This window comes from Diospyros lotus, chromosome 2 (genome assembly GCF_014633365.1).
Source record: "Diospyros lotus cultivar Yz01 chromosome 2, ASM1463336v1, whole genome shotgun sequence".
Taxonomy (NCBI): Eukaryota; Viridiplantae; Streptophyta; class Magnoliopsida; order Ericales; family Ebenaceae; genus Diospyros; species Diospyros lotus.
The window spans coordinates 12,829,931-12,960,019 of record NC_068339.1 but is presented as its reverse complement, the minus strand read 5'-3'; the positions used below and the strand labels follow the sequence as shown (position 1 = coordinate 12,960,019).

Below are 130,089 nucleotides of genomic sequence, written 5' to 3'. Positions count from 1 at the left end.
GAAAAAACTATTTACCGGCCAGTAATAATAGATTTTTCCGGCGATTTTTAAAAACCGTCCGCAAAGGTTTTACTTTTACTGGTGGTTTATAAACCGCCGGGAAAAGTATTTGCTGGCGGTTAAAAAACCGCAGACAAAAGTCCAAACTTTGCAGGGCGGTTTTGAAAACCGCCGGCAAATTAATAAATCTCTCTATTGTGCCCATATACATGCCTTCGAGCATCATCTTTAGAAGGGCACAAAATAAACACTTGAGCTCTGTCATGCACCTACATATTATAAATACTCCACATCAAGTCAACAACACACTTCAATTATTGTGCAAAACTTCTAGTTGTTGAATGAATTAGGATTAAAAGTTAATATACTGAGTAGCTTCCTTTCAAGATGCAAAATGAAGGCAACACAATAGGATATGGGATAAAAATTTGTAGTCAAGAAAAACAACAAATATACTTGTAAAATAATGCAGCCCTAAGACACATGAACCATATTTCAAACAACCCTCTCTGGTTTTGCAAATAGCAAAACTGACATGATGAAGAGCTCTGTATCACATTTCCTTGTCCAAAACTAGTAGAAGGTTTAAATTCAAACATATAATTAAGCTTGATGTAGCCAACTTAACAACGCTTTTTCAACGAACCATTCCTTTCACTGTGTTAGCAATAGTCCATATAAGTTCATAGTAACATTACTGTTTTTTTTACTTAGTATAGTAATATTAATCTTACTAGTAATTGATTGAACTTGATAGGAATCACTTCTAAGTCAAATACATGAGTTCTACTATGAGATAGGAACAAATTCAACTTCTACAGTTGTGTAGCATGCATAGTCATCATAGACTGTAGCAAGTTAGTTATTGATGGGGTATTAGACTCGAATGTAGAAAATCCACTAGGTTCAGTAAATGAACATGGATGATGCCTTCAATTATTCTATCAAATCAATTATCCTATCATCTGAGGTTATAATATGTCACAGCTACACCCCTTGCCATTAGTTTCATCCTCTTTTTGATGTTAGGTGACTAGGTTGGCAATGAAAAGACAATAATGCCAACAATTATTCTATCAAATCAGAAGTGTGAATAATGGGTAGCACTTTCAAATTTGGGCCATAAAAAAAATTGAAAATTTTCCCATATCTGAAAACCAAACCAACATGACTAAGTTTTGAGTACAGATAGGGCAAAGAGAGGCTGGGTTATTAGTATAGCTCTTCTTCTACCCTCCGGCAACTAAATTCACTGTGAAGGAAATTCAAGCAAGTGCATGAGATGCCCTTCCACCTATCTTTCGCCTTCTTTGAACCATTTAAGTAGGTTTTATTATTTGGCAGGTTCAATGATGCAAGACAACAATGAAGAATTGCATTAGATGGGGAAGAAAGAGAAGAGATTAAGAAGAGAAGAAGAAAGAAGGAACAGCCAGGAAAGGAAATCAATATTAATGTATTCAATAATCAAAGCTGAATAAAAAGTTGCATCGAGAGCCTTATTTATAGGCCAAAAGTAAACCTAACTATAGTTTGATTAGGAATCTAAATCCTAACATAATTCCAATCCAAATCCTATAATATCTATAATCATCTAACAAAAATGAAAACAAACCAAACTAACAAGGTAACAAATAAACCTTAATCTAAATCTAATTTCTAAATCCAAAATAAAATCAAAATAGGAAACATATCCCTATCGTAATCTAAATCTAAATCTATTTTTGTGTTACCATTGCCAATACGTGCAGTAGATTGAGGCCTTCAGTAAGCATTCACCTGCCAAAGTACCTGCTTCACACAATCAAACGAGTGGTTTTTAGCTTTATCACCCGGGCTATTTTTCAGATCAGAATTCGGATGCTACACAATTTTAAAAACAAGATAAATTCATCAATAGTAGATTAGTGACATGATTGCTACAAAGATACAATATTTTTGCCGTGAGCTACCTAATTGTGTTGTCTCTTCGATCAATGCCATCATTTGATTTGTCAAATTTCACCACAGAATTAGGTGGAAATGCAGGAAAGATAAATTAAACTAGAAGTCTAGAAATTATCTAGGCATAAAGTACAGCAAGATTTGTATTGAAACTCACCCAATAAACAATCAACAGAGATATCAAAGAGGAATTCTGGTTCAGATGTATATTAACAACTGCAATGAAGATGTCGCCAGAAATTTCTCATGCATCCAGGAAAAGAAAATATCACACAAGAAGGCAAATAGATAAGGACGAACCTTGATTGGTTCAGCAGGGATTCTTGACGGTCATCTTGCCGCCGAGAGGCGACGCCAGCAAGATCGGCCTCGAGAACAGCATGACATCGACGCGCGAAGCCAGATGGTGAGGATGACCAGCGATCTTATCCTTGGCGCTGAAATGTTCGGCGATGTCCTCACCAAGGTCAGAATCTTCCTCCCTGATCTTCAGTACCTAGCTGTGAACGGACGCAAGCTTCTTTACCGTCCATCGCCCAACCTTCGCCACCGACCTCGGCGACTCCATCTCCTCCGACAACGCAGCACTCTCTTGATTCACCTCCATCTCCGTCGCACACACATTCCCTTCCGAAAGATTTATTTCGGCAATGCTCTCTTTCACCAACAAGAATCCCTTGGATTCCCGAATTCCAGATCCAGAATTTCATTTGGCTGGGGCGTGACTCAGCAGCGAGAGCAAGGAACAAAGACACAGCGAGGCGCGAGTGAGGGACAAAGACACGGCGAGGCATGAACGAGAGAGGGTTAGGGTTTGCGCGCAAGGGGGGATTTTGGAAAAGAATGAGGTGAGGGGAAGATTTAGGCGGGGGCGGAAAGGAATTTTGGGTGTTTTATATATATCATATCCCCGGCGGTTTTAAAACCGCCAAGGATAGGTCAACATAACCGGCGGTTTTAAAATCGTCGGGGATAGGTCAACATAACCGGCGGATTTTGAAAATCGTCGGGCATGGATTAACATAATCGACGATTTTGAAAAACCACCGGATATGTATATGCTATAGCCGACGGTTTACAAAACCGCCGGGAATTATAGTGTTTTCTCGACGGTTCTTTAAACCGCCGGAAAAATTTCGCCAGCAATACCCATTTTTCTTGTAGTGACGCTTAATCCAAGAGTTCTTTATCCACATTTAACCCAAAAGATACCCAACTGGTGTTATTTCCTTCCTTACTATATCCTCGATATATATACTGGATTCTCTAGAGTCCATTTCTTGGACCTAATCTTAGGCTCTTGGGGTATTACATATATATTCTTCAAAACAAGATTAAGTGCATGGACAATACAAGGAGTCTAATAAATATGTGGAAATATACCTTCAATGATTTCTCCAGCTCTCTTGCAATTAGCAACATTATCAGTAATGATCTGTACAACTTTTTGGTCACCAACTTCATTTATTACCTCTTTCATCAAATTAGTAATCAATTGTTTATCCTTTACTTCACTAGAATAATTCACAAATTTGATAAACATTTGGACCATTTTTAGAAAGGATCAAAAAATTAATCAAGAGTTTTCTTTATGGGTCACTCCAACCATCAATAATAATGCTAACACATTTTCCCAACCAAGTGTTTTTAATAGGTTCCAACAATTTTTCAACACTTGTCTTTTTTTACCGAAGTAATATGGTTCTCAACTTATTATAACCCGAAGGCATATAACCACCCAATGGATGATTAGCAGCAAATGAATAAGAACTCCAATAATATGGGTTTCTAGCAAGATTAAAAGACAAACCCCTAGTATAGAATATTTTAGCAATCTCAACATCTAATTGTGTTCTAGTTTGCATGTCAAAAGCTCTAGCAATAGGTGAATTCATGGATTTTCTTTTCTTTAAATGTTCTAAAACTCTTGATTTATGTAAAGACAAAAAATGTTCGAAAAAAAACACTATTAGTCGCTAATGGCACTTGCTTATGTTGTAAAATTGAGAATTTTTTTGCAGCTTCTCTTTCAACTTTTTTCATCTCAACTATAATTTCAGGACTTACCTTTTTACAACAAGCAATTTCTTTTCCACTAATACTTGATAGATGAGCCCTAACTCTTGTGTATGTCCCAAATTTATGCAAACCACAAACATTGCAAGTCCATATTTCTACCATTTTCTCCATTCTAGTCACATATTTCCATAACTACTATTTTTCTCATCCTTATTTTTTGATGAAATACTACTACTAAATTCTGAACTTGAAGTTGAATGAGCCATATGACCCATAAGTTAAATTAATAAATCAATAGATGATCAAATATAGGGTTCATAATATAAGATCAAATTCCACCAAATTTATAATCCATGTAATAAGCAAACTTTGATATAATAAATCATATTATACATAGAAAAATAGAGAATTAGAGATAGAAAATACCAACATATTTTTCAAAGCATGGAATTATAGTATAATGCATTAGCAATAAAAAAAAAAGGTCATATTGAGTCAAACCACAATGGACCAACACCAGAACCCATACAAATTGTTGGCTAGGAAAGAACATTTAAATTTGAAACCTTTAATCCTCATTCAAGCCTCTCACTGAGCTATTGCTGATAGTTTTACATCTATGAGTAAAATTGAAAGTGGTCTACCCTTTGTATTATCACTCAACAAAACATCTTGGGTGTTTATGATTTCTCAAACGTAATCATTTTGAGTTCAAAACCTATACTTCAGCATCAACACCTTGTATCTAATACAACTGAATTAATCGATTATGTGACATAATCCAAACCTGATTTTAGTCTCAACTCCCAAGTAAATTTCAAAATCAAAAGGTATTTTCTACTTTCAATGTAGACAACCTCACTTGTCTCTAATGGGGTAAAAGCACCATAATAATGAATGGGTGTGCTTATGGTCAAAATTTGTTGGAAGATCAACAAATAGCTATCAATATCTTTTAATTATCAAAGAAGTTCCACAACTACATGGGCTCAAGAAGGTGAAGGCCAACTCTAACCTTGCCAATAACCATAAAAAACACATACAAAATTCTACAAATGAAGTTAGGAGGGGGAGGAGGTCACTTACAAAAGAAAAGGGACAACCGGTGGCCAGGGAACACCGGAGCAGAAGGCAGCGAGGGCGACAAAGTAAACGACGACGAGGACGACGAAGCGAGAGGCTCTGGAAGTAGATGGTGAGGGCGACCAGAATCAAGGGAACACCAAAGCGAGAGGCTCTAGAAACAGATAATGACGAGGACGACAAAGCAATCTAATTGGAAGCAAATGGCAGTGATAGTATGTAACGACCCGAATTTGGGCTTAAGTTGCTCAGGTGATATTATCATGGAGATAGAATATTTCTTTGATTAGGGTAATGATCTTGAGGAATGATATATGATGTCATAGGTGATGTGGCAAAAGAGGCAAAAATGAAAGAAGTCAAAGGTTTGACTTTAGAGGAAGTAGGACCCACAACTATACGCAAGGTATGGGTGTGGCTATTATTTGAAGAGTTTGTGGTATTTAATTCAAGCCAAGCTACTATTTGCATATAAGCATTTTCCATTTAAGTTATTATGCATTAAGGGCATATTGGTAATTAGGGATATGTTATATATATATATATATATATGCACATGTGTGAGTTGGGTTATGCATATAAGTGGAAAAGAAAGGAAAAAAGAGAAGAAAAGAAGAGAAGGTGATCGAGAGTGAGAGCAAATGAGGGCTAGGGCTTGGTTCTCAATTCCTCTTCTTCTTCTTCTTTTGATTTTTAGTGTTCCAAGAGAGATTGTGCAAGTTGGAGATAGTTTCTTCTATTCTCTTGCTTGGTTTCCCTATTTTGGAGGTGTAGAGTGAAGTAATACGTTTGGGGGTGGTTGTTCTTCAAGTGGAGTCATGAAAGAGAAGCTTCTAAAGGCAAGTTCTACTCTCCTCCTACTCTTCTACATTCTTGGTTCTTATTTTTGTAAATGATAGAGCCAAAAATCTCCATGTATTGCAAAGACTTGGTATTTGGAAGTCTCATGTAGAAATGTTTGTAAATCTCTCACATCCTTGGTTTGATCTTGCTAGTCACATTTGCACTTTGAAATAGGGCTTGTTCTACCCTATAACCCCTTGGGAATGATGTGTTTATCATTAGGATGTAGTGGGTGCAAGTGTTTGTGCATAAATTGCATGTTTTGAGGGTCCTTGGGGTGGTTCTCGGCTTCGACCGATTGACCGTTTTTGTCAGGCAGTCGACCATTTTTGCCATGTGACAATCTGCGTATGCTCCACTATTTCAAGCATAACTTTTTGTAGAAATATAGAATTTGTGAACCATTTGAAATTTTATAAACTAGACTCGATAGGCTTTGTTTTGATATAGGATTTGGGTTATTTGGAGAATTATGGGACCTGTGAATACCACCTTGAAATCTGAAATTTCTATTTCAATCCGATAACACTCCAGTTTTTGGGGCATAATTTCTTGTGGTATTATCCAAATTCGAAACCACTTTTTGTCTAATGAATTAGACTCCTTAATCATTTTTTTGGTATATATATTGGATAATTTGATTATGTTTCGAAGTCAGCAACCCTGCCAATCTTGGCCTAGAATATGGAGTTCTTCCATTTTAAGCGATCTGCCTTGATTTGATTTTTGGGAGATAAATAACTTACCTTAGTGTATGATTGGAGCATGATTAGAGGTATTTATAGAATAAATGGTGATGTTTCTAGATATAGTTCCTTGAGAGGTTAGAAGAGTTTTCTTGAGCAGTATTAAAGAGTTTTCTTGAGCATTGTTGTATTCACTGGCCAAGTAGGGCTTGTCCTCCCTACATTTATTTGTGGAATGATGTTGCACCCCTGGGTTAGGTTTCAGATGGTTGGTTGTGTAATTCTACTTATTGTTTTATTGTATTACATTATGTTGCTACATTGCTTTGCATGATGATGTTGGGTCATGGGGTGCATTCATTGGGGGTCATGCTTTGTATGTGTTGGGCGTATGATCATTGGCATGACATAGTTGGCCTGTTGAGTAATGACTTGTGTATGATAGACAAGCATATACATTTATAGCATTCGCTTGTGTGTGAATTCTTACGTGGGCGTAGCATGACCTAATGCTTGGCTTATGGGGGCCTTGCCATCACGTTAATGCTATAAGAACTATTGCATTATTTATGTGTAGCATTGCATGGAGAGGTTGTGGGAAATGATGGAAAGGAAGCGTGGCTTCCATTATTATGTGATATGAGATCTTGATATATGAGCCGGGGGCTCGACATGATGTGATGTGATTGTGAGTGCTTTAGCACGTGGTGACGATGATGATTGATATGTTATTTGTGGATGTGGTATGGGAGCCATGGGCTCATGATATTGATTTGGTAGCCTATCCTTGGCTACTAGCAGGTTTGTATATAGAATCTTGGGTGCCAGTGTATGCATCTTATGTGGGCCCCAATGACCTTATGTGTGCATCTGTGCATTTATGTTATAGCTGGGGATCGTGATATGTAACGCATGGCATGGATTATGTATCGTTAATGTATACGAGGTTGGCATGTGTTTCAATATACTGTATAATGTTCTAGGGAAGTCCAGCCGTAACCATTTCCTATTCTTTCTATATACTTGTTGAGTCTTATGCCTCACCCTTGCTTTCCATCATTCCAGATAAAAACCAAGATAAGGCTAAGGGCAAGTCTAACAAGGGGTGATCTTTTGTTGGTAGATGTGTACAGAGCTCACCAAAGGAAAAGGTCTTGGGGACTTTTGCGATGAAATGCCAGAGCTAGTTAGACCCTTGTTTCTTGAAGGGACATATATGTTTTGTGGCTATGACTTGATGTATAATATTCAGAGGATGTATCTTTTACTCTGATGGGATGTATATGCTTAATTGTTATGTTATGATGTTTTCATATGAGAGATATATAGTATATTAATGAGGGTTTGATTTGAGTTGCTTTAATATCATTCCATTAATGACCCTTTTATTGATCTTCTATGCTAGCGGGGGCTCCAAGAGGCGGGTCGTTACACAGTAAGGGCGATCGAAATGGAAGAAGAAGGAAGGAGGTAGATCAATTTTTTAGGGCTTCATGTAATCGTGCGTCGGGAACACGTTTCCAGCCAAGTTTTCAAAATTTTGAAACGGCCCAAAAAAAATTTAAAATTACACAAATAACCTGAAAAATATTTTAAATCATTTTTCTCATTTTCAAAATAAAAAACAATTTAAAAATACCTAAATCATGTCTCCGAACCATTTTCGTGGTTCACAATGGTAATCCACCAAGCCTGTATTCCATCATTCATGGGGCAAAATTAAGGCCATTGGGCAACTCTGTAGTGCACCTATCTAAAGGTGTATTTCAAGAGACAACCACCTTATTAATTGTATAATTATTGTGTCACTCAGCTTCTAATCTCACAATTAATTTAATCATTGAAGGGCATATCAAAAACTGAGCTTCACCCTTTTATTAAGTTTAAGTAAATCTAAACCATTAGAAACACTTTAGGGTTGAAAAATAATAATCACAAATACAAAGACGTCATGAAGATTATTAGTAGGTGAGTTGGGTGGCCACCCAAATCAATCATGTAGGGGCGAGCCTCCTGCAAAATGATTGCATATCATCCACATATGCAGAATGAATAGATAAGATAACAAAAAAAAATTAAAAAATCGGAAGACCATACAATCCATAATAGTGTGTGAGAATAATATATGTATGTATAAATTGAAGCATTATATTGGAAGCTGAAGAAAAGTGTGTTTTGGAGACATATATTGATGGCTTTGATTTGATCCGAATATGGGAAATTGCTGAGGAGTCCACCCTTTCATTTTCCTGCAGTCTTGGTGGTTGCGTACTCGTCTCTCTCACATTCTTATTTTTGACTAAATCCGTGTGGCTATTAAAATAGATTTCAGGCAGGTTGTTTGGGACTTAACTTTGCTTAATTAATTTGGATTGGGCCAAAGCTTTCTGGAAATTTTGCTTAGTTTTGTTTGATGATTGTTAACATTATTATTAACATGGAAGAAAGCTCTTACTAGAACTGTTGGAGGGATATGGCTTCCATTTTCATGATCGATCTTCCCAAGGATAAGGATTCCAAATCCAAACTGTTGCCTTATAGCCTTAGGCTCCAGATTGATTGATTAATGTTAAGCTTAATAAATATTATTAATATATTAATGTTAAAGAATAAAGAACATTTTAGATTGTATGTGTATTCTATGATTTTAATAATATAAAATAAAATTAATTGACAGGTCAATTTTTAATTTTAAAAAGTCAAATAACTGATGATAGCCGGTAGAAATGACAAATCTTTAATAATATAATATAATATTTTGATGATAAATTATTTATGTGACTCAAAGCAATAAGATTAAATTATTAATTAAATACATTCAAAACATTGATTAAAATTTATGCATTTCATCTTATCATTTTGTTCTGATGATATTCAGAGTCCAATCAAAAGTTAAAAAGATTTAGGTAAAGTAATATTCAACTTTTGGATCCATTTGATTTCTATTCAAATAATAATAATAATGAATAAAATTCGTGCGGAACCTGCAAAACAATTTCATATTTCTTCGAAGCAGTGCTTGCCAAATAAGCGACGGGCGACGGCCGACGGACTCTCTCTCTCTCTCTCTCTCTCTCTCTCCATGGCGGAATTAGCTGACGGAGAAGAGAACCGGCAAGTTCTCAGAGTTCTGGAAGCTCTGAAGCAAGCCTCGCACGAATTGCAGTCGAACCCGGCCCCCAACTCGCCGGACTCCAACGCGTCCGCCATTAAAGCCCTCCTGGAGCTGGAGACCGGGGCCGACTCCATCCTCTCGGCCGACCCCTACCTCTCCGCCCTCTCCCACCACCTCGCCTCCCTCAAATCCATCGTCGACTCGCTCGAGAAGTCCCGATCCCGACACGGCATCCGATCCTTCCTGACACAGCGAGTCTCCACCCACGAGCTCTCCCGAGTCGCCGGGTCCATCGAGTCCGAGATCCAGGCCTGGATCGACCGCGAGAGCATCGAGACCCTCGCCCGGGCCCTGGCCCGCTCCCCTCCAGATCAGGCGGCCCTGACCCGGCTGCTGGACCAGTTCGTGGCCCGCCTCGCCGACGGGTTCAACCACGAGCTGCAGGACCTGGTCCTCAAATCTAGGGTTTTCCAGGAGCTCGAATCGGTGCTGTGCAACTCGGACTACTCGACAGAGCTTCGCGAGCAGGTGGCCTTCGCCATTGCCGAGCTGATCAAGTTCAATAAGGACGTGTTCGTCGGGCAAGTCCTGATGAGCCAGACGATCCGAGCCCTAATATCGATCGCCTCGCCGTCCTCCCTCAAGGTCCTCTGCTCGATCATAAAAGCGATCAAGAGTCCGCTGGTCGACGAAATCGAGTCCAACGGAGAAATCCCGAAGATAATCAACTTCCTGAAATCCGAGGACGCGTCGATTCGAGTAATGGCGATGAACTGCGTTCTGGAAATCGGCTACTTCGGGAGGAAAGAGGCGATCGACTCGATGTTGAGGGAGGACTTGGTGAAGAAGCTGGTGGAGTTGCAGAGGTCGGAGATGGGCGGAGACTTGATCGAGATAGGGAAGAGCGGGAGCGAGCGGAAGAAGTTTCTGGAGAGCCGGCCGTTCGCGAGCTGCGTGGCGAGGTTTGCGGTGCAGCTGGAGATAGGAGAGGGGCTGAGGCAGAGAGAGAAGAGGGCTTTCAAGCAGGAGATTCTCAAGAGGGTTAGAGAGGCAGAGGCTTCACTTTCGGACGCCGTCTCCGCCAACATTGTTGCAGAGGTTTTGTGGGGTTCTTTTCTCTGATATCTTCGGCTTCCCCAAATCAGTTTATAGAAATTTATTATTTAGATTGTGATTTTCCTATTTAATTCTGGGCTGGTGTAAAGTATTATTGTATTACGTGCCTCTGTGTGTGTTTTGATGATGAATTGTCATGAATGATGGATGGGTTGATCATGGATCATTGACGTTGTACATGGTTGCTTGGTTCGTTGGTTCACCTTGTTGAATCGGAATTAAAAACCAGATTCATTCATTTGGATTGTGATTTGGGGATTACTTACAATTGACTATATTAAAATTAACAATTATAATAATTAACTTGTTCATATAATATCTTTCCCAGCAAATTCAATGGATGCCATGCATGCATGGTCCTAAAATTTTCTTATACCCTTATTTAAAAATTGTATCAGCTTTGATAGTCATTTTAACCAAAAAGATTATGCCCTCAGTTTTAAGTCAAAAAATACACTTTATTATATGCCAACCATTTCTTACTCTAAATTTTACCAATTCTCTCTCTCTCTCTCTCTCTTCCACCAGAGGGCATACATAGATTGGAATTTTGAAATGGTTGCGTTGCGACCTCGAGGCTTGTAGCTGCAAACAGAGAGCATGGGGATCCAAATTCCAAGATATTGTAAATGTCACAATAAAATATCTTTTACAGAGTCGAAAGCCAATAGTAAAAGCAACACTTCTTAAAACATACATGGAAGTTGGCCATCTATCTATGATCTATCTATCTAGCTACCCAATAAGCACTACTTCTTAGGACTCTCTAGCTATTTTGGTTTATTGTATCCTCTACTTCTAATTAGTACCAATAAAAAATACTAGAGAGATGTCTCTTCCCAACTTAATTTACAGTGTTGTCTCTGTAGTTGTGAAACAATGTATATACAGCAACACTTGCTCATTCATGATCTATTACTCCATTATAAAGTTGGTTCTCTGGGGCAGCTGGCATAATTCGGACAACATGAAGGGCGTATACACATATATGCCTGCTATGAATCGCGGTAAATTGGTTGAGGTGACCACTTGAGATGCAAGTTCAGCCTTCCTGATTTTGCTCCATCTAGATCGAAGCTGTCCTTGAATTCCCCTTCCAGCATGACCCTTGTTAGTGTCATGATGCATCGCCCCATATAGTCCTGCCGTTTCGGAAATTAAAAGCAAAATAGAGTTAAACAAAAAGACAGCCAGCCATACAACAACATGCTTTGTCAGCTTGTGGACACAAATATATAGTCCAAGCTACCATTGACACACAAGGTAGAAGCAGTACCCAATTCTCTAATCAGTAGGTGTAGGATTTTTTACGGAAGATCTTCGCTGAATTAGTTTACCCCGGAGAGCATACGTAGCATAGTTTTGAGGGCAACCAAAAATCTTACTCAAATAATTCCAGCACCAGTAATCTAGAAAGCAGAGAACCCCCAAAGTAACCCTCCCCCGACACCAATAGTTTGTGTGGGCAGATTGCTTCAAACAGAAAAGGCAGAAAGACCTGTGTCTAGTGAGGGCATACAGTATACTACTTCATGCCAAAACTCTTTTACTGGGAACTATAAAATGCTACCACACTACAGACCCTCAGCTTGACACTGTGCAGGGCATATATGTTTTTCTAAAAATGACCCCCTTGTGATAAAAATTACACTGCTTATGCATTCCAAGATAGCCACTATTTCAAACAAATATTACATTAACGTGAAAAACCTACCCCCCCCCCCCCCCCCCCCCCCAATTTGGTGACTAGTGAGTTGTCAAAAAGAGTCAAAATCTTTTCTTTTTTTTTTCCCCTACCAAAAAGTCCTTCACCATCCTCTCCAATAACAATCACTATCCCCACCTCTCCTGTAAATAGAAGTCCCACTGCCATCACCCACAGCATGGAATTGCTGGAGATGGTAAAAGTTAAGGCAAACAATAGAGAAATGCAACTTGTTGAAGAAAATAATGATGTAAGGTTTGTTATCCATGGAGTTGAACAAGGAGTTATAACGGTGAAATTAGGATTGTTATTTCTTCTTTTTTTTATATTTTCTATTTTTAAGATAATAAATTTATTGGTTATTATAATTACTGACAGAACTATAATTATGAATATCTAAAATCTATACAAAAAAATGTCTTTATAGCATTACTATAATAGAATTACAAACAATATCAGGGTAGTTGGATACATTATGCTTTTGAATAGCATTACCGTACTAGACCTTCCACATAGATGGTGTACAGAGATCTACTTTTCCCCATAAAATTTGTTTTAGTTTCAAGCAGATATCTAAGTAACAATAATATATTATTAGCATATTAAAGAAATCAATATACAAACAATAAAAATGATTGGCCAGCTAAAATATTCGTAGCTAGCCTCACTTAGTGGGATTAAGTCCTGATATGTTGGTGTTGTTGTATGGTACATAATTTGTTTTCTTTGTTTTTTTGCAAGGATTTGGTACATATTTTGTTACGTAAGCAACAGGTAACGAAGCATGGTTGCAGGCATTTTAGAGGGTTTTAAAAGTAGCGCATGCATTTTTTTCCATGTAAATCTTCAATAATGAAAGACACTACATGCAGTGACTTCAAACCAGATATGCTCCCCATAATTTACCTGATCTAAGAGGCTCCAAAACCATTATTTTCAATTCATTACACTTGCAATTGAAAAATGTCAATGCATAAGAGTGACTTCATATCAATCTTGTTAACCAAGAAACAAAGAAAACTAGATGTGGCAAATTTTTACCTTCCCAAAGGTGTCATGGTCCCAGACTTCCAGAATTAGCATATCATGCAACCCGTCCTCCACAACAAAGTCAAAAGTTTGATTCCATTCTGGATTCAGACTTTCATTCACTACCTACAAACAGAAAACAACTTTAGAACTAGAGGAAATCATTCGTGAAATATCACTCTGTAATTGAAAAAATAAAGTAAGATATCAAGACTAAGAGCCTGGTCACTGGAGATTCCTTAGTAGGCTCCCATTACACAGAGAGGGAAAGAGAGAGGGAGATCTAGCTGGATGGTACCCTGGTTTTGTTTTTCGTTCCTGCTTTTTTCAAAGTGAGCACAACGTAGGGGTCAGCCTTCCCCATTATGTCTGCTGGTGGCAAGTCTTCAGCTGATATCACAGTTACAGACAGTACTCCCCTCACAATTACCTCCCTTCTTTTCTGGTTTCCATTTTCATCGGCTCCATTCCCTTCCATGCCACCTTTAAGAACCCTTTCCAATGAGGTCATTGAAACATTGGAGGTGAAAGGGTTAGTAAACCCATTTTGCATGCCATATGGACAGTACAATAGCTCCAAGTGGACCTAAATGCAAAAAGTGTAAAACCTCAAAACAAATGAAAACAGTATAGGTTATACAGAATGAATATATTGTTTAAACTTCAAATAAATGCAGCATACCATTCAAACTTCAAATTTAAATTGAAATTATACAACAAAATTACCAAAAGGAGCAGTTTGTCCCCTAATGGGTAAGTTAATAAAGAAGTTACCAGGATGTCAGGACAATTAATGAGACAAACTGGATTTTTAAAGACAAAAGTTTCTGTAAAATGGAAATTAAAACTGATACAAATCTCTCAGACAAGCTAAGATTACAAGTCAAAGCCATCAATGTGATCTCACAACTAGTCTTGGAGCATCTGACTAATAAAAGAAATTACATGAAAGGCAGTATGATTCAGCCATGGTAGCTCATTTGTTCAAAGACGGTAATGATGGGGGTCAAAATAGCAGTGACATGAGGTGGGTTGTGAGTAGGGCCTTGGAGGGGGGTGATATGGCTTTGGGTAGGGGCAATTTGGTTGCCAGTGTTCCAGCGTTCAGAGGTGCATTAAGAATGACAGTTAAAGTATCAGGGTAGTATTACTGTTCTGTGAGTGCCAATGGCTGTTTGAGGGAGAACAAATTGATGAAGACAGTGAAATTTAGTTTGGTTTGGTCAAGCACCCATTATCTTGGAGGGAGGGTGATGATAAAATACAATGTGGGTCAATTAGTGGTTAATTGTTCAAGATTTTGATAGTTACTGCTCCTGTATCAAAAAAATTGATTTCACATCAACATAACCTGATAGGGCAAAAAATGTAATATTATAACAAGATATTCTAATATGTAGATCAGCATAATTTTCAGAAGTGAAGCATACTGTAACTTCTCAGTAAATCTCAAGGGAGATCAGTGCAATTTACTAAATTACAAAGATGCTAGACTGCAATTTTATTTTAAGGTTTAAAAGGGTGTTCGGAAATAGCCTGCAAATCATGAAACCATGACATGGTGTAATTCTGCCACGAACTTAAAATCTCAGAGGAGGAATACTTGCATGATGAGCGTGGATGCAACTTTAGAAGAATCTTAAAATGGTGATGGGAAGACCTGCATGACTTTGGGATAATTTGTCCTCTTAATAAGTCCAGAACTAATACATTAAAGTTTTAAGTTGTCATTTATGAAAGTGTCTCCACATTTTCACATTAATCTGTTATTATAATGCAAAAATGCACAAACTGTTTAAAGGCAAGTGTAAAAAGGGAAGTGGTACACTGTCAAAAGACAAGACTCCATAATGAGTAATGGGCTCAGTAATGCACCAGGAAATGGAACCAATGCCATCAGCTCGTGTGTGCATTCTACTCAAGGCAACAAAGAGGCTTTCTCTACTGAAGTGTCACCAAGATGTAGTAATTTACGATGTCCAAGGTCAATGGTTGAACTAAACCCTAAAACTACCAAGATAAGGAAAAGGCAACCTAAGGTTTATTTAAGAAAGGTGATGTGGGAAAAAGATTAAAGAAGACTGCAAGCTTTTCAACTGTAGTAGGTATTCTCTTTTTATGTGAAAACAAATGTTGGCACTTTTGGTAGCTGTAGATGAGGATTTTAAGCTGCATGAAAGTTCTAGCCAATCAAATAATCAATATGTTTGATTCACCATATCCTTTCCCTTTCTCCTTAGAAGAAAGTTAATTCAAAGCCATTACACAATGACAGCACAGCATAAGCATCCAAATCAAGAGGGGAACAAAGTTCTAACCTGGCCTCGGTTTTTATTATCTTGTTGGAGCTCCAAATCTTTCACCAACTTCAACCACACGTCCTTTACTTTAACAGGCTCAAGTTCATTCAGCCGTATTTGAGCACACCCAATGAGTTCTGATGCCTGGATCCCTTCATCATCATATACTTTTACCACCAAGTGTTGTGTGGTTGCATCTTCAACTATAAATTCAAAGTGTTCATTCCACACTGGATTCAACTGATTATTCTGGAGGGAAACAACAGGGAAGCTCCATTAAGTTGATTAAAATAATGTAAGAAACCATGCAAATGAAAATAAAAACTTACAATTGTTTTGCTTGTTTTCATTCTATCAGCTAGAGGCCGTACATATAACACAGCAAAAGGATCAGATTTCCCAATAATGTCCTTATTCGTCAACTCCTTTGCTTGTATAAGTTTCACTTCTAAAACTCCAACAGGCTTAAGCTCTAGGTCGCTGAAAAAGCCAAGAATGACGAAGTTAACTCAAAACATGGACTTCTTCCCTTAGGCATAAGGTAATCCTACTGTTCAGCATGGTTAAGATATTTTTCTTTAGTTAAGAAGTAAATTTTCATCTAACTGGAACTCAAACAGAAAAATAGTCCTCTGAATGCTCAAAAGATGCCATAAGCATCATTGAGCCAATAAATCTTCAGAGTGCTGTGGCATAAATTCAAACAGATCAAATACTCTTCTGCTTCACTCTTCTACCCTTATATTCACCCTCTCACTCTTTCTATTATTGGTGTAGGCATATATGGCTTCTATCTAGAGATCTACATACTTTACAGGATCATAGTTCCTCACTTATGACATAAAGGAAGTTCTCATCGGTGCTTTACATATAAATGAGTTGTAAAGCACCAGTTGAACAACCCAAGTGCCAGTTGAACAAGGCCATTTATATGTATGCATTTATATGACTAAATTGCTTCCCTACTAATTTAACCATATGCAACCATTCCTACAATCTCCAGGAAAAAATGGAACAATTTTCCATGTTAGTTCTCAGCTGCTTCCTTGAAATATCTACATTCTTCATAGCGTCATAGTTCATTTTAAATATATGGAAAGTTTTCATTCAGTGAGCAAGAGAGTCTGCCTGCATTCATAATTCCCCCCCATGAATGTAAATTCATATAATATTGTATCGTTTATCAAAAGTATAAGATTGTTGGCTATACATTCTCCTTCCCTAAAAAGGCTTAAGTCATCACTGGCACAATCCACATGACATGAGACTTTCTCAACAGGCTGTTAATTAGCTAGCAATTGTTCATTAGATCTACAGTGTAAACTAATCAATGCAAACTTTACCTGTAATCTCCAGGTATAATTGGTACAATTTTCCGAGCTGGCCATAGAATAGAATCTTCAATAGCATCATGTATTGTCCCCTGCACAAATGAAATGCCACTTTATGAAAGAAACAACAGCATACACATACTTATTATGCCACGCTTAGCTGTAAATCATATATAGACTATGACAAAAAAAAAGAAAGAAAATTCAACAGTAAAAGTTTGTCAAACCTCAATAGCATCAGAAAGGCCAGGTACTGCTTTAATATCACCACCAATAACTTTAAGTTTGAAATCCATCTTTTTCTGCAAAACAAAAAAAATGCATATATCATATACGTCCAGATGTCAATATACACATATTTTCAGGAACATGAACACCACATGGAGAGAAATGGGGAAGGCAGGCAAGGGTTTGCTGTAAGGTATTGCATTTAGATTGGTTACCATTTTCCAGTATCTCCAGCTCCAAACCTTATGGACCAAAGAATGACAGGAACCATGTAACATGTAATATCAAACAAATTTAAGGAATCTGTATTTGTGAATCCCAACTCCCAATGTTGACAGAATCAAATCCAGACTACATTCAAAAGTCTAATGCTTTCTATACAAATATTGGTTCCCCATAAACGAGTACCCCCCCCAACCCCACCCCCAAAAAGGAGAACTGCCAACCAAAACAAAAGAACGCCCAGTAAGAGGCAAGAGATACATGTGTGTTTGTGAAACAACAGAAAGCACGGTGCTGTCTCTAAAACAGTAGAGTACACATGAAAATGACTCCATTAAAAAGGATTTGATCAATCCATAGATTGCCAAAAAAAACACACACACACACAAAAAGAATGATTCCATTAGAAAGGGCTGCATTAGTCAATCCCAAGGTAAGAGGCAAAAGGCGCCCTTAAGGCACTGTGAACGTTCCATCACCTAAGGTGCTCGGAGCCAAAAAAGGGCTCACCTAACTGAAGCGAGGAGCTAAATTAACAAAAATAATAATAATATATATCTAATAGGAAAAAAAAATCAGATAATGCATACAATAATAAAACATCTAAAATATTGTCAGATACAACAGCGGCAAATACAGTGAGTATGAACTTTGAACTTTGAATCTGAAAAGTAATTTTTGAAAAATAAAACAGAATTGTAAAACTTTAACCCCAATATATTATACACGATCTCAAACATCAAAACATAAGTTTTATAAGGAAAATGTTATTTGTACTCCTTAGGCTATACCTTGGGCTACACAATGCAGATAAAATGACAAAAATACCCCTCACCCGAGGCGGTGAGGCCGCGTGAGGCGGTGAGGTGCAAGGGGTATTTTAATCATTTGCGCATGTGTGTGTGTAGCCCAAGGTGTAGCCCTTGATGTACAAGTAGCATGACTCGTTTTATAATTACGCCTATTATATAAAAATAAGCAATTTTAAATACGTATAGTTAAGAGCAAAACTAACTATGATAATTATAACTCAAAATCCTTGTTTATCTGTGATTGGATTTCTTAATTTAATCATGACTATAATTTCGAATTTGACTGTGATTATGATGTTGTCAAATTCAATTTTATGTGAGATTTATCTTATCTGGAGGAATATCCTCATGAATCATCTTCTGATCAGGATATAATTTCATGTGTTTATCCATAGATGATTTTAGATCTAAAATAGGTGCCTAGGTTAGTGTTATTAAAGATGCGCCTAGCCTCAAGGTGCACTTTGGGCGCCTGAAAGCATTCTAGACGGCGCAGACCTACAAGGCACGCCTAAGGAGCACCTCAACCCAAGGTGCCTTAGGCTAAGGCACACCTTGGGCTTTTTAACTATTTTTTCATGGTTTTTATTTGACTGTTTGTTACTTTATTTAATTTTTTACTGTTTAGGGTTTAAATTTATTGTTTCAACTACAAATTTGTCAATAAGGATGCGTTTGATTGCAAACATCGAATTTGCATAGAAAGAAAATATTTTCTAGACAATTCAATTGCCTATAATTAAATTCCAGGGAAAATGTCAATTAAAGGTGTTTGATTAGCTTAATTTTCTACCTAGAAATTATTATACTTTTCAATTTTTGTTGTTTGATTACCATTATTTTTCATAGAAATAGTCATTTTTATATATTACATATTATTTTTTATCTCCACGCTTGCCCAGCCATCGCTCAATTCTCTTCGCTCCAAAACCCCACCATTTTCATGACCCTCCGATTCCATGCTACTGCAGCCTCCGCCATTGATGGATTCTCTAAAACCCACTTCAGCTCCAACCAAGAACAAGCTTTCCAAGACCTTTCATAAAGTCATCCACTACAAAATCGCCACCCAAACCCTCTCCAACTCTGGCTTCTGCCTTTTCATTCCTCAGGAACACAAGCCAGCAAGGAACAAGGCAGGTGCCCTAGAAGCATTCGTGGCCAAGCTCTTCACCATCGTCTCCGCCGCCAAAGCGGCCTACGCCGAGCTGCACACAGCCCAATTCCCCTACAACGCCGACGCCATTCAAGAGGCCGACATGGCCGTCGTGCGCGAGCTGAAGCTGCTGTCAGAGTTGAAGCACAGCTTTTTAAAGAAAAAGATCGATTCTTCGCCGCCCCACGTGACCATCTTACTCTCTGAGATTCATGAGTAGCGGTCTTTGATGAAGATGGAAACAAACAAGGGGAAGATTCGACGCTGATTTTAGGAGACAATCGAGGTTAAAGGAGCGTTGGGAGTGATGAGGGAGTCAGTAAATTGCCTAGAAAATGAATTCTCTGCCCTCCCCTGAGAATTGATTTTCCAACAAAAGTGAGAAAAACCCATCACGTGATCAAAAGTTGGAACTTGTATTCCCTGGAAAATATTGTTAATCAAACACCTCAAAAACTAGAACTTAGATAGAAAATGGCCATTTTCCATATAAAATATGGCCAATCAAACAGGCCCTAAGTAAAAAAGCTACTACTTCAAATGCACCAATTGAATTTGAACTAGATGAAGATGGACAAGGAGAATTGAACAAATTCAAAGTATGCAATAACAAAATGTAACATTAAGTCACCAAAACAACACCCCCATACTTGCAACCATCTTTCTTAGGCTTCTATATATCATCTACGATCTCCAGACGCAAGAAATGGACAAAAAGGGAAAAAGAAAATTTATTTTCATAGGCCCAAGTTAAATAGTGGCTTTTCCTTAGTTTCTATCTTCTTTGATTATGTTTCATTTCCTTCAACAATATTTTCTTAAAGTTGTTCAAGTCTCCATTTTTTTTAAGATTATATTATTCCAGTAATAAAAAGTCAAACTACACTCAATATCCAATAATCAACATTCTATTGGCGTGATCAATATTTATAGACACCACAGAGGCTGAGTTTTCATTATACAAAGAAAGATGCAAATTCAAGTTTAGTATATTACCTACCAAAAAATGTATGAAACTATCATCACACTTATAAACCATAGAAATCATCCAACAAGAGGAGTAAATGATGTGGAAGAAGATATTAGAGATGATGCTTTTAATGATGAAAATATAGAAACGTTTGATCTTGATGATGAGGATGATTTTTAAATTATTTAAAATGCATAATTAGTTAATCTTGATTAAGATTTAAGACCTATAATTTTTTTAAGATTTAATTTAAGTTGACTTAAAGACTTTTAGATTACATCTTTTGGCATTTTTTATTGTTCTTTTCATTAGTATATGTTGAATTTTTTAATTTCCTTGATAACGTACTTGTAAATATGTTATTATGAGTTAAGACTTATTTTATACCTTATTTTTCAACTAGGATATATATTCTTCTTTTTTTTAAAGTAAGCATGCGCCTACTTCCATCAGGCGCTGGCCTCACCTTGCACCTTGCGCCTCAGGCTCTAACACCCGTTTGCGCCTTAGTGCGCCTTGAGCCTTTAATAACACTGGCCCAGGTCATATGAAATAAAACACAAAGTGTGTGTGCAAATATGACTTTTGTATTACTAATATTTGGTTAGTGATATTTTGTTCTATCTGCCCGTGGTTTTACTCGATTTGTGTTTTCCACGTTAAATTTTGTGTTCGTGTGTGATTGATCGGTTTGATTGTGGTTTGTTGTCGATCTAATTTCGTAACAAACTGGTATCAAAGCCATTGAATCAAACCATCAACATCTGGAAAATCTCAGCCGTTGATCTGCATCATCATCATCATCATCCTCTTCTTCTTCCTTCAGCAAGGGTTTTAGAGCAGCTGCCACAGCCGTTCAGCAGTTGTTGCAATCGTCCATCGCACTCACCGCCTTGGACCCCTAAAGCCTTCGTCGCCATTCAAATCTTCCTATCGCAGCTGCTTTTGCATTTTTTCTCTTTGTTTGGTCGTCTATCCATCATCGTTGATTGTGCGGCCTGCTTGGTTTCATCCCACCGACGATGACCGTCAACCTCCCTTTACCAGCCACTACCTTCGACCGTCGCCAATCTCCCTCGCCTCGTCAGCCGCCTGTCCCTTGTCACCGTCAGTCATTAGCTTTCCTGCTACCTTCATCCACAGTTGTTTCTGCCATTGAAGGAGCCCCAAGGTTCAAGACCCAGATCCTTGCCAAATTTAGTTGACCCACCAGGATCCACGACCCACTTCAGATCTACCATCCAGTTCCAAAACTAATTTTTAACCAAATTTGGTATTTTGGTACGTTTTTCAGTTAGGTCTATTATTTAAATTATCTGATATTATTTGGGAATATTTAATAGCTTCGTTGAAGTACAATATTCCTCTATTAGACCGGCCGGAATATCAGATTTTTGCTATGGCAGGTTAAGATGCGTGCAATTTTGGCACAGATAGATTTAGACGATGCACTTTTGGGCTTCAAAAAAATGCCACATTCATGGAGCATTGAAGAAAAACAGTGTAAGGATCATAAGGCCTTGTCTCAGATACATCTACATTTTTCGAATCAAATTTTGCAGGATGTTTTGAAAGAAAAAATCGTTATCACTTTATGGTTGAAACTGAAACAGTTATATATGACGAAGAGCTTAATCAGTAAGTAAGTTGCATCTGAAGCAAAGATTATATTCTCGTCGAATGGCTGAAGATACGTCTATTGAGAGTCATTTAACAGTTTTTAAAGAAATTGTTTTTGATTTGGAATCCATGGAGGTTAAGTATGATGATGAGAATTTGGCTCTAATTTTGTTATATTCTCTACCGACCTCGTATTCAACTTTTAGAAATATTGTACTCTATAGTTGGGATACTCTCACCCTAAATGAAGTTTATGATGCTTTATTCTCGAAAGAAAAAATTGATAAGCAATTATTGGGGACTTCTGAGAATCAAGAGAAGGGTCTATTGATTAAAGGGAGAACACATGATAGAAATTCTAATGATAGAGGGAAAAGTAGATCTAAGCCCAGAAACAAAGAAAAAGTTTGTAATTACTGTAAGAAGATGACACATAAAGAAGAAGTGTTATAAGCTGCAGAACAAACTTAAGAGACAAGAACCTGATCAGAAAGGAAAACAACCAGAAACTTCAGGAGAAACCAATGTTGTTGAAAATAACAGTACTGATGGGGAACTTATGGTGGTTACTAATAAAGTTACTAAACCTAGTGAAGATTGGATCCTCGACACAGCATGCACGTTTCATGTCTCTTAATAGGGATTGGTTTTTGACATATAAAACTCTGAATTATGGTGATATGTTGATGGACAATAATTCTTATTGTAAAATTGTTGGCATTGGAACTGTTAAAATTAAGATGTTCGATGGTATTATTCAAACTTTAACTGATGTCAGACATGTTCCCGATCTTAAAAGAAATCTTATTTCATTGAGTACTTTTGATTCGAATGGGTACAAGTTCATTGGTGAATGTGGAGTTATTAGGGTCAATAGAAGTGCTCTTGTTGTGATGAAAGGTACGAAACAATATAGTCAATTATATGTTCTACAGGGTTCAACCGTTACAAGTGATGCTTCTGTTTCTACTTCTTCTTTATCTGATACCGATCTCACTCAGTTACAGCATATGCATCTTGGACATATAAGTGAAATAGGTATGGTTGAATTGAGCAAAAGATGACTTCTTAAATGACAAAGTACTGAAAAATTGGAGTTTTGTGAGCACTACGTCTTTGGTAAGCAAAAACGGGTCAAATTTACTAAAGGCATTCACAATACAAAAAGTATACTGGACTATGTCCATTCTGATCTCTGGGGTCTAGCCAGAATACCCTCTGCAGGTGGTGTTAGATATATGTTGACTTTCATCGATGATTTTTCTAGAAAAGTCTGGATATTCTTCTTGAAGCAGAAAACTGAAGTTCTTACTACTTTCAAGCAATAGAAGACTATGATTGAGAAACAAACCGACATACATATCAAGCGACTCCGCATATATAATGGTTTAGAATTTTGTTCATGTGAATTTAATGATTTCTGCAGGAAAGAAGAAATTCTAAAGTATTTAACAATTCCAGGTACGCCACAGCAAAATGGTGTAATTGAGCGAATGAACAGAATCTTGATGGAAAAGGTATTGTGTATGCTATCTAATTCCGATTTATCTAAGTCTTTTGGGCCAACGCTGCTTATATGGCATGTTTTCTGATTAATCGGTCTCCGTCGTTTGCTATTGACAAGAAAACTCCAAAAGAGTTATGATCAGGTACTCCTGCAAATTATACTAAAATTAAATTAAAACAAACCAGGCACAACCTTAGCACGCCTAAGCCTAAGGCTGCGCCTGAGGGCCTGGGTGTGCCCAGGCGCGCCTAGGCAGATCTCGCCCGCCTGGTTCGGTTCTAGGCACTAGGCTTGAGCCTGGTATCAAGGCGCGCCTTTAATAACGCTAATTATGATGTTGTCAAATTCGATTTTATGTGAAATTTATCTCATCTGGAGGAATATCCTCATGCATCATCTTCTAATTAGGATATAATTTCCTGTGTACATCCATAGATGATTTTAGATCTATAAATAAGTGCCCAGGTCATATGAAATAAAACATAGAGTGTGTGTGTCAATATCAATTTTGTATTACCAATATTTGGTTAGTGATATTTTGTTCTTCTTGCCCGTGGTTTTTCCCGATTTGGATTTTCCACGTTAAATTATGTGTTCATGTGTGGTTGATTGGTTTGATTGCAGTTTGTTGTCAATCCAATTTCGTAACACTAATAAAAACAAAAGATATAGTTATTAAATCACAAAATATAAATTATATAATATTAATTAGCAAATATATATTTAAATTATATAATAATTAATATAAAAATTCTAGCAAACAACAGCTTTAAGTATAATGAGTTTGAACTTTGAATCTGAAAAGTAATTTTTGAAAATAAAATAGAACCGTAAAACCCCAACCCCAATACATTATACACCATCTCAAAGACTCAAAACAATAGTGTAAAATATAATAGTAAGTTAGTAACAATAAAAATAATAACCAAACAAAAGATTCAAAAAAAGAAAGCTGCAGAAGAACACCACTGAAGGAAGGATCAAACCACAAAGGCACAAAAAATAAAAAGCTGTGGAAGAATGAAGAAACCAATCTGAAATTAGTTTTCAGAGGGATGGCCACCCAGCCAGTGCTGAGCAGTTGCCGAAAGGATGGGCAAAGTGCTGTCACACACCAAGGGTTCCTGGCACGTGATAGTTTGGTCAGGCCTTCGGCAACTGCTGCTGAAGTTGCCTCCCTGAAATCTATGGAATTATTACCCTATAATCCTATTACATGGAGAAAGCTTTCACATGCCTTCAGCCTTTTGCAGGCAATTCTTCAGTTTCCTTCATTTTTCTTTCAGATTTGATTCTTTAGCGCCTAGGCAAGTGCTTGTGGCACTCAAAGCCTCAGCAGAGGCTCTCACCTAGGTGGCGTCTACGTGGAGAAGCCTTGCCTAGAAGTAGGGTGAGGCGCTTCCCCAGCGCCTAGGCAAGCCAGGCGCTCACCTTTGATTACACTGGTCAATCCATAGATTGCAAGAAGGATTTGATCGTCAAGTGACCATAAATTTATGTGTGAATTTCAACATAAATATGCAATTCCCTTGTCCCTTCCAGTGCAAGTATTCATTGAAGTACAACCAGCCCAAAATCTTAAGAGGAAGGATTCAAGATCGTTTTAAAAAATGCACCTTTTCTTTTAAAGAATAACATACAGCACCAAAGCAAGGCAACTGGTCAACAAGTGGCTTAAAGATCAATCTGAAAACGCCAGTGAATCCAATATCCTTCACCTAAAACAATAAGAATAAAAAATGTTAGAATCACAGAACAGTCAGAGCTCTATCTTAATATAGTGCCATCTCGCACATTATTACCTGTACAGGACTCTTCTCTGCTAAGCAAACAAAACTATTACATGACCAGTAAACTCTAATTAAGTATCAATGCACTTACAAAGACATGCAGACAGTCAAATGCAGCGCTCTCATAGACAGGGATTGGACACAGAAAGACTGGCAACAAAAATGAAGCCCTTTGTAAATTCAAGTGCTTAAGCAAACATGAAAGAGCATTCGTTATCTCATTTGTAAAACATAGATCTGTTCCCCGAACTGTTCATGTCCAAAGAATATATTAAGTGATGTGCAAAGTTGCAAGTTTAGTTGTTGCACACTTTAGTCCAATCATTAAACCATATTGTCACCATAAAATTGTTTTCTTTACATTTATAGGTAAGAAACAATTGCATTAAGGACTTGGTGTAACCAGAAAAAAACTATACATCTATAGCAATGAACAAATCCCCATAAACATCACCTAATGAGGGGGGAAGAATTTTTGTCCAAATCCATATCAAACAAAAGGAGTCCTCACCAACATCTCCAAATTATGAACACTGGAGTGATGTCACATCAAGATGCACAAGATCCCAAACAGAATACCGAACAAACCACCAGACTCCCTAGCAGAAAGAATCAGGCTCCAAAGTTCAGAAACCATAGATAGTGGAGTAAAAGATGGACCACACACTAATGTATTGCATGCAGTACTGCTTCAAGACAAAAAGGTACCTGTTGAAACTTTTTATTCCAATATCAAAGCTTGGTGATTGAAATAAATAACCCTGACATTAGTGTACTGATAGGACACTTACACAATTGATTGAATTTTAGCTCTAGTAGGAACTCCTCAATTATAGTAGCTTACAGCAATGGATATTAGCAAATGCAAGGAAAGAAAACAGGCCTATTCGAGAGGGCCTCACTCTCCAACAATTTCTTCAACAATTTTCCGATCCCTTCTCTCTCCTCCTCCCTCCTTTTTTATACCTATCTCTCATTCTGTTTCAGCCACATGAATGAATATTCCCCTCTAACCAACTTCTGACTCTTTTGCCCCTGACTCAATTCCCTTGGTTGCCCCTATTGTTCCTCTCCTTTTACACCTTTGATAGGTGAGACTAATGGGAGTCCTAACATGTACAATTCTTAGATAAAAATGATTTAGTACAGATGAAGCCAGTTGAAGCTTTTTATTCCAATATCACACCCCCTCAGCTATTGATTTTGTACTTATTGAAAAACTGTTAATTTGTTAACAAAATAACTTGATTAGCAGTTGAGTTCAATTTAATTTCCGTCTACAACAACATATCACGCCTTAATCTAAAGATGACAATCTGGGCTGGGCTGAGCCATTTGAAGAAATGTGTCGTGCCGTGCCACTTCCCAGGGCTGGCCCTGCACAGCCCATGGAATGGCCCTAAGCGGCCTGTACTGGGCCGGCCTGCAAGTCAGTTTTTTCTTCAATAAATTGTAAAAAAAAAAAAGGAAAAGAAAAGCAGTGCTAAAAATATTAAGAAAAAATTCAGAAGTCTACGATATATTTGTATTTTAAAGGATTTATATGTATATATGACTCCAATTACATAATGCTTTTACAATATATATCTATTTCTTGAACTAATAAAATTTGTGTAACTAATGGTTAAAATTGAGACCTCTAAATCCTTGTTAAGATTTATATAATTATTTTTATTTAATACTTAACATTTACAATAATTGCATATTGCATAATTAAAATTTATGTAATTATATTTTAATTATATGTAAATAAAGTTACATGCTGTCTTGCTGCAGCAATTAGGGGGGATGGGGGAAGCAAGCTGCCACAGGCCCATGCGCTAGGCCTGGCCCAATTGACATCTCAACGAAAATCCCACTATGTGAGGTAAGCTACGTGAATTTTAGCTCGGTAATCATTTCTATCTATGGCCTTATCTTTTGAAAAACCCATATAACTTGTATCATACCTAAGAGTCAATATATAACAATATATATTTTACAAACTTGAATAGATAAAAGATTTATAAGATGTATACCTATGATATTGTAGTGTCAGGTAACAAACTCTTCCACATCATTAAGATTTGATCAAGATCCTAATTAAAATAATCACAGTAACAAATCCACTTTTGACAGAGCATTTTCAAAGTTACTCTTAGATGAGTTTCTAGGAAACAGCTCATTCAACACTATAGTTCTACAAGTTTTCAAGAATTCAGTTCCATCAGGAAACAAATGAAACAACTCGCTTTAAAATCGCATTCGTTTTAATTTAAAGATTAGTGAAGATTAAGAATAGATTTCACAAACAACTAGACAAACAAGAACAGCAACAAGGTTGTTGACTGACAAGCATTGAGAGAGAGAGAGAGGGGGGAACAATTCAGATATTTGAAAATACATTCCCACAGTTATCAAATAATACTATCCTCGCAATTAAATTTCAATCTTCCCTACTTGATTGACTAGTAAATATAGCAAGAGTAGATACCACTGACAAAAGCTCCTCACTTATATGTTCTCAAGAGAATGGTTTGACTCAGTTTCACATCTCCCAAAGTTCATCATGTTGTAATTTAACAAGTTTGTGGGCTTAGGATCACTTTCTTGCCCAATCACCTGCTAGCTTGGAAGTTGGATAAGAAATTAATCACCAAGTGATAGCCAGATGCGCATGTACGCACGCACAGGTGGAGACAAAGGAGATTATTGGTATTTTGAAATTCACGGTGCTGGCTTTTGTGGACTTGATTAGAAGTTTGAAGCATCTTCTCTAGCATTAGGAAGCACATAGCAATCTGAACAGCTGTTTGCTAGAGTCAAGATGCTCCATTTCTATTTTTTCCACCATCACCTCCAACTAAAATAGTAGATCGGAAATTCCAGGTTGCATGGTGGTCTATGGGCATTAGCATTTGACAGAGAACTCTAATGGAATTGCAAGAGAGGAAAAGGAATAACCCATTGGCTACAGTTGTACATCCCTCGCATTGGTAAGTACTAGTACAAAGGATGGCCACCATTTTCAAACACAAATGCTTTTCTTTTGGCATATGCATACATCCATAGAATGTTCTGTGTATTGCATGTCGAAATTAGTACGAAATGTAAATGAGAAAAACACATGGAGAATGTGAGATTTCAGTCTGACAAAATACATAATAAAAATGTTACAACAAATGGAAGTGACCACTTAGCTACTAAGAGCATAAGCAAATGAGCATAAAGTTTTATGTTACCTGCACTGGTAGTGCCACACCCAGTCTAGTCTTGATATCAAGTATTATACTAGGATTCCCATCCCAATTCATCTCTAACTCCATTGTGATACCACCACCACCATCATCTTCAATAATGGAAACCCCTGCAGACAATATCAGGGCTTCAAGCATATAAATATATAGACGTGTATATGGAGAGGACTTGTCATTCTTAGTAGGCGCAAAAAGTGGTTAAATACGATTAGAATCAATGTCGTGCACGTCTATGAGCTACTGAACACACAGCCGCGGGGGGAAGAGCTAACCTGTGAATTGTGGGGCGACAGTGCCGAGAGTGAATTTGGAAAATTTCAAAGAAGACAATATAATTGGCCTGTACTGTTCAAGAATCGGCTCAACACTACGTTTGATTAGTTCGGACGCCGCCTGCAACATCAAATTATTATCAACAGAAAGCGTAAATGACATCTGTATCACAATCAGAAGGAAATTGGGACGGAAATCGTATCAGAGCAGTCAAAATCAGTCACCTCGTTGACATAGGGCCAGATCTTTGTGAGCTGAAGGTTTAGCCATGTCAACTGCAAATTACACACAATTAAACACAGAACAGAGTAGTAAAACCGACCAAAGAGACGACGAGTAAAGAAGAAGACGAAGTGTTAGTACCTTCTGGCGCTGAGAAAATACGACCCAGGATGGGTAGTACTCTGGCGCCAGAATCTTTCTGGAATCTTCCACCGTCATTCTCGCAAACGCCGCGATCGTCGTCGCCTTCAAGCACCAAAATCAAAAATCAAAATCAAAACAAAAAACCTCGCAACACTCGTCTATGTACATCAACCAGTTCGATCAGCGGATTACGAGTTCAGAGCGGCGCCTAGATCGGGAATTCTCGGAGCGGACGAAGACGACGATGAGACCGATGCCTACCGCGAGTCCGATCACCAGCCCGACCACGAACGACATCTTCGCTTCGTTCCTGAAGCTTCGATTGGAAGTTTCAGTGCTGGTGATCTCTCTGCCTGCTTGATTTGATTTGATTTGATTGGAACTTAATTGGAACTTACAGCTTCCACAGGGAGAGAGACAGACGGACAGAGAGAGAGAGAGAGAGAGAGCTTAAATGGCAATTGATATTTGAAATTGCCGGCGAAATAAGAGAGAGAGATTTGGTGGGATGAGAGAGAGAGAGAGAGATGTAGGGCCGGTGAAAGGGAGCTTCCTACTATTAATTGTCGGAAGCTATTTTGTGTTTGCCGACACTTCGGACAGATGGCTCCGCCTTGTTGGGCCTTTTGACCGGTTATCCTCTCTGCCCCGCGTCGCCGGCGCGTTGACTACGTGTCCGACGGCGGCAGCCGTACAAGGCTCCTTTTCTCTATCGTTGTTGGATAACATTTTCGGTTGATGGTGGATAATCAAAAAATTAAAAAAAATTGAGGTGTGCCATATATTTTTTGGTTTATAATAAATAATTATAAATATCTTTATTTTTATTTTCCAAAAATTTAAGTACTTAATTTTGTGTTGATTATAATTTGACGTGTCAAATTTTAATAGATTTAAACAATAATTTTTTATTTATAATCTAATATAATTTAAAAATAATATTATTTTTTGTCCACCAATAGCTTAAGCATGGAATATCGAATTTTATCACTTTTACATTTTTTAATTCTAAAAGCAAGTAAAATGATGAAACTAAAAGGGTGATCATGGCATGCTTTATAAAGTCAAAATGTATTTTAATAAGGAATAGATTAATGACTTTGTAGGTTAAAGAAAGTACATATATTCACTATGATTTGGTATTATTACTTACCTACCATCCTAACAATGTGAAAAATAAATATTTTATTTTTGTGAGTGATTAAAAATAATAACAAATAATGTGATTTTTAAAAAAATATGAAAATAAGTATTTTATGCATAATGTGTCTCAAAATCAATTTCATGAAATCCAAAGATTTAATCTCCCACATTAATTTAAAAAAGAAATGAAATTCGATAATTTTAATTTTAAAAAGATTCTATATGTTGAGGTTCAAAATAAATTCATTTAAGTGGTATTGAAATAAATTAAAATGTTTCAAATATAAAATCAAGCATTATTTATAGGCGGTTGACAAAGTATTCAAATTTTAATTTGTATTTGTTGACTAAGTATAGTCATATGTCGACTAATATAATATTAATTTTTAATTCTGTCGACAAAAGGTATAGCTTTGTCGATAAACAAATTATATGTCTTATGCTCTACCAACTATTCTTTTAAATATGTCAACACAAAAGTGAATTTTGTTGACTAATTCTTAAATTGTTATATGAATCTGTCTATTAACTTTTTTATTCTATTAACTAACTCTCAACACATAAAATTATAATGGAGAGTTTTTAGCGCATTAAATGCTCAGTCAACCATTCAAACGGTTTTTTTTAAAAAAAATTCAATATTAACTATAAATAGATGATTGAAAAAACATTGAAGAACCTTTAGATAATTCATTGCCCAACTACCGAGCATTCAAGTCGTCATCACGTTTTAAATTTTTATTATTTATTTTATTTTCTTATTGAGACTTTGTAGTTAAGTATTGCTATTCATTGCAAGCCTCTTATTTTTTGTAGAAATAACTTGTAACTAAGAATTTTTACTCTTAGACTCTTTTATCTCTTTGTATTGTATTTTACCTAACCTGAGGTAGAGGCCTACGTGTGTAGAATGTTTGTAATTTTTCTTAATCTTTGACTAGTTGACCCATTTAATTAAATAGAGGGATTTAATATAATTATTTGCAAAATTCTTAACGAGGAACTAAGAAAATGCACTAGGTTTGAAAAGTCGAACCACTAAAAATTATTCTACCACTATAGTTTTTAATTTTTACTTCATTTAGCATTACATATTGATATTCATTTTCAGTTTATCAAATATCGTTCTAAATCAAGAATTTTTCAAACTCAAGTTAAATTTTTAAATAATTCAATTCACCCCTATCTGGTTTTGATGTCATTGCTATGCGTATATATCCAAAAAAATATTTAAAAAATTATTTGTTATTTTTTTTAATTTATAAATTGCGACATAATTTAAAATAGTCCAATCATTGTGACTTTCACTCAAATTTCAATAATTTTAATTATCATATAGAACAATATATTATTATTAAAAAAGGCATTAAGGGGGGTCAAAGATGCATCACATGATATTTTATAAATTATTTTTAACAAGAAAGATAGCCTTTAACCAATTTGTTAAACATTGCCTCATAGTGATGGTTAAACTTTGATAAATATATTTTTATTTTTAGATAAAGTATATTATTTTTATTTTCAAAATAATTTTATCAATTGATGATAAATATATCAATTTTGTAACATTTTATTAGTAAAAATGTTATTTGGATATTAAGTTGGGCAAATTCATTGACATTATGCATTGATATTTTGTATATTTTTGTTGATTTGACGGATAATACAAGCCATCAAAGAAGAATGTTATGACAAATGTCAAATTTGAATGTCTAAACAGTATTTATGTTCTATTATTTTAAATTAAAAAATACACCTTATCTAAAAATAAAATATATTTATTAAAACCTAATTATTTTCCTAAAAATAATAATTAATGTTACCCTAAAAATAAATAAAAAAATTAATTATAAACAATCCCCTCAATCTCACGAGGTCCGATTATAATTACTGAGACCAATATTATTGGTGGGGTAAAGCGTGGGATCACAAATAATTTAGTGACACATATAGTTATTTACTTTATATCTGAAAATAGAAAAAAGTAAAAAAAAATCACACATTTTCTTCCTCAATACTTTCCTTTTTTAATCATTCTGACTTGACGAGGCCACGACAACCTCTTCCTAGAGATGGCAAATGGGCCGAGCCGGGCCAACCCGGCCCGCCACCAAGTAGCCTGCAAGCCAAGCCGGCCGGGCCAAATCGGCCCGCTTAAAAACGGGCCAGCAGATTGCTGGCCCTAGCTCGGCCCTACACGGGCTCGCCCAAATTTTTTTTTTTATACCATTTTTGGCCCAGAGACAGGCGGCGTGAGCGAGAGAGGGCGAGGGGCGAGACTGAGAGCGAGGGGCGCGGGCGACTGAGGGGCGAGAGCGAGGGGCGCCGGCGACAGAAAGGACGAGGGCGAGAGCGAGGGCAAAGAGCGAGGTCAATGGCGAGAGCGAGACGAGGGCGACGGCGAGCGAAGGCGAGAGTGAGAGGCGCAGGCGAGGGCAAAGGACAAGGGGCGAGGGCGAGCGAGGGCGAGAGGCGAGAGGCGAGGCTGAGGGGGGGTTTGTGGCCGATTAGCGGGCCGGGGCCTTAAATGGGCCAGCAAAATGCTGGCCCTAGCCCGATATCGGGCCGAGCCCATTTTGCCATCTCTACCTCTTTCTCTTTCTGTTGATACATTGAATGCCAATGACAATCTCAGATACTTCATAAAATATTTAAAAAACAAAATAACCTTAGCCATATCAACCCTCAAATCCCACAAAATACATGTGCATTATTTAAAAATTATAAAATGAATTAAATTTAAAAAATAATATCATCTACCACTTCGTTATAACACAAATATTTTTTATTTTTTATTTGTAGTTTTAATATTTGAGCTTAATTTGTTTAATTTTCTAATTGCAAGGCAATATAACTTAATACATTTTTAAATTTATTAACTATTATTTGACTTAATTTTATAGAATTTTTATATAATAACTTTAATTAATATATATTTTTTATTTTTTATAAATACATCACAGTAAAACCCTAATTCAACTACGGTTTGACCTTTAAACCATTCATATTTTTTTTCTTTTTAATTTATGGTATGAATTTCTTACTTGCTTCTGTTACTCGAAGTTCATGGAAAAATTAAAGTATTTGATTGTAAAATTATAAACAAATTTTCAAATAAAAATAAGCTTTTAACTTCCCAAGGAGCCAAAAACTCATTAATAAGTAGTTTTTTCATACTTGTGTATCAAACATTCTATAAACTTTTTATAAATTTACATTTAAAAAATATTTATAAATTCAAACTTAAACTTTATGTTAAACCACCCAGTAACCTTCGTTAGGATGGTCAATGTTGGTGCTTGACCTAGTTTTCCCACGGATGATGGGTACAAGGATTAATTAATAAAATAAGTAATTTAATTGCCAAGATTAATGTGTTTCTTTGTGATATTTGTTGCCATCTTTACTAAAAAATTTAAAAAATATAAAAATAATGAATATTACATGAATTACAACTCTGTTGATTTTTTTTTATAGTAATGAAAGTTTAGAAAATATATAAAAATAATGAATATTTCATGAACCCAGTGGGTTCTATCTCAATGTCGACAATGAACCCAGTGAAATTTATGTCCACGTTAGTGATGAACCCAAGTTCATCATTGACATGCAACAGTGGAGCCCATATTTGAGATCATCACTATTGGATTCAAGAAGAAAGAGAGAGATAAATGAAAACAAAAAAAAAAGAAACCAGCAATGGATATGGGTTTAAGATGAGACAAAGAAAGAGAAAAGATGAATAAAAAAAGGGGGGGGGGGGGGGGGGCATAGATATAGGTTTATTGTCATTGAGTTCAAGAAGAAAAATATAAAATGAAGAGAAAAATAAAAAGAAGAATAAACTGACAATAGATCTAGGTTCAATAAGAGAAAGAGAGAAAATGAATATGAGAAGAATAAAAAAAAGGAAGGAAAAAAAGAAACCAACGATAGGTCTAGGTTCATCGCCACTAAATTTGAGAAGAAATAGAGAATATGAAGAAAAAATTGATAGTGGATTTGGGTTCAAGAAGAGAGAGATGAACATAGTAAGAAGATAAACAAAATAAGGAAAATAATAAGAGGAAAAATAAACCAATGATAACCTAGATATGGGTTATCATTGAAATCCATGTTTGGGTTTGAAAAGAAAGTGAGAGATTGACCAAAAAAAAGAAAGAAAAGAAAGAGATGATGATGAATAAAAGAATAAGAAGTCGACAATAAACCTGGGTGTAGGCTTTTTCAACCCAAATATAGGTGTGTGCGAGAGAGAAATAAGATAAATAATAACAAATGAATAATATGAAAATGAAGAATATGATTAACAAGAAAAAGAGAAGGAAAAAAATAATAGAAAGTTGCTTCTAGGGCACAGATCAAGTGGTCGGACCATGATAAATTGAAATTTGCACCAGTAGATCTTGAGTTTGATTCCTTGTCCTATATAGTGAGACAAAGTTTTCACCTGCGATTTATCTCATTTATCGAAATTGATGGACAAACGACAAGAGACCACGTAAAAGCGATAATTTAAAAAATAATAAAGAGTTTATTGTTGGTGTCACTGGCTATTTGAAGAAATATAAATAAATGACGTGAAAAAAAAAAAGTGTTTCAATATAAGAATAGAGGAAGATCACAACTTGACATTAAACCTCAATGGTATTTTTTGTATTTTCTCAAACGTCATAAGTATTTTTTGTAATAATTCTATAACTCAAGATATTAGAGTTTTCTCAATAAAAAATTATGTAAAAAATTTATCCATATATCAAGAAAATGATAAATAATATCTAAATAGTCAACATCAATTTATTCCAAATATATTTTTAGCAAAAAAAAATTCATTTAATTTTTTTAAATTATTATTATATTTTCCTAACATCTAATAGTAAATAAAAAGAGAAAAATAAATAAAACATCTACTTCACCTTTGTATATGCGCATAGAGCACATATATACACATATATAGTTTCAATTTAGATTCTCAATCTCATGTGTCCCAATATTTAATTTCAATTCGAAGAGTAAATTAAAATCAACTGTTTTAAGATTTACTAAAATTATAAGGGTAATTCTATTTGCAGCAACTTGTTTTCCTTTCTATAACAATTTTATACACTTGCTTTATGTAGCAACATTCAATTATTCTATGTAGCTATTATTTTCCCAAAATACCCTCTTAACGTATTATCATCGCACTCAGCTATCCTACATAGGGTTGGCAATGGTTTGGTTTGGTTTCGATTTTTGTCAAAACCATAACCAAACCAAACTTAAATTATTAAAACCAAAACCAAATCATTACCTATTTGGTTTTAAAAATTTAAAACCATAACCAAACCATTCGGTTTCGGTTTAACCATGATTTTTTTAGTTTAATCCATATCAACAAACAAAGACAAATAACATTCATAAATTTTTTTGATAATTTCACAACAAACAAAGATAAATTCTAATAAAGTTACCTTATTCTTGCATAAAGTTACAAAACTTATTGGATATAAAATCACATTTCCAAACCTACAATTGTTAAGATCAATAAATTAATATGTGAATAATTAAATTGTAATTTAAGCTAAAAAAAATTAGCTACGAAAGTTAATACCTTCATCAACAACATTAATATATTATTCGTAAATTGATGCATATACATCTGAAATGAATGAGCCAACTCTATTTAACAAAATTATAAATATAAAAAATAAATTAATATGAAGAGAGATGAGGCAGAGAGCGAGAGGCAGCGAAGGTGAGAGAGATCGAGGGCGAGCAAGAGCAAGAGGGGCCGAGCCCTAGCGAGAGCAAGAGAGATCTAGCGAGGGCGAGTGAGAGTAAGAGAGATGCAGAGAGCGAGGGCGATTGGCAAGCTCGCGCGGAGGAGTAAGAGAAATGAGGCAGAAAGGGTGAGAGAGATTGAGGGCAAGCGAGAGCAAGGGCCGAGCCCTAGCGAGAGCAAGAGAGATCCAGGGAGGGCGAGCGAGAGCAAGAGACATGCAGAGAGCAAGGGCGAGGGCGGGCGGACGAGCGAGAGGCAGCGAGGTTGAAAGAGAAAGGAGAAAATAAGGGGAGAAGGGTTTGCAAGCAAGGCAATTGGGTTAGGGTGGGCTAGCCTCAGGTTGGCGGGGTTGTATATAATATATATTTTATATACATATTATATTATATATATAATATATTATATATATTGGGTTCGGTTCGGTTACCCACCATTAGGTTCGATTTCGGTTCGGGTTTTGGTTTGGTTTTAGTGAAAACCATAACCAAACCATACCCATTGAAACAGTGTTCGGTTTTTCCCCGAACTAAATCATTACTCAGTCAAACGGTTTTTAACCGCGTTGACCGGTTCGGTTTCGATTCGGTTCCCCACGATTTCGGTTGCAATTGCCATCCTTAATCCTACAACCACTTTTTCCCTTAAACCCTAACAACCCAATCGAATTGCCTGCATGTCTCCTATGTCTTATCCTTATCGTGGGACTCACCAGTCACCTTTCTCGCCGAAGTCGTAATTGCAATTCTTTTATTCCGTTTCGCCACTCGAATTGTTGGTGACTACTGCTGGGCTACTTTTATTGCTCATCTGTCAATGCTTTGCGAGGACAACAAAGACATGCTTCAAAGCTACGGACGAAGACACGAGCTCAAAGCTACACTGCTTCAGATAGGTACGCATTCATCCTTTTTTATTACTTATAGGACACTCGAACCCTCGGATTCAGGTTTTTCATAGCAACTAAATCCTAAGATTCGTAGGCGTTGAACGCGTCCGAACCTTGGGATTCATATGTGTTCAAAGCATCCGAATCTTTTGGATGTACTCGTTGCTTATGTTTCCTATATCAACTCTTGTTTCTCTTGGTATATGTGGCTTTTCCTTGCTTTTCTCACATGCCCCATTGATTATTTTAGCTTTAAACATGAGACTTGATGTTCGTTATGGAAGTTGAAAAATTGTAAGAGCTTGAAGGTGTAAAATAATTAGGATGGTCATTGTAGGCATTCTCGATTTTGCTTCTATGCCCTCACTGCTTTGTTAGGCATATGATCAGTTGCCTTTGATGTATTCATCTTCTTTTTGGGCATGTTTTATTATATTAGTATATGTTTCTTACGTTCTTGCCTTTGTTTGAACATCTTTCCTCACGGATCTTTTTGGTTAATCAATTAGTTTTTGCTCTTGTTCTCTATTGTCATCTTACTTTTGGTTATATATAACTGTTGTTTTGTTTGTGCTTTAGGAGCTTTTCATTTATAATTTTTATTTTTGGATTTTTTGTTCTTTAATGTGTTTATGTGATACCTTTGCTTCTTTATAGTAGTACTGGTGATCTTGGTGCCCTACAGCAACTCTTAGTTGATCAACCTAACATTCCCAAAGAGAAATGTATGGAGGCTATTTGACGATAGTAGCAATTATGTAAAAATCTAAACTCAATTTAAGTGTTGTTGTTTTATTGGTACTCAAAGATTAAGTAATCTTGTCTGCACAAATAGAGAAAATATAAGATTTTTCCCTTTTATTCATGAGCCATTAAGGACATATATCATGGTGCAGAGACAAGGGTCAAAACATGTGGAGGGGATACTGAACCGTTTAAAATTACAATAGGATTGCATCAAGGTTCTGCACTAAGTCCATACTTATTTGCTTTAGTAATGGATGAACTCACTAAAGATATTAAGACAGAGGTGCCATGGTGTATGCTATTTGCATACGACATAGTGTTGGTGGATGAAACAAAAGAAGGAGTGAACACTTAGTTTGAGTTATGGAGAAACAATTTAGAATCTAAGGGATTTAAATTAAGTAGAAAGAAAACAGAATATATGGAATGTAAATTTAGTAAGAATGCAAGAGTGGAGGATGTTATAATAAAATTGGAAGACCAAATTTTACAAAGAAAAGACCATTTTCGATATTTGGGATCAGTAATTCAAAAAGATGGAGAAATTCACGAGGATGTCACACATAGAATTAAGGTAGGTTGGCTAAAATGGAGAAATGCATCGGGGGTGTTATGTGATGATAAAATCCCATTAAAATTGAAAAGAAAATTCTATAGGACAGCTATAAGATCAGTTTTGTTATACGGCTCAGAATTTTGGGCAGTCAAATACCAACATGAGCAAAAGACAAGTGTAACGGAGATGAGGATGTTAAGATGGATGTGTGGCCATGCAAGAAAAGATAAAATTAGAAATGAAGTTATTCGTAATAAGATAAGAGTAGTGCCAATAAAGGAAATATGAGAGAAACTAGACTAAGATAGTTTGGTCATGTGAGAAGGAGACCAAGAGACGCTCCTGTGAGGAGAGTTGATGAAATGGAACAATTAATCAAAAAAATAGGTAGAGGCAGACCTAAGAAGACATTGAGGGAGACATTAAAGTTTGATATGAAGTGTATGGATTTAAATGAAGATATGACAAAAAATAGAAATACATGGAAGTCTAGAATTCATATAGCCGACCCCACATAGTGGGATAAAAGCTGGATATGTTGTTGTTGTTATTCATGAGCCATTATGACATAAAATTCATTGAGAAATGCAAGTAAAAGCCTATGCAAAATAAGATAATCAGAAGAACCATTCTTAGGAACTGTAAGGCTCAATGAAGTAGTATGACTTTTTTGCTGTATACTATGGTCTCTAGGCTTTATATTGAGATCCTTGGGATTGTACCAATAAGGTTCAAGTATTTGTTTTTTTTCCTTTTTAATTTATATTAAGTTAAGATCTTAAGCAAAAGTTCATATGGCTTGGTAAAAGTAAACAATATAGTGAAAGGTTTTGTTTCAATTGAATAACATTTAACTATTTCTAAAATTTACTTTGAATGACACAATCTATAACAATCTAGCCAACCACCTTCAAAAGGTTGTTGTCTAGCCCATATACGAAAGCCCAAGACCCTCTATAGCACACGCCAACGTGCCAAGTCGCCCGATCCACTACATCAACGCCCCCAGAGGTTGTTCTGATGCCATACTGTCGTAGCCTAGGTAGCAACCTTTTGAAGGTGGTTTTCTAGGCTGTGAAAGTATGGTATTAGAGCAACCTCTTAGGGTGCTACTATAGCGGGGCCACCAAAAAGTTGTTGCCTAGCCTGGGACAATATGGTATTAGAGCAACCTCTAGGGGCACTGCTGCAGTGGGGTTACTGCACTTCCAAGCGATGGTGTGTGGTACTATAGGTGTGTGTTAAAGGGGATCAATGGGCATAAGGTCTTGTCTAGGCAATAATCTTTTGAATGTGGTTGCCTAGGCTATGACACAATCGCTTAAAAAACTTGATGTATACGTAGTTACCAATTCCTATGTAGTGTTTACTCGATAACCAACAAATTTATTTTAAATGACACAATCATATTAGTTATTAATTGTATATGCTCATTTATTTATTTGTGTAGGTATAATGCGTACTCGATGAGGTGGAGTACAAGAAGATGGCTCATATTCATCTCGCCAGCATTCGACAAGTTCTATACGGAGGAGAAGGGTCAAGGCTCACGGTGGTTAGCCCTCGACCGATGCATCCATTCTAGAGCCGGTGACACATGTAATACCCAAGAAATTCTAAAGAACTCAAGGATAAAATATCTTAGGAGCAAAAATAGAATTTAAGGATAAATGAATGATATAATGGTAATTTATTACCGTATAGATGACCGAATCAACTTTCGGGAGTGCCCTAGAGCCAAGATGCCAAAGAAAAATGACATGGCATTAACAAGCACCCCGAGATAGGATTTATGGTGCCGAAAGAAATCGAATCGAGAATAGTTTTTGGTACAACTAAAATACAGCAGCTAATTAGGCTGCAATACCGAATTGTTATAGACGACTTTTGAGAAGTCAATGGAAACTTGAGGGGGCTTCGGTTTTTCATGAGAAACAACCCTTCAGAGGTTTCAGGAAGAAACGAGAGGGTTTAAGGCCAAAACAAAGATTCGGGCCTAAGTGTAATTTTTTGAAATTGCCAAAAGGAGGCCGAAACAACGTATTCTTGAAATCTTCGGGGGTCAAATGAATGTTTCAGGACTTTAGGGTCTTAATGGCAATTATGAAAAGTTGAGGGGCTTTGTAAAATGGGCCAAACGAAGAAAGTCAAAATTTTAGGGTCAATGTGTAATTTCAAGAAAAAGCTCCAAAGCATCTATGGCCGACCAATCTTCCAATCACCAAAATCAGCCATGGGAGACCCAAGGCAGTGGCTAGGGGGCCTCTAGGCAAGGCCAAGACAAGCTTCTTGGCCAACAAATGGCCAAAATGGCGTCAAAATCGGGCCAACTTTCGGCCGAAAGTTTGGCCACTGGAATGGAAAGATTGGAGCTCTTTCGGTGGATTTTGGACTTGTTAAGGGCAAGAGGGAACATTAGAGGTCTTGAATGAAGCAAGATTCGTCGTTTAGGGGCCCAAAATCGCCTATAAATAGAGGTATTTAGAGATGCCGAAATATAAAAAAAAATTAAACTCTCAGATTCGAGAGTTTGTAAATAAATTGGGAGAATTGGATAAGGGGCTTTTTTTGCCCATATCCTAAGCTTCATTTCTGTGCAATTTGAGCCATTTTGGTTGAGAGATGAGTGAGATCCGAAGCCTCGTCGGAAAAATAAGCTTGCCAAAAAATAGCTCGGAGCAGTCTAAAAATGGCTCTGTTTGTGGGATTTTTTGGTATCATCTTGTAGAGGGTGAAAAGACGAAGCCACATGTTCAAACAGGGGGTCAATCGGAGGTCGGATGAAGGAGATATGGCCATTAAACTAGAATGTATCGGAGCTGGTCGAAATCTGGAGGTTGAAGACGACCGGTGTGTGCAGCACACTCTCCAACTGGCCCCGCGAGTGGGCGCACGCGAGATAACTTGTTTAGGCGAGTGAGGGTGCGTCCGAACTCCAAAAATTCTGAAAAAAATTGCTAAATTCCTATGAAATCGAGATCTAGGTCCTGTAAAAAAGGATTTGGATTTGGAGTTCTCGGTGTCTCGATTCTAGCACCAAAGAGCCTCGTTTTGCATGAAAATGCACCATCTAGATAAGTCCAGTATTTTTCCTTTGAAATTCATAGTATATTATGAATTTTTGTGGAGTTGGATTTGAGAAAATAGTTTTGATGGTATTTATTGGGATTTTTAGAAAGAAAAATAGAAGAAAATGAAGGAAAAATGAAATAAATAGAGTTTTGAGATAGTTAGTGATAAAATATCATTTTTATGATTGAGGTAATCGAGATGATATGATTGGTGCAACTTTTGAGAGTGGGCACGAGAATAGAGGTTCGGTACTCATATCGAGGCGATGCATCTTTTCGAGGAAATGCAAGTTTATCTCAAAAATGTGAGTTGTCCTATCCCATATGGTATGATTGTTTATTATGCATGATATTTATGAAAGATATGATTGTTTATTATGCACGATATTTATGAAAGATATGATTCATTTTGTCATATTGCATGGAAAGTCGTAATAATTACATGACACGATATTATTGCCATGCTAATATTTATGCATAGGAATGGAATGTCGCCCCAGAGTGTAGTCGTAATTCCCCTAAGGCAATGATGGAATAACGTTAAGCTTATCCTGCAGAGGTTCAGGATTTGCCTAAGATTCTGTGCCAGGCTGGTGGGCTTGGGTAGTTACATTAAGGGCAAATGTGGTTCATGTTATTGCATCATGCATCCATATATATGTTTTGGACCCTCACTAGAAGTTTCAACTTCTAATGGGTTATGCTCCTGGAACATTCAACGTTCCAATTTAGACTTGCAGCTTAAGCAAGGAGCAGGTTGAGATATGACGCCACGTCATGGCGTGGCCGATGGATTCAGGGAGCTGACTCATATATGTTTTAGCTGATACTTTATTGATGATTAGCCTTGTTAGAACATTATGGAATCTCCATGTATTTCAATATTGATGATATGATGTTAACTATGGTACGAATTATTATGTTATAAATAAAGTGAATTGATTATGTACCATATCAGATTTCGATTTTAAGCTTCCGCAAATATGATGTTTACCTGTCTTAGCTTATTGATTCTTATTTAGAGTGTTGAGAATGTAAAACGGGATTGTCGGGAAATGGTTTATATATAAAAAAAAAAAAAAAAAAAAATTATTTCCAGAATTCCTAAGTTATTTAATGCTCGAGGGCGTTACAACACACGTTCCTGGACAACCATCTGTACCTACTTCTAGCTCACAATCAACACAAGCAAGTGAGGAGTCCTCTACTAGTGCTCCTAAGTATTCATTGGAAGACAATTTTTCTGGACCATTTCTTGAAGGCCCTAAAGATCCATCCATGTTTAAGAGCTTTAAAAACCACGTTGCTATTGGGATATGCATTGGAGAGGTAAGTTTCATTAAGAAATTGATTATGAATTTTTTTTTTGCTCGAGACTAACATCTTTCATTTACCGTTTGGTGAGATGACGATAACGTTGGATCATGTTGATACTACACTTGAGATATCAGTAACTAGAACTCCTATATATGTCCCCTATTTGACATCTAATTAAGCACATGACCTTGTTGTGTTGTTCACTTGAAGTGTTAGTAGTTGTGGTTGTCAGATAGATGGAGGAGACACAGAGACCATATGTAAAGTTGATTGATTTAAGAAAATGTTCATGAATGTACCAATTTTAGCTTATAACGAATAGATCAACCATGCTAGTATGGCATATTTGTTATATTTATTATGTTGTACATTATTCATTGACAATAGTGGTAAATTGATTTCAGTAGGCTATATAACATTGTTGGACGACTTGAATGTGATCGGTACATATGTATGAGGAGCTATTTGCCTGGCATATCTTTATATACACTTAGTTTTGCCAAACATAAGAGAGGTAAAAAGGATCAACAAATATCTAATATTACTTGACGTAATTATTTAAAATTGATATTCCTATACATATATTTAACATATTTAAACATGTGTTAACAATTTTTCACATCTAATATACACAGGCATAGATATATGAGTATTTTCTATTTAATAACTACGATAAAGAGTCATCTTTATTGCATCATCATATGTGATCTTACCATTGTTGATAAATAAAAACCACTATTATTGAAATCAGGAAAAAGATTCCTAGCTATCGTAAAGTTTCACAAAGAATAAGACATTCCAAATTATAACCAACAATGCTATGCAACAATTACGATAGAAGGTCCCCCTTATTGCATCCTTATGTGTGATCTCCATTGTTGATTGTTAGTCTCTTAAGGTATGGCCACTCAAGAAATGAGTGAATTGAGTGATTAAATTTGTTTTCCCTTTTAATTAATATTAATAATTAATAATTAATACAAGCCACAAAATATAATAAGAATAAATAATATGAAACACAACACAATTTATAGTGGTTCAGTGTTTTCACACACATCTAATCCACTCTCCCAATGTCTAACCACCATTGAGGTTCTACTAAATCAAAATTACAAAGATTTTCACACTAACTCACCTTAGAAACTATATACATATCTAGATTACAATGGGTTCTAGGCAACCACTACACCAATGTTTTCTTCCTAACTTACATTGAAAATTAGATTTACCTAAATTTTAATGGTTCTAAGAAACATATACAATTCACAATAGTAATTTAAATGTTACAAATAATTTGTTAACACTTGAACACAAATAAGCAATTACAAATAAATTATACAAAGTAATAATATTTAAATAAATAAATAAATTTGTAATCTCAAATGGAGAAGTTCGGATTTGTCCTAGAAGACTTGAAGAACTTTTATTCTCTTGCCTTGTGACTTTTCGGTGGATGTGCAATAATGCTTCGAGAGCCTCAAATTGCTTGAATGTTTTGCTTGAGAGCATTTGAGAGCTTTTGGGTGCTTTGAATATCCAATTGAAGCACTTGGATACTGACAAAATAAGTTTGAGGGGTATTTATAGTCATTTTGTGCACTTTTTCAATGATCGAAAATCTGACCGTTATAGCAAAAAAACTTAGTATAACTTAAAATTAATATGTGCACTTAAATATCAAAAAAAACTTGTAGATCAGCTGGTAAGGGAAAGTTTTGGTTAGTTTGAGGTTGTGGGATCAAACTATGGAAGTTCACATAGTTGTTAAAATTATTTTTTAGTTACATATCTACAAAAATATTATATAAATTAATCTAAAATAATATTTTTGATAATACAAACAAAAATATTTAATAAATTAATCTTAAAAATATATTTAAAAAATAGTTTTAATAATGCATATGCTATGAAAATATTTTATAAATTAATTTAAAAAATATTTAAAATATTTGTAACAGAAAATAATATTTTTGGTAACACGTATGCTATGAAAAAAATATTTTATAAATTAATAAAAAATAATTAAGAACTATAATTAATATATTTAAAAAAATACTCTTTTTGTTAATCACCAAAAATACTATAATTTGTATATTAAAAATTCTCTTTTTATTAATTATCAAAACTTAATTAATATGAGCAAGTTGGCTCAATATTGATAAATAAAAACCACTGTTATTGAAATCAGAAAAGAGATTCCTTGCTACTATAAAGTTTCACAAAGAATAAAACATTCCAAATTATAACCAATAATGGTATACAACAATTACGACAGAGGGTCCCCCTTATTGCATCCTTATGTGTGATCTCACCATTGTTGATAAATAAAAACAATTATTACTTAGAAAAGAGATCCTTGCTACTGCAAAGTTTCACAAAGAATAAGATATCATGAGAAAATTAAGCGAACAATAAAGAGATTCTCATTTTCTATCACCGAATTGGTATAACCAATAAGATCTCTTTATCCACCACTAGTGTAGACTTTAAGACTAGCTTTTGCAAAACCACCGAAATTGAAGAACCAACACTTGTGTTACTTTATCTAGTTCAGCCATGGTTCATACGATAAGATTTCTTTTATTTATTCATCATCAATAAAAATAATAGGTGGGGAATTTTTTCTCCTAGTGATGTAATAATGGTCAATGATTTATTTTTGCGATGATGCAAATGGTTAATAATTCTTCTTGCAATTGTGGACGACGTATGTATCTTAATTCTTAAAAAGCCACAACCAAACCTCAATCACTCGAGACAATAAGAGAGAATGATTGAGGAAGATAAATGTTGGTCCCTTAGGGTATGGTCACTGAAGATGCGGTGAATTGAGTGATTATTTTTTTTTTAATTTTAATAAATATTATTGATTAATTATTTTATTAAAAATTATATATTTGATAAATATAATAAATTATATTTGAGATTAATAATAAATGTAAGTCACAAGATATAACAAAAATAAATACAATGGGGCACAATACAATTTATAGTGATTTAGTGTCTTCACACACACTTAATCCACTATTTCAAGGTCTAATCACCATTAGGGTTCCACTAAAATAATTTTACCAAGATTTTCACATTAACTCACATTGTAAACTAGATACACATCTAAATTACAACGGGTTTTAGGTAACCACTACACCAAGATTTTCTTCCTAACTTACCTTGAAAACTAAATTCACTTAGATTTTAATGGTTATAGGAAACCTATACAATTCACAATAGTAATTTAAATGTTACACATAATTTGTCCACACTTTGACATAAATAAGCAATTAAAAACAAATTATACAAGGCAATAATATTTAAATAAATAAATAAATTTATAAACTCAAATTGAAAAGTTCAGATTTGTCGTAAAAGATTTAAAAAACTTTTCTCCTCTTGCCTTGTGGCTCTTCGGTGAATGTGCAATAATATTTCGAGAGTCTTGGATTGCTTAGATGCTTTACTTGAGAACGTTTGAGAGCTTTTAGGTGCTTTGGATATGCAATGGAAGTATTTGGATACTAAAAAAATGAGTTTGGGGGGTATTTATAAGCATTTTAGCCACTAAAGAAATTGTTAATATGAAGTTTAAAATTCAAAAAATATTTAGATTTTCTCAAACAATAAGAAAATATGTCTTACATTTAATTCAAAATAAATTTACTTTTTGTATGAAAAAACAAGATTTAAAAATTCAAATATAAACTTTTGAGACATAAATGATTAAAACAAGAAAACATGTTTAAAAATAATCTCTTTTAATTCAAAATTCACCTATATTTTAATGGTTATAGGAAACCTATACAATCTACAATAGTAATTTAAATATTACAAATAATTTGTCCACACTATGACACAAATAAGCAATTAAGAATAAATTATACAAAGTAATAATATTTAAATAAATAAATAAATTTATAAACTCAAATGGAGAAGTTCAGATTTGTCGTATAAGATTTGAAATTTTTTTCTCCTATTGTCTTGTGGCTCTTCGGTGAATGTGCAATAATATTTTGAGAACCTTTGATTGTTTGGATGCTTTACTTGAGAGCGTTTGAGAGCTTTTTGGTACTTTAGATATACAATGGAAGTACTTGGATACTCAAAAAATAAGTTTGGGGGTATTTATAAGCATTTTAGTGATTAAAGAAATGGTTAATATGAAGTTTACAATTCAAAAAATGTTTAAGTTTTCTCAAACAATAAGAAAATATGTCTCACATTTAATTTAAAATAAATTTATTTTTTACATGAGAAATTAAGATTTAAAAATTCAAATATAAATTTTTGAGATATAAATTATTAAAACAAAAAAATATATTTAAAAATAATCTTCTTTAATTCAAAATAAATTTACTTTTTGTATGAGCAATAGAAAACATGTTTAAAAATAATTATCCTTTAATTTAAAATTTAAAAATTTAAATATAAACTTTTGAGACATAAATGATTAAAACAAAAAAATATGTATAAAAATAAATCTCTTTTAATTCAAAATAAATTTATTTTTTACAGAAAATATTTATATCATAACAATATTTTTGTTAATTATCAAAACCTAATTAATATGAATAAGTTGGCTAAAAAAAAAAAAAAGATGAGCGAGATACAATCTACGAGAGAAAAGGAGAAAAAGGTAATAAAGAAATAACTTTGTCTTTGCCATTAGAGCGTGTGGTCGAGGGAGAGAATAAAAGAAAAAGTTGAGAGGAATGGCATTTTAGGAATTTTAAAAAGTTTTAACTCTTGTTATGTAATTGTAGGGACAAAGTACTAAAAGTTTTAATTGTTAAAGCGAGGATCATATAGATTTCAAATATACAATTTATATTTTCACTAAATTTGAAGCACGCGAACTATATTTTCCTCTTTTAAAAAGTAATTCAATGTATTTGCATTTAAATGTTTCTCTGATCTCAATAAATCTAACATTGAATACTCAAAATTAATTTTCTTAGCTCTCTTACATTCCAAAAAAATAAATACTTTCACATTTTCATATCGACTAGTAGTGTCAAGAAAAAGAGAATTGTTAGAGGAATGACTTCACGAGCAGGGACGTTGAAGTTTGACAACTCAATTTATGGTAGAAAAGAGAAATGAAATAAAAAATAAAATAAAATAAAACAAGTCAAAATTATTTACATTAAACACGTTGAGTTAAGTCTTTAAATTAGTAAATTAATAAAAATTAACCCCAAAAGAGTACAGAGTAAGAGCATTGGATTTAAGTATCGTGTTTTATATAAAATTTGAACAATTAACTATTGTATTAAAATAAGAGTTATAAATAATATCTTTATAGATAATTATTGAGATTATTTATTAATGACCTAATCTATACTTACATTTAGAGCAAGTGATGTAATTTAATCTCATAAAATGAGTAAAAGTTAAATTACAAGCTCTTAATCATGGTCAACATTTGTTTGCCTTTTCCTCTAAAAAAAAATATATTCAATGTATCATTAAAATATCATTCATAGTCATTAAAGCATACCCCCAATTATGTTTTTTAATTGGAGATTAATCGTTTAATAGGAAATTAGAATTTTAATTTTATCAAATGTTCTCGAATTTACAGAAATTGAAGTTAAAAAATTAAAAAGTATTTTCTACAACTAAAGAGACCTTCAATTTTTATATAAATTATAGAAGAACAATGTCATTATTTGAAAGAGATGAAATTAAAAATTATCATATTATTCTAATGAAATAGATATGACTTGAAAGGCTTTCAGAAGGATCTTATTTTGTTTTGTCCTTTTAGTTTTAATTTTACTGTTCTTTTCAAGTTTCAAATAAAAAGTAATATTTTATTTGATAAATTTAATTTACTTTTGATTTTTGTAAATAAATTGCCAAAAAACACCTATAATGTTTAAAAAATTTGCAAGAATCACTCTTAATGTTAGAAAAATAGCAATAACATCTCATGCTATTAAACAAAATACAAAAAACTATTTTATTTTTTATTCTTTCTCCCCTCCCTCTCAAATTTTTTAAAGAAAAACAGTGATTATTGTGAGTAACGACCATTGTTATAAGAAAGGAAGGGGATAAACTCTTATTTGGAATTTATTACTACAATTAACTTTTAAATTTATGATAGCGTGGAACATAAATTTGTGATAAACTGTTATAGCAAATCAACATTTGTGATTCATTACAAATTTGTTAGTGAATCACAAAATTATGTTTCATGATAGAGTTTATTACAAGTCTACTAATAAGAGAAGGAAAAATAAAGAGATTTTAATTGGGTTTGAACCTAGATATAATAAGAGTTTCAGTTCAAACTATTTGAAAATTCTCGTCGGACTCTTAAAGTATGAATCTTAATAGGTTTGGACGACATTGATAAATGATTTGTGAATAAAAAGAAAAAGACCAAGACCAATACCAAAATAAAGCAAAGACAATTGATCCATGACTACAATAGTTGTATTGATATGATTTAAATAAAAATAATAATAAAAACAAAAAATACTAATGTCAAAATAAAGCGAAAATGGTTGGTCATGATAACAAATTATTTGCGAGATAATAGGTTTCGAGAGAGGAGAGATAAGTGAAAGAAAAAAATAAAGATAGAAGGAAACCTTTTAAATATATGAGATTTTTGGTTATTCATGATTATTTAGTTGGAGTTAACTAATAGTAAGCGAAAAAATTACAACATGATACTAAAGTTCAAGATTAATCATTATATTTCCTTAAACATTGGTAATAATTTTTATAATTATCTCAAATCTCAAAAATATCAAATAAAATTTACTCATTCTTGTTATTAAATGTTCCCCTGATAATGTGATAAATTCTCTTGATCTTTCTAAACTCGAATATAAACTGTAAACGATTTTTTGTTATCATGGAAACCCCCGGACCCGACCCGGCCGGTCTTGGTCTCCACCAAACCCGAAATCATCAAACCCTCGTTAGACCCTTGTTCGTCTCGGAAATTCGGAATTCTCTCCGCGACAGTGTAGTCAAAAGAGAAAGCTTTCTGCAGAATCGGCTGAACGGCCAATAAGAATCGAATCAAACTGTATAGCGAGCGAAGGAGAAGAGGGATAGAGAGAGAGAGAGAGAGAGAGAGAGAGAGAGAGAGCCTGAAGGCTTAGAAAGTTTGAAGAAATGGCAGAGAATGTTGAAGGGTCGATAAATCCATCACCTATTCCGTCCGGGAGCCAGACCATCTGGGCCGACGCTTCGCCTCTCCTTGAAGCCGCCTGCGAAGGTATCTTCTCTCTCTCTCTCTCTCTCTCCCTCCTGATATCACACAAGCGCTGTTTGTTTCCCGAGAAAACGGAGGAAAATAGAACAGAGCACATGTGGAATCCCTCTGAATCAAAGTTTATTTTGGACTGCCCTTGCATAACTAACTTTATGTCAATCTATATAACAAGATAGACTTCAACTGAACCAACCGTTAGTGAAAGGTGCAGTGACGTGAAGCGTGTGTCTCTCTCTCTCTTCCCCTATATATATGCGTATTAAATAATCGGAAGGTCCTTGTATTCAACTATACTTCATGCCAACTACCTGGAGTAATGGACTGGAGCTGTTCGTGCTTTGGGAAAGCACAAGCGGAAGCATAGAATTAAAGTTTCCGTTTTTATTCTTTTGTTTATGCTTTTTTATTTTTTTGGTAACCAAACACAGTGTTAGTGTAGGGTCTAGTCAAGATGGACTGATAGTTGACGTTTATTGTAAAGCGTTTCCCTAGAAGTCTGTTCTAATTTTGGCTCTGCTTATTTATGGATGACTGGTTTGATTAGAGGAACCCATTACTAACTTACATCAGGTGAACTTGTCGGTTGTTGCTGACATGGTTACTTATCCTGTAACTTTCTGTTCTATTTGTTTGTGACAGATCTTCGAGATGGAGAACTTATACATGGAGAGAATTTTAATCTTTTTGCTGCCATGTCTGCCTTGGAGGTAATGGTTTACCTGGTTGGACTTGGTATTTACAGTAGATATTTATTTATGGTGTACGAGGAGGAATTTGACAAATCAACATCAAATGTCAGTAAATCACATTTATGTTGATGCTGAACTGTAGAAAAGAAATTAAAAGTTTCTAACTGCTTGCAGATTGAAAATTTAGCCAAAATGGAAGCAGTGGATATTGTTTTTGAGTGAGCTAATAGGGTTGTGGCTAGAAAAAGAGAAAAAGGAAATAACCTATAAAAAGAAAGAACTTTTGCTGGAAAGCAGAACTAATCTGAACAAGTTCATTGAGTGTGCTTGACGCATTGTAGGGATCCAGGCTGGTTAACCATAAAAGTTAACAAGATCTAAAGTGACGAGGAGATTTCTGACACTGTTCTCATTACTGCAAATTTTTTTAGTTTTTGTTTTCAGTCATGGATTCCCTTAATTAGAGATAAGATGACACTATATTGTGCTACTTGTGTATTCTTCATTATATGTATCATTTCTTGTCTCTGTTGATTGTTCTTAATCATGTTTTACTCTTTTGATTGAACATTAATTTTAATGTTAACTGTATGGAACATATGGACTTCTAAAAGAAAAATTATATGGAACTAGAAGTTCCTCTCCGATCTGGTCTAATTCTTAGTTTGCTTATGTTATTTGCTTGTATTCCCTCATGCTTCCTTTTCTCTACTAACATATAATTTGCTAGGTATCTTCTCCATATTTACTCGATACTGGAACTTGATGATCAGGTGGTGTATTCTTAGTTTTTCTGTTTCAATGTGCCATGTTATTGCTGATGCTTCTAAGTACCAAAGTGGTATTTTTTGAATTGAAATGGGTAATTTGAGGAGGATTGCCTTTTGCTCCTTTTTTTTTTTTTTTTTTGATTTATAGACTTATTATTTTTTGTACTTTTCTGTTTTCTCTTTGAGAGGTGGCTCTGGCCATATGATGTATCCACATTATCAAGATTTGCATATTTTTACTCTGTTATTGGTATATAATACATTATTAATTCTCAGCTCAGACTGTTATATAATTTTTCATAATGAAATGTGATAATATTTTGCATCTTAAATTAGTTATGATCCATCTCATACTAATATTTTATTTTTTATTTTTTGGGTTGCATGTGTGGGCGTATGCTGTCATTAGATTATGGATCCAAAGATGGATTCAGGTATTGTTTGTAGATATTATTCTGTTGATGAAGCTATTGAGCATGGTGCTGCCCCAATTCCTTTAAGCTCGGATAGAACTGTAGATATCCAATGTACTATTGACATCATGGACCATCTTCTAGCATGTGAGGTACAGTTTATATTTCATAGAATGAGTGTTGTTACCTCCACCAGTGGTTCTGATTATTTACTTTCTTTTATGGCAGGCAACATGGCACAAGGGTTATTCGTTAGCACAAACTATTTTTTCTTGTATCTATCTTTTGAGGCCTGATAGAACAGCATCGCATGCATTGTTGCATTCTTATTGCCGAGTTATTCGTGCAACCTGCAATGCAGTTATTTCAGTTGTCTCTGATGCGCGTACACATGAAGTAAAGTATTCAGCACTACTCTTGCCCTTTGTTCATTCTTTGTTAGCATTTTTTTTGTAACTTCACTTTTAGGATTCTTTCACATTTGTCCTTGTATTTGTATAATCTTTTTCCTTGGCCAAAAGTACTAACATGCATATACCCTTGGCCTGGCAGGTATCTCTAGCTAATGTTTACCTCTAGAGGTGGAGGCATAGAAATCTAAGTCAGGACCTTTTGTCTGTGCTATCTATTGAATTGATTGATATTATTATTATTATAAAATTGAAACAAGAAATTGTATTATTATTGCTTTCTTTTCAGAGTGTCAGGAACCTTGTTAAGCTGGATGTTGTGGATATACTGCAGGATCTCCATAGATCAGGTGAATTGTAAAAGAGGCTTAATAAATTATTATGGAGTTAATTCCTGGGAAGGGAGTTGCAGAAGGCACTAGGGATGTTAGACCTGGTAGTCTTTTGTCTGTGATGCCTAAATCGATAGACTAGATTTTTGCTATTTAATTAAAAGAGGTGCTAGGTTGTTAGTTTCCAAATCCCAAAATCTTTTGGGGCAGGGAGCCAAATTTTGTTGCAATATAGGTTGCAAGACTGCAGACTTGAGATTAATGGGTGGAATATAAAGAGTTATCTGTAAATTAGACATCAAGAAGGTGTATGACTAGTAGTTAGCATTTTATCCTATATTTATCTGGAGGGGTGGGTCCTCCTAAAGAAATGGAGGAAGTGGATTCTTTACATTGTGAAATTTTGAGTTTGGTCTGCATTCCAGAAGGATTTTGTAGTATATTAGAGGTTTGGGACAAGAAAATGCATCCTCCTTTTCTTTTATCTTGGTTATGGAGGCATTTAGCAGGGTGATTTATGGAGCAGCAACTGGCCACACATACTACCTTTCTGGAAGGCTGATGACGTGTATGGGCATGGTCTTGATTTTTGGTGGTTTATTTTTACTCTATGCATACGATGCAACCACTTTCTTTGGAGCCAAATCATTTGGATTATCTCTAACTTTTGTTGTTCTTTTTGAAGTTGTAATGGGGATATGAGATTGAAGATTTTTTTTTTCTTTTATTTTTGGGATAAGCAATTTTTCTGGTGATAGAGGGATTGAATTTTCAAACTACAGTTTCTGCCTTGGATGTGGACTGGGGTCTTTTCTTATTTTGATTATTGGTAGGTTCTTCTTTTAAAGTTAAGATAGTATGGGAAGAGACAAATTTAAGGGAGCAAGTCTGCCCCCCCCCAAAAAAAGAAAGTCATTATAAGCAATTTGTTGAGGATGTTTATGCATTTGATATTGGGTTTTTTTTAATTAGGGTGTTAGCCACTAAGAAGTTGGAGAAGATGCAAAAATCTGGGAGTTTTTGGTAGGAATTCATGTATCATTTGGTGGATTAAGACATGGTGTGCTCTCCTTTTGGAGACATGTGGTGTAGTATAGGAGGTTGAATGTATTTTAATCAAATGTTGATGGGTTAGTGGGATTGGAGATTTTCTTGTGAAATAGTAAACTATTTAGGGATGGTAAAGGGGAGGCCCCTCTACCCATCCTTGTACCTACATCTCTATTCTTGCCCTCGTACTTGTACCTTTAGGGTATTTTGTTTAACCCCCATCTCCATACTTGTAGGGTAATGGTTATTTGATGGATGCCCATATACCCAATATATATTATTCTAACAAATTCGTATTCATAGTTTAAATAACTTTCACAACAATTTGATAACAAAGGAATTTGACATTAGTGCAAGCAAAAAGCTAAAAAGTAATATCTGCAAAATTTTAAATTGTTCCAATACATCAATAAAAAAATACCACCTTAGTTTGTTAATGGCAATGGTGAGAGGCAAGAGAGATCATAACTAGGTTAAGGTTTCAAGTTTGTGAGAATATTTCTGATTTGGGTATTTTTGAATATATGAATTGTAATATATAATTAAATAAAATAATATATGATATTATATCAAGATAGGGTATAGGTAGGGGACCCTATCCTTGCCACTCTATCAATACCCGATGGTATTTTAAATATCTTACCCATGGGTATTTTTTGATACCCAAACCCTCCCCATCGTGGTAGGGTTTTGGTGGGAACCCACAGGGTAGGGCACCCATTACCATCCTTGAAAATATTTGAGGAATGCTTTTGTGGTCAAAATCAAATATGGTTCTTCATGTGGCAGTTGGACTATTTAAGTTGTTTCTCTGGTTTGAATGTGGTTTTTGGGAAGGCTTCTTAAGTGTTTGCAAAGCTTTGTGGATAATTTTGGCTTGAAGATGAGTAATGGAGTAAGGTTGTGGTACGGGGAATAGGATTAGGGGATATCTATCTTCCTTTCAAAACATCTGCATTGCTGGTTAATAAGGAGGCCAAAATGCAGATTAGCGAGGGTGGTATATTCATCTAAGGAGGATTTTGAAGGTTTGGTAAGTTGAATTAGAAACTTCTTTAGCTTGCCTAGAATGTTAAGAGTGGCAAAGTTTGGCGATTTACTTGGCCTCCAAATACTGCATGTTTGAGGTCAAACCTTTTTATTTGGCTGTATCAAAGAAATGTTGATGGACTTTGTCATGTGGCCTAAGGTTAGTTTCTTCTGGCACATTATTCATGGGAAAATTCTATATGTGGACAACTTGATTATGAGTTGTCAAATATTGGTTATGCTGTTGCCTTCAAAAAGAGATGGCAAGTGTATTTGATGTCTTCTTAATTTTGTAATGTGGCAAGACTATTTTAATTGCTCCTCATTCTTTTGCATTTTTGGATATGTTGGGTCTTAGCAATGAAGTATTTCTCATGCATTATTATATGGTTGGTGGTAAGGTCGAATAGTGAAGGAGTGTTAATGTTTTGGCTTTGTTTTATTGGATGAGGTGTATTAAGGTGAATGAAATAGGGGAAACTTTTGTAGTCCCGTGGAGACCTTTTCGGGCTGAAGTCCTATTTTCTATCAATTTTTATAGTTGGTTTCTTGGTAGGGTGAGTCTTAACTCCTTTTTTTGCACTTTGTTGATGATATACAACCTGAAAAGTCTTTACTTCATCTACTAGCTTTGTTTTGTTTCTTCTTGTACTTGGGTGGCCTACCCTTGATGCTTTTTAAGTGGACATACCTCTTACTTCTCAAGAAAAGTAGGATCATTTGTGTGATTCTGATGCCTCAATTAGAGTACGAACCTGGAAAAGTATAGGTTACTTAGAGAAGTAGTGGGCTACCCTGTCACTTGAATTAACATTTCTCTTACACTTTAAAACTCTAAATGTCTGATATTTTCTTAAGGAAAATATGAAGAAAATATGTGTAGTATTAGTGCTGAAAAGAGCCAATAAACTGAAGCCCAAGAAATTATACTAGTTAAAAGGGTTGGAAGAGGTGGCTACACTAAGAGGAGGGGGCAGAGAGTGTGATGCATGTGTAGTAGAAGAAGAAGACAAGACTTCTTTACTCAGTGATCTGAATTGCCTTTAGGGTGAGATCACCAGATACATACTGCACAAAAGTTAAGATCCTTAGCCTCTGATATCAACAGATTTGTACTGCTCAGAAATTAAGGTCCTTAGCCTTTGAAGCGGTGAGGGAGGGAGGGAACTGGTTTCAAAAACGGGAAATTGGTCTAAAAACACCCCAATTTAATTAATAACAAAGAGATGTTTTCAGAAGGTTCAAACTTATTATACATAAATGAAAACTAAATAAAAACAAGGGTATCTTTAGGCTTTCTATAATTTTTAGTTTTGAAAACACTGAAAACAAAAAAAATAGAAATACATAGCCCATAACTAAACAGGGTCTATGAAAAATAAAAGGAATGATGGAAGTTAATGAAAAGAATGTACTTCTATGCTTTCATTGATCTGAGAGATACACTATATATACACACAATCCCCTGAAAAATCTCCTAAAATACATGAATAGATTACAACAACATATTCCAGATTTGAATTTATTTGAACTAGGACTTCCTTATTTGGTTTTGGAATAGCTTCATCCTTCCTTTCCTTTATCTTCTTGGTTTGAACTCTTCTAATCTTTTCCCATCTTAATTTCATCTTCTTATCTCCGTATTTACTCGTTTACAACTTGAAATTATTTCTCCTTTTTCCTTTATCTTCTCCAACACTCTCCCTCAAGTTGGTGAATAGATATCCATCATTCCCAGCTTGCTTTGAATGGATTCAAAACCTTGCTTCTACATTGCCTTTGTAAGAATATTTGTCTCTTGAAACTTAGTAGGAATATAAGTAAGACTTATATCTCCTTTATCAATCTCTTGCTTGACAAAATGTCGGTTAATTCTTATGTGTTTTATCCGGTCATGTTGTACCAGATTATTCACAATACTTATTGTTGACTTACTGTCACCATAGAGCCTTTTTGAAGAGGATACATGTATGTTTAGGTCCTCCATCAATTTTTCCACCCAAATCACCTCACATATGCCTTGAGCTATAGCTCTATATTATGTTTTTGCATTGCTACGAGCCATTACTGGTTGCTTCTTGCTTCTTCATGTAACCAAATTGCCCCATAGTTTAGTGCAATATCCAAATGTAGATTTGCTATCCTCAATGAAACCAACCCAATCTACATCTACATATCCACTAATTCTCCTGTCTGGGCTCTTCTTAAATAAAAGTCCTTTCCTAGGTGTTCCTTTGAGATACCTAAGGATGTGATGTGATGTGCTACCTTAAGATGTATTCTTGTAGGTGAATGCATGAATTGACTAACTATGCTTACAGCATATGCAATGCCAAGATGTGTGAATGATAAATAGATTAACTTATTTACTAAGCGCTGATATCTTCCCTTATCCACTTGGTATTCTCCTCTGTTGTCTTCTTTATTTTTCCAATTGGGTTCTAGTGGAGTACTAGTAGGTTTACACTTGAGTTTGCTGGTTTCCTTCAACAAATCTATCGTGTACTTCTTTTGGGATATGAAAATTCCTTCTTTGCTTCTAGCCACTTCCATTCCAAGGAAATATCTCAATTCTCCTAAGTCTTTTATTTCAAATGCAGTCCTCAGTTGCTCCTTGAGATTTTCAATTTCTAGGATGTTATCCTTTGTGATGATAATGTCATCTACATATACTATGAGGATTGTTCTCCTCCCATTTGCTTCAAGTTTTATGAATAGGGTATAGTTTTCCTGCCTTTGTTTGTATCTCAGCTTGGTTAGAGTGTCACTAAACCATCTGAACCACGCCCTAGGGGTCTGGTTAAGACCGTATAGTGACTTCTTCAATTTGCATACCTTCCCCTTTGTGTTCTCTATCTCAAAACTCGAGGGTATTCTTATATATATCTCTTCTTCTAGTTCCCCATTCAAGAAAGCATTCTTGATATCTAGTTGGTGCAATTTTCAATCCAGATTGACAGCTAATGAGAGCAACACTCGGATAGAATTAAGCTTAGTTACTGGAGCAAAAGTTTCCTCATAATCAAGTCCTTGGGTTTGTGTAAACCCTTGGGCTACTAGTCTAGCCTTGTACTTGTCCATGCTTCCATTTGACTTGTACTTCACTGTAAAAACCCATTTGTTGTCAACAATTTTCTTTCCATCAGGTAGCCTCACAATATCCCTAGTTCCATTAGCTTCTAAAGCCTGCATCTCATCCATAACTGTTGTCTTCCATTTCTCATCCTGTAATGCATGATATATATCTCTAGGGATCACAATATCATCAATGCTAACAGTAAAAGCCTTGAACTGAGGAGATAGATTTGAATACCCCAAATAATTTGAAATAGGGTGTTTGGTACATGATCTCACTCATTTCCTTAGTGCTATTGGGATATCTAGGTTATCAAATTTGTTAGATGTCATCCTTTCCACATCACCATCATCTTCCATAGTACCAATATTTGGACGTATCTCTAGATTAGACAATAAGTTTGGCTGAGGGTTACGAGGCCTTCTAAAATACACCAAGGATGGTTTGTCAAAAGTTGGATCATCTTGGATCTGGTTTTCCTGATTTCCCCCTAGATTAGACACTAACGTTTGGGTAGGAGAAACTGGTTCAGTAGTAAGAGGTGGTTCATGATTAGACATCATAGAAGGTAGGGAAGTAGGAGGAGAGATAGGAGGTGAACTCATAGGTAGAGATATGATGGAGTCCTAATATTCCTTTGCACTTGGTGTGCCCTTTTGCAGAGGAATAGGGGAGAAAAATGGTTGATGCTCAAGGAAGGATGCATTACAAGACACAATAAAGTATCGTGTAGAAGGACTGTAGCATTTATAGTTTTATACCCTTGTTGAGTAGGAGAATAACCAACAAATATGCATTTGAGAGCTTTAGGTTTAAGTTTGGATTGAGAAGGTTGGTACTTGTGTACAAAAATAGTACACCCAAAAACTTTCGGAGAAAGAGAATTTAGGACTCGAGTATGACGAGGATAGAAGTCAAGAAAGACACTTAGGGGAGTTCTAAATGCAAGGACCTTGGAGGGAAGTCAACTAATAAGATATGAGGCTGTATGAATTGCTTCTCCCCTATAAGCATTAGGCATTGAATTAGCGAACATGATAGTCCTTGTACTCTTAGGAAGATGGCGATTTTTTCTTTCTGTCACCCCATTTTGTTGAGGGTTGTAAGGGTATGAATTTTGTGAATAATGCCACGCTTAGTTAGATAATGATTGAAGTCATTGGAAAAATATTCCTGGCCATTATTTGAACGTAAAACATGGATGGAGGATTGGAAGACATTTTTTATCATTTGATGAAACCTTACAACACAGGCTTCAGATTTGTCTTTCATTAAAAACACCTAGCTAACTCTTGTATGGTCATCTATAAATGTGATGAAGTAACGAGTATTAGTTAAATTAGGAGTCATTGCTGGCCCCCACATATCACTATGAACCAAATAAAATGGCTTTGAAGGCTTATATATATGAGTTGGATGTGAACTTTTGGTTTGTTTAGCAAGGATACACTATTCACAATGAAAATAATGGCTCCTTTTATTAATGAAAAGAGAAGGATATAGAACTTTGAGATAGTTGGAACTAGGATGCCCTAAACGTTGGTACCATAACATAATATTAGAATATGAAATAATAGACATGGAGGATCGAATATGTGACCTAGATCCAAGAGAATGACCAAGCCTTGAGATATAATAGAGACCTCTTTTCTCCTTAGCATTGCCAATCATTTTCCCCAAAGATAGGTCCTGAAATTCATAATAAGGGAAAAATGTCACCAAACAACTCTTGTCTTTAGTTAGTTTGCTCACTAATAGTAAGTTACATTTCAAATAAGGTACATATAAAACTGATTCCAGAATTAAGCCTACCACATTAGCTATCCCTTTCTCTCGAGCCATAGATGTAGTACCATCGGTCATTGAGATAGTTATGCCATGATCACAAGGTTCGTAGGCTGACAACACCTTGAGTGAATCGGTCATGTGATTTGAAGCACTTGTGTCTATTATCCAACAGTCTATAGGGAATTTAAATAAAATTAGGGAGTGTTTAGATATACCTTGTTTAGCCAGTGACACTACCGGACTAGGATTTTCTGTGGTCTTAGGTTTGATTACCTTAGTTTGACTCAACAATTGTTGTAAAACCTCCAATTGATTTGCCAATAAAGTCAGGTTAGTTGATTTTCCAGTCTCAACTTCTACCCCATAGGCTGCTTGATTTGCCTCCCTCTAGTTCTAGGCATCCAATTTGTTGGTTTTCTATAGATTTTCCAACAAGTTTCCTTCGTGTGATATGGCTTATTGCAGTGGTCACACCATTGTTTATCTTTCTGGGACTCTTCTCTAGATGTGTTAGGTGTTTTCATCCTTGAAGAGACCAGGGTTGATGTTTTTGTGTATACATCAGAATTGGAAGTTCCTGATGAAATTAGCATTACTTTCTTCCTGCTTTCTTCTCACTTGACTTCTGCAAAAACTTCCCTTATTGATGGAAAATGTTTGGTTCCAAGTAATCGGTCTCTAACTTTATCAAGATCAGAGTTAAGGCTGTGTAGGAAATCACACACACTCTCCTTTTCTATCATCTTGTCATACTTTTTTCCATCTTCTTAACACTCCCATGTGATTTTATAAAATAGGTCCATTTCTTGTCACAATTCTGTTAGTGTTGTAATATTCAGTAACAGAACTAGTACCTTGTCTTGTTATTTGAATGGTAGATCGAATCTAAAAACATTGGGTAGTGTTTTCCTTGTCTGAATATATTTCTTGCATAGCTTTCCAAATCTCCTAGGCTGTCTCGTAGAACAGGTAAGTTCTTCCAATCTTTGGCTCCATGGAATTAATCAACTAGGCCATGACAATAGAGTTTTCTGCCTCCCAAACACCATAGGTTGCTGAGTCTGCGTTAGGCTTAGGAATTGCACTTATCAAATAACTAGCCTTCCCTTTTCCCCGAACTACCAGCAAAATTAATTGGGATTATTCTCTAAAATTGGTTCCATTCAGTTTATGCTGAGCCATTGGTGTTAACTTAGGAGCACTTAGAGATGGATTTCTTGGACGGAATTCTCAACCTCACCCTTGCGCACACACTCGGATTTCAATGATAACAGAAAACAAATGAATGAGAATGAAAACAGAATGTATATGACAGAAAATTAAACCAAACCACAAGAAGAACATAGCAGATTATCTTGGTTCGGATTGCCCTTAGGACAACCCTACATCAAGCCTCTTAAAGCCTCCTGATAGCAGCCTCTTTAATTCAGAATGATAGCAGTACAACACTCGCCTCACGATTACAAGTCACTCCAAGATTACAAAGTCTATTTCTTGAACACAAAGCCTTTACTCTTGAACTTACTCGTGAGAAAATGAGCAACCTTACAAAAGCCTAGACCCCTGCCCTATTTATAGAATAATAGGTGATAATATCTAAGGCTTATAAATAGGATTAGACATTTCCGATTTTACCCTCAAACTTAAAACTAATTACAAGCTGAGAAACCGCCTGACTAAACCCATAAAAACCGACTCATTTGACTGCTTTAAAATCTGGATCTACTTGAGACAACATTCTAACAAATTGGAGTAGCTGGAACTTGTGCATTCCTCATTGGAGGAGGTATGATGGTAGATGCTTCACTAGCTAATTGGGTTTCAGCCATGAAGTGTGCTTAAAGGAGTCTACAGGTCGTAGGGAAGAAAGGAACGTCTGCCACAAGAAAGTGGCTTTGATACCATGAAAAATAAAAGGAATGTTGGAAGTTAATGAAAAGAATGTACTTCCATGCTTTCATTGATCCAAGAGATACGTTATATATACACACAATCCCTTGAAAAATCTCCTAAAATACAGGAATATATTACAACAACATATTCCAGATTAGAATTTATTTGAACTAGGACTGACTTATCTGGTTTTGGAACAGATTTATCCTTCCTTTCCTTTATCTTCTTAGTTCAAACTCTTCTAATCCTTTCCCATCTTAATCTCATCTTCTTATCTCCTTATCTACCCGTTTATAGCTTGAAATTATTTCTCCTTTTTCCTTTATCTTCTCCAACAGTCTAAAATATCTAGAAATTTGGTTTTAATCCCAAAGGTAGATTGAGAAATTTTAATTTTTGAGTTGCATGAACCGATGGAGGGTACCCTAAGTTTAGAGTTGTGTAACTTATATATGAGCCCTTAAATATGGTTTTGATGGAAGAATGATTCATTTGTTGATTATGAGCCATGAATGGACTTTGTTCTGAAAGATAATGATACTTTTTTTGGGGCAACTACACATGATTCTCTATGGAGGAAGTTTGTCTACTTTTAAGGTTTTTGAATCATCAATCTTTTGGAACTAAATCATGACAGATGTGTATGACCATCATGTGTTTTTAATTCTATTTGTTTTCTTTTGGCAGGAAGAAGATCTTTTTACAATGACATATGGTCTACCTTTGAAAGCAGATGGAGATGAAAAATGCTTGTCAATACTGCATGCAGTTGAGGAAACAATTTCTCGCCAATTGCGTGCTTGTAAAGCCCAGTCATTGAAAAAGAGAGTAGTAGAAGGTAGTTGCTATAGTTGTTGGTAAAACATCATATGTTATTTGCTATGAATAGAGTGAGGTTGCCTCTGATATTGACAATTAAATGAAAAATGCTTGTCAATACTGCATGCAGCTGAGGAAACAATTTCTTGCCAATTGTGTGCTTGTAAAGCCCAGTCATTGAAAAAGAGAGTAGTAGAAGGTAGTTGCTATAGTTGTTGGTAAAACATCATATGCTATTTGCTATGAATAGAGTGAGGTTGCCTCTGATATTGACAATTAAATGAAAAATGCTTGTCAATACTGCATGCAGCTGAGGAAACAATTTCTTGCCAATTGCATGCTTGTAAAGCCCAGTCATTGAGCCTTCAACCTTGGGTTGGCTTACCTTGTGTGCATTGTTTGTGGGCTATTGTGTGCATTTGGGGTTTTACCTGGTGCGCACCTGAAGGATAGTGGCTACGAGTTCCTCATTTTATCAAAAAAAAAAAAAAAAAAAAAAAAGGAAAACTCATATACCAGCTTTAAGGCATTAATATCATATCCTTGGAAGTTTTAATTCTTAAGTGGATTTGTTATGTAGTGAATGAGGTATGGTTTGAATAGATTCTTGCACTGGATGAAGCCAGAAAATGGTATAATCAATGCGCGAGAGTTGTTCATACCTGGATTTCACATTCCAGTGCAGGTTTTTCCAAAGGAAGTATCATTTTAAAGATTTACCTTGGAATTTATATGTATACATAGGGCCTTCGAAACTCCCCCTTCCTTACCTTGTCAGAATTAGAGGAAGCATACAAAGGGCAATTTTTAAAGTGGACTTGATGTGGATTTGTGTTTGCAAAATGTAATGTCAGGCTCTAAAGTTCATAAAAAGAGTCTGACACTCTTTTGTATATGCATTGTCCCCCTTTTTTTGCTTCTTTTAATGATTGTGTGGCTTTCGTCTAGCAGGCCTACTAGGCACTATCGTTGATATATCCTTGATTTTTCTTTTCTTGAAGAATGGTAAATTGGTAATAAACCTACAGGGTATATTATGCCATTAGAATGATGAATTCTTGAAAACTAGAACTTCATATTTTTGTTTCTTCTTAGATACAAGATTTTTTGTTGAGTTCAAGTCTTGGTTGTGATGGTAAAGTTTCTCCTTTGTGACGAGAAGTTAGTCACGGGTTCGAGTTCTGGAAGCAATCTCTTTGCAGAAAAGCAAGGAGAAGGCTATTTATAAATACGACCCTTTGTTGACTTGACTCTTGCAAAGCAGGGAGCCTTGTGCATTGCAGATGCCTAGATACGAGCTTTTCTCCACAAACTTGTTTCCTCTAAATGTTTTCACTCGTCCCAGCCATCCATCAGGAAGTATTGCCTGCCTCGCTAGTCTTCTCTAATGTAACATAAGTTGATGGATGGTTAGTGGGTAGAGGTTTGGGGTTTATTTTTCTCAAGTCAGGTTAACTGGTATGCTAGAATTTTGTGGCAAATTTTTTGAGTTCTTGGGGAGGGCTTGCACTTTTGGTTGTTAGACTTCCTTTAGGTCTACTAATCTGTGTGCACCGTAGAGTATCTGGAGAGAAAGGAATGGGAGATTACTCTAGAGGATAGAGAGTGAATTTTTTCTTTGAAGGCTTATCTTTTGTCTCCCTCTGCTTTGCGTGTGGTTAACGGTGGACACCTTGTTTGTTCATATGCCATGGTACAGTTCTTGGATGAATTACTCTTACTTATATCTAGTAACCAAAACCCTTGGTTCCTGTCATTTCTTTTGCACAGGGTTCATGCCCCTTAAGGCAGTTTCTTTGTTCTATATTCTTCTGGTTTACCAAAAAGAAAAAAAAAAGATGTTGATATTAAGGAGAGTTCAACCTTATAAATTTGATTTTTGCTAGAGATAACTCATAATCCACCTTTATATCTTAGCTTCTAAGAGTGTGGCCTTTTATATCTGGTGCTGGTATTTGTACTTTTCATATTGTTATTTGTAATTTGAAAAATTTAAGGTAATTTTAGAATATTTTTCTGAAGGTTGCATTGCTTATTTTTGATGCAGATATTGAGCCATTACAGACAAATCCTGATCTTGAAGAAGGCTACTGTAAAGCTTTGTTGTGCCGCATACGCTTTCGTAAGGTCTTACTCTCTGTTTGCAATGTCATTTTTTATGTGAATGATATGGAACATCATATTTTCCTTGTGAGGCCATATTGTATGGATATGAAACTTGTAGAGATGTGTTCTTCTTGGCATTCACTTTGGTGGTCCATCTTGTAGGACATCACCAAGTGGCTATGCTTTCTTTAAAAGTGAGAAGCATTTTTTTGGGAACTTCTTGCTACAGTCATTATTGCAAGGTAGTGCAAGTGTTGGTCTGAGAGGGAGGAGTGAGTGTAGGCCTTAGAGAGTCTTGGTTCCTGTCCTGGTCAGTATAAAAATTGGGACAATTTGCAGCCAAGTGTCTTAAATTTAGTTCGCTGATGTAAAATTTAGTTCTATTTTCTTCTTTAGCATTTGAGTTTTCTACCTGTTAGCTTACCTTTGTGCATTCCTGATCATCTACTATTTAATAATGATCCTTAATATATTAGGAAGGGCTGGCATGCAGCGCTAGCATAAATGTGTTTTTTTGTGGTGTAAGGTGATTTTTCAACTTGATTTTTCACATTGTGATATGTATGGGATTATAGGCATCAAGTATTGAGTGCTGGTACAAGAAATTCTACTTCTGTTGTAAAATTGTTGACGGTGGTTTAACAAAAAAAGTTTGATAATTTCCTGCTTTTGTTTGACTTTGCTTTTAGCATTGTGTCTCCTACAATATGTAGTAGATTAGAAAACAATACCATCTAATATGAGTTATACCTTTTGTTATGGGCCAAATACTCTGTCCTACAAATTCAGAGTCATTATTCTTTCCAAAAAAAAAAAGAAGCACAGATCATGTACAATGGCTCAGGATCATTGCTTGTCAATACTACTCATGGAAATCTTCTTTTGATTGCCAACCTGAAATCAGAATGCCTTTAACTGTCTTGACTGTGCTGAGACTTGTCTTCCAATGGTTTTGAGCATCTCATATTTGATCTTGTCCTCCTAGATTTTATTGGATGGGAATGAAAATGGCAAGTCAAATGGGCCAAGATAATTTGATAACTGCGCTTTATTTATTGGCCCTGGAGATATATTAAGCTCTTTCATTTTTCTTCTAGGTCCTTTATTTTATTGTTATTCTAGATACTGCTAGAAGGATGGTTGGTTGAGGTGTTAATGCTTAAAGTGCAAGATTTCCCTTGAAATTGAATACAAGTCTATGCTCTGTTTATTGGTCTTATCCATTTATTGTTTAGCCAAACATATTACATTAAGCTTATAGTTGTCATGCAGCTTAGATCAAACTCATGAACTCTGCTTGCATTATATCTTTGCTTCCCATTTTATTGGATGTAGAGCAGTTCTTGTCCAAAATAATTGAAATTTGGTCCATGGTTAATGTTATTTTTACACTTTTACAGTATATTTGGTTTGCCATCCTGATCTCAAAGTTGATGGTTCTGGAATTAAAATGTTAAATCGGGGAGCAGTTAAAGATTGTGGATGATTATTTAATGCTTGTGAAAAGAAGCAGAAGGCTTATTATTGTAGCCTAATTTTCATGATATTAATTTCAAAAAGTGGCCTACAAATATTGCATATTGAGAAAAATGTGATGACAATATTGAGTGAGGGGGATAAGAGGAGGAGAGTAGAATGATATTGGAAGGAAGAGGAAAACAATTAAATAGAAAAAAAAGTTGAGAAATATTATACATAGATAATATGTGGAGGGAGATTGTAATACTGGGTCTCCTCACCCAAAATACTAGCTTAAGTTATAATTTGGGGTTATATATAACCAAGGGATATATTTGAGACCTCTCGTAACATGGGACCATCTTGAGGGAGATCTGGATGGGTTTATGGTAGGGGCATGGGCATGGGCGGAGGAGTAAATTTTAGGATGTATTAATGTTTGGGGTTGTTTTATAATTTCTTGTTTTTGTGGGTAGGCCTTTTATTGTATGTTGAACTCATGCGCGCACGTGTGTACTTGAATGTTCAAGGCAGTTAATGATCAGTTTTCTCTGAAATTTCTCCTCTCCACTGCTCTCTTCTGTCTTGATATCCTCTCTTCTCTTCTTCTTCTTCCTTCTTTTTCTCTCTTCTCTCTTGTCTACTGTCCTACATCATCTTGAGTCATTACTGAAGCTGGATTGGATTATGTAAACCCTTCTCATTAGTCCTTAGTATACTTGGCAGTAGAGGGTTCAACATTACTATGTGTCACACGCTACCAAGTGATTGTCTACTTGGACTTTGCAAGGATATTTCTGGGATACCCACATGGTAGACTCTATTTCACATAGCATCAGTAGATGCGATTCTGGATGAACTTGAAATACATTTATAGAAGTCTCTTATGTTGTAGAATAAGCATATATAAAAGGTTTTTTAGCCAATCATTTCAGAGAATGCATTATAATCTTAGGATTAAATTGATCCAAGCTAGGGGAAAACTTATAAAATAGGAGTACTCCTACTGGTTGTAATCAATCAAATTCATGATAATGATCAGATCCTTCTTACTTTCTTTATTTTGTGCTTGCATTTCCAAGCTCAAGTGAGAGAAAAGGTGTTGCGACCAGGATCAGTTGGGTAATTTATTTTTGCAGTAGATTATTTTATTTTGTGGAAGGAGTTAGTAATTAATTGTATTTTCAGGTTATTATCAGTTATGGAGTGATTTAGGAGGTTATGGAGTGTTTTAGGAGCAGTTATTGGTAGTGGGGGAGCGGTAACTGATCTGTAATAGCTTTTTATATTAAGCTGTAGTCCTTATTACGGGAATATCAATGATGAGAATTAAAATTCTTACTTTCTCTCAAGTTCTCACTGTTTCTCCCTTATTTCTGTCGGTTTTCTCCCTCATTTCTGTCTCTATTATTTTGCCTGTTTCTCCCCCACCTCTTCCTATTTCTCCCTCAATTTCAGTTCAATCTTCAAAGAAAACATTAATTAGGACTAGGGTCCTCACAAAAGGCTAGCATAACCAATTTAGGAGAAAGGCTAAGTTGATCAAACTAGCATATGATAGTGATTGAGAAATTCAAATTGTGACACTATGCAATGTAAGATCTCTCAGATGCCCATAAAGGGAGGACCTCCATCCCTTTGGAGAGATCAGTCACCATCCACTAACTTGCACTCCTGTTGTGGGTTTGGATCACTAATGCTTAAACATATTTAAGCATTATATTTAAACATGCTACCCATTATGCAAGAACTTATGCATTATGATTATGTTGTAAAACCTTTATAAATATCTTCAATGAAGATAAAACAGCAATAAAGTACTCCTAAGAGATTCCTAATGATTCAAGCCATAATATTCTTGTAAATGTTGTGTCAAGTGATGCATATTGTCTTCATAGTTTTCTAAGACAATTTACAAGGGTGACAGATCAAGCCAAGTTGTAATTATTGCATGCTTAAAAAATGAAAGCATTTAGAAGAGGAAATCTTATTGCCGTTGTTTTGGATCTCAGATTTTTGCTACATAGAGCTGTTGGTATGTCTGACTCACTAAGACCTATTTAACCACCTAGTACTAGTCTGATCTTATATTTTGTTAGATTTAAATTTTAAGGAACTTTCGTAAACTTTTATATTAGCTTGAAATTGACGTGGAAGTTTTATTTTTGCCTATATGAATAGTCACCTATGTGTTCTCAGGGGAAGAAAAAGGTGGAGTTGAATGATGATTGAATGCTTGGTCATCATCACAAGCTTTAATCCATTACTGTGTGCGTGTGCGTTCCATGGGCTGGAAGCCAATTCGAAAGATCTGAATCCCTTTGGCTGGCCGATGGGTTCCCATTGCCATGGATGTGCCTTTATTTTAGTGTTTTTTTAATGAAGTCCTGGTTTTGAGCCTCAAGATAACTTCTTTGTCTCTTCATTTTCTATGGTCTTGCAGAGATCAAACACCCCATGTTTGTTTTACAACCAACAGAAGGAAACAATTTGTAAATCCATTTCCTTTCAATTAATGCTTTATATTAACTATTGGATTAGTTTAAGTTATTGTGTGCTCGTTGATAGAGACCTGTGGAATTTATTTTCTGGAAGTTGTTCCATATCATGAAACACGATAGTAATGGATGTTTTGACTGTATTATTAATATGATATTTGTTTGCCTTCAGCACTTCCACCATGTTCTTACATCTATGAGGCGACCTCAAGGAAGGGGTTTGGAACTAGCAAGAAAACATATAGCCTCCTGCATGCTAGAGCTAGATTCCATTCATAGATCTGCAGAATTCCTAAGGTTGAATGTGTATAAGACTTGCAAAGAGGCACTAGAGGATAGAACAACAGGTTCTGGTTGTGAACCAATTGGCTTTGATGCTAGTCTGAACTGCAGATTGTCTGCACCTACTCCGCCTCGTGCGATTAAAATTCTTAGCTGGATAAAGGTTAGTGCACAGAGTAAATTGATATATCTGGCATTTTCTTGGAAAATGAAGTTAAGTGTTTTTTGGGTTTCCACTACCAGGCTGTTGAATATTTCCAAAAACTTCTTCATGATCTTGACATTATATGTTCAAATTCCTTGGACCCGTCATTTGAAGGTGTTTTACGCTTTGTGGTTGAGTTCCAAAAGTTTCAGCCTGATTTGGTGGCAAGAGCTCATCTCCAGGTCATTTACTTAGACCTCATTTCGTCTTGTATTGATGACTTATATTTCTTTTTCTTTAAATTTGCCTTTAATAGGTAACATGTCATCATTATTTGTGTTCCCTTTATCATTGTCAATTACATGATTATTTGCATATGATGCCGTTAATTCTTTTAGTTTCAGGATTGTGTCAGTGGATTGACTAGTTATTTTCTTGGCGCTACCAAAAAAAAAAAAAAAAAAAAAGGAGAAGGAAAAATTCCCATACCAAAATATTTGATTCAAAAATATTGTGCAGCCATCTAAGTTGATCGCTAGGGGCTTTGCCTCATAAAATGAGATTTTTGTAAAACAATATTCTAAAGCAACAGACAGTAAAAGTAAACTGTCACAAGAAGGTAAACTCTATATTGAAGACCGTTGGATGAGGAAGAGAAATTCAAATTTGAAGATAGTTAACCGATGGATAAGGCCTTTAGTCTTGTAGTTTAAATATTGTAAACTAGCATTAAGTTTAAGTTAGTCTCTATAATTTAGGAGATAGAATATCCTAATATTTAGGAGATAGCCTATCCTATCTCATCTTCTACTTTATAGGAGAAAAGATAAGGATGTATTTTGTATATATTTCTGCTCTTCTTTTTGTTAGGAGTAATCAAGCAAGAGAGTTTTCTGCTTGTTTCATAGTATCAGAGCTAAGAAAAATTCTCTAGTCAATCTTAGCTGATTGCTAGTTTCCTCAAAATCATGGGCGATACAAATCAAAACCCTATTCTCACAGAAACTTCAGCCACCAGTTCTCCAAGTGCTATTCATCCCTCCTCCACCGACATCAGTCACTTATGGCACTTGGGAGGCAAAAAATTCAATCATAATGGCTTGGTTGATAATTTGTAACATTCAGATTACCTTGTCTGATATTTCTTATAGCTGACCTGATTTCAAAACTCTGAGATGAATTCTCCAAATCTGAATGACACCGGTTAAATAGCCTGAATTTCCTTTTCCCTTGATCACCAATAAAACGGATTGAATGGCACCGAATCCCAAACCTCCTTGATTTGTATAGCTTATGGTGAGTAATTTGCAATGGATGGTTGTCGATTGAATGGCTGGACAGGTTTGGGAAAGATTGAGAGGTACCAATGGTTGGTAGGGAGGTTGATTTGCCCTTTTTACTTCTCCATGTCACCAAATTTCCCCACACTTTGGTACAACAATTAGCAGATATGCTCACCAAAGCAATGGTAAGACCAGGTTTTGAATTTCTAATTGGTAAGCTGGGGATGGTGTGCATCTACTCCTCAGCTCGAGGGGGAGTGTTGGACGAGGAAGAGAAATTCAAATTTGAAGATAGTTAACCGATGGATAAGGCCTTTAGTCTTGTAGTTTAAATTAGTCTCTATAATTTAGGAGATAGAATATCCTATTTCATCTCCTACTTTATAGGAGAAAAGATAAGGATGTATTTTGTATATATTTCTGCTCTTCTTTCGTTAGAATTAATCAAGCAAGAGAGTTTTCTGCTTGTTTCAAAGACAAACAAAGAATACAGAAAAACACGTGTCTAAATGACTGAGAGAAAAAAAAAACTGGGATGTTTATTTCCAAAAACTAACTCAAACCTCTAAGGCCTCTTCAGTTATAGAAAACGTTTTCTATTTTCCAACTCTAATTTTCTATTGAATAATTGAATCCTGTATTAGAAAATAGAAAACTTATTTTTTTTTTAATTTTTCAGCTTTATACTATGAATTAGAAAACATCCTTTTGGATGTTTTTTAAATTTTCTAAAAATAAATGCTATGGATTTTTCAAACATAAAATGTTAGGACATCTTTAATTGTAAAATTGGAGTTGAAAACTAGGCAATGTTTTCTAAAATTGAATGGGGCCTAAATATTCAAAGTTTCTATACTCCTTTTGTGTCTGATGCCCCGTGTCACTAGAAAAGGTGAACACAAGAAGAAGCACATCTTTATGTATGGCTGGGACATTTCTCACATTACAAGGGACAAAATTTAAAAACTGGACTTTAATCACCTATTGACAGTAAAAATGAAATAGAGATCCTCCAGATATCACAGGCTGGGAGCCAATGGAGAAGGAGATGATTTCACTGCCTCTTTACATGTCTTAATCATATAACATCACCACACAATAAAAGTAAGAGAGGCAGTGTCTGTTATAGAGGTACCATAAGGTCAACGTGATCAAGATCTGAGATTACTTTTGGCAAACAAGGAAATAAATAGGATTCAAGCAGGCAGGTTTTTCAAATTTAATTTCACAATTATTTTAAAAGTTAAGTGATAATGCATTTTTTAAGTTCTGTTTGTTTGTATTTTAGCTTGAGTATTGTTCTGTTTTTGAACCATTTTATATTTAGACTTCAGATGGCTACTTACAAGCAAGTTGTTGCCTACTTATTGAGAAAGTGGCTGCTTGTTAGCTTTGGTTGGAAGCTTGTCACTGTTTGTAGCTTCCTTGATCCTAGATATTTAGTTTCCACCCTAAATAACTTATCAAATCTACATGAAGTTTTGTAATCTTGTGTTTATTTATTTATTTCAGTCACCACAGCTTGAAACCTCTAGAAGGAAATAGGCTCCATGATTGCCTTCTCTTTTCTTTTCTTTTCTTTTTTTTTTTTTTTTGGGTTTACTCCAAAATCACCACATCTTTGGGAAAGGCCATGGCAACTTATGGCATGAAGAGAAGTGATTTTATTGTTTGGTCTTTTTATGATCTGGTTTGTGATGGTGGGGAGATCAAGAGCACCTCCAAGGTTCTTTACTTGGATGCTTCACAGGGTTCCATTCTTACTTTTAAACCAAAGAGGAGAAGACTTTTTTAGTTGATTGGTCATTGGTAGTTTTTTTGCAAGGAAGACGGGAATCAAGACCACATTCTTTTGCTTAATAGTTAAGCATTACATATACGTTTTCTGGAGTCACTTGGTCATGTTGGCTACAATGTTCCATTTCTTGCAGTCTTGGTCGCATAATTGTCCCAGGAGACATCTTTAATGCTTTTGGAACATCAATCCCTTTTGTGTGATATGGAATACTTGGAGAGAAAGAACCGGAGAACTTTTGAGGTCATAGAATGCCCCTTACATTTTCTTTATGGTACTTCTCATTGTCCACTTTTTCAGGTCAAAAGAGGTCTCTCTCTCTCTCTCTCTATATATATATATATATGTCTATCCTCTTCTAACTTATTCTTAAACAAGTTTAGTGTTGTAAATGCATAACAGGACTTATTTTATTCCTTTTCTACACTGTTTGCCTCTTATGGGCAGTTTTGGTTAATATTACTTAGTATGAAAAAACTTTGTAATCTCTAGATCAATGTTACATGTGTAAGAGCAGTGGTGAGTGAGTGGATCATCTTTTTGTTCATTGTAAAAAATGTTTTGTTTATATATGATTTGAATGTACAGCGGGTGACCGTTGCCCTTATAGGCATAGTACAGTAAAGCTTCAATTCCTTTTTCTATGTTGTGGTGTATTATTGTATATAGTCTGAAATGAATATGATAGTTTTTTTCCTAGTGAAGTAGGAAAGATTTTGACAACTAGAGAATTTGTTTTTTGTTGTTGTTGTTGTTGTTGAAAGGCAATCATTCTCTCTCTCTTTCTTGGTTGAAGGTGGACTCTCCTTTTAATCCTCCACTACAATTTTATTGGTGAATAGGGTGTGAACTTCTACTTCCCTATCTAGATTTTATATGAGGTTATGCTCTTTAAGTTGTTCTTTAGTGATACATCTTATATGAGGTTATCCTCCCTTCAACAGCAACAATGATGCCCAAACTATAGGCTGCAACAGCTGCGACCTGACTCTCTTCTTCACAGACGAATCAACCTTGCAACAAGCGATGGCAATTGCAACAGGGATTTCTCAAATCGATAATGACACTAGGCGAGTCCAGCTTTGTCAATAGCGATTGGGTGATTTTCTAGCCGGTGGGCAGTGTCATGATGTGTAGATGATTATGCTAATTGACTTGGTGGCATGATTATGCATGTCTAGTTGAAATTGAGCAGATATAATTTTATGGAATGGAATTGAGAGTGGATAGAATAGAACAAATATTTGGCAAAAGAGGTGGAGGACAACCAAGAAAAGCTTGGTGGGACACAATTAGGTTTGATATTAATTTTCTAGGCCTTAAGATAAGCTCATTGATAAAAAGGAATGAAAATCTAGAATTCATATAGCTGATGTCACATAGTGGAACAAAGGTTTGGTCTGTTGTACCTACCACCCGCACCATCCTTGCATATATAAAACAGGGAGGGTTGTACTAGAGGATTTTCCCACTTTTATGCATGTGTTAACTTGTGTGTGTATTGGAGGAGAACCAAATATATGAAATTTAAGTTTTGTAAAAATAGTAGTGATGTTATGATGATACATGAAGTTCAAGTCATTTCTAGAAATGATCAGTCTAGGTATATTGAATCAAAACAACAACAACAACATATCCAGCCTTTATCCCACTATGTGGGGTCTAGGTATATTGAATCAATTTTCTAAAAAAGATAAGAGACTATTATGGATGTTACTCACAAAATTAAGGTATAATGGTCATAATCCAAAAGTGTTTGACAATACAAAAATGACAAAATTAAAAAAGAGGTTATATGTACTAAAGTCAAAGTGGTTCTTATAGAGGATATATGTAGGAGACATGATTAAGATCGTTTGGTCATATGACAAGAAGACTAATAGATGCTTGTATGAGGAGAGTGGATAGAATAGAAGAATTTTTTTAGCCAAAGTGGTAGAGAAAGACCTGGAAAAACTTGATGGGGGAACTTTTAGGCATGACATGGGTTGTAATGACCTTATAGAAGAAATAGTCATAAATAAAGATAGTTGGCAAGCTAGGGTTCATGTAGCCACCCCACCTAGTGAGATTAAGGCTTGGTATATTATTCTTGTTGTTTCTATCTTTGTGCATAAATAACCCTGCAACAAAAGAACAGAAGGGAATAGCTTAAGGGGAAAACTGTGTAAAAAATAATTATGCCCAACATGACCATGGATCACAAACACCTATATATTTAGAGTCCCATGCTACTCACCAAAAAACTAACTAAGACTCAAAAGAAAAGGTGCCATTGCTTTCTTACCCATGCACAACAGGGAGCAAGAAACAGCCAGATAATGCTCCATGCAGCTATGCCTTCCACTGAGTTATTTATGCTGATCAAAGGAAACAAAGGATTGTAATATTTATGGTAAATTGGTGGAGCTATTGATAGGAGATCGTAGTAGCTGAAGATGATTCTAGATGAGTGATTACAAGTTGATACTTGGTCAATAGTAGTGGTTATGGGCCCATGGTGATGATGTAATAGTAGTACTAGTAGTAGTAGAGATCATCATGAGTTTGCAACCCCAGGGTTGGGCATAAATGTTCATGGGAAACTGTTATTTGCAGTAGCAGTGCCATTGCTAGTGACAATTGTGAGTCTGTGACAATGTGATGAATATCTCAAAACACATAAGAGATCGATGCTATATGTGTCAGGACTTCAAACCATGTTCTATTTGTAGAGATCAAAATATCCTTAATTGCAGCTAGTTAGCTACTTTTATATTGTGTGAATTTCTCTTGACGGTAAAAATGTCTAAATAGCATTCCCCCCCCCCCCCCAAAAAAAAAAAAAAAAAAAAAGGGCCCACACACCCCACCCAAAACCTTTTTTCCTGACTTACACGAGACATCACAATTTTCCCCTTTTTGCCGAAGAGTCACTAGTCTACAGCTCTTCATGTATGTGGTGAATAAGTTACTGGAGGATCCTTTCCTCTTGAACCCTATTATTATTTATTCTATTGTAAGCATTTGATTGCATGGATGATACATTTATCTTCTATTATTATTTTATGGACATGTTTGTACACAATGGCTGTTCTGCATTATTTTTTGTTTTGACCATACTAGGGGCTCTAACTTTCACCACGCTCTTCATTAGTGATTTGTTTTTCCTCTTTCCAATTATAGGCCTTTTTGCCATATCTTTGTGAGAAAGATGTTATTTTTCCTTATATCCTTGTCCCTTCTTTTCCTCATAATGTAGTAGTTATCACCATCATTTATTACAGTCTTCTAACCCTGAAAACCGATGAACAGGTTCTACTGGTTCAAGATGGGAAACTCTATGGACGGGACCCTGTCTTTGCTGTGATTTCTAAAGCAGCTTCTTTGCCTGAGGTACCAAAGAGCTATAATCTTCCAAAGATCGAAGTTCTTTTGCAGCTAGAGCAGGTAAAATACATAAGATCTGCCTTTCTTTTGTTTGTTTTTTTCATCAAATAAGGATGTTAGGTCTTTGCCTCTTTCTTCTTTTGTCTCCTTTTCTTGTTTGGTCTTTTCCCCCTGTAGTTCTTGGTTTAATTTTCTGCCATTTTTGTTTATATATATGCATTTTTTTGTGGGTTTTCACACATTGGGGGGGGGGGGGGGTGCTGAGACTTTGATTTAGTTCAGCTTATTGGCATAAGTTGGCTTTATTTAATGCATTACCATTGTTTTGATGTTGCAGTTAGTGGTCAGTTTACTTAAAATTCTTTGTGCGAATGCTGCATGGCAGAGGCGTAAGCTTGGCAAAATTTTACAGGATTGGCGTTGCATTTATATACAGGTTTGCACTTCTATTTTATTAATATGGTTTTTACCTTTCATTGGACTCACTCAAATTGCTTATTCCCTTGTTTCCTTTCAAGCATGTTCCTTATCTTCCTTAAGTGTATCCCCCTCTTGATTTCCTACTGTGAATGTTTGCCTTGTCTGATAGTTAGTGACTTAATGGGGACTGGTTAGCTGAATGCCTAAGCTCTTTCGCTGTTGGCACAATGATATTTTTTGTAATTACATTGAAAAGTCTGCTTATTTGGCTTAAGCATTTTTAACATGATTTTTTGACCCAGGTTCAGCATGTTGACTCATTAATGGCATCAATATTCAAGTGGGGAATGGCTTGACTAGAGATGTCAAAAGGGCCGGGCCAAAGAATTTGGGCCCACGGCCCGGGCCCATCCAAGAAACCCAGCCCAGCCCGTCCCTGTGGCCCACTGGGCCAGGCCCATTGGGCCCCTATGGGCCGGGCACATGAGGCCCTTATGGGCCCGGCCAGTTAGGCCCACTGGGCCGCCCCTTTGGGATCTTATGTTATTCCCAAGTTGGGAATCCCAATGTTTCTTGCTCATTTATTTTTTTAACTATGTTATTTTTTATTAATTATTGATATTGGATGTTAAAAAATTTACATTTTGCAATATATATAAATAACAACCATCAATATATTTAAAATTTTTAAGCTAAATTTTTTATATATTTAAATTATAAATAAACATTCTCCTTTTTATTTATGCATTATTTTCGTATCAATTCACAAGAAAATTTACAAGGCATATAGAATTTTTGAAATATAAAATGATAAAATAATATTTAAAACTTAAGATAAAAAATTGTTTGAAAAGAAAAAAAATGATTTTTATATATGCATTATTTTGATATTTATATATGTATTATTTTTTAAAAAGAAATTATTTAAAAAAAGAAAAAGGGGTCGGGCTCAGTGGACCCGACTTACCAGGGCTTGTGGGCTAGGCCCACCAAGCCCGGTCCGCTAGGCCCTGTGGGCTAAGGCCCATGAGCTGGCCCGGCCCGGCCCCCTACAGGGGGGCCGTGGGCCAGGCCGGGCCCTACCCATGGCTAAAAGGGCCGGGCCAGGCTGGCCCTTTTGACATCTCTAGGCTCGACTTTCGTGATTTATGGCTTATGCTAGCTTCCTTAATTTGTGCTGGCTATCTATTATCAACAAAAGAAAAAGGAGAAATCTTGTGCATCCCTTGATGTTACTGTAAAATATCTGATAGTACTTGACCTGTCTAACTAGGGCATTAGTCTCTTAACACAAGACTTGAGGAATATGATGTTACTGCAAAAATATTTTTTCCTAATAGCACTGGGGTCCAGTTCCATATCTCCAGCATCTTGGATTTGCATGGCTAATATATGTAGCTTGCCTTTTGGCTAGTTTTTTCATTTTGTGGATAGTGTTTTCCTTCTTTGTTTCTTCCTCCTTTCAGCGTATTATATGAAAGAAAATTATAAGGCCATGCCTCTGTCCTGATAAATATGTATTAACTAGAAAGGCTGTTTTTCTCAGCTTTTACATCTTTGAAATTTTGCCATGTATGTTATTGTCAATTTATGACCTGGGCTGGTCAGTGGTCTCATCCAATGCAGTCAAAGAAGTTTCAATATGATCTAACTCAATTTTGTTAATGAGTACACCAATAAATACAGGTACCCAGATTTTGCCTCTCAATATAATATAAAAAAATGCTATCAAGTTGCATCTGCTGTGATAATTTCTTTGTTTCTTAATTTTTTACTTTGTTCCAATCAATTCTCTATTTCTTCTTCATATATATATATTCATGTGTGTGTGTGTGTTTACTGCCTAGATGACCAATGGTTTTTGTTTAAAAATATGAAAAAGCTGTTCATTTTGCATGTGTGTGATCCAAATAGCAAATAGTCTGAACAGTTGTCAATTTGCAAGTAGCCCCTCGGAAAAAAGTGAACTTGGTAATGTTTTTAGAAAAACTTTCATCAGTAGTTGTCCAATATTTTATGTGTCAAAAGCACTACACCAATCTGCATAAATATGTATCCTTTGAGGACACTCATGTGCCATGCATGTGAAAATTTTTGAAGTAGAAGGATCTGATGCCTGAAAAACAGAACAATGACTAGATAATTTTATTTATTTATGCATGCAAACTTTCTTTTAACTTTGTTTATGAAGCCTCCCCCCATGAAGCCTATCTATGTTTTCCTGAACAAGTCTGTTTTAGCCTTCATGAACTGCACATCTTCTTGTATGGAAAATCTAATTATTATATGATATATAGAGTTTGACTGATACATGAACATTTAGCTTTCAAAATTCAACATAATTTATTATGTCTCTCTTGAAAGAGTACTATCCAAACAGTTTTTATTATAAATTAGCCAAAGAATGTTGTGGCTCATTGTGGGCCTTCTATTTTGGGGGGTAAAAGGGAGACAAATACTCTTATCCGTAATGTGAAAAAAAGGGGGCATTGCAGCTGCATCATTCTGAATGAGATTTCAGGATAAAAGTCTATTTCCAGCTTGAAACGTGGTCAACAGATAATTTAAAATGAATATCATATTCTGCCTTGGCCTTGACAGTTTCCTCCATAGTGAATAGTTTTTTCATAAGAACATATAGTAAGAGACACTTGTGCATGTATTTTATTTATCAAAAATTGCTTTTTCTAAATATTGGGAGGTTCCAAGTCCTACCATGGCTGTTTCTTATCAAAAAGAAAGAAAAATGGAAGGATGGAAGCCTGTACTTTCAGTCATGGTTGGACATTTCCAAGTTATTTTCTATGAAATCAAGTTGTGCTGGTGAATGTTTAGTTTACTGGCCATGCTTGAGTTAGTCAAAATGTAATGGTTGAGATTTGCACTCTGCCTTTTTATATTTCTATTTAAGTTGGTGTTACCCTGTCATTAATACCACATTTGATTTCCTAAGCTTACTATTCCACTCCACAAGTATATCTGCTTAAAATTTTAGTTTAGCTAAGGTGATTTAGAGATGCAGAACATTTATCTGTCACCACCAAAGAATCAACAAGGTACCATATATTAAGTACCTATTATTTTTTATGGTGTAGGCATGGTTTGGTTGCTGCTAGCACCTATGGTGTGCATACTAAAAATTATGCATGCTTTTGCATAAAAACTGTTAGCAATGGTATTTTTATTATGCTTCTTTAATATCTATGTCAACTATGCTTCAAGGTTTTCTTTGGTAAAAGCATGGGTGGTTATTTATGCATTTGGTTGCTGAATAACTGGCCTTTTCACAGTTGGAACTGGCTTTTGGAAAGGAACTTGGAGAGAGCTCAAGAACTCTAAGTGACGAGGTGTGTTACTGATTTCTGCATTGCACTATAAGCTGTGCTTTTATTAGATCTTATTGGGCTTTGATATGCCTTGAATTGTTTTGAGATAATGTATGCACTAACAGGAATTTCCTCAATCTGAATTTTCTAGTCATTCAGCATTTGGGTCATTATCTAACCAGTTCTCTTGTTGTCGCAGTCCAGTTGTCACCATCTTTCCTTCACTTTAAAATTGGATATGTAAGCAGATTTCTTCCCAGTAGAACACCTCTTTATTCTTAAATGTTTGTGCTGCTAGTTTACTCCTTTAACTTGAACCATACAATTAGAGTTTGTTCGAACAAGGCCTCCAACAGAGTACTGCAGTACTGAATTGTGATCTGCAGCATACTAAATAGTTTATTGTTATGCCTTTGTATCAATTCCATGCTATCAGGCTTATGTGATGCAAAAGGAGGTCTTGAAAGTTGAACCCTGCCTGGTTACTCGGATGATTTTGGAGGAGATAAATAGGGTTATAGCCTCATTGGCCCTGGATTGTGGTAGAATCCTTGAAATAGAGGTTTAAACTAAACAAGGATATTTTTACATTCCTTGTGCCCCTCTAAGAACAGGTCATTCACAAGTTGTCTACTCAAAGGTTTTCATTTGTGACTTTTGAGCAAATAGGAGCATTGTTAGTCAGTATGAACTGTGAGAGAGGTTGAATATGCATCCTGGATAAGGGTTCCTTCAAAAGCATACTTAATTTAAGAACCATTTTGAGTTTGTTCTTTCATAAGTAAATTGACAATGTCCAAGTGGATGCCAATTTCTTCCTACTCCATCCTTTCCCTGGTTATCCATCTAGGGGAAGGGATGACAAGCTATGTTGCTAGAAGTTGATTCAAGACTAGGATTTAATTTTGAAATTTGATGCTCTATCTATTTAAGCATTGTGCAACCAACAGATTTTCTGGGTCAGCATATTATGTGCAGTTATGGAATTGACAAAGATGCTGCAAGACAAGCTTGTGTTCCTGGTGGCCACCCACTTTTGAGGAAGGTCAACTTGGTGGCAATGGACTCAGTTGGCTTTCTTCACACAAGAAAAGTAATATTGATTTGTGGCAGTGTCCTCACAACCATACTCATATGTTGTATTGGTGTCAGCAAAGGATGAGGTTGGCTGATGGTCACAGTTTGAAATTCTATCAATTAGTGTCTTGCACAGAAGTCTTGCTTATCACCATTCATTTCTTGTTTGAGACCTTTCTACTGGTTAGAGTAATGGAGAAATTTTCTAGGCTATGATGGATGTACAATCATACAAGAAAAGACAAAAGAAATAAGGTTATTTGTAATGATGTTGGAGTGATACTTATTTAAGATAAGATTTACAAGAGGGTTCTATAATAATTTGGATATGTGAGCCGAAGAACTTGGTGGGAAACTCTTAGGTATGACATGAAATATAATGACCTTACAGAAAATATAGTCATGGGTGGAGATGATGGCAAACTAGAAACCCCAAGTGGGAATAAGGCTTGGTGGTGGTGGTGTCGTAGAGAAGCAATTGCTACCATTTTGGTGGAAAGTGTCCTAGGTTTCAAGATATAGTGAATACATTTTTTTATCTATATTTTGTGAATGATAATTCTAGATTATAAATTGTGCCCCCACTGTATAAAATTTCTGGAATCTTCCCAACTTAGTGGTGGCACTGCAAATCATTGAAGCAGAATTATGCACTCATTTACATGGTTGGTATATTTCTGTAGCTGAATACTCGGTATTATGTAACTGTAATCAGATTGAAACAGCTTTTTAGCTGAGTCATCACCTTTTTTCAGTTTCATTGTGTCACATTACTTTTTCTATCTTTAACATTATTGAACTTGGTCTTTTTTGTATGTATATGTTCAATCAGATAGAAACTGACTGCCCCTAGCTGAGTTGATTTTCTCCACCTTTACAATGTTTCCCTAGTTTTTTTCAAATATATATTTTTTAATAAATGTCAATGAATGTGGTCTTCTGATGCATATATTTATTTCAGTTCTATCTAATGTTTGCAGAACTTTTATACGAAGATATGCAAACACATTCTCCCATGGGTGGAGGAGCAAACATACTGGATAGCTTCACATTTTCTCACATTAGGCTTTGAACTGGAGCTGTATTCTCCCAGCGAATATTGCATGGTATACTGGTATATTTACATTGTCCTGATCAAGCTTGCTGAGAAAACACATCTCAAGATCTTGACAAGCAATGAAACTGGTTAGTTATATTGTCGGGAAGTAGTATTAATTAGGATTATTTTGAGATTGGCTACTTTGAGTTCTGTACATGCATGGATATGAAAGCTTTATGTACCCAAAATGTGAATAAGGTTGAACATTTCGGCTTCTACATTTTTCTAGATTTTCAGAGACTTAATAAGACAGTTTTGAGAAAACTGTAGCTCAGATTGCTGTCATTATTTTGTTTATACCAAATTTAGTGAGATCAGATATTTGTGCATGAGGTCCCTTCGTTGGTGGTCTAGCTTTCTTTTCCTGCAAGCAAATATCTGGTGATAGTTTATTAATATTATAATTTGCTCATGAAGCACTTGTGGCACTACAGATAGATTTTGCTTTACACTTGGTATTACAGTTTTTAACTTGAGTGATTACTACCTGTTCACGTATTTGACCCCTTTGATAATTGTTGATCAGTTAAACGGAAGGGGAAAAAGAAGAAAGATGCTCTGAAGGATTTGTCAAGGGATTATCAAATCCCTCCTACAGTCTTACTTCTTCAGTGCCATATATTTCTTGCTGAAGGGCTCACAATGGTAAGCACACTTGTGCTAGGTGATCCTGAACTTTTTGCTCATCTCCTTCAGAATATTAATGTGGAAAGAATTTGCCTCCCCATCTTGTTTAGTGTTTGTAGCCTACCCCACATAGTAGGATAGAGGCTTAGTATGTTGTTTTATCTCCTTTAGTGTTTAGAACTCATACATTGGTAGATATGAAACCAACTGTGACAGGTCTCTCTGTGAGGTTTCTGGGGTTAAATTGACTTGTGTTTTTGCCAATGTTGTGGATTTGTGCTTGTAGTATGTTTATTATCAGAATCCAGATGCCGTGTTAATTAGTTAAGCTTTTCCAGATGCTTGCTGCACTGAGGAATGAACACAATGTCTTCACAAGTCCAGGCCCATTTAACACTGAGCATGAGGTGACAATTTTTTTTCCTCTTCAGTTATGTATATACTCTCAGTACTCAAGTATGAGATTACAGTGGATGGCATTGCGCTAGTTTCATTAACCTACTGGCTCATGCCTCAGTTACATTATCATATGTTGTTTAACAAAGTTAGTTGCTTCTTTGACTTGACAATCAAACAGAAAATGACCTGTTGTATTTCCTGAGGCTAAAATCTTCAGAAGTAATGCATTTTAAACGTTAAGCAAATAAAATAAGGCTTTCTTAAAAGTTGCAGCTTGTGCTAGCTGTTTGAATTTCTTAAATCATTTATATGAACTACAACTGTTACTCTTAATCTATGTGAAGTTGGTTGCTAACTAATCCATTGCTATACATTGAGGTGATGTGATGTTCTAATAAATTAAAATAGGGTAAAGTACACCATGCACCCTCCCTTGAGGTTTGATATAAAAACGAGTACCCCTGACATTTCAAATTTACATTGAATATCCCTATTGTTAAAAATTGTATCATATGCCTCCTTGCCATTGGATAGCTGTTAGTCAGATTTAACAAATGCCTCAAGTTAGTGTAATGGTCCATTATACCCTTAAAGAGAGTACCATACAATTTTTAGGGAGTAGCCCTGAGGTTTTACAATATACAGAGTATCTTTCACTTTTCTGAAATTTGCAAAAATGGGACTTCGATAAAACCGGAAAATTTTGTAATGGAGGAGACCCAGAGAGAGAATGGTGGCATTTGGAGGAGACAAAATGCTTCACTGGCTTCATCCAGGAATCCAAAATGGTGGTTGCAGAACAACTCCAAGGACGGGTTCTTCGTGTATTTTTTGTAAGACCTCAGGGTGCCTGGATTGATTAGTGCCCTTGGATGACTAAAGGACAATTAGTCTTTTGATCTGGCTTAAAATATCTACTATTTTTTATTAAATACAAATCTTATTTTAAGGGAAAAATAGTGAACATACTTATTTATTAATGTCCATCAGATTCAAGGGTGATTAATGTAATTTCTAAAATGTGAAGGGTACTCTCCATATTTCTTAAAACCTCAGGAGTGCATAATTTACTCATTGAAATAATGTTGGTTTTTCACTGTATCTGCCTATTCCTTTTTCCTTATTTTAGTTTTTATCTTCTTTGTTCCCTATCAGAGATTTATTCAGCACTTTGAGCTTCTACTGAAAGCTTCCATTCCTGAGCACATATCATACTTCTCATTCAAGGAATCTACCACCCGTGCTCGTTTATCTGTAAGTATTTTAAACTATCATTTTTCACTGTAGTGATTATCTCATGAAATATTGTGCCGGTCTTTCTACAGACTCTAGTTATGCGCAATTGTTTTAAAGATGCTCAGAGGATTGCAAAGGAGCTCCATAGTAGCTTCGCTCATGACATGGAGAGGATGGCTGAGCTACGGCGGATTGAGCAGGTAGCAGAGCACAATGGTGTTGCCCTAAACCTAATATCACGGTTAGGAAATTTAGAGCCATCACTAAAGGTCTACTATGAGTTCAACCACCATCCATACTTTGCTACTGCTGTTGTGAAGCGATCTTGAAGGTAGTCCTCCATGCTTCTTCCCTAGTTTTGATAAATGGATTTTCAAGCTTTTGATTGTTGCAACATGGCAATTGTAGCACTTGTATTTATGTTCTTGTTACTTATATTGTCTGTTCCTATCTCACTGCTTATTTATTATCTTTTTGTAATATAGTTCAGGTGCTCAGGAATAGTCTTATGACCTAGAGAAAATGGCATCAGTATTCGGGAGGCAGTGGAACACTGGTGTTGCGCTACATATTCACATGCCAAGTTCAAGATTCTAGACCATCATAAGCCATTTTTTTGACACATTTTCTAGGCTTTCAAGGCACTTGAGTCTTGCTATATGCCATCTGTAGGTTTTTTAATTTTATTTTTTTCTTAATTCATTTTGTGTAACCATTCTTTAGTGAATATGTGGCCTGCTATTGAGGAAAATAACTTGTTAATGTATACTTTGTATTATAATAATCCAAGCTATATGGGAGTTTGCAAACCTGAGATATAAATTTCCTATAAATTGATATTAAGGTTCGGTGGAGGGATTTTGAAACTCAAAAGGTTTTTAGTATTATGCTCTCTTTTTTTCCCCATAAAGTTACCTAGCACCATTGCCCACGGCTTGCCTTGCTGGTTGCAAGGGATGTTTCTGTCTCGGATCACTAGAGATTTGAACCTTGTCTGAGTTTGTTGAGACGCGTTTGAATCGACCAGCCTTGGCTCTTATCCAGCTGCTTTCAGGTCTTGTTTTTTGGAAGTTGTTATGGTTTGGGCAACAAGAGACCAAGCATTTCAACTTTGTAGCTGGGCAAGTCTTTAGAATGATTGAAGGAAGAATTGCACAGGTTCAGCTGTATAGACTTATGTGTTCTACTGGAGTCTAGAAAGCCAGCACACACGTTAGTACCAGTAGTCCCACGTGGAGGAACACAATTTCTTTGTCTAGTTCATGCACAGGGTGCTAGGAGTAGTTTGTGAGTAGGTAAGTTACCATCAGATTGCTAATTCAAAATAACTAGACTTACTTTCTAGATTGTGGTGCAGTTAAGCTTAAGTTTATCTGAAAGCAGAACAGATAATGAGGGCTCATAACTGGTTACCTGTCAATTAGTTGCCAATTTTCCAGCATTATTTTACCTAATAGTTATTTGTTAACATTATTTGTATCGAATTGTTATATGAAAATGATTTGTAAATTAGAATTTATTTAATTTAATTTGACCAAACCGGAAGCGATTTTATTCACATAATTGGTAAAAATTTGGTGCCATAGTTTTGCATATTTTTTATAACCATAGATTTGAAAAGTCCCTTCTAATTGGCCAGACTACCTTTTATCATTCATTGGAAAGTGGTGTTACTGTGTTGGAATGACGTGGGAATGACACTTTCCTTGTTGGCATCTTTCCATTTGCTAGGCCATGATTTTTGCATAAAGGTCTGTTCAACAGTTGATTTGCAGAGTGCCTCTAGTCTAAATTAGGACACACAAGGATGTAACATTACAAATGAGGGAGGGAGCAGGTGGATTAACATATGTCTACTTCTGTCCTGGTCCCATCTGAGCTACGTACGGGCAGAGCTTAGACAGATTTGCAAAGCAATCAAACCTCTGTGCTGCCTGCCTGCCTGTTCTTCTTTACTTAGGAGCTGTCAATTAGTTTATACAATTTGGTGTCTATATTCTATCTACAACCGGTCTCGTGCACAGATAAAACAGGAAAGTTGGGTTAGGTAAACAATAATCAGCACAAATTGTGTTCAGTCAAATAACTTGAATTTTAATTTTAGGCAGATTGAGCTAAAACTAAAATTTATGCGATTGATTTCATATTCTAAGATAAATACTAGTAGTTTGACAATAGAAATATACTCCATTACTTTCTTCTTATATCATTATGTTCAGATGTTAAGAAAATTTTATATGTCGTAACTATCTCTGGTGGCTGTTGTCCCTCCAAAGGGTGAGAAAAAAAGAAAGAAAAATAAAATATAAAAATAAAGACTACATAAAATATGAAAATCATTTAAATAATATATCCATAAATAGAGATGATCAAGAATTATTTTAGTGAATCTTATTTTAACATTACCCATCTTCCCATGTGACCTTATTTGAGAATAGGCATAAATAAATAAATAAAATTATATTTTGTGTATTCAAGATGCAATATAAAAAAAATTCAAATCTCTTTGATTTTCAGATAAGATTTATGTTTTATTTCTTATTTTTAAATTTAAAATATTATTATTAATTGATGATATATGAGAAAATAAGATGTATTTATTATCAACAATAAAAAGTACTTTGAATTTGAAAACAAAGAAAAATAAATATGTTGGAGATATCTAAGCGAAAAAAATAAATAAATAGAAAAATTCTAAAAAAATTGTAATATGCTTAACAATAGTAGTAGACTCTTATATCATATAATAATATATATATTCTAAATTAAGAAGAATTAAGAAGATGAGTCAGAATTAGAATTAAGATTAGGATGAAATGAGAAATTAAGGTGGGCTTAAATTTTATTAATGAAACTCCCGCAGTCTGCAGAATCTGATTTTATATTTACAATAAATAATAATAATAATAATAATAATAATAATAATAATAATAATAATTTCTCTGTTGATCTATCATCATAATGGCATAGGACTAGGAGGGTTGGGGTTGGACGAGAGAGAGAGAGAGAGAGAGAGCAGAGAGCAGAGATTGAAGGTGAAGACTCTCTTCTCTCCTCCTTCACTCTCTTCAAAATTCCCGATGCTTTCTCTCTCCTAACTCCTAAAACCAACAACAAACAATGTCCTCTTGGCTTTCAATCTCTCTCCCAAACCCCTTCCGTTCCGACGAAGATCAAGCTCCGTCTCCCGATCACTCCCCCACCGCCGGCCTCCGAGACGACCTCTCCGTCCTCGGCGCCACCATCGGCCGCCAACTACGCGGCGTCGCCGCCTTTCTCGCCCCGCCACCAACTGCTGTAATCTCCGAGTCCTCTTCCTCCGCCGCCGTCGCCGAGGCCTCGTCGGATACACTCCTCGGCATAAAAAACGATCTAGTCGAGATCAGCGGTAGCTTCAAGTCCTCCCTCTCCCTCCTATCCACTAATAAAGCGGTTTCCGAGATATCTCGCTTGGCCTCCAACTTGTGGCAGTTTGAGAGCCGAGGCAATGATGTTGAAGGAGACGAGGACGGTGGCGCCGACTATGAGGTGGCAGGGATTACGGGGGAAGTTCTCGACTTTGTTCACGAGATTTCGTTTCGGCCGGAGTTGTGGACCGATTTTCCACTCTCACTGGAAAATGGTAATCCTAATCTGCTCACATGCGCGCGAGTATTTATGCATACGCAATATTCGTTTGCATTCAGTTCCTGTTAGCATTAAAACACTCTCTTTCCACCCCTTCGCATATGTGTTTGCGTGTCTGTATAAGTTATATGCAATTCCTGTTAGCACGCACTTTGAATTGTTACATTATTTGTATGTGCGCAGTTTAATGTTAGCATTAAACTTTCAAATGTTGCATTTTGGCCTTGTACTACTGTTGGTGTGGTGATTTGATGTGCAAGTGTTATTTTATGCGCCAATATAAATGTGCTGTCACAGGTGAAGTGTTGAGAATTTTACTTTGATATTTCAACTATTTTTTATTGGAAACTAGGTTGCTCCTTTGCTTCTAATGTTTTTTTTTTTTTTTTTTCTCTTGTAGAAGAGATCGTGTAATTGGTTATCTTATTATATGTAGGTAATTTTCTCTTAGAAGAAAAATCGGATGTGTTCCGTTGTATTTTTTTTAAGTGGAAAGTGTCTTGGTGAATTGAATTCCGTGAATGTTTTATCTAGTTTGCTGAAAATGCTTAAACAATGTCTTTGTGTAGAAATACCTGTAGATCATGTAATTTGCACATGCCTGGTGTTCGCTATCCCTTTTTAATTAGAAATGTTTGCTTACATTATTCATTGATGTGTCTGTATCTACACGAAACTTGTTGGTTGACTTCAGCTTGTACTAATTTTGTTCCTTTAGATTTTTCATTAACAGTGAGGGTTAAAGGGTTACTTGATGATCTAAGCCCTTAGTCTGTTAGATGCGAACCAAGGCTCTATAAGAGTTGGTCATTCAAATTAAGAACTTTTACATTGTGTTGGCATTGTTGTGGAGGATATTCTATATATATCTATTTGTATGTATATATATATATATTGTTGATGCCTGGGTAAGATATAAGGAATGATTGGCTATAATCTCAAGAGATTCATTAATCAAATCATCCTTGGTTTAGAAGCTAGTCTTATCTTTAGTTTTTAGAGACTGCTAAGATTAATCTTTGACCAGTTTTTAGGATACTTTTCTATCCTTGTACAGTCAACCTTCCCTATGTTTTTTGTACAGCCTAATCTTTCCTAGTTTTAGCAAGTGTAATCTTTCCTATGATGTAATCTCCAACCCTATAAATAGGCCTGTATTACTTCTGTAAAATATAAGAGAGTTTATTTCCACATATGTATCTACGATTTTTGTTATGATAGGTGGAGATATGTTGTATTATTATGGTTACAAACTAACTTTACCTTTTGAGGATGTTTCTAGAACTTGGTCTAAAAGGCTACTTCTGGATTTCTTGGACTAAGCAATGTCTGGTTGTATGGTTTTTAAGCCTACTTCTAGATTCCTAAAGTTAACACATTAAGATGATCAACATCAAATTCAAAAAAGGGAATAAGTAACTATAAAACAAACTAGGTAGATAGCAAAGTCATGTTTGTTTGGCCTCTTAAACATCCATCAAGCAACTTGAACATATCAAGTCTTGCATTCCAGAACTGTAGATAAAGCAACCTTGTAATATACTTGTAGTGATGTGCTCTTTGTTTATTCTGAGATTATCAAACCAACTTGGTCTGGAAGTCTAACAATCACAAGCCCAAGTAATGTATGGTTTTCAGACTGGGGTTCAATGTGCTTAAAAATTCAGTTGGACCTGCAATTAGTGGATAGGATAACTATATATTCCTGAATACTTTAATCTTTGAATTGATGATCAAGTCATCATTTATTTGAAAATATCATGATTTTTTAAAATATGAGGTTAGTTGTACTAGCAAAAGCAATCTGATGGACTACAGAGGACTTACTTTCTTTTTGTTATCAAGGCAAGTAGAGTGGTTTTAAAGAGTTTTCTGTCTGATTCCAATTTTGAGGTTTTTGTAATTAGGTAGAACTGTAAATATATATTTGGATTTTAAAAAGGTCTAGAAACATTGAAAGTGATACTTTATTTTAATTTAAAAGTAATATTATTGTAAGAGCTAGAGAGAACGAAAATTGAAACGAAATGAAAAGAAGGAATCAAAACTGTAGAGACTGAATTGAATGAATTTTACAGCAAGAGCAGTGAGTGTTATATGCTGCTCTCTGTTATTCTACAACCTAACTGACATGCCATAAGCTAAGTATGAATCTGAAAATAAACTGTCTACAAAACATGGAACTGAATAAACTCTCCTATTCTCTACTTCCCCTATCCTTTATAATTAGAAGTAATATTCTCCTTAACAATTATAATAATGAAAACCACCTTAAAGGGGTATTGAAAGGAAAGGAACACTAAAACAAAAATCCTTTATATCAGCATGGAAGTACAGGTCCTCTAGAAACCCCACAAAAGGAGATGAGGATAAAGGGTATCCTCCTTAATCCAGATAAAAAAAAAACAGGGGGAACTCCCATCTAAAAATAATTGGACGCTCTGTACCTATAGAGGCTGCCACTATATCTTTCATGCAATAGACCCTGAATAATGCAAGAAACAATAGCAGCATACATGCATAAATCTACTTGTTAGATAGACATGTCCCATGTAGACAAACATCCAAAGTAGAGGGTGATGAATGTAATAGGTTAAACAAATCCAAGAAGTTCCTCTCTTAGATGGATGACAAGCTCACTTGTCCTCCCTTGCTCTAGTAGAAGGTAATCATGGATAAAGAGAAAGAAAACTATCATATCCACAAGCTCTCGTCTCTTCCCTCAATGCCAAACTTGTACAGCCTCGTACAACAGAAGAAACCTCTCAACATCCCACTTTCACCAAACCATAGGCAAACAAACTTTATCTAAGTGATCTTCAAATTCATCCCAGATCACCCAAACAAATTCTCCGAGTTCTCCAGTTTCTTAACTACAGAAGAGAACACATGGTCATTTGATTGATTGGGCTTTCCTGTGAGAACAGCATATTAAGAAACCTTGTGTGTTAAATCAAAACAACCCATGTGTCTTCTCCTCACCTCTTTTTTCATTCTCTTAATCACAGGTATTTCATACAAGTGTTTGTTTAAATGTATGGTGCTCCTCTTATATATTGATTGTTGGAGCAGATATGTGGCTAGTTGGTGTTTATATTATGATAATTGTTGTGTTTGTCTAGAGTTTGTGCGGTAGAAGATCAGTAAAATATTGGAGATGCATCAGCTGGAAGATTAGATCAATTAGGGTTAAAATACCAAGTGTAATTACTTAGTATTTCAGGGGGCCTAATTGTAATATCCCAATAGTAGTTAGTTATATTGGGATGTCCACCCTTTCCATAAATAAGAGGGCATGAGAGGCAGTCGAGGGGCAATCCAAGAGAGAGTTTCTATTTCATCTATGATCGAGTGCTGGTTTCATTCTTGGGAAAGAAAGGCTGAGTGATTAGTATTTAGTTTTGTGTATTCTTGAGAGAATGAGTGTATGTACTCGGGGATATGGATGAGGGTTAGAAGCTTGGTGTACTGGTCGATAATATCTGAATAAAAGGCTGCTTTGTGTGGGTGTTGACTGCTAGATGTAGGTTTGCCAAAGGCATTCCGAACTGGGATAAATCTCATCTCTTTGCTGGTTTGATTTATCTTTCTGCAATTTCAGTTTTCATTCTGTTTTGTCTGTTTTCTTAATTGGTTTCTAATTCTGTGAGTGTGTAAGAATTCTCTTCAGTTTGGTCCTGGTTTGATAGTCCTAATATCAACAATAATGTGAGGTGTAGTGTTAGTGTTGAGAGGGGAAGAGAATCTTCTTGCTGTAACAATCTAAAGTTGTGGTTGTGATGGATTAGGCTTCCTGATTTCCAATTGTCTTAGACCATAATGGAAGATATCTGTGGAGGAATTACCTCAACTTGGTCAAATGATTTGGCAATGAAGGCAGAAAGATTTTTTTTAAAAAAAATTATGCACCCTAGAGGACGTGAAACTGCTATCCAAGAATAAATTAGATATTTAGGGTTCCATTCACTGTAGGCCCCATTATAATTCGATGAAGAACAATCCCAATCAACGGCTACATTATAATCGAATGAAGAACAATCCCAATCAATGGCATAGTAATTTTTTTCCCTCCTAAACCCTATCAAGTGGATGACACATGGTATTTATGAAGGCAATGAACACTATCCTCATTTGAGAAATATATCCATTGGCTACTTGTTTGAGTTGTTCCTTAGAGTGTGTTAAACTAATGTTCATCATGTGCTACAATACCACGGCCACAAGACTTAATCCCACTAGGTGGGGCCAGTTACATGAATTATAGGCCTCTAGCCATTTCTATCCATGACCTCTATAAGCCCATTATATCCTATGTCATGTTTAAGGATTTCCCTCCAAGTTCTCTTTGGTCTATCCCTTTTTTGCTACAAACTTCTCCATTTCATCCACTAGTCTTACAAGTACATCTATTAGTCTTCTTTACATGTTCAAACCATATTAATCATGGCTCTGCATCTTATCTTCAATAGGTGCCCCTCAAGCTCTATTATGATGACCATTAGAGAATGCTACAGCAAATGTGTGACCATTCAAGAAAAGACAAAATAAGAAGCAGGATCATATGTAATAAGCTTGGAGTGACATCCACTAAAATCTTGGCACACGAGCTGCTAGTTTTGTGTTGGTTTATCTACTTGGTTCCCACCCTGCATCTCCTCCTCTATGAGTATGTGTTGTTCTAGTTGAGTACTGTTTCTGAGTGTTCATGTGTTGGATCCTCGTTTCCAAGTTTGGAGCAGTTTGATAAAAGTTCCTGATCCTATAACTTGGGGCAATATTTAATGGACTCAGGTTTATGTAGTTTAAGACTAATCCAATTCTCATGTCCAAGGATTTAAGGATATGGTTACATTTTAAAATTTATTAATTTGTAAATTATTTTTATTTATTTTAGGTAAAATGTTTTTACAGACTGGGATGGAATTTTTAATGCACTGTTGAGAGTTCTAAATATTTTGTTTTATAAAAATAATTCTTCTACTCACACTCCACAGTTTCTTCCAAGTGTTTTGTCCAACATAGGTGCTTCACTGTTTTATAAGAATTCATTGTAACACCAACTTGGGGAATAGGTGAATTTGATATTTGGGTACTTGGGTGCATATTGGCATCTGATCTGCATTTGATGTATATGGATCCCATTTTTCAATCTAATGAGATTTACACTTAAAAACACAAACAAGAGATGGTGATCTGCTCTTGGAAAGGGTTCCCCTAGAAGCCTTGCTTTTGTCATACTAATTGTACTTGCCAGAACTAAAAAGAAAAGGAAAGAATGACAGTAGTCCACAACAAGAGGGCCATACCTTCTGTCAAGTAGAGAGCCATGGGATCTGTCAAGAATGACAGTAGTCCACAACAAGAGGGCCATGACTTCTGTCAAGTGGAGAGCCATGCGATCTGTCCCTTCTGTTTAACTGCACTAAGATCCCCAGGTAAATTTATTTATTTTTTCTCGGCATCCCCAGGTGATTCACGTATTCTAATGCTTCACAACTTGTGAGAAAAATCAATGGAGTTTGAAGGGGGCTGATTTGTGGCACTCAGGATGGGACCTGGTGAAATAACGATTTAAGCTCAGTGGAGGAGGTAAACCCTAGTTTGTTAAATATTGTTTGATGGGACCTGGTGTTGTGTTTAGCTGAAAACTACCAGGTCAAAGGACACTAAAAAATGATGACATGCAGCTTGGAAGCACGAAACTCTGGCACTTTCTTTGTATGAACTGAAAAAAATTTGCAAGTTTTTGATAGTAGACGACTTAAAGATTGTAGTTTTCACTCCCTCTTTGATCTTCTTTTGTCCATAAACGAAACAGATTATGGTCTATAATGCTGCATCATTTAGCTTTTAAATGCTGGTTTGTTCTTGCAGGTTTTGAAATGTCTGATGCACAGAAAGTGCATGCTTCAACTGCTGAACATCTGGTCCCAAGTCTTGAAGCTTTGAGGCATAAAATTTGCAGTTTCTTGAGTGAAAAAAACTTTTGGATGATATATTTTGTTTTGCTGCTCCCAGGACTGCAAGAACATGATGCCAAGATTCTATCAACTCCCAAGGCAAAGCTTCCTTTACATGCAATAGATTCTTGTTAGCATAATATATTTATCAAGAAAAGAAAAAAAAAATGGTTGAACCTAGTACAACCCAAATATTTTACTGAATCATATCAATAAACATGTTAACCATATATTATTTAAGAAAGATTCACATTGAGTCAGTTTTTTAAGTCTTTCAGATATCCAAGTATTTATTGCCTTGCATCTTACTTAAAAACTAGGGCAAAAACTCTTCTTTGGGTAAATATAGAGTTCCAGTGCATTCACTTATTTTTCAGATATGAAACCTTTCCACTGAGAATGGGAAAAATTATGCTTGGGACTCCGAAAGGACTAAATGGTAAATGAACAAGCAGAGTAGAGATGGTTCTGATCCCACATAAGATCCCAGGATTCTATTAGGAATCTGCTTTATGTGCTCAAGAAAAAATTTGAGCTGATTTTCAATGAAAACGATTTTCTTTTTTGGGCTGAAATGAAAACTATTTTCTTGTTTGATACAAAATCTGTTTGACATATACATAGGTTTGGTGCTATTCAACAGTTTTGCCCTTGACACATGGTTAATGAAAACTTTGACCCTGCAGATTGTTGAAGTGAGAGAGATCTTGTTGCAGAAGTTGCAAAACAAGAGGAATGCATCAGTGGAGACTTCTGAAAACTCACATGCCGTTAACTTGTCCGCCAATAATGTGGAAGTAAGCGACTCATCTCAAGGAAAAGTTCTGGCAGCATCTGTAAATGCAGAACAAAGGGTGAAAAGTGACCAGGAGAAAACTGAGCAGTCACCAGAAGAGGAAGATGATGGATGCGCCTCCTCTATAGAGGTCCAGAAACCGCCTGAAAGTGGTGAGGATGTCTCATTCAGCCACCTGGAGGACGACGACTACGATCTTTTTGGCGGATTATCAAGGCTTAAACCCGTTTCACCCACTGGATCAAATGAATGGGTTCGACTCCAAGCTAGTTCCGGAACTCAGGGTGCTGAGCAGAAGGCAGGATCAACTCCTCAAGAAAAGGACTCAGAAGGAGAAGATTCATTTGATTGGCTCACTATTGACGAAGTCGATTTGACCATCTGGTAGCTGTTTGAATTAAGTGTCGACCTCCAATTATGCTTTTCCTGAAAATTCCATGTTTCCAACCCTCTCTGCAAATAAGCTCTGCTGAAATAATTAGGATGAATATGCTTCAAAACTACCTTTTCATGTCGGATTAGGTGTGTCAATATCTTTTTTTTTTTTTTTGGTTTTATTGTTCTTAGTTTCGGGGTTTGTACATTCAATTCCCAATGTTCATAAAGCGCTGAAGTTGTTTCAGATTGTAACTTCAAGCACTTTCTTTCCTTTTGTCTTCTCAGTTACTAAGGTATATTTTTTTAAGCATGAATTGATGTATATATTCCACGAAATGATGTGTGAACGGTGACTTATTATCCATTGCGCTCCCGGGGGCTAGTAATTAACATGCTTCGGTGATGGTGACTCAGGTAATCATCTTACATCATCTTTAATCCCATGCCAACCAAACACCAGAGAAGGCTATGATTGATTGGATGTATCCCAAACTTGCCAAGACCCGAAAAATGGCCAAAGCCCAAAAAAATGCGTCTTTTCAAGGTTAAGCAATTGGAGAAAGAATTTGAGCGAGATGGATGAAGAAAATCTGGAGTTTGATAGTTATTATGAATTTGAGGGAGATGGATGAAGAAAATCATCTGGAGTTTGATAGTTTTATGAATTTGAGGGAGACGGATGAAGAAAATCTGGAGTTTTGACAGTTTAATGTCTCATCTTTGGCATCAAGCTGAGAACCACTGGATTACATGGCACTAGAAATAAGAAAATTGTCACCAGCAAGCTGAACGATGAAAGCAACGAGTTTCACCTAATAGAGAACTATTAACAACCATATATTATGATGGGGGAATTGGAGATTTCCAGGAAGCAGTTGATCTACAAGTTGAAGGTCTAGGAGAAACTGTATCTCTGTACTGTTGTTTCATTATCGGGGCCTCCAACCTCTCGATTACCATTGGAGCTGGGGTAGATGCCCTAAAACCAAGTCGGGTTAAACCCCATTGAAGAGTTTGGACCCCCTCCTGGCGGCCGAGCTGTCGGGCAATGGAATGCAGGAGGGGAAGGCTGGGAATAGAATGTGGGGCGGGTAGCGGCTGCAGATGCAGGAGGGATTACAGGCCATGAGGAGCCGCGGGCTGTGTTTTGGAGAATTGAGTTGGGAAGTTCAGGGGGGCGGGCAGTTGTTGATTGCCTAGTTTCAGCCAATGGTTGCTTCTGGAACCATGGGGGACGCCACTCAGGCATGTCATCGCCATCATCAAAGAGATTCCTGGGTTTTGCAACAGCACTACCAACCAGACTAGTTGGGAGTTTGTGTTGTATGCTCGGTCTCTCTTCCACACGGGGGAAAACTGGAATTCCAGATTCATGTGCACCAACCAGTTTCATTGGAGGCATTCCTTCCTTGGTGTTGAAAGGAAACCTGGGAAGCATAAACTGATCTGACCCATTAGATCTTTGACTGGAAACAGACATTGCCTGCACATTAGACATTTTCGGCAGATCTGACCCATGCATCTTCAGAATTCCTTTAGGTGGGATTCTCTTGTCCACCGCCAGCACAGTATCCGAAGGCTTGCTCATATTAGCATGAGAAACTCCACGAGCAGCATTGAAGTCAAATTCAGGAAGATCATCATCCTCTGAGCAATGCTTGTGTTCTTTTCGTATATTAGATGAGAAAGGCTTAGGTTCCTTGAGCTCCCTACTTGCTTTAGGTTGCTCTGGTACTGAGTAGAACCCTGGATGAGCTTGAACTTCCAATAAGTATCTTTCTGCTGCCTGAGGGAAGGTAGAGTTGGAGCCTGAAGGTCTATGAAGTCCTGCTGGAGCTGAAGTGGGATCACTTGGACCTGAAGCAGCAGGCAAGGAATCGGCATCTGAGAAATTCTTTTCCCTCTTAATGACTTTAATCAGGGGTTCGGTAGAGGTAATACTTTTAGCTTCACTACCACTTTTCCCTGCACCCTCAATGGTTGAGGTAGATGATGCCGATGGCAGAAGAGATTCTTGAGCTGGTTGTGTAAACACAAGTTCTTCTAGTTTAACTGGAGAGTAAGTAGGCGAGTTTAGAAGCTGCACTGGTAAAGAGTTACCCTTACTCTCTGGTTTCTTTGCAACAGAATTCAAAGATGTTCGATTTCTCCGCCACACTACACAACCTATCATAGAATCCTGGTTGTCTTCAACAGCTGCCATGCCCTTGAAGAAACCATATTTCGCAAGGATTGTGATTATGGCATCACTACGAGGACAGACGTAAAGATCAATACCTGGTGAGAGCTGAGCAAACCCAACTCTCCCCCCTTTCTGGTATCCTTTTGCAACCTGATAATGAGAACAAACAATTATTAATTACTTTGCCCCTGTTAGCATGAAAGGGATGATATACAAGCAGATAAAATGGATTAATTTAAACACACCTCTTTCATGCCCTTGAGTCCAGTTCCTGAAGATCCTTCCTTCCAGCAAAGAGAGATAACCTGAGAAAAATGGATTACTCCATTAGCAATCACCCTCAAAGCAAAGAACTAAGATGTACGGATAATTATTCCTTAACATATTGCATATTCAACACATTTAATCTCTCATATACATTCTTAAAGGTATGGCGTTTAGTAGTAAAGCACCCAGGTCTAGCATCAGGCAACAGAAAATGTGTCATCCGATTTCAAACATCCCAAACTGAGCAGTCTAACCTCCTAATTCATTGCTTGCTCAATAAAACAAGCTGGTATAAAAAAATTCCTATTATTAGCTTACATATTTTTCATTTTGGTTATCTTGTTTTTTCCTTCACCAACGTCCAAATCAAAAAGGGCAAGAAATTGTTCATCTGGTGGTCTCTTTGGTCTGACTTTCTAAGCACCATCATGGTTGCATCATTATTTGGACACAAAAAATGATCTCACAAGAACCTATAGCTCTGTGGCACAGAATAAAAATAAAGAGCTCTAATGTCTCTGGCCCAACTTCAAAGCATAATATGCTTTCCTGCAGGTCTGGTTCAACAATTATGTTCCTTCCAACAAAATGTCTCGATCAATTTATTGAAATTAAACCTTAAGAACCTTAACTCTTATACTTGGTGAATCATGAACTGGAATTATATCTAAAACAGCAGCTAATAATACTCTCAGCATAGTTCTATCAGGACAGTTCATTTGCCCAGAACAGGCCGTCGATTGGGTGTTTAGAGGATTGAGGTATTTACAGGAGCTTTGCTAATTTAAACGTGGGGAATTGGTCTTCCACGGAAATTTTTCTTTATCTAATGAGAAAGGCATATAAAAGAGTATTGGAAAACGAGAGGTTAAGGCCCTACAGACAACTTGGTTTATGGTTGGAAACAATGAGAAGGATCTCCTTTTGACCAACTTGTCCTGTGGGAAGGAGAGGCAGGAAGAATCTCTTCCTACTGCTACTACTACAGTGGATAGGAAGCAAAGGTGGGAGAATATCTGACAAAATTAACATGATTGCCTTTATCCGAAATATAGAAGGGAGCTAAAGGATTAAAAGGTGGATTTGTCAGGTGCTTCAAGTATCCAGTAATACAGGAAATTTTTGCATAGATGGAGCTAAGCGGGTTTTGGATGGAAGAGTTCCAGCATTGAAAGATTTAAGGTGAAACTTCCTATACTGTCTTAATCTGCCACTAGGGGTTGTTGAGAAATTGGAATTATTATATTTTAATTCTGATATTAGGATTTAGGTTTAATTTAAATTTTGGAATTTAGAAATCAGGTTATATTTATTTATTTGAATAATTTTAAGTAGAGCATTTTTCTTTTAATCAATCATGTTTTCATATTGTATAGGTTGGTTTCACAATATCAACTTTGTGATGAAACACAACCATATCAATTATCTCCATTCATTGCATCTCATGAAACTTTTTCATACAAATATGGCATTGGAACTTTTATCCTATCATTCCCTCACCAAATGGTTGCATCAGGAAGGTGTCTAGTGTAAAATTTTACCACATTGTTCTTTTTCTTAGGTTTGTATTGTCAATGTGACTTTTAAAAGGCAGGTGACATTATAAATATCATGCACCTAACCATAACTTGGTTAGGATAAGGTGTAGTTGATGATAAGGAGGAGGAGTTGACGATTTATCATTGAAGCTCAACCTATAAATAGGCTTTAGGATGTAATCTGGAAATTAATTTTGTATAATTTGAATAAGATTGCTGAATTCTCTCTCTCTCTCTCTCTCTCTCTCTCTCTCTCTCTCTCTCTCTCTCTCTCTTGCTTCCCCCCCACTTCTCATCTCCCCTCCCTATTTCTTCTATTCTTCTTCAAACTTCAACCAGTTTATTGGCTGTCCCACATCAAATTGTTGATGAAGTCATGATGATTGGGACTCAAGATAACAAACAAAAATTCAACTTTTATGCCATTACAGGTTTTTGATTTTATAAATGTATTTTAGTTTTATTAGGACATTTAGTAGATTGTGTGATAGAATTTGATTAGGTTATCATATTAAATAAGAGTAGTTTTCAATGAGTTTAGGTGTTTTAGGAGTTTGATCAGCCCTATATATGGTTTGGAGAGTAAAAAGTTGAGTATTTAGTTGAGCTGAAGCTCTCCTCTCTTCTTTCTTCCTTCACTCTTCTCAGTAACTTCCTTCTCTCCTCCATTCTCTTCTTTTCTTTTGCATCACCTCTGCTCATCCCACACACACACACACACACACACACACATCTTTGTTCTGGCTTATCCTCCTCGTCATCTTTTTCTTCACCAGATTTCTTCTCTTCCCTCCCTGATTTTCCCTCTTCTTCTCTAACTTTCTGCAATATCTTTTAGGTATAAGAATATTATCTAGTTCAACTGCTTTACTATTCTTCATATTTTTTCAATATTTTCTTTATTTAGTTTGGGCATAAACGTTTAAAGAACATATAATTCATATCTTCATTAGAATTACTAAGATGCCCGACATAACACTTGTTTCTCCACCTTCATCCAATAACTTCGAGTGTTCAAAACATATTTGTAATTATTGAATCAATGTTCATGCCCGACACAATATGACCCCTTCATAAAAATTTTCATCTTTCTTGTAGTTGATGGTCATGAATGAACAACAGCGACAAGAGGTTCTAATTTTGGTGATTGTTCGTAATATCTCTTAAGTTTCCATATTAACTTTAAAAGCACATAAAATTGGGGGAAAATGGTATTTCTAGTGCATGAGGTACCCCACTTTACAAGAGAAGAGTTGTTTTTCTATGCAACTTTACCCTTGCTTTACAAAGAGGTTATTTCTACAACTTGAACCCATGGCCTTCCAATCATAAAGGAATAACCTATCGTTGTTATCATGCTTGCCCTCACATGGAATTAAATAATTAAAACTTATAAATGTATTAGACATATGCATGTAATCTTAATTAATTTTTTTTAACAAGAAACATTACTCTTTTAATCAAGGAAGTAATCTTTAGAGGCTCCTATGAGAGAAGACCAATAAAGGCGCCTGCAAGGAAAGTGGATGGAATGAGATAAGTTTTTAACAAAAGAGATATAGTCTTGGTGAGAAATTTTACAGCCCATTTGGTAGGTAGATTAATTGGTAGTAATACCACCTGAATGGGTAATATCCTGTTCGATGAAAAAGGTCGGGTGGTAATACCACCTGGTAGGATAAAATAAACCCACTAGTGCCTTGGTATTAAATCCGGGGCCAGTAGGACTAAGTTTGTGCATGATCTTGACTAGTTTGCCCCTTGATATATAAGCCATCTCTATCTTCTCCCTCTCCATCCCATCATTTCCATTGTCCCTCCCTTTTCCCCATCAATAGTTCCAATTACCACCACCACCTTCTTCTACAATCTTTCAAATCTAGTTTCTACTTCTTCAATTTCCAAATCATGTAGATTTCCTGATCATTTTTTTTTTTATTTCTTCTTCCAAACCGTGTCGTTTCCCATACCATCTTTCTAATTTCTTCTTCTTTGCTGACTATAGATTGTCCAAGACAAATCATCCACCAGGACCACCATTGATTTCCAGGCAATCCACCATTTATTTCCATATTTTCACCACCAATTTGTATATCATTCACCACCACTTTCCGATTTGCCCCGTTTTCCTTTTATTATTTTTTAAATATTTATAAAATATAATATACTTCTATTTACATATATAAATAATATTTTATGTAATTTAAAAATATATTTTCTATAATTATAATATATTTGGGCAAATGGACAAATTGATCATTTGATAATCAATAACCTGTAATACCTTATTCACAATTTAGCATACCAAACATAGAATAGTTATAACTTCATGTATGCCTTCTTTTCCAAACATCGGACTTGTATTACTCCCATCACTATTTTATCATATCCTTAACTTTATCTCATTAATATTTAATATGGATGCCAAATGGGCAGTTATGTATGGTATGAGCTGTAAGGGCCTTACAAAAGATATGGCCAAAGATAATGATTAGCAAGCTATACTATTGATGTAGTCTACACCAACTATGAGAAGAGTGGGTTAAGGCTTGATATGTTGTAGTAAGGAAGTCATCTTTAATTTACTTGTTATTGAAATGATTTTAACCTCTGTAAGTTGGTAATTCCAAATTTTGGAATAGTGTAGTTTAATGTTTTTTATGCCGTAGGTAAATTTTGTAGGAAGTTTAGTTTAATAGTTTTTGGTAAATTGGTAGTCCTTCTCAATTGAACAAATAGTTAAGGCAATTTAGCTATTCTAAAGGCTTTTTGTCCATCCGAAATTAGCACATATCCATTATTTTCTCTATTAAATTTTAACACCGTTCACTTTTTCTTTCTGTAACTTCAAAAATCATGAATCATAATCCGAAGTGACTAACATGCAAGAAATAGTCCAGCATATAAAAATAATAATAATAATACATATTTTCACCCCACACACGTACACATTTCGATTTGAGGTCTTTTACCATGCATGTGTACATTTCTTTTACATTTTTACCAAATCCAGAGAGTTTTTAAGTTCTCACAATCCATGTACTTTATGAAGTCTTCGACCTTGCAACAGTAATTTTTAGGTTTCCATGGAGACATCAGATACGTGTGAAAGAAAAATGGGAAGAGAGGAAGGGGGTTAACTAAAGTTGCAGTAATTTAGTGAGACTTTGATTGAAGTTGCAGTCAGACTGCAATTAAGTCATTTTTGCTATAAGTCTCAATTGGAAAATGAGTCTTCACTTGCAACTTCAATCTAATGTACAATACCTGACTGCAACTTCAGTTGGAGATGTTACAACTCATAGTAAATATGACTTCTGGACTATTGCAAGTTCTCTTCTTTCTTTTGTCTCATCTTCTTACTATTGCAACTTCTCTTCCATCTGTCATCTTCCCACAGTCACCTGTTGACTATCGCACTCTACTCATAAAAGCCTAGGTTTTCAAAGAGTGAAGAAACGATTGTCAGTGACAGTCAGGGTTTTGGGTTGTCTGCTTTGAGTATGGCCAAGTCTTCCCTCTCTCTACTAAAATCCATAGCAATCTCTCTGGACCTATATCTATATGTGTCCCATCTGGGTTACTGTTTGCAACCTACATTTCACTGATACACATTCTGATATACAGCAGAAAGGAACACAGGAACAAAATAAAAATCAAGAAAGCAGCAGAGATATTCCAGTGTGAATAAGAGAGAAGAGAAGGCCTCAGAGATACTTGGATTGTTTAGGAGCTAAAGAGAAGTAAGAAGAGTATTCGGATAGCTGGGGATTAAAGCTGGAGAGCAGTTCACAGCTGGAGAAACTATTTGGATGGACCAACAAGCTGGAAGGATGTGTGAGACCTGAGGGAGGAGATCATTTGGATCAGTGAGCAGGAAGCCTGGAACCTCGGCTATGGTTGTGTGCCATTAGACAACTGGGATCATGCAACAACCTCTCTGATCTCTATTCTCTCATTACTTTCTGCTCACGCTACTCTATATTGTTCATTGAGAAATCTTCTCCCACCAAGGAGCTGATCACTGGCTTTTCTTGAGTGATCAAGTCCCTATCATTGGTTCTCTCATTGAGAGGTTCTACTCAGCCAAGATCTCAGATCAAAGATTCAGCAACCATAATTTCCACCAGTAATTGAAGTCTGAAAGTCACCCACCCTACCATGGCAGAAGAAACTCGATCTAAAGTTGCAGAGCTTGAAAAGCAGCTTGAATGGACGATGAAGAAACTAAATTCCCAGTATAAAGAATTCAAGGATGGGGTCATAGGTGAAATAAAAGCCCGATAACAGAGACAGGAAGCTACAGAAGCCAAATTACTGCAAATTCAGGTACAGATTCAAGACAGTTCCAATCTGCTTCTATCTCATATCAACACTACAATGCCTGATAAATCTAACCCCAGGAACAGGGTTTTAACCTCTCCTAAGAGCACCCAAACACTATCCTCAGTCCTTTCAACCCAACTGTAACACTCATGCTTTACCACCTTCTTCTCATCAAGAGCAGCAAGCCATGAACTGCCCTATACGTGAAACCTGTGAGAATTTCATTTCCCTAGATTTGATGGCCAAGAACCTAATGAATGGCCCTTAACAGGCCAAGCAATACTTTATTCTTTCTCTATCCCTGAACACCAAAGGATCAGCTTAGTTTCATTCCACTTAGATTGGCCTGCAGGGTAGCTGGTTCTAGTGGCTAAAATAGAGTAATCAATTAGGGTCGTGACCTGAATTTGAGGCTGCATTGTTGGTAAGGTTTGGACCTTTGAAGTATGAAAGATCCCCAAGAACCCTTAACTAAACTTATCCAATCCAGATCTGTAATGGAGTAGTGGACACAATTTGAGTCCCTATCCACTGAAGTCATTGGACTATCAGAATTCCTTTCAAAGAGTTGCTTTATATCTAGCCTCAAACCCGAAATTCAAAGAGAAGTGACAGTTAATTGACCCTATAATCTCACCCAGGCATTTGATCTAGCAAGTTTGCATGAAGATAAGCTAAAGCATGCAAGGAATTGGAATAAAAAACCCTCTATCCAGCCTTCTTTGCTGGGGTGTCTGCACAGAAGAAATCTACTGGTCTTATTGTGAATAGAAATTTCCCAAAACCAGCAAAACAAATAAGGAGACTGCTCCCTGCTGAATTAAAGCAAAGGAGAGATAATGCGCTTTGTTATGAGTGTGATGAGGTAAGGTATACCCCCGGCCAAAAGTGCAAGAGCAAGTTTTTGTTGCTTATGGCTGAACAGTACAGTGAGGGGGAGAGTCTGGAATGGAGCAATTCTGAAGCTAACACTGAAAGTAGACTAAATGAGAATGCGCCTGAGACAAGCACTCATGCTTTGGATGGTCAGATGAATTTCAGGACCATCAGATTGACTGTAGTAGTTCACAATGCTGTTGTCCAAGTTTAGATAGACAATAGGAGCACCCGCAATTTCCTTCAGCCAAGAAAAATGAAGCCATGTTAAATTTGTAACTACTAAGAATTTGAAGCAATTAAGAGGATTCCTGGGGCACTTAAAGGCTACTACAGAAAGTTCTTAAAGGGTTATGCAACATTGGTTGGTCCTTAACAAACATCTTCAATAAGGGAGTGTGGGGTTGTGATTAAAACGCTGAGGAGTCAAATCAACTTTTGGAGGCTAAAATGACTAAGGCACTTATCCTCACTTTGCCAACTGGTGCTTCCAGTCAAGGAACATGGGTTGCGTTAACCCAAGACAATCGCCCTATAGTCTTTTTTAGTAAGAACCGCCCTCCAAGGTTAGTTAAAGCTTCCACCTATGTGAAAGTGCTCTATGCCATTGTCCAAACTGTAAAAAGTGGAGGCAATATTTGCTGAGTAGATCATTCACTATTCTCCCTGATCATAGGAGCTTGAGAGAATTGATGGACCAAATAATTCAGACTCCTGAGCAGCAGCACTATATCAGCATATTGCATGGGTTTCATTATTATTGTGTACAGACCGCCTGGGAGGAGTAATTTGTTCTGGATGCTCTATCTAGAGAGGATTGTGGAGTTGTAGAAGAGTCTGTCGTCTGGGACCCTTCTCATGGCCCTATCCAGACTTATTAGCAATCCATTAGAGCTCATCAGAGCTGAAATCAAATATTCCTGAGTTCATGAAGTTAATTATCAGTTGTAGGGTGATGCGCTACTAGTTGAGGAATTTTTCAATAAGAAAGGCACACTATTTTATAAAGGGAACAACAAGGATTGTCTCAGATCCTTCTCTAAGGAATATGCTATTACCCTAGAATTTCATGACGCTCATATTGCAGGTAATCCTAAGGTTCATAGATTTTTTTTTGGGGTGATGGCCCCTGGATTTTTTTTTTCTTTTTTTTCTTTTGGGGGAGGGGGGGGGGGTGCTATGGAGCTGGAAACTTTTAATGGCCTCATTTGAAGAGGGAGAAAAGTGTGTAGAAGAATGCATACTTTGCCAACAAATTAAGTATGAAACTCAAAAGCCATGAGGATTGTTGCAGCCATTGCCTATCCCAGAGGAGGCCTTTGAGCAACTGTCTACAGATTTCATAAATGGTCTTCCTAATTATTATGGGCATTGCTGAATCACGGTTGTGGTATATAAGTTAACCAAGTTGTCTCATTTTGGAGCTTGCCACAGCACTACACCGTTAGCAAGTTGGCTCATTTATTCAGAAACATGGGGGTTAAGTTGCATGGGTTCCCAAAATCTAGTCTCAAAAAGGGACCTATCTTCCTCAGCAAGTTTTGGCAAAGCTATATTCAAAGAGGGTACGGTCACTGCCAAATTTAGTTCTTATAACCCCCAAACCGATGGGCAAACTAAGGTGGTTAATTGAACTTTGGAGATGTATCTTATAGCCTTTGTTTCAGAAAATAGCAAATCAAGGGTACCTCCGTTAGCTCGGGCTGAATTATGTTATAACACTTCCTTCTACTCTTATATTGCCATGACTCCTTTTAAAGCATTATATACCAGACCTTCAACTTGTCCACTTGACTATGTGGCTGACCAATTTCCAGTGTAGACAATGGATCAGGATTCACAGGAAAGTTGCAATTGCTAAGGCTCAATTGAGAATGAAGAATCAGCAGGATATGCATAGTAAAAAGAGGTTCATTTTCTATATGGGGACTGGATTTGGGTGAAATTAGAACCCTATAGACAGCATTCTTTAGCTCACATCTCATTTTAAGCTTAGTCCAAGATATTATGGTCCTTATCAGGTTTTTAGGAAGCCTGGAAACGCAGCTTACAAGCTTCGCCTGTCTGAGGATTGCAAGATCCACCTTGTTTTTCATGCCTCTCTATTAAAGCCTCTGAAAGGGTCTATGGCTGACTTCAAGGTGACACCCTTGCCTGCTGATAGCCATGCAAAAAATCCACTGATAACGCTTGTGGCTATCCTTAGTTCTGGTACGTTTTTCGAGATCAACAGAGTAAGTAAATATTAGTACAATGGGAATGGGTGCATTTGATGAGGCCAGTTTGGAGAACTTCATCAAATTCACAGATGAATGCTCTTCATTCAGACTTGAATCTTGAGGACAAGGTTTATTTTCATGGTGGGTGTATTGATACACATTTTGATACACAGCAGCCACATTCTGATATACAGCAGAAAGGGAACACAACAGGACCAGTGCAAATAGTAATCTAGAAAACAGAGGAGATATTCCATAGCAAATGGGAGCAGTTCAAGAGAAGAAAAGGCCTCAGAGATATGGCGACTGATGAGGAGCTAAAGAAAAATAAGAAGAGCATTCAGATAGCTGGAAATTAGACCTGGAACATATTTCACAGCTGGAGAAACTATTTGGATGGATCTACAAGCCAGAAGGATGTGCAAGATTGGAAGGAGGAGGATCATTTGGATTAAGGAGCCAGAAACCTGAAATCTTGCGGCTGTGATTGTGTACCATTAGATGACAGGGATCGTGCCACTTGTTATTGCTGTTGAGTTGGTTGTGATACTGCTGTTCTTTTTCATTCTTTTGGCTAGTTGATACTGCTGGTTGTTAGATAGTTTTGTGTCTTTAGTTCGTTGTTGCTGCAAAAAGGATAACTTTGCATTGAAAAGCATCTAATAAATACGATTCTTCTTCCACAATTTCCCTAAGCTTCTCCATAACTGATAAATAGGTGTTTGAGGAATCATCCACAAAAGATTCCAGGTTAAGTTTCAATGCTGAATTTCATTCATTTCAATGGGACTGGAAAAACTTCATATGCTTGCAAGAATAATTTTACAAACTTGGTTATAAGCTTCCCCCTTCATGGCGTGAATGATTGGCTGAGAGACAGGATGAAGTTTTGGAGATCTTATAGAATTGGGGGTTTAGTATGGTAGAAAATGGTTGTAAGCTTTCGGAAATAGAAACTGCTGGAATTCACCTTCAATAACTTAATAATCTCTATCAGTTAATTTTCTCAGGGAAAAACTTTGTGGCATGATCTATAATTAATCTGGTATCTCTTATTACTTGAATCAAATGATTTTATTCTTTAGAAGCTGGATTGGAACTGATGTCATGTATTCAACATCGACTGACTGATTTATCTGAGTAATCTTTGCTTGAGATCTATTAAAATCACATGGTTGGGCTGTTGCAAGTTTCTAGCTTTTCCAGAATGGTTATATGCCACGGCGCCTGTAGTTATATGCAAAGTTTTACTTTCTTTAATGTGTTTTCTGCTTCATTTAATAAAGCATGGGATTCAACTTGTTGGCTCTCGTACTGTATTGTGTCCTTCTCTTGCCTCTTTTGGAGTAAACATCCCAGTTCATTCATTTAACTTACCTATGGTTTGTACACAACACATTATTGTACATTAAATTTTTTTTTCCCAAAGAATTCCATGTACTTCCTTGACAATTTTCTCAAATATTTGGTAACTTACTTTCCTTTGTTTATAAAAAAATTATACAGGTCACATCATGAAAATATAGAATACACATTCAAATTCAATCATCTGCCTGACCTCTGGATTTAACTACTCTCTGTGTACTTGCTCAACACTTGTTATTAAAAATTGGAGTTTAATGGGGCTTTTGTATGTTCCACATGGTATTAGGCCTCCTGCAAGTCATATCATAGTTCATAACAAAATATTAATATTCAAACTTAAACTTTTCATTTTGAAAGTGATTTGGGTATTCTTCATTTTGCCAAGATTCTTCAATGTAGATTGGAATTAATTTGTGTAGCTCAATTAAGGACACAGAATCATTTCTTGTAAACAAAGTTGTCAAGGACCTAATATTTGACAATATATAATGTAACATTCCGTAATGTTTGAATAATGAACTCAGGCGCCCTACGGCTGTGAACGAATTCAGCTCAAGTTTTGGATTGAATGCTACTATACGACTCATGTTTATTAGAATTGTGAATGTAATATGATAAAGGATAACTTAATATGGAGCTGATTTAGGAGAATGTGAATTTGAATGAACAAGATTTTATTAGGTTATTTCAGGTTGATGTTGCGAACCAAGTGACTGAATGAACTGTTTGGTTAGTGGCCACTTGAAAGGGGTACATATTTTGGATCCTAACACCACTTAGCAAGTTTTAGTTCCAGACTTCTCCTAACAGGTCGTGGTAAGTATTTTATGGGTATGTCCCTCAATTTAGTATATAACTTGAGATATGCCTGTATTTAGTAGAGAAAGTTTCAAAAAAAAGTTCAACACGTATGATGAAATACTCCACTAGATGGTAAAGGCTATATTCCAAGTTCAAATACCTCCTTTACAACACACTTGATATAAGATAAAAAGTTCTCCCTACAGTCCGAATCATGATATATTTTGTGGATTTTGTCAGTCACAGGATGGTCAAAATTCAAGTAGAGATGGATCCAGTGCGATATTTGAGAATCTAAAGTCCAGTATAGTGTAATTTTTATGAAATTTAACGTAATTCTTATGGGCGGAGAGCAACACACAGGCATTTGTATTCATCATATTCGGTACTGTAAATGATTTGAGCTGGCTGAATTCAGTTTTCTGTTTGCAATTTGCAGATCATATTAATAATATCTATGTTGCATCCAGCAATTTCAATTATATATATTTGATCTGAAGAGCCTAAGTGGAAGAGCAAGAGAATCTTTCTAATTTTAAGTTTCTTTAAGATTAAAACCTTGGCAAACTCCCAGAATCTTATCTGCAATCTAAAGCCTTGCCTATAACAGGTATGAGATGTGAATTATAGATCTAATACGTTAGAAACACTAGCACTCTCAATCTGAAAGGAAGAAGGTTGATTTGATTTGGAAAATAGATGTTCCCTGGGAAATGATACCCATTCGTAATTGCCTGTGAGAAAAATACTGGGCAAGATAGTTGATTAAATGTTTTAAATTAAATCATAAGAGGCTTCCTTTAACAAGGGTTTTTGATTCAATTCCTCCTCAAAAAGACGGGGTCTTCACTGTTTTTCAGTTTTCGCACAAGTATATGGGATTATTATTGCAGATATTGAAAGCCATATCATTCGCATCATAATTGAAACTAGATTTATCTCATATCTTAACTTCAAACTTTAACTGTAAAATAAATATCAGTGGGTACAATTTATTGTATCTAGCAATTTGTATATTGAAGCCAAATAGCAAGGTGAAAAAAACTTGTATTCACATGCTCAATAGAGACAATTTTCAGATAGAAATTGAACCCAGATATTATCATAATGTAGAGATTGTTGGTGACATGAAACCTTCTGTACCAATTCATTGGTATATAAGAATAATGTTGCTGTATGTTGCGTTTTAGTTTACTCAACTTGAGTATATCCTTACCTTAATAATATGAAAAAAAAATAATAATAATGGCAAAGGCACGGAATGCAGAAAAGAATGCCAAAATCAAGAATACATTCTAATGCCCATTATATGAAGGTTATCGTGTTTTCCTTGTGCCTTTTAGGGGCTGAATTCAGCACTAGGAGCAGGAAAAGATGCCTTTATTTGTAATTTTCAAGTAATTCCCTCTTTAAATAAAAGGGTTAATGATTGTCTTTAAGTTGTAGCTAGTTGCCGCCACAACTTAGCTCCCACCTATATAACGCAACTTTGACAGAATACGGTTGAAGAATGCCAAATGTAATTTGTCAACATAATTGAAACCATTTTTTGTTTGTTTTGACAGTGGCCCGAATTTTAGCTGTGCATTGCCTGATCGGATGCATGTTTTAGTTGGCATTGAAGGTTATCAGGTGCTTTATTTCCACTCTCCTATAGTCATGTTTGATACTAGGGTTTCAAGATCTGGAATACTTTGGCTCACGGGATGTGACAAGAGTGTTCCGCTATTCTCAAAATTCCACCAAGTTCCTCTCCAATTAGCCCCAAGGAAGTTAGTCATTTACACAATTTTAAAAGGCAGTTTTACCAACTGATAACTTGTGATCCCTATAGTTTGACGTGTAAAAAAAAATAAAAATAAAGTGAGATGATCAGTACTTGTAAAATCATGCCCAAAAGATTATAATATGTCTGGTGAAGAAAGTAAAAAAGCACGAGAATGAAAGAAAACAATTGCTGGCAATGTTTCTAATTTGATAAATTAGCCAAAGTTTTCACCTAAAGTGTTGATTCAACACACTTTACTTTTTTTTTTTTTACACATCAAAATACAAAGATTAAATTAATTTGAAAATGTAGGTATCACAACGAAAAATTCGAATTGTCATACGAAAAAAAGGTCAAAGTACATCAGTTAAATTAAATAAAAAATACAAATATATATGTGTAATTAAAATAACAAAAAAAATCGAATAGCCAAGCGAAAAAATATAAAAATACAAGAACAATGTATTTCACCTGAATGTAGTATGCACTTAATAAAACATGTGCCTAAACCTAGAAAATCCAAATAGTCAGACAATGGTGTATCATTAAAACTTCAGACATAATCCTTCAACTTTGCAGGGTAAAAGAAAGGAAAGTGTGAGTAGTAGATCCCTTATGCGGGTCCTTATCATAAATGATTTTCCTCCCTCCATAAGAGAACATTAGAGCTGGTAGTTCATCGAATTTATTCAAGTTAACATGGAGTCATGCCAATCAGTTTTTATCAATTAAATTTTACAACTATGAATTCTTTTATAATTCTTTAAATCTTAGAAAATAGATCTCTGTTAATTCAGAGGGAAAGTAATAGTAAATGAAAGCTTCTCCATGTTGGGTATGACGAGCCACAATATAAGTATTATAAATTGCAAAAATATTAATAACAATATTAGTATTATAAACTTTTTAAAATTGTAGAAAAAATTAAAACTTAAAATCAAAATCGTAATATTATAGTACTAATAATATCATGAATACCATCATCATCAACTATACCTTATCCTAACCAAATTAAGGTCAATAGCATAGCATTGATAATAGGGGTGTCAACAGTTCGGATTGGTCCGGTTCTATAAGAATCCAATAACTGAACCATTTTTAACTGTTCCGAAAAAATAAGAACTGTAACCGAACTATTACATATATAAAATCAAACCATGATAAATCCATTGTATCGGACCGATTTCGGTTCTATCCAATTAAAATTTAGCTTCTAAATATTTTCGCAAAATATGAAATTACAAACAAATTTATTAATTAAAATAAACCCATAACTTCATTAATGTTTCAAATCTTGAAGTAAAAATAGAACAAAATAATTCATAAACTACCTCATCAAATTAGATTACATCGACTATTTAATATAGCAATAGCGCATAAAAGTTTAGAAATAAAAGAGTTCATGAATAACAATAACCAACAACAAAAAAGAAATAAACAAAAACTAACAAATTAAAATTGCAAGTAATAATATATTTATGTCTATGTATATATATACCAAAAAAATTATAATATATATACAAGTATAATATCGGTTCCGATTCGGTTCGAACCACGGTTTAAAAAAAAAAAACCAGTAACCAAACCAAATATATCTGTTCTTAATTTTTTAGAACCAAAACTTAACTATTGAACCATAGAACCAATCAAAAAGGCACGGTTCGGTTCACCGATTTTTGGATATTTTTTAACACCCCTAATTGATAATGTCAATTGATTTCTAAAAATCACATTAACAATACAAAACATGCTAAAATATAATGTGACAATTTTATGCCAGATATAATATTATGTCGTAATAAATATTATCCTGTGTATAATAACATAATATTACCATCACTTATTCAAAAATTTGATATAATAATGTTACTAAGAAATTATTATCATTAATATTAAATTATTAAATTATTAATATTCCTTCGTATAATTAATTGAATCTAGCATTTTCTATGATCCCATTTCTCTAACTAATTATTTAAACCTTGAATTAAAATATTATTATCCCATTTCTCTAATGCTTATTGAGTTGTATTGAATCTAATTATTTCTCTTGCTACATACATAATAAGCTCTAATATATACGTAGAAAGGATGTCCTAAACATTGAAACAACTTGAAATTTGTTTAATTGTCTGATAATTTGGAAAGTTTTATTTTATTGGAACCTACATGTAGCTATCAATTTGTTTAGAATCGCTTCATGTATTGCATTTAATCAATTCAAATTGATTATTGTAACCTTATATAAAAGAACTTTCAGATTGTGAACATGTTTATCTAATTCATGAACATTCATAAAGTTTCTATTCTTGTTTCTAAATTTTTCTAAGCTAACTGAAACAGCACAAATGAAACAATATTTTGATCCTAGGACGGAGGATGCCTCTTTGCAAAAAGAGTAGCATTGAGAATGATAAAATACTTAACAAGAAGCAAACAGAAACAAACTAAAAATAAAGAGAACACTACTGAGATTTCAAAATTGAGTGGTAGTGTTCTCATCATATTTTAATTTTGAGTTTTGAATTTGGAATTTATTTTTAATTTCGTGTTTTAAGTATCCATTTTAAAATTTTTAAAAATATATTTTTTTTATCATTCTGAAAAATTATTTTTTAAAATAAAAAACTAGAAAACACATTTACTTTGTAATTTTAAAAAAATATTTTGTGTTTCTTTTTTTCTATTTTTCTATTTTTTTAATTTTATTTTCTTCTTTTCTTTTCCTTTTTTTCTCTTTTCTTCTTCTATTCTCTGACGCACTGCATCTTCTCTGTCGCTGTCAACCACCGCCAATCAAAGATTCACACAATTAGAGCCTAGCATTAGGAACTCCAAGCCAAAAGGGTCAACATACATAAAAATATGACAGGTTTAATGGTTGAAATTTCATAAATCTAATTTTTAATTTTCAACCAACACATATACACACTGCCAGTCATTGCCAGCCACCATGGCCAGCGGTTTCCGGCGATTAGAGGCAACCACCAGACACCCAAGGGCCATCGACCAACATACCCAAAAACCAGCAAGATCCAACGGCCAAATCTCCTTAAATCTAATGGCAAGGGGTAGTCAAGAGAAGAAATGAGGGAGGATAGAACCAACAAGATCGAACGGCGGGGGGCAGTCGGCGACGACTTTCAGTTGTGGCGAGCGAGGTTGACAGTAGCTCATGGCGGTGACGGAGATGGCAGGGGGCGGTCGAGAGAAAGAAGGAGAAAGAAGAGAACCAGCAAAATTGAATGGCTCGGGGGGCGGTCAACGGCGGCTTTTGGCAATGGTGAGTGAGGTCGACGATGGCTCATGACAGCAACGGAGAAGGCGGGCACAGTCGACTGTCGATACTTGAGAGAGAAAGAGAAGAGAGGAGCGAGAGAGCATAGAGATTTGTGAGATTGGGGAAGGGGGAAGGCTAGTGTTTTTCGTGTTTTTGTGTTTTGAGTGTGTTTTCACTAAAAACATCCAAAACAACAAAATGTTATTTTGGATTTCCTTTACAAAACTTTCAGTTGTTTTCAAAAATATATTTTTGAAAATAGTAAAGTAAACACGTTTTTAGTGTTTTAAAAAATTGAAAAGTCAAAGCGGGCTGAAAACAACAAAAAGAACGTAACCTTACATTTTCAAATAATTACACAAAAGGGCAGAACCCTTCATACTACACCCTATTTAACTACCTAGGTATTGATTGGAAAGCTTGACCACGAATCTTAGATAAAACTAAATTCAGCGTAGTCAAGCGTGCATGTATAGTACATAATTATTTGACTTGTGACTGGAAGGTTGCTTCTTTGCAACTAGAAGGTTGTAGCCTTGAGTTATGAAAACAGCCTCTCTGCGGAGGGAAAAAAAAAAAGGCAAGGGGAAGGTTGCATACTACTAAATTGTAAATTATCTAAAAGCTTGAACTAGTAGATAATTATTTTTACTCTTAACATGCCCCTCACATATGGCCAAACTTTAATGCATAATTGGTCCAAATGAATGCAACTACTTAAATATTGGGTTTGTGATAATATTTGAACTCAAAACCTTTGCCTGCTCTAGTACCATGTTACATTGTTAACTATCATATGATATAAAAGCTTAAGCTCTTAAATAGAGAGTTAATTTTTATATTATTATTTTTACTGTACAAATGCGACCTAGCCTTGACTTTCACAAAGCACTAGGAATAACCTGTTTTAGTGATTAGAATTGTGAAACCTAGGAACTTTCCCTGGCCATATGTTAAAAGCCGTTGGAAAATAACAATTATAACTGTATGACTCTGTCCTCTCCAGTTAAACAAGTCATACTTCAGCAAGAGCCATCATGCGCCTACATTTGCTTTGATATCATGTTTGTCATTTACATATTTTATCTACCCACCAACACCATGCTTAATGATTAGTGTGCACCCTACTTTAAGACTTTGTCCTTGCATTTGAAGAATATTTGTTAGCATTACTTCTCAAAGACAAAAAAAGTATCAAGACCAAATGCACGTTTTTGATAATGGATTTTAACAAGGATTGAGCAAAGTCAAGTTAGGAGGTGGATTTATCAGAACAATGACCCTAGCCAAACAGGTAGGGAAACTTGCTTCTTGAGAGAGCTTGTCATTCATCACAGGAAAATATGGCAGGAGACAACGTGAAGCATGAATAAAACCCGGTTACAAGAAAAATTGTACTATGGTGGTTAAGGAATTGTCGGGCATTAATATCACATGCATATTTGATTTTCCATATAGTAGGTACTAAAAGAATGAGGAAGTTAGCAGAGAAATTCTTGGCATAATTATGGAAAAAGGACATTGTAATAGCAAAGCAAATCATGGTGAAAAACAAATGTCCTTTAGATTTGCTTTTAACTGCATTATGTGAAACTTCTCAATGAAAATTTTGAGATGATCAAAAAATCTAAAACCAAACAGCGTTGACATTTAGGAGAATAGATAGATAAGGCATGGTTGCTATAAAGGCAGCCTAGGAGACAGCAACTTAAGGTGAGATCAAGTCACCTGTTAGCAACCCAAATCTTGAAGAGCTGCAATTTGAGCAAGATCTTACACCTGTGGAGCGGGGACAAAAGATACTCAGGCATAGCAAGAGGGAGAGGAGGTTTCCAGCTAGGCTGTGAGAATGAAGAGCACGGAAATGAACCTATCGTGGGGCTTGAACTTGAGGGTCATTTTCGTAATAAGAGAGTGGCTTGTGCAAGTGAGGAGGGGCCCAGTCAGTTGGGGGAATTCTGTTAGACAATCACGGGATAAATGGGGGTTCTCTTGTAAAGGAGGGGGCATCAAATTCAATTCAAAACTTCTCTTCTCCTCATACTTCCTCTATACTCTTCCTCACTTTCCAGGGGTGATCACTGCCCTGCAGTGATTATAGACATTGCTAACAATTGGTGCTCTCGTTGAGAGAGAACCTGCAATCCACCAACAATCATGACTTAAGGAACAAGAGCCAAAGCTGCCAAAGCCAACAGGCAAGTTGATGCAATCATGAAGAAGGTACATGCCTGTTGTACTGAACTGAGGGATGGGATTTTGGCTGAAGTACAGTGTACAGACGAGGGAAACTCAAACTGACAATTGCATCATCCAATTGCAGATGCAAGTCCAGGAGAATTTCCGGCTGTTGTTCGCACAATTCACCTCTCAGCCACAAACCAACTGACTCAATCACAATCCATCCAGTTCGGCAAATGAAAATTGACCTCCAATTGGAGGGAGCGATGAATCAGACCAGGCAACTCCTCTAAATTACATGAATAATCAACCCCTGGTTACTTTGCCACCAAGTGATCTGGCTCTCAATTCCCAATTCACCTTGTCGCAATCAGTTCGAGTGGGCATCCCTCGGTTCAATGGAAATGAACCATCCAAGTGGATTTTCAAAATCAAAAAATATTTTGCATTGCATGCTGTTCTAAATGAGCAGAGATTGGATCTGGCTTCTCTGCACTTGGATGTACTAGCTGCAAGCTGGTACCAATGGATGCAATTGAGCCACCAGTTGGGCACATGGGATGATTTCAAGACTGCAGTGTTGGTGAGGTTTGGTCCTAATGTATATGACGATCTCAGATGGGCTTTATCAAGTTGGTAAAGACTAATTCACTGCTAGAGTATCAAATGAAATTTGAAATAGTATCTACAAAGGTGATAGGACTTCCTCCAGATTTTCTACAAAGCTGATTTATTGTGGGGTTGAAACCAGAAATTCAGGTGGAAGTGGTAGCCAACAGACCTGCTAACCTTACTCAGGCCTTTGGCTTAGTTACCTTATATGAGTCTAAACTCAAGATCCTTAAGAATTTACATCCCTTCTATATTAGGACCACCACTGCAACCCAAGAAGGTCAAATTCAGCAGAAATGAAAGTTAAGAGCAAAAAAGGGCTCTGCTGTAATTGTGATGAAAATTTCTCCCCAGGCCATACATGCAAGAGTTGTTTTCTTTTTCTGATGGGAGAGGAGGCAGTGGATAAAGGAGATATTTCCTTGGAAGAGCCGGAAATCAACTTCCCAGAGAAACCAGTGCAGGAGCAGGTACCTGAGATTAGTTACCATTGTTTAGACGGGCAAACTAGTCCTAAAACTATCAGGTTGACAGGTAGTGTGAAGGGACACAATGTTCAAGGGTTGATTGACAGTGGGAGCACTCATAATTTCATTCAAAGCAATACAGCCAACAAGCTGTGTCTCGCTACAGAGAAATCCAAGGCTTTTAAGGTGTTCATTGGCAATGGAGACTATCTCTTATGTGAGCACAAATGCCACCAGGTGCCTCTCAAATTTTAACAGGTAGTCTTGACCTTGGAGCTTTTTGTACTATCTATTAAGGTGGTTGATGTTATATTGGGAATACAGTGGTTAGAGGTATCGGGGAAGTGAGAATGAATTTCAAGGCCTTAACCATGAAGTTCCAATTGAAAGGAAGAAGTGTGCAGCTGCAAGGGGAATACACTATGAGGGACATACCCCTGGGATCTAAACAAATACAGAGGCTAGAACGTCAAGGAGAGATTTCCTAACTCCCTCACTTGAGAGAGTGGAAGAAGAGCCCCTGACCTCACCTAAACCAACACAGGTAGGAAAGGAGTTGCAACAGATTTTTGAGCAATATGTGGAGATCCTCCAAGAACCAGCAGGGGTTGCCACCCCTTAGAAGGATCAATCACCACATTGCTCTCAAGCCTCAAGCCAAACCCATCAAAGTCAGACCTTACTGAAATCCTCAATTTCAAAAATCTTAGAAAGAAAGGTGAGTATAGGAGATGCTGGATAGAGGTATTATTCAACCCAGCAACAGCCCTTTTTCCTCCCCAGTGCTGTTAGTTAAAGAAAAGGATGGAACATGGCGATTTGATTCCGTGTGGATTACAGAGCATTGAATGCAGTCACTATCAAAGATGAGTTTCCAATCACCACTATTGATGAGCTATTGGATGAATTGCATGGAGCAACAATTTTCTCCAAGTTGGACTGAAGAGCAGGGTATCACCAAATCAGACCTGTTGAGAGAGGCATTGGGAAGACAGCTTTTAGAACACACCAAAGGCATTATGAATTCCTAGTAAAGTCCTTCAGCCTCACCAATGCACCATCAACTTTTCAAACACTGATGAATGAGATTTTCAAACCTCATCTTAGAAAATTTGTGACAGTTTTCTTTAATGACCTCGATCTATATCAAGACCCCATCTTCTTACTTTCGACACCTCTCACAAGTGTGCCTTTTGTCAAGGGAGCATAGAATATTTGGGCCACATTATCTCCAGCAAGGGAGTGGAACCTGACCCTAATAAGATAGCAGCCATCATATACTGGCCTACGCCCTTAAACCTTAAACAATTAAGGGGATTCCTAGGCCTCACAGGGTATTACAGGAGGTTTGTGGCAGATAGCTGCTCCTCTCACTAAACCTACTCAAAACGGGAGCCTGGCAGTGGAACACTGAAACAGAACAAGCTTTTGAGAGCTTGAAATTGCACATGAGTCAAGCCCCTATCTTGGCCTTACCAGATTTTAGCAAACCCTTTCTTGCAGGGACAGATGCATCTAACACTGGAGTAGGAGCAGTATTGCTGCAAGATATACATCCCTTGGCTTATTTTAGCAAGAAGTTACCCCCTAAACTGCTCCAAGCATCTACATACGTCAGGGAGTTGTATGCTATTGCTAAAGCAGGCCAAAATGGAGGCAGTATCTCCTCGGCAACCCTTTCATCATCAACACTGACTATCAGAGCTTAAAGGCGTTAATGACAGGTTATACAAACCCCTGCCCAGCAACATTACATTAGTAAACTATGTGGATACAACTACACTATAGTTTACAAACCTGGCACGGCCAACTTGACTGCAGATGACTTATCTAGGCAGGTAGACAAGGATTGGGAAGTGAAGGAAATAGTTGGCGCATATACTACAAGGGCCCTGTAGCATAACAGGCCATTAATTACAGTATATGGGCCCTTAGATAGATGCCCCTGTTTCCATTTAGTGTGGAACCCCTCCAATTCCTTACTGGTCTGTTATGCTACAAGGGCCGACTGATCATAAGTTCGGATTCAATGTAGAAACAAGCCATTCTTCAGGAATTCCATGACTCCCTTTTAGGGGGGCATGCAGGCATTACCAGGACTCACAAAAGAGTGATGGCCAATTTTTATTGGTCTGATATGAAGAAGGATGTACAGGAGTATGTCAACAATTATCTTACCTGCCAGCAAATGAAGTATTCAACAGAAAAACCTGGCGGCCTTTTTCAACCCCTACCTTTGCCCCAGCAGGTTTTTGAGGACCTTTCTATGGACTTCGTAATTGGTTTGCCTAATGGCCATGGCTGCACTGACATCTCAGTGGTAGTGGACAGGCTCACCAAATTTTGCTCACTTTGGTGCACTGCCACAGCATTACACAGCTCAAAAGGTGGCTTCCTTTTATCCAAATGGTGGTCAAACTCCATGGCTTCCCTAAAAGTATAGTAAGTGATGGAGACCCTCTCTTTCTTAGCAGATTCTGGAAGGCCCAGTAGTGCTCCTCTTAGCACCCCCAAACAGATGGGCAAACAGAGGTGCCCAACAGATCTTAAGAAACCTACCTCAGGTCCTATGTGCAAGCATCCCCCAAGATTGGGCGACTCTCCTAGCTTGGGCAGAGTTATGCTATAACACTTCATACCACACTGCCCTCAAAATGACCCCCTACGAGCTCTCTTTGGGCAGGAACCACCTAAAATTCCCAATTATATCGTGAGTCGTACTCGGTGGAGGCTGCAGATCAGGTCTTGTTGCAGACAACTGATCTTCTCAAGGTTCTAAAGGCTAATCTTCACAAGGCTCAGCAACAAATGAAAGCTCAGTATGACATGCATAGACAGGAGATCCAGTTTGCAAAGGCGAACTGAGTTTGGGTAAAGCTACAACTTTACAGACAGCACTCAGTTGCTCACAAAGGCCACTACAAACGGTTCCCAGGTTTTATGGCCCATATCAGGTGGAAAAGAAGATTGGCATTGCTGCATACAAACTCCTGCTTTCCCCCCAGCGCCAAAATCCACCCTGTTTCATGTCTCATTGATGAAACCATATCAAGGCACCCCACTTCATACCCCAGTCAGTCCACTTCCAGAAACTAGTCACAACAATCAGCCCCTCATCCTTCCCCTAGCTGTTCTTAATGCCAGGACTGTAACCCTCAATGACAAAGATAGAAGACAGGTCTTGATTGAACGGGAGCATCAGCCACTGGAGGAAGCCACCTGGGAAGACCTTCGGCAATTTTGCCAGCTCTATCCCAGATTTCAACTTGAGGACGAGTTAAATTTGATAGGGAGGGTAATCTTAGCAACCCAAATCTTGAAGAGCTGCAATTTGAGCAAGCTCTTACACCTTTGGAGCTGGGACCAAACATACTCAGACGTAGCAAGAGGGAGAGGAGGTTTCCAGCTAGGCTCCAGGACTGAAGAGCAAGGAAATGAACTTATTGTGGGGCTTGAACTTGAGGGTCATTTTTGTAATAAGAGAGTGGCTTGTGCACGTGAGGGAGTTCTGTTAGAGAATCAGGGGATAAATGGGGGTTCTCTTGTAAAGGAGGGGGTATCAAATTCAATACAAAACTTCTCTTCTCCTCCTACTTCTTCTATACTCTTCCTCACTTTCCAGGGGTGATCACTGCCCTGCAGTGAGGCTAAACCTTGCTAACATCACCTCCCTCCAAAGAATATCCTTTACATGTCCCTGGCCTCAGAGTGTTAAAAGAGTTAACTACAAAAAAAACATCCCCATGATGTCTGTTGGAAATGTCTCAAAATAATATTTCGATTAGGTGTTATCTTTTGGATTTATCTTTTAAGACAATAGAAAATTTATTTATGCCATCAGAATAATTATTCATTGTTCAACAATGACATTGATTTAGAAAGACTATTACACGTAGATATGTGGATACATACTTAAATTAGTACATCTAAGAGAAAATGAATTATGAAATTGATGAATCCATAATTTGTAGATATCCCAAAAACATAGACAAGAATATTGCCAAGTGGATAGAAATATATATTATATATTTAAAGTCAGCGCAGAGCAGAATTACTTTAAGAGCCTGAATATGTAGGTCAAGAAACTGGTTATTCACTCAAGTTTGGTGTCTTTCAAGTGTTATTTTGTATGACCAAATGGATTATCCTTTCTTCTCTGTGAATATACATAATTCTACCCAACCCATTTTATATTGTTATATTTTAATCATGTGAAGACATTTGTTTTAGATTAGTTTATGTACTTAGATTTTATGCTTGTATAAATCTGTTAGCATAGTTTACTTGATGTAATGGTTTTTCCTTTGTGTTTTATAGCTGTCCAGAAGTTAGTTATTTAGTTTCTCGGTCAGTTAGGGCAGTTGGTTGTAACTGCCTTGCCTGCCTCTATGCTTTATAAATAGGGGCTGGGAGAACTCGGTTGTGTGGGTGAGATCTCAGGAATATCTTGTAAGGGTTGAGCGGGTGAGCTAGGTTGAGAGATTCTATATTTCTCTTGGGGTTTCTTCTCTTGGTAGTCTAGGGTTTTAGACTAAAGAAAAGAGAGGGTTTTCCTAGTTCATATAATTGCTGTAAAGTTGTCAAGATAGTGGAGATTTCATGGGCCTAAGGCAGTCTGGATGTAGGTCTCATTTATGAGACTGAACCAGGATAAAATCTGGTGTATCTTGTTGCTGTTTTTCGATTCCTATTCTTGTTCTTCCTATCGAGTGATTGTGTGTATATTGTTAGGGGTATAATCAGTGAGTTCTTGAGGGGTAGTTTGCTGTGAGTGTGTGGTGGTCTTTAGGACTACAAATCAGTTTGTACATATTCTTGAATTTGTGCAGAGCAATTAATAAGATGGGATTTGGCCAACAACAACTTTTGGACTTCATCGATAATTAGGGAATTATATGCCTTCTTTTCCATATTTATTTTAATTCATAAAGACGAAAGGAGAAAACAATGAACTAAAACAGGCAAAAAGAAAAAGGATACAAGGAAAACAAAGATGGGCCAGTAGCCCAGACCAGCATTTCCATGTATGATACTCAACCAATTTCAAGCAAGGGGCATATCACATTATCAGTTGTCTGCATACTATCAATTATTAACTCTAAAGTAATGAAAATTTCAAACTAAAAATGCCAAACATAATCAGTGCATGCAGCCATTATTTTGCTTTTCATTAATTATTTATCCATTTTTTCAATTTGGCAAATGCAACCCTCTATAACAAAATCCTAATTGCCACAAGGCAAAGTTTACCCACATTTTCAGTTCCTAGTTGCACGTTAAAGAATATGCTTAACATAAATTTTATAAAGATGATTCATGCCATTTTAATTTATGAAGCTTATTTCCTGAAGTTAAAGGAATAAAGATATCTTACCATCAATCCCCTACTGCGTGAGCGAGGAAGGTCTTGAATATATTTTTCAAAAGCCTCTAATCTTACTTTCCCTTTAACTTCTATAGATTCACACCAGTTGGTATCAAGCAACTTCTCTCCGCTACAAAATCATCACCAACAAGGTCAACAAAAGCAAATTTCACCTTACAAATTACACACAGTTTCTTTAAGCCACGCATTGTCATACAAAAAACTCAGATTTGCAGGAACATTATAAAATAACCTACTAAAAGATAATTAAATAGAAATAACTAAAGACCTTGTTTATGCACACTAATAAATCAAGTTACAACAGAAAAATAATCCAAGAGTAACACACCCATAAAATAAAGTAAAAGATACTCTTATCACATGAACAATATGCTAAAAGTTTGTCTATAGTGGTGCTTAATGAATTTAAAGAAACATTTCCTTTTAACTATAGCAAATTAGGGCCACACTCCAGAGGCAACAAAAAGTAATGCACAGGACAGCTGAAAAAGTTCCTCTTAATCTTCCTGCTCTTCTTCCTTTTCTACAGTGCCACAATATCTGCATCTATTTGATGAGAAAAATATGTTCATTGGTTTGTTTCAGGCTGTTTTTGTTCTTTCCTTGTATGGAGTTTGCACACTCAAGGCAACTTTTTTTCACTATAATAAGCCTGCCATCCAGGTCTAAGACCAGTTGTAGACAGGAATCCACAGGTGGACTTCAGCATATAGTGAAGACTCTTAAGGCAACCACATCAATAGGAGGAAACAACAAAACTTCCAGGCAACTTTATGTCACTTACTGCCTGTTTGGATTGCTGTGATTTTTTTTATATTCTCAGCCAAAAAAAAAAGCTTTTATAAAAATCACTTTCAAGGAAAAACAGTTCACCATTTGGCCATATCATCTGAGAAATGTTTTTGTAAGAATCAGTTGCAAGGAAAAACAATTTACCATTTAGCTAGATCATCAAAGAAACGCATTTAGTGTAGCTATATATGTGTGACCAGAAACTGAAAAAATACTTTTAAGAATGAAATTACCAGAAATGGGATTGAAAAAAATGCTTATGCAGTTAATACTATTTGTTAATTGTAATGTTTGTAATTTTAAACGTTGACTGAGGGTAATTTTATCCAAAAATAATGTTATGCTTCTACTTCAGTTTTTTCTTCACAGCAAAATCTCCAAATTTCTGATTCTACTTCACAACAAAAGAATAATTTTTGCCATCAGTAAAAGCGTTTTTTAATTTTGGCTAAGCATCAAACACTAGCAGAAATGCTTTCTTCCAAAAAAATAAAGGCCCTTTTTTGGCTTCTCACCGCATGGCAAAACAGCCCCATAGCTATGGATATGATCCACCTGTCCCATACAAATCTATGTGTCCATAATCTCATATGAAAAGGTCAATTACAGTCTACTGCAACCCAATGTTACTAGAAAATGAAAGCATTGTAGTGCTTCTAATTAGATACAATTCTGAAAAGAAGTTTTTTTTTTATATATTTCTTTGCTTTTTTTTTTTGGGGGGGGGGGGGGGGGGGGGTGCGGGAGTAAAATGTTATGAAATAATAAGTATTGTTAGTCAAGTTTCGGTGGGCCAAACACAGAAAAGGACAACAGGCTCCAAAAAATATACTTTAGAAGATTAAATTAATAAAAAGAAGACAACACTCATTGTTTTATTATGTTTAGTTGTTAAAAGAAAATCAAGGTAAAAGCATATTATGCTCTAATATTGTAACTTAAACAAGTCTACCTTATCATATTACATTTTGAAATATGTGATACAACAAGTTTTCATTCTCTTTCACATTTGCATTACATATGGTGAAAAGATCCAAATGCCATCTAACATAATTGTAAAATAAACTTCTCCCACAAAAGGGACGGGAAACAACATACGTAAAAAATTATAAGCCCCTGTAAAGTTCAGTCATGCAGATCTGATTTTCCAAGTAGGATCAATCTTCAAGGACATATCCTTTCAATAATTTCCAGTAATTACAATGCAAAAGCAGGTAAACGTTGCAAATATATGATATCATATTCATTTACTGGAAATGGAAGGTAAAGGAAACAAAACTCAATGCATGGCAAGCGAGATTGTTCAAAAACTAATGAACAGCAGATCTTGTGGACACAGATTGCAAATAAAATTAACAAAGCCTGCCTCACAATAGTATGGAAGTCTGGAATCTGTTTTACTCTCTGACCAAATACAATTGATACTGTGTTGTATAGTCAAAGCAGTGCAGCTTGAACTTTTCATCATGAAGTATGGAACGAGAGGAGGATAAGAGGCAAGAATGAAGGTTACAGGCCAAGCTTGAGTTGAATTGGTCTGTGTTAGAACAGTGCAGGGAGGTTACACCTCCTTGATAGAATAAGCATGATTCAACAAGCAAAAAGAAGAACAAAAAACAAAACAAAAACTATTTTTTTCCCAAACCATAGAAATGGTTAAGTGTAAAATAGATGATTTATGATTATTACAAGGGCAATGTGCAACCTGTTATTATTATGATTAGTATTTCTATTATTATCAGTTTCAATAAGCACCTGTATAGAAAGAAAACCCTGGGGCAAACCTTGTATAGAAAAGAAGGTTCAAAACTAATGGCCTACAAAAATATCAACAAAAAGAGGTGAAAGAACACAGCACCAAAACAAATAAAAAGTACCAACAGCATTTTCCTTGTGCTAACTTGGTTTATTCCCATGTTGTTACTTGTTACAAACACTTCCTGCAGATTTCTTAATTCTCATACCAGAATAAGAAAATGAACAGTGCAAATATGATAAATCTCAAAGTCAAGGGTTATCTTACATGCTAAGAGCAAACAGTTCACATGGTAAGTTTGCTAGTTAAATCATCCCAGATGGGACGGCTTGGAGAAGACTTCCCCCAGTCATCATTACGGTCAAGCAAAGCTACTAGAAAAATAGTGAGGCTAAATTTACAGTACGAAATGCAAAAGAAAAATCTTAGTCACAAGTCATAAGTCATAACTTGATTAAAAGGAGACAAATCTTGTTAGCACGTATTGGTTCTGTACACGGGATGAGTAATCAGTCCCCCATATCTCCTTGCTGCATGGTGATCTCGGAGTTATGAGCGGCCCTGGTGACTTTTTGGGATATCTTGGGTGGTACCCCAGTGAGTGACAAAGACTTTATCATGGAAAGTGAAGTTGGTACAACAAAAAAGTGCAGCAGTTGTGTCTCTTCTATTTTGGCTTGTCCAGAGGGAAAGGACAGAACAGAATTTTTTCCACCACTTAAGAGGCATTGTTCTATAGGCCAAAGACCTTAATTCAGTTAGCATAAGGTGCAGTTAATGATGAGAGGAATTGTTCTATAAATTGAAAAGTATTCAGGCCTATTCTCTGTAGCTAGCAATCAGGGAGCACAAAACCTGTCCTAAACCAATTTTTATACCTGGTTACAATTTGGTCACATTATTCATGAACAGCTAGAGGGGTTACTTTGAAAATGGATTGCATCCCCTTAACGCTCATAACTTAATGTAATCATCATTTACCACAAAAATAAAAAAGAAATAAAGAAAATATCATTAGTCTGTATATGAGTAAAGCATTAACGGTTTGTAAACATAAAATAGAATGTAAATAGAGAAGAACAACATATCAATATATGTACTGAATTTTGAAAGTGGTCGAATAATAAACCTTTTGAAGAAAGCAACTGCAGACAGGGACACTGAAGAATTTAGTTGAAGAGACCCTTCCCAAAGCTTCTCAGCCACTACATGAGCCGCTTTAGTAAAATGCGACCTACTCTTTTCATCTGATCTGAGAGACCCATCCGTTAAGTCATTCTTCTTACCCTGCTTAACAATTTTAGAGGGACTACCATTTTCAGGTGAGAACTCCTCCAATTGTTCATTGAAAAGTGAAGGTTCCAAAGTAGCAGCTTTTACAGATGGAAGCTCATTACTTCCTCCATCCATTAAGGAGTTATTACTTTGTCTTTCACCCACGTCTGCAGGAAGCCTGTTAGAGTTAAGAGGCCTATGTTGCAAAATTTCTTCAGGCGTCAAGCTTTTACATGGTGTATTACATATTCCAGGTGACAGTTTGCTCAAGGGAAGGTTCTTCATTCCAATGTTCATTGGCTCCTGATGATAAGGAGCTTCTCCTGCACACGTATCATATGATTTCAAAATGGGTGAAGACATGTAGGGTTCACTTGGGACTATTCTACTGCATGCCTGGAGTTGCCAATTTGATAAGATGCCCAGACCAGCCTGCATTTTTGGTGAGTCAAAAGATCCTTTGTGATCCAAATGCTGAGGAGGCAGATGTGAGGAAGCATTGCTCAGATTCTTGGTTTCATTGGCATGCACATCCACAGCCCTAGGTGGCCAGGCAACAGAGTTGCTATTCTGATAGAGAAAAGTATCTTTCTCATATTGATTCTTAAAAATTGGTTGCTCAATTGACTTTGTTCGGTCTAAACCCAACCCAGAACTCTTTTCTACATGTGCCCCTGAAAGAAAACTAGCCTTGTGCAGGTTTGATTCCCAGGGTCCAAAAATTGGGTCAGATCTCACAACAGCTTGATCCATGGTTGTTGATTTCCTTTTTCTTGATGAAGAACAAAGAACAATATTTTCAGAAGGAGCTGCAGGAATCATGTTCTCCATGTGAGACCCCTGAAAACTTCGAGGAGCACAAGTCTGACCCGGTAACATTATGTTCTCTTGTTTCTCACGCCACATATCTCTAGGTAACATCACTTTTCACTTTTTTCTCTCATGCCACACCTCTACAAAATAGACTCAGTGCCAAGTTCCTTCAACTAGAAGTGACTATTGATCCTGGTTACTGGATGATTTAAAACCTGTAAAGAGCAACAATAACTTGAACATGCCACAGCTATAAGAAGTTAAATGTGGCTTGCAGGGAATAATAAGGTATGATATGAGCAAATAGAGCCTATTGAAGATAAAATGAGGTTATTCATAATAAGGTTAGTCTAACTCCTATTGAAGATAAAATGTGTGAAACACTATTAAAAAGATTTAGTCATGTGGGGACAAAACCAAAAGAACCTCTTGAAAGGAGAGTGGATAGAATTGAACAAGTTTTTTACAAAAGTAAAGGAAGACCAAAAAGAACTTGGTGGGGAACTCTAAGGTATGATATGAGTTAGAAGGGCTTTACAGAAGATACGACCATAGACAAAGATGATTGGCAAGCTAAAATTCATGTAGTGAACCCCACCTAGTAGGATTGAGGATTGACATGTTGTTGTTGGGTACTTTCAATTGGATGAGCCAAAAACACCTTTTATGTCATTAGACTTAGAAATATTATGATCCATCACAAAGTTTCCTAGAAAATGTCCTTCCAGCCATTACACCAAAAAGGAATACAAACATGGCACACCACTTTCAATAGAATGCGGTTGGAAAGGTGTAGAGCCATATAAACCACTTACAATCAAATGTGGTGTGAAGAGAATAGGGCCATATAAACCATTTCCTCCCAATATTCCAAAATTAATTTCTTCTACTTGTTTTCATGATATCAAGGACCTACTCCAAGCCCTTACATTTTTGCATTTGGATGAAAGAATTGACTTGATATCAATGATATGTACCATCAAGCATGTTATTTGCTAGTAACATTATTTTAAACTTTTAGTGGGTGATAGAAAAGGAGCAGATGGTAAGCTAGAAAGTCAGGGAATATTTTTTTCAATCAAGAGGTTCACGGATAAGTACAACTAAATGTGAATAAATGGAAAGCAATTTTGTTAAATCCAAAACATTGATATTGCCCAAATACTCACTCAATACTCACCGAACCAATCACAACACACGCATAAAACAGAAAGTAAAGAATCTGTAGAATTTAAAATAGAACAGAAAATCAAACCACAATACTTTGCACACCGATTTACCCTGGTTCATGCCATAGAAATGGCACTACATCCAGCAACTCCACAAAGAGAACAATTCACTAAGAAATCCAGAAATTTGTACAAGAATCACTCGCCTTCTCTTATCACTCGAATACAATTCTCTCAAAAAGACTCCAAGAACTATACTAATCACAGCTCTCTCTCTTTTCTCACTGCACTCGAACAAGAGAATGAAATGATAGAATGATTGATGATCATAACAGGTCCCCTTGCCCTCCTATTTATAAACTAAAAGGGCGAACCTTCCTAGGAGAAATAACTGACTATTACGAAGTCTAAATTACCCCTAATATTTATAGTTAATTACAGATTGTATCCTGCACTCTAACTGTCATCCGATCATCATCACAATCTCTTCCAATTTCTTCTAAACTTCCACCATATTAACTACGGAAAAACATCAACAAATTTTATTAAAAATCAAAAAAGTACTGAAGTGATTTCGAAGGCCAAGTATCTAGAAGTGAGCAATTGCAGAACCTTCTACATAAGGATGGAGAGATTGGTGTTGAACAACTAAAATACTAAGGATGGAGAGATTGGTGTTGAACAACTAAAATACTGTCACGACCCCAAGGGTAGATTAGTCTTAGTATGTTATATGTTGTATTAGACATGGTTGTACTTGTTGCTTACCTGTTGTACCTTTCAGTTGTTCCATTGCATAGACAGCCTATAAATAGGTTATAGTAGTTAGGGAATGGCCATTGTGGAATTGTGAATTGAATTCAGTTATTTCCCTCTAAAACTCTCTCTCTCTCTTTTCCCTCTGTTTTCCCTCAATTACCTCTGTTTCTGTCACATTCTGTTCTGTTCTCTCCCTACAATCTGTTTCCCTCCCTCTTAATTCCTTTCTAAACCCTAGCACAACCCTAGGACCCTGACAAATACATGCTTCGTGATACAAAGATCTAGAAAACTAAAACACAAAATCTCTTCTGCAAAGGAAATGCAGCTGAGGTGAGAATGATAAGGCATATATGCAGAAACAATGAGAAGAACCAATATAGTAAAGGAGGAGAAAATAAATAAAGGAAAAAAAGATCATGGAAAATAGGAAACAACATTATAGCATGTGATTTCACATCAACAAACTGTCAGATTACAAATCTGACAAGAGAGTTCTCAAGGGAATTGAGAACGAGAATGAAGAGAGAGTGAAAGATATTTGAGAGGGAAAGAGAGATCAAAACGGAGAGAGATAGAGTTGAGAGAGAATTGGAGGGAAACTAATTTCCAATTTCATTCAACATGTGTGGTTTGGCGCTTGATCAGATACTTATACTGATCTGGGCTCAGTTTGGGCGCCAAAAACGGTCGGTCCCTTGCCCATGTGCGCTTACAATGGCTAACGGCATGCTGGAACATTCTACCAGCATGCTAAAACGGAAATTCAATTTCTAGTAGCCTAACTACACATTTATTTAGATTACTCAGCTAACTACCATAACACAAACATGCTGCAAAGTAATCAAGTTTAAAGTTGACCACAAACTTATTGGCTAACAAAAATTAGACTGGAACTGCTTTCAAAAATTTGGTTAATAAAATTGGAACGAGAGGTCATAAACAAGGGTGGTATAAGTCAAAGCAACAGTATCTTGTAAATAAATGAAATGGTGATACAAAGGTGAGTTCACATTGAAAAACCCTGCTGCAAAGTAAAGTGGAGAAAGAAACTTGATTGCTTTCAAAATTAGGTTGGGAATGCTACCTTCCCTAATTTCATCATGGGACAAATCCTAGACCTAATTACTCTAATCTCCTGAATTTGTAAAAAATTTAAAATATTAAAAAGAAAGCAAGGAAGGAATAACATATCACCTCCAGATTTCACTTCAAATTCTGCTTTTTTATTATTCCTGATTCATTTAGCAAATTAATCGAGCAGATATTTACGCGGCCTCGAAGTAACACCAACCACTCCAAATCAAACTAATACCGCGGACATTACAATTCCCAACCCTAGCATACCGGAATTGAAAATGCATGCTCATTCTAACCCAGACCTCTTGGGTAGTCAAAATTAAACCCAATCAATCACGTTCAGGCAGGCCAATCTGAAAAGGGAACAGGAGATTCAAATGCAAGTATGATTTCTACAGACGCCTGGAGAGATGCGTGAAAGACTAAAACTTCAATTAGAAAAAAACAAACCTGAATTCGACGAATTCGCATCCTTAGAGTTCCGTCCCGATCTCCCTCAGACCCCACCTCACTCTCGCCCTCGCCCTCGCCCTCGCCCTCGCTCTGGTTCTGTGAATCACGATACATCAATTTTATACGACTCTTGCTTTGCCGTTTTACTTGTCCCTAATTCACATAATAGCCCTGAATTTCTAAAATTTACATTTACGCCCCAGGCAAAACTCAAATGAAACAATAAGAGCAAGCAATGGCAGATTATAAAAATTAAATACTGATATTTGGCCTTTTATTTTGCAAATGAGTCTGGATGTGGGGGTTTAAATGTATAGATTATTTATATAAAAAATATAATAAATATTTTGTAATCTTAATATATAATTTAAATATATTATTGTTAATAAATTACGTTTTTAAGATTATAGCCAGATTTTTAAAATACTAACAGCATTGAGTATAATATTTTATATTTATGGTAATCTCTTAAAAAATAATTATCTAATTCAAAATCTCAAATAATAAT

The 130,089-nt window shown here is 36.0% G+C and overlaps 4 protein-coding genes across 8 annotated transcripts; 2 read left to right on the top strand and 2 right to left on the bottom strand.

The window, feature by feature from the left end:
* Positions 1-11,392: 11,392 nt before the first annotated feature.
* Positions 11,393-29,876, bottom strand: LOC127795142 (synaptotagmin-5). The gene is made up of 13 exons (XM_052326620.1): positions 29,544-29,876; positions 29,349-29,453; positions 29,210-29,260; positions 28,985-29,105; positions 28,698-28,822; positions 25,303-25,404; positions 17,399-17,473; positions 17,184-17,263; positions 16,170-16,320; positions 15,859-16,089; positions 13,839-14,126; positions 13,553-13,666; positions 11,393-11,948 (listed from the first exon to the last, which is right to left on the bottom strand). The coding sequence occupies exons 1-13, from the start codon at positions 29,646-29,648 to the stop codon at positions 11,802-11,804; spliced, it is 1,695 nt and encodes a 564-aa protein (XP_052182580.1). The 5' UTR covers positions 29,649-29,876; the 3' UTR covers positions 11,393-11,801.
* Positions 29,877-49,764: 19,888 nt separating this feature from the next.
* On the top strand, positions 49,765-84,264 carry LOC127794578 (uncharacterized). 4 transcript variants are annotated; one of them, XM_052325797.1, is made up of 18 exons: positions 49,765-50,069; positions 50,706-50,773; positions 51,935-52,090; positions 52,167-52,334; positions 62,204-62,354; positions 64,383-64,462; positions 68,570-68,842; positions 68,923-69,066; positions 75,197-75,331; positions 75,609-75,707; positions 78,982-79,038; positions 79,222-79,257; positions 81,075-81,279; positions 81,720-81,838; positions 82,159-82,227; positions 83,375-83,473; positions 83,545-83,786; positions 83,946-84,264. In XM_052325797.1, the coding sequence occupies exons 1-17, from the start codon at positions 49,967-49,969 to the stop codon at positions 83,782-83,784; spliced, it is 2,202 nt and encodes a 733-aa protein (XP_052181757.1). In that variant the 5' UTR covers positions 49,765-49,966; the 3' UTR covers positions 83,785-83,786; positions 83,946-84,264. The 4 variants fall into 4 exon arrangements, with proteins under 4 accessions (XP_052181757.1, XP_052181760.1, XP_052181756.1 ...); XM_052325796.1 differs by having other exon boundaries at positions 49,766-50,069; positions 83,941-84,264; XM_052325798.1 differs by lacking the exon at positions 79,222-79,257 and having other exon boundaries at positions 49,767-50,069; positions 83,941-84,264.
* A 2,167-nt stretch (positions 84,265-86,431) lies between these two features.
* On the top strand, positions 86,432-94,530 carry LOC127795267 (uncharacterized). Its single transcript, XM_052326842.1, has 3 exons — positions 86,432-87,077; positions 92,957-93,141; positions 93,729-94,530. Exons 1-3 carry the CDS (start codon positions 86,576-86,578, stop codon positions 94,224-94,226), a joined length of 1,185 nt encoding a protein of 394 aa, XP_052182802.1. The 5' UTR covers positions 86,432-86,575; the 3' UTR covers positions 94,227-94,530.
* Positions 94,374-129,726, bottom strand: LOC127795266 (uncharacterized). 2 transcript variants are annotated; one of them, XM_052326841.1, is made up of 6 exons: positions 129,579-129,670; positions 129,246-129,481; positions 125,162-126,335; positions 121,473-121,593; positions 96,644-96,703; positions 94,374-96,548 (listed from the first exon to the last, which is right to left on the bottom strand). In XM_052326841.1, exons 3-6 carry the CDS (start codon positions 126,226-126,228, stop codon positions 95,196-95,198), a joined length of 2,601 nt encoding a protein of 866 aa, XP_052182801.1. In that variant the 5' UTR covers positions 126,229-126,335; positions 129,246-129,481; positions 129,579-129,670; the 3' UTR covers positions 94,374-95,195. The 2 variants fall into 2 exon arrangements, with proteins under 2 accessions (XP_052182801.1, XP_052182800.1); XM_052326840.1 differs by lacking the exon at positions 129,246-129,481 and having other exon boundaries at positions 129,579-129,726.
* Positions 129,727-130,089: the final 363 nt, after the last annotated feature.

What these genes read in the sequence shown, in the direction of transcription:
- LOC127795142 (XM_052326620.1), bottom strand. Translation starts at nt 29,648, where the DNA reads ATGTCGTTCGTGGTCGGGCTGGTGATCGGACTCGCGGTAGGCATCGGT. An exon ending in GTGTGGCACTACCAGTGCAG is followed by an intron (nt 25,405 to 28,697) that starts GTAACATAAAAC and finishes TTATTGTTTTAG; the next exon opens with GTGAAGGATATTGGATTCAC. An exon ending in TGAAAACAAGCAAAACAATT is followed by an intron (nt 16,090 to 16,169) that starts GTAAGTTTTTAT and finishes GTTTCCCTCCAG; the next exon opens with AATAATCAGTTGAATCCAGT.
- LOC127794578 (XM_052325797.1), top strand. Translation starts at nt 49,967, where the DNA reads ATGGCAGAGAATGTTGAAGGGTCGATAAATCCATCACCTATTCCGTCC. An exon ending in CCTTGAAGCCGCCTGCGAAG is followed by an intron (nt 50,070 to 50,705) that starts GTATCTTCTCTC and finishes TGTTTGTGACAG; the next exon opens with ATCTTCGAGATGGAGAACTT. An exon ending in CCACCCGTGCTCGTTTATCT is followed by an intron (nt 83,474 to 83,544) that starts GTAAGTATTTTA and finishes GTCTTTCTACAG; the next exon opens with ACTCTAGTTATGCGCAATTG.
- LOC127795267 (XM_052326842.1), top strand. Translation starts at nt 86,576, where the DNA reads ATGTCCTCTTGGCTTTCAATCTCTCTCCCAAACCCCTTCCGTTCCGAC. An exon ending in TCCACTCTCACTGGAAAATG is followed by an intron (nt 87,078 to 92,956) that starts GTAATCCTAATC and finishes TTGTTCTTGCAG; the next exon opens with GTTTTGAAATGTCTGATGCA. An exon ending in AGATTCTATCAACTCCCAAG is followed by an intron (nt 93,142 to 93,728) that starts GCAAAGCTTCCT and finishes TTGACCCTGCAG; the next exon opens with ATTGTTGAAGTGAGAGAGAT.
- LOC127795266 (XM_052326840.1), bottom strand. Translation starts at nt 126,228, where the DNA reads ATGTTACCTAGAGATATGTGGCGTGAGAAACAAGAGAACATAATGTTA. An exon ending in GCAGTTGCTTTCTTCAAAAG is followed by an intron (nt 121,594 to 125,161) that starts GTTTATTATTCG and finishes ATGATTTTGTAG; the next exon opens with CGGAGAGAAGTTGCTTGATA. An exon ending in GACTCAAGGGCATGAAAGAG is followed by an intron (nt 96,549 to 96,643) that starts GTGTGTTTAAAT and finishes TCTCATTATCAG; the next exon opens with GTTGCAAAAGGATACCAGAA.